This window comes from Lynx rufus, unplaced genomic scaffold (genome assembly GCF_022079265.1).
Source record: "Lynx rufus isolate CCGP_SWC_20201006 ecotype Redwood Valley unplaced genomic scaffold, mLynRuf1.p SCAF_4, whole genome shotgun sequence".
Lineage (NCBI taxonomy): Eukaryota > Metazoa > Chordata > Mammalia > Carnivora > Felidae > Lynx > Lynx rufus.
In genome coordinates, this window is record NW_025814856.1 from 147,698,441 (window position 1) to 147,842,619 (window position 144,179).

Sequence of the window (144,179 nt, forward strand, 5' to 3'; positions counted from 1 at the left end):
TTCTTGATTTTTCATCAAAATTAGGCAACTTTCTAATAGAAAGAGACTCACTTTTACCTAAAAAAGCAAACTTCAATTTCCAATTTTATATATGAAGACATGGAGGTGAAGGCAGGCATGAAGTCACTAACCCCGGAGATCCTGACTCCTAGTCTGGTACAGAACATGGCCAGACCCAGCCAAAAAAGGGCTCTGGAAGGAATTCTCTTGTTTGCAGTTTCCCCATCGCCACACCCAAAGGATCTTATGCCCAGATTACCTGACATCTCCACAAACATGGGGCTGGAGACACGTGGGTGGACACCCAACACCTAGAAAGGTGTGCCTTTCTGTATCTAAAACCTGCAAAGGTGGGGCTCCTGGGGGCTCAGTCGGTTGAGCATCCAACTCTTGATATCAACTCAGGTCAGGATGTCACAGTCTTGACATCCAGGCCCTCACTGGGCTCCATACTGGGCGTGGAGGCTGCTCCCTCTCCCGCTGCCCTTCCCACGTGCATGCGCTCGCTCTTTCTCAAAATCGATAAACATTAAAAAATTTTAAATGCAAAAGTATTACTCCATCATCAAATTCCTTCCTGATAACCTACCCTCCACATGTTGGAACTGCTTTACACGAACAGAATATTAATCTAAGAAGCCACCATTTCTTCCAGCGGCGGGGGGGGGGGGGGGGGTAACAATTATTAAACATAAAATCAGTGTTCATGTGCAAGGGAAAAACAGTGGTTAGTAGCCACTAAATTCCATGAAAGACAACTAATAATGATTTCTGTTTTACAATTAGAATCTCAAAAAGTACTTGGCATAGAACATCAGTTTAATTGGTCTCACCAAAGTATGCCAAAGCAATAGATAACAATGAAATCAGCAATCTAGTCCAATTTCTTGAATGGTCATCTTAAAGAGAATTTAAAATGTTGAGTGGTTAATCACCTTTTAATGGCTTTATTAAGGTATAATCTACAGGCCACGGAAGTCATCCATTTTAAGGGTACAGTTAGACATGCTTTGTAAATTTATTCAACTGCAGCACAACTATCACCAAGAATAGTTCCACTGACACAACAGTTCCCTTGTACCTGTGTTTATGGCTAGTCTTGGCTCCCACCTCTGGCCCCAGACAACCACGGATCTACCCATGGCTTTGCCTTTTCTGAAATTTTCATATGAATGGTATCATACAATACACAGTTCTCGGTTTCTGATTTCATTCAGCTGCCACAATGTTTTTGAGGTTTATCCGTGTTGTAGCATCTATCGGTAGTGTGATCTAGTGTTTCCTTCTTTTTCGTGGCTAAATAATACTCCACTGTATGACCATTTTCCTCATCTATTCACCAGTTGACAAACTGGATTGTTTTTAGTTTTTATCTATCGCAAATAATGCTGCTATGAACATCTGCTTGCTTTTTGAATGGGCACAATTTTTATAACCTAATTGGGGTAGGACTCCTATATAATAAATTGCACATGTTTAAAATATGCAATTTGATGAACTTTTACATATGTGCACACCCATGAAACTATCATGCATAATCAAGATAATGAATCTATAATCACCCCAATGCTTCACTGTACCCCTCCCTTGAGAATCCGTTTCTCCCTCCTCCCCTAAGCCATCCTCAGGCAACCAATGATCTGCTCTGTCACAATCAGTTAGTTTGCATTTTGTATAATTTCACCTAAATGGAATCAGACTGTATTGTTACTCTGGGGTGGGGGGGGAGGGGAGTGCCAGCTTTTTTCATGCAGTATAATCACTTTGAGATTCATACATGCTGTTGTATATATCAGCAGTCCATTGCTTTCCTTTACTGTGTAACAATTTGCTTATCCACCCATCTGCTGATGGGCATTTACACAATTTCTAATTTTTGACAACCATAGATAAAGCTGTTATGAACACTGTATATAAGTTTTTGTCTAGATATATGCTGTTACTTCTCCTGATGGCCTACCTAGGGACGGAATTGCTGGGTCATATGTTAAGTGTATGCTGAACTTTTTAACAAACGTTTTCCAACAATGGCTGTACCATTTTATATTCCCACTACCAATGTGTGAGTATTCTGGGTTTTTTTGTGTTTGTTTGTTTTTACATCCTTGCCAACACATGGACTGTCTGTCTTTTTTAGTTTTAGCCAGTAGAGTGGGTGCACAGCAGTATCTTACGGCTTGAATTTGCGTTTCCCTAATGATTAATGATATTGAAAATCTCTTCATGTGTGCATTTACCTACCATTCATGTACCTTCTCTGGTAAAATGTCTATCCAAATCTTTTGCACATTTTTAAATTAGGTTACTCTCTTATGATTGAGTTTTAAGAGAGCTCTTCATACATTTTCAAGACACAAATCCTTTATCAGATTATCTGTTTTATAAATATTTTCTCCCAATATGTGGCCTGCCTTTTCATTTTCTTAACAGTGGTGTCTTCTGAAAAGAAAACTGCAATTTTGATGAAGTCCAGTTTATCATTTTTTCTTTTATATACCTCATGCTTTTTAGATCTTATTTACTAAGTCTCTAACTCAAGACAAGAAAACCTCCTGCTATGTTTCCTTCTTTATATTTCCTATGATCCATTTCAAGTTTATTTTTGTGTGTGTTGTAAAGTAAAAGTCAAGCACATTTTAGTTCACATGGGTATCCAATTGTGGCAGTACTGTTTCCTGAGAAGACCATGGTGTCCCTACTGAATGACATCAGTACCTCTGTTGAAAAGCAGTGGACCACACAGGAAATACAACTATTTCTAGACATTCTGTTCCACTGATCTATATGTCTATCCCTATGCAAATACCAAAGTCTTTGCTTTTGTAGCTTTATGGTAGGTTGTGAAACCAGGTACTACACATCCCCCAACTTACTTCTTTTTTAAAGTCACTTTGATTATTCTAGATTCTCTGCATTTCCATAAGAATTTTAGACTCTGTTTTCTCTATAGATACTTCTCTAAAAATCTTTTCTGAGATTTTGACAACGTTGTTGAACCTATAGATTAATTTGGGGGAAACTGCCACATTAACTATATTAAGTCTTCCAACCTATAAACATGGCAATATGTTCCTCCCTATTTGGGTATACTTACTACCTTTGATTAAACTTCTCTCACTGAATTCATTTATATGTATTTTGGTCTTTTTGATGCTATTATGAATGGATTTCTCTATTCTTGACATTTCATATAAATGGAGCTATCTTCTTTCACTTAGTATAATGTTTTTAAGGTTCACCCACATTATAGCCTGTGTCAGTACACCATTCCTTTTTACTGCCTAATGGTATTCCACTATATGAATACACCATGTTTTAGTCATCCACTTATCAGCTGACAGACCTCAGTTTTCCAAGGGGTGGCGGTCCTCTTAGAAATCTGCTTGTACTTCTACGGTAGAATCTGCCTCTTCCATGAATGTGGCCCCTGTTGTCTTAGTTTTTTGTTTTGCTTTGTCTTGAAGTAATCTCTACACCCAACGTGGGGCTCGAACTCGCAACCCTGAGATCAAGAGTCGCATGCTCCACCGACTGAGCCAGCCAGGCACCCCTACTTACTTTTTAAGTTCGTATTTCTGTTCTATGGCCTGGTTCCCTCCAGGCTACCTCTGTGTCTTCATAGTGTCCTGGTTAGCCACAGGCCACGGTGATTTGGGGAGAGGCTGTGCCCAAATACATTGTACCTGTAAGGCTTCCCCCCTCCACTGAGGAAGCTATATGTGGGTTGAAAAAGCATTCGAAGTTGTCTCCAACTCTCAAGGAACTCCCTGACTTTCGCTTTTTGCTGGGCTGTCTTGAGTCTCTATCCCCTAAGGCATGCAAAGTTCAGCCCTCAGCCATGACTGCGCGGAGAGCTGATGTCAGCCCTTCAATGGCTCTCTCATTTCAGGGATCTCCCCGTTAAATTCCTGGCTGGTGGCCCCAACCCAAGACTGCAAAACCAAGGTAGCAAAGCTGTAGGTTCTCCCTGTCCATTATGAACTGAGTGTGCCACTTTTAACCAGCAAAGCTGTGGGTTTTTACCGCCAACCCCACCAAACTGCATCTATCACTTCTGGTAAGAAGTACCCGCTGGTAAAACTGCAGTTCTCACCAAGTGAGATAAGAGGCGGGGGAGGGGCCCCGGCAAGAAAGGCCACAGAACTCCCACTCGTCACCCATCGTTCCAGTGTGATTATTGTCTGCCTTTCCAGTCTATCTCCAGTGCCAGAAATTATTGCTTTTGTCAATCTTGTCCAATTTTATACTTGTTTTATTAAGAAAGGACCACCCGATCTCTTTACATCATCATTAATGGGAGTGACCTTGGCTATCTATCCATTTTTAATCGCTCAACCTCCCATAACGTAAACCTCTTAAAAATATAGTATGACTATAATTCCACTTCGAGTATCAAATGCAGAACTGCTTTCCGAGTCTGACATAAAATTTATCATCATAGCCTGCGTCATTTTCCATTTAAGAGCCCTGCCACACAGTGCCAGCAAACTAACATTATATTAAAAGTACTAGAACAGTCAGTTGTTCAGTAATTTTGAGTTCCTAGGGGATTAATTGATTGACTGCTTGGATCTCAGCCGTGGCTCTTAACCACAAAACTCTATGATGGGCCCAAAGACGATGGATTTTGTGGTGTTATTAACAATGCCTGACAGGGGCAAAAAGCAAACTCTTGCAGATTCCATTAGTATTGTTATAAGTCGTCTCAATCCACATTTTGTAACACATTTTCTCCCCAGTTATTCAGAAGACCCTCAAGCCTAACTTGCCTTTAGCACTGTGACTCGTGTGTATAGAAGGCTTTGTAGCTGACACACGAAAACCTCATGCAGGAGGTGGAGCAAATCTTATCCTCATTTTATACCTGTTGGAAGTGAAATACACAGGGGTTAAGTATTCCACGTGGCAGGTGAATCAGATCTAAGATCCAGTTATGCTGGCGACATTTTGTCTTGTGACCTTGGGCGTGTCTTTGCAGCCATCTCTTCCAACATTTTGGTAACTTCTTTAAAGGCAAGGAAAACAGATTACTGCCCCCAAGCAATAGCCTTCTCAACACTTTCAGTTGAGAATAGGCTCAGCATCTATTTCCTTAAAAATTTTAATTATAGCTACGAGAATACAGACCCTGAGCAAGAAGAAATGAAGTCAAATCTGTAACAATTATAAAAGCAACCTTTAACACAATGCCAACCTCTACACACACACACACACACACACACACACACACACACACACTCCCCCCCCCCTCCCTCCCCCCCCCCCCCTCTCTACCAAACACTGTTCTATGAAATCCTTCTGGGAGGGAAACAGTAACCCTACCCATACACACATACACAAGGTGGTGGTCTTAAATGCCACAAATCTGGTGGATCATTTTAGAAGAGTACCTTGAAATCTCTCCTAACGCACACATTGGGAGAAATGAGGTAATTTCTTTCGTCTACAAAACCAAAACCCTGACTCCCTTTTGCCTCCACAGTTCCTCAGAAGAGGGTCTACACTCACCCTCTTCCAGGCATTTCCTCCAAGCTCTCCCTCGAATCTGTTTCCCTCTGACTTCACTAAAACCTCCTCCTCTTGTCAAGGTCACTAACAACCTCCTTGGTGCTAGAGTCAAGGATCGATTTTCAGCTCGCGTCTTACCTAACCCATCAGGAGCATTTGACAGTGCTGGTTATTCTTGCTTCCAGAGACACTTTCTCCCCTTGGTGACTTGAATATCCCAATGTCTACCTTCCCGTCTCTTCCTCACGCTTCTGGTTGAGACTCCCGAGCTCTGATTGTTGCCGTGGTCCTTTGTTTGGGTCCTAGACCTCTCTGCTTCCTTTTTTTTTAACTAATGGGAACAGCAGTACAAAGATCTGGCTTCTAGTCCTGGCTCTGCTGCTACACAGGCATGTGACCTTGTGCAAGTCCCTTAATTCCCCTGAAACTCACTTTATTAATCTCTAGGGTAGAGGAGGCAGGCTGAGAGGTCTCCAAGGTAAATTCCAGTCCTAAGACTCAACGGCCATATTTAAAAAGTACTAATTTCCAAAGAACTGACTTGATTATTACATAACATTTCTCAAGATTATAATGTTTCCCCTTATTAGATTTGACTTATTTTATTGCTTTTTATTCTTATCAAACTTAAACATGTATGTAGTTTATAGAGTCAAATACTCATCAAGGGCTTATGAAAAACGGCAGCCCACCATCCTCACATCTGTCCCTCTTCGGAGGCACTTGTAAAGAAACTTTTGAACTTACAGAAAAGTTGAAAGTACTCGGGTAGTCATGCCTGAATACCTACTAAAGGCCTACTGTTGACATTTCACCATGCTTCCTCCACCATTTTCTGTAATTCCTTTCTGCCAGACCATCCGAAAAGGGGAAAATAGATGTAGGACATTTCACTCCTAAATACCTAAGTATGCATCTTCCAGAAATAAGAACACCTCCTATGTAACTCCAGCATCATTGCCACACCTGAGAAAACTAATTCAGTAACATCGTCCGATGGGCATCTTTGAGTGTGGATGATGCTACGGAATTACGGTCTGTTTCCTCTCCTCTTTTCCATCTGTGCTCACCGCCTCGGTGGCTTCAACTCTTCTTTGGGCTTTAAGTAATGATTATTGCTTATGATTTCCGATTTGCCTCTTCAGCCCCGACCTCTCGTTGAACTCCAGGCTCTGCCTACCTGACCTTTCCACTTAGATGTCTACAGAGGCTTCCCAGAGTTAATGTGTTGCAAACTAAGCACCCCCTCCCCGTCAATCTGTTCCTCCCGCTCTCAACCAAAGGCAACTCCACTCCATTCCTCAGCTGTTAAGGTGGAACAGCTTGACATATCTCTTTCTCTCTCTTTCCACATAAGTCCACAGTAATGGGTAATTAATTAATTCCACCACTTCTCGTCACTCTCCTCGTTTATGGGCTCTCTCGCCTGGGTCACTGCGGTAGCCCTGAACCGGGGCTCTCTGCTTCCACTCTTGCGAACACTCCCACCCTCACCCCCGAGCATTTTGTCAAAACAGCTTCCACAGAAAGATCCTGTCACTTCTCATCTCGAAACCCACCGACTGCTTTCCACCTTACTCGAAGCCAAAATCCTTGCAAGTGTTCGCCTGATGTGCCCACGCACTCCCTTTCATCTCGTCCTCACTCTCTCCAAACCATCACCACGCCTCCTTTCCCCATGCCAACAAACAGGAGAGCTCCTGCCACGACGTCTTTGTGTTGCTATTCCTTCTGCCTGGAACGCTCTGCCCCAAATATCCGGAGGGTCTTTCTCTCACCTTCCTCAACTCTTTGCTCGAACATCACCCGTGCAGTGAGGCTTTCCTTGAAAGCACTTATGGCTCTCTAACAGATTATGTATTTTTTTCTTACTTATCTTAGCCTGTTTTTAGTCTCTATGAGAAAGTTAACTCCATGAAGGCAGCAAGTTTTATTTTGTTCCCGACTGTATCACCAGTGCCTAGACTACTGTCTGGCACATGTAAGCACTAATAAATATCTGATAAATCAAAGAATCCTATTCTAAAAAGAATACAGATTTATATTCATTTATCCATGCACACACCAGAAGGTTCAAGCCTAAAGAATACCGCATAATGGGTAACTAAGAATTGTTAATCTTATACGATGACACGGGCTACCTCTGCCCTTTGGAAATATAACGTAATCCACAAGTAATTTAGAATTTTCTAGCAATCAGTCACATAGGAAAGTAAAAGAAAACATTAAGTGGCTTACTTAACCCAACAGATCTGAACAACTATTATTCCAACATGTGATTCATACAAAATTATTAATAAAATATTTCACAGCCTTTTTTTCAGACTAAGTCTTTGCAATGTGGTGTGTATTTTATGCATAACACATCTCCGTTGGGGCTAGCCACATTTTAAATGTCAGTAGCTACATGTGGCCAGTGGCTACCATATGGGACAGCACAGATATAGACCTAATTTAAATAACCCCATCGAAGAGGGGAACATCTTGTATATTTATTAATTGTTTTGAACTTCACATTCCAAAACAAGACCATGGGACAACCTCATGGTTTCCTAGTTTTGTTAAAACAGTTTCAAATGATATAACAAGACGAATAACAGCTTTCATTCTGAGAAATAATTTATGTCAAGATTACTGGCCGAACTCTTTAAATTTCATTCAGATGTTTTGATTAGAAAGCATGCATGCTCTTCTTTCTTAGTCTCCTCAATTAAAAACGAAAGTTAAATACAGAGAGATTCTATGTTCTTGTCTACGTTAGCAGGAAAAAACATCATTATTTTCAAATAGAAAGAGCTATTAAAATTCTACTTCCACAAAACAAACCAGTATTTATTTCAAGTTAACCAAAATACATTCTATGTTAAAAGACAATTTCTGTAAGGATATAATTGCATTTTTAAAATTCATTAACAGTTAACAGTCTTACTAATAATTTTGCATTTCTTAATATGAAAGTAAAATAAAGCACTAAGGAGAATGCTTTTAAATTTTTAATATATGCATTTAGGTCTTCAATATGTTTCTTAAAAGGTAAAGTATTATGCACGGAAAATGTTTTCACTAACTTTTTTTTATCATTAGGGGATTAACTTCTGGAAACCCATTATTTATAAATATTCACTTATAGGAATTACAATAATTACCATCATTATTCAACAACAAAATTTAAAGAACCCCATTAAAATGCATAATACTTTAAGCCTTTAAAGTTACAAAATTTAATTTTTTTTAAAGCAGTTAAACACAATACACAGCAGTATCTACTTACTCAGATGTCGATCATCTGAGGGTGTTATCGATCATCTCCCCTGAACTGGCAGGTTTGAGCTGAGATCATTGGTGAGTCAGAGAAACTCCAGAAGGTAAAATATCTTCTAACCTTCAAAGGCATTAATAAAATGCCTGGTGAGGAAAATAAAAAAATGGAGTTACAACCAAGAGAGAATTCTTGTGAGTGTCTTGTCTAGATAGGAAATAACTTGCTTCTTTTCTTTCTTTTCTCTTTAAGTGAGGGCTCAGAACACGTTAATTCATGGCCCTGGGATTGTGGGTGAGCAGAGACAGCAATACTTTGCATTCTAACCACCCTCTGTTTTAAGAACTCTCTCTGGGGAGAAGCCTAACTCAGTTTAATAATGCATGCAAAAAAAATAAAAAATAAATAAATAATGCATGTATCCTGGACTATCACCTGGTCACCCTTTTACCGGCCCGACCCTTCAACCGGTAGATCCTCACTCTATAATCATGGTGCAAAACTAAGACACTTCTGAGAGTGAAAAGAGGAACTTTGGAAATATTTATTTATTAACTAATAAATGGTCTTTATTATATTAGTTTATATTCCAAAAAAAATAAAAATAATTTACATCCACCACATTAAAGCAAAAAATTAAAGGCTTATTTACATTACATGAACGCTTAAAATACCACAGGCAGATTAATCATTCTTGGTACATATGCATGTCCTTCAATCTGTTTACCTAATAGAGTCTATCTCTCATACCGTGTCACTGGTACTGTTGCTAAGAAAAAAGGCTGACATGGTATTATTTCTCAATCGTTCACCGTTGCCAAAGTCTTTTTCAAAGTTTCATTTTATGTTAAATAACCTGAAATCACTGACATTGTCTGACTCTCCTGTGTTGATATTATTTTTAACAAGAAATGCTCTCTTCACAGCTGCTAATTCTGCTCAAAGAAAATTCTGCCAGAGGATATTCTCAATTCTGTTTGTTTCACACCAAAACTGTTTAGTATTAAGGTCTAAAGATTTTCACAGATACTATCTTTTGGCCTAAACTGGTATCCCTTCTTGCACTCTTACCCCCTCCAGTCCATTCACCTTGACACACAGCCCCACAGGGGGTTTTCTTGCCCAATGCAAACCTCATCGTGTCACTTCCCGACTTAAAACTTTTCAATGGCTCCCGCTGCTCCTTGGACATAATCCAAAACCTTAACAGGGAGACCTGGTCCCTTCCAACCTCTCAAATCCTCAAAAGCAGCAGGCCTTCCCTGCCCCAGGGCCTCTGCCTGCTCTGTTCCTTTGGCTCAGAATGCTTTTCTCGGTCGTGGCCACGCTTCACGTCGCAGAGTCTCCTAATGCCCCCAACCTAAGTTACCCCATGGTATTCTCTCCCAAAAAGGACTCGTACTTTTCCTACAGAGTGTTCATCAAAATCTGTATTGACTTATTTGTGTGCTTTTGGAAAGCCCATCGCCACCAGACAGTAAAATCTTCAGGAGTGTGTAGAGATCACTCCTGTTTGATTCACCCCTTCATCTTCAGTCTTTACCCAGCACCTGGCACGGTCCTTGCCACCTTGTGAGCCTTCACTAAATATCTGGTGAATGAACGAATAAAAGACTGAGAAGGAGAAAGTAAGGAGACAAAGGACATTCTGGTTAGCGGAGTCAACTTGTTATCTATGGCCAAAACACCTCACAATCCTAAATCCAACTGTATCATCAATGGTCCCCTCTACAAAGGATGACTCCTTTCAACATATAAACGGTCTGAAAGGGAGACAGAAAAAGACCTCTCTCTTGACCCCACATTCCAATGAATAAACTCCCATTTCTCCAATCCAATTTTATAGGAATACTCAAAAGAGCTGACTATATCTGCGGTCTCCAATTCTTTCCTCCCATCCTCACTTGAACCCGTTCTAATCAGGCCTTTGTCCCCACTGCTGACCTAAAACTGCTCTTGTTAAAGCCACCAATGACTTCCATCTTGAACTATGTGAGGTCTGGGTATCTATCCAACCCTCCAACTATCCAACCATCTTGAACTAGCCAGGCACTGAGACAGGCATTTAAAAATGAATTATCCAGGGATGCCCGGGTGGCTCAGTCGGTTAAGCATCCAACTTCAGCTCAGGTCATGATCTCACAGTTTGTGAGTTCGAGCCCCACACCAGACTGTGCTGACAGCTCGGAGCCTGGAGCCTGTTTCGGATTCTGTGTGTCTCTCTCTCTCTCTGCTCTTCCCTCCCGCTCATGCTCTGTCTCTCTCCTTCAAAAATAAACATTAAAAAAATTTTAAAAATAAAATAAAAATGAATTATCCATTTAAACTGTTCATCACAGCCACTCTATGAGGCAGGAAGTATTGTTATCTCCAGAGAGAGGTTAACTGAATTCATTTAAGGCTACTCAGGTCAGAAAAAAAAAAAAAAAAAAAAAGGCAGTAGAGACCATTTTTATCACATCTACTAGTCAATTCTCAGCTTAATGGACCATCACCCCATGCCAAATTCCAGATGATCCACCCCACTGAGAATAATGCTCCTACAGGATTCCCCATCTCAGTAAATGATAATTCCATCTTCCAAGTCATCCCAGACTTTTCCCTTTCCCTCACACCACATACCCAATCCATCAGCAAATCCTGTTGGCTCAATCCTAAAAATATATCTGAATTCTAGCTATTTCTCCCTATATCCACCACCAAAAATGCTCTCTGAGCCTCCTTCACCTCCATCTGGATTACAGCAATAGCCTCCCAGCGGATTCTTCCCTTGCCTCGTTGCAGTTTTCAAAAGGCCAGAGTCCTACTGATTTTAAAAATTCAGATCATAACATTTTCTGCTCAAAACCCACCAAATGCTTCCCTTCCCATTCACAGTAAAAGTCACCATAGTGGCCTACAAGGTCCTTAACTGGCCCCAGAAAACCTCTTGCTTCATTGCTACCAGTCTCTCCCTCATTCACCCGTCTTATCCTACAGCCTTCTCTGCTACTCCTCCAGGATGTGAACACACTCGTGCCAGGGTTGTTGCAGTAGACTGCTGTTCCCTCTCACCGGAATGTGCTTCTTCACAGATATTTGCATGATATTCTCCATCACCTACTACAAACCCTTAATCCAAGTATCAACCTGTCAGGGAGGCCTTCTCTGGCCACTCTATTTTATGTAACACACCTCATCACCACCACTACAACTTTCTATCCACTTACCTTGATTTACTTTTGTTTATACCCATTCATTCATTTATTCATTCGTATCACTCCCACTGGGTACCTCCCTCTCCTCTTTTTTTCACCTTCCCTTGTAGACTTTAAGCTTCTTGAAGGAAGAAACTTTTGTTGGGTCCAATACTGTATCCCTCCAGTGGCAAGAAAATGCTTTGTCACCAATATATACTTACTGAATAAATAAATGGTTGAAAATAAGATTATGGGTAGGCAATCTACCTAAATCTCCAGACCTTACTGTTATTAACAGAAAGCTCTTGGAGAACACAGACCATGCAGTCACAATCAAATCTTGCAGAGTAACTTGCACCGTATTAGTATAATTTCATCACTTATCATATTTTTCATTGAAATTTTAGTTTTCCCATATTATGAATGTTACTAACTTTAACAGTTAACTGGAACATTTTAAAAGAAGACATTTGGATCTCAATTACCAATACCAAATTCCTTCAACTTGTACTGCAGCTATCCAACTGCATCCTCCTTTTGGGAGGCTTAAGTTTATCTGGTAACGCTTTGCCTGCGAACGTTGTCTTGAAAGAGTTACTCTGGAGCTCCCACTATTACGTTATTTGCTGCATTATCTGGAAGACCTTGTAGCTATGCAGAGGCCTAAACTGGATGATAGGAAGAACGGTGACTAAGAGTCTAGCTGTGGCTGCTTTCTTTCACAAGGTTCTTCCTTAAACTTCTCTGGTGTACCGACGAATTGCTGGAACACTTTCAGAGACATTTCTCAGCCTACAGCCAAATGATTTCGAGGTTCTTTTCATGAGTCTGCCTGCCTTCCTCCCACTGCCTGCACACATTTCCATCTCTAATCCCCAGACTCCAAGTCTAAGCCTAGTGTAGTTCTTAGTGGACGCTTCATAAAGAATATTTTATCGATGCAGTACTGCTATGTGCTGAACTAAATTTCACAGACAAAACTGGGGCAAGGTGGATTCTGATACTATTAGTCTACTTTTATACCCTGTTCAGCCTTGTCTCATATTACCAAGAAATTCAAAACTATTTGCATTATTTCCTGAATTATCAAAACCGAAAATTTAATGAGAAACTATATGCTTTCAATGTATGTTATTACTGCTTTTCTTAAGTGTCAATGTAAAACAACACTGCTAAAATCAGAATAGATCCTAACACGCCTCTGTATAGATACATACATCTAAATGTGTATAGTAAATGCGTATAGTACATAGATAGGTGTAGATAGGTGTATATATCTATATGAACAGTATATTATATGGATATTATATAGACATAGATGTATATATCTATATGAACAGTATATTATATAGACACTATATAGTATACCATGATAACAATCTAGTATACAGTTTAGAAAAACTGCATATATGCGGCCATTCTCAATAATATGAGAGAATGAAGAATATTTATTAAGTACCTACTGTATGCCAGGCATCTTATCCACATTATCACAAGTAATCCCTATGATATATCGCCTTGTATGGGAGGATATACAGCAGCAGACTTCAAAACCCCTCAAGATGCCTTCCTAAATCCCAGTACCACATCCTCTTACCTACCCAGGTGTGACTCAGTCTTAAGAAGCAGAAATTACTAGTTAAATTTGAGCAGGTAATAATTAACACCCATTTAAGACTGTTTTATCTGGCAAACACATAAAGATCAATCTCAAACCTACAGGACAGGCTATAATGTCTTAAAATTTTTTCAGCTAACTCACTCTGGAAGGCCCAAGGGATACAAGCATTCTTAAAAGAAACTGCACATTCTATAATGACCACACTGAAGGTTTTCATGGTAAAGACAGATAGTTACTTGTACTTGACCCTCAAAGTATTTCAGGCAAAATTTGTTTCTTCCATGTCACATAAGTTGTGAAGTCTTAAATTACTTTCTGTCCTGGAAACATGTTAATGAGTGCAAGCTCCTTGGGGAAAAGACGACTCCACTTCTGTCCTTCATTCTGATGTGAACCAGACTTCTGAGTGGGCAGAAATACAGACCCAGATCTTAAAATGCCATGAAAAATGCTGTGTGCTTCCTTCAACGCTTAAAAGCTTCACATTAATCTACAAAATAAAATATCTCCAATGTAGGTATTTGTTAGAGGGCTTAAGACAGACAAAATAAAATCAGCACCAGGGCTCCTGGGTGGCTCAGCTGGTTGAGTGTCAGACTTCAGCTCAGGTCATGATCTCACAGTTTGTGAGTTCGAGCCCCATGTCAGGCTCTGTACTGACAGCTCAGAGCCTGAAAAGCCTGCTTCAGATTCTGTGTCTCCCTCTCATTCTGCCCCCACCCTGCTTGCTCTCTATCAAAAATAAATAATAAAGATTTAAAAAGTTAAAAAAAAAATGAAATCAGTACCTCTACAAAGCCACACTGACAACACTTAATATTCTAGAGAAATCTCTAACGGTCCTACTGGCAATCATGATTTTCTAAGCTCCTTCCTTCAACAGAGTTTCAAAAGAACAGAGGTGCTAGATTCTGTGCTCTCAAGAGCCCCTCTGCACCCCCAGCCCAGCGCCAGCGCACGCACCTCCTGACCCACGGCTGCGTGGCCTCCTCAGCTCTGCTTTCTGGAACCTGATCCACGGGAACTGCACTCCTGGACCTTTTACGTAACTGTGGTTGAAGATATTTTTCACCAGGTTCTTTAAACAAGATTCACGTGATAAATTTCTGCTCGAGTTTAGTTCCAGGAAATGTTTGGTTTCTGCAGATGTTTGTAATGCTTCCGGTTGTCAGTACATGAAAATTATATAATTCTGTGTTTCTTTTTTTCACTTGAGCAAGTAGAAAACGTTAAAACCAAACAGATTGCCCAAATTTGCTCAACACTGACTGACACTTGGGAGTACTTAACCCTCAACTTCTTTTAGTTCAGGTTGGTTTTATTTTTTTAAAAGTTACCCTACCTTTTGGCCTAAAATGGGTATGGTGCAGTAAGTGTTTTCAGAAACAAGAAAAGCTGCAAAACGTAAAATGTAAAAGACGTACATAATGTTGACCTGCTTGTAAGTTCCAGACTAAAATGGAAAAACAAGAAAAACACAGGGATGTTTTTACAGTGAGAAGGTGTAAACGCCTAGAATAAATGCCCCAAAATAAATTCTCTGTTATCCAAACGACACAAAAGATTCCATAAAGAGACAAAACAGCACTCCACCTTCTTGGTTTAAACCCGGTTCACACCAGTTTGTGAACATCCAAATTTGCTCTCGGTTAAAATTTCCCTAGCAATACTAAAAAGTCTGACATTTTTACAAATTACTATAGTAAGAGAGAGCTTCAAACATTACTCTGAAAATTAAAAATGTCTTAGAAGAACGAATTAAACTGGTTTTATGACAAGGATACATTCTAAGTCACTTCATTTGGAAAGCAGTCCAGATTACATGTCTGGATATGATAATCGTCACCAGCCCAGAATGGTTTTTAGCTCCTTCACAAAACTGATGTTCAGTGATAGGTGGCTCCTAATGTATTACTGTATTTATATTCTACCTCCTTTCACAACACATTTGAAACAGTCTATAAAAATGCAGACATGATAATAAAATTATAATTTATAAATATAAAAATTCAGACAAGAAAAAATACCATGGAATTATATAGGCCTGAAAGTTATTTAAATTAAGCCGTAAATTTGGCCCCATACTGTCTGGTTGATAAAGCAAAACAGAAAAACCAATGAACTGCAAAATTCACACTGGCCATGATGGGATGTGGTCCAGAGGAACAGAATTTGTCTTAGTACGCAAAATCTGAGAAATATTTCTCTAGCATATTATCACATAAATAATACACCGGGGTCTTCAATACTGGCCCTGATAGACATCCTAATTGGTTCATCCAGCAGTTTCTTACAGTATGTAACATACACAGCAAAAATATAAAGCTCTTGGGGCGCCTGGGTGGCGCAGTCGGTTAAGCGTCCGACTTCAGCCAGGTCACGATCTCGCGGTCCGTGAGTTCGAGCCCCGCGTCAGGCTCTGGGCTGATGGCTCAGAGCCTGGAGCCTGTTTCCGATTCTGTGTCTCCCTCTCTCTCTGCTCCTCCCCCGTTCATGCTCTGTCTCTCTCTGTCCCAAAAATAAATAAACGTTGAAAAAAAAAAATTAAAAAATATAAAGCTCTCTGATAATCTGGATATATATTCAGATGATAAACAATAAAACCTAAAAAGTATGTCCAACAGAACTTTCTGTGATGTTTGAAAACGTTCTACATCTATACTGTCCAGTATGGTAGCCCACTTGTCACATGTGGTTACTGCACCCTTGAAATGAGGCTAGTGCAACCAAGAAACTAAGATTTTAGTTACATTTAATTTTAATTTTAAGAGCCATATTAGAAAAGCAAGTATCTACCCACTGGACTGCACATTTCTGAAACATTAGTTATCAGACATTTTTCAGTAGCTGAGCCATTCTGGGGTTGGCAAACACAGATGGAATCGAACACGTAAGAAAATAAAGATGGTATCTTATATGTATTTATTTTTATAAGTTCAAATTTACAATATTAATTTATAGGCAATGCGAATATGAGCTTTCTAATCGGTGAAAATTAAAAATGGAAGGTTGTAAGCGAGAGCTGATAAACGCAGATCGACCCCAGTAAACACTTTCTGTATTTCGTTCGGATGCACTTTGCAGTGCCCACGTGGCACTCCTAACTGCACATTCTGAGCCACCCAATCAGCACAGGCCACACACAGAGCAGCCATCTACTCAGAAAGCCTAAGAAGAAAACACAGCATGCCAGCAGGGCACTTTCACGTTATTTCTCTTCATGGGAGGAGTCCTCCCACGTGGCCAGCCCAGAACTTTGGATTCAGATGACAGCTCAGTGCAAGGAAATGAGAATCCCAGGGTGGGTGTAGAGTCACTCAGGCTTAGAAGTCTTACGTCACAAAGAGAAACCAGTATCTCACATGATGGTCCCAATCGCAGCTTCTAGGGACCCCACAAAGGACATACCCATGTCTGAACGGTGCTCCCAGGGAAGCTCAAAACTCCTGCTTCTAACCAAGAACTTAAGAGTTCATGTATAGTTCCTCCCAGTCCAAATACATTTACCAAGTAAAGGTCACTTTTATCATAAGCAACGTTGCCTAGTAACATAGTTGACTTTCCATTTTTATCAGGATTCAGAGGAACTAAGTAGAAAGTTCATCCGAGGTCAGATATGTACTTACAAAACGAGAAATGGTTTTGTTAATTCTTTACCTTTATGACTTAAAACTATATATGGGCGCCTGGGTGGCTCAGTCGGTTGAGCGTCTGACTTCACCTCAGGTCATGATCTCATGGTTGGTGGGTTCAAGCCCAATGTCGGGCTTTGAGCTGACAGCGCAGAGCCTGCTTCAGAGTCTCTGTCTCCCTTGCCCCTCCCCTGCTCTCTATCAAAAAGAAACATTAAAAAAATTTTAAACTCTGTGTGTGTGTGTGTGTGTGTGTGTGTGTATAGGCACCTGGATGGCTTCGTTGGTTAAGCACCTGACTCTTGACTTCAGCTCAGGTCATGATCTCACGGTTCATGGGTTCAGGCCCACGTCAGGCTCTATGCTAGCAGTGTGGAGCCTGCTTGGGATTCTCTTTCTCCCCCATCTCTGCCCCTCCCCTGTTCACACTCTCTCATTCTCTCAAAATAATAAGTAAATAAACTTAAAAAAAGACTATATATGTATCCTAGCATATCAAAAATAGGAAAGAACCTGGATAGGAAAGAGCATGTGACTCTTGATCTCAGGATCATGAGTTCAAGCCCCATGTTAGGCATAGAGACTACTAAAATGGGGGGGAAGGGCGCCTCAGTGGCTCAGCTGGTTAAGTGAATGACTCCTGATTTTGGCTCAGCTCATGTTCTCATGGTCATGAGATTGAGCCCCGCATGGGGCTCTACACTGAGCACGGACCTACTTGGGATTCTCTCTCTCCTTCTCTCAAAATAAATAAATAAACATTTTTAAAAAAGGAAAAAATATAAATAAGATAAAAATTTATGTGAGTTGACAAAACTGTCCTTATCTCCCAAGTGTTAATTATTTACATAGAGAATTATGAAGGAAAGCTATTAAAACTGATTTTTAAAAAGTTTATCAATGTTTCTGGAGAGAAGAATCAATATACAAAAGTTAATATAATTCCTACAAGCCAAAAAAGACCACTTTGTAATTTAAATAGGAAAAACTATCATTTAAAATGGTAACTACCAGGGCACCTGGGTAGCTCAGTCAGCTGAGCATCCAACTTTGGCTCAGGTCATGATCTCACAGTTCATGAGTTCGAGCCCCACATCAGGCTCTGTGCTGACAGTTCAGAGCTTGGAGCCTGCTTCGGATTCTGTGTCTCCCTCTCTTTCTCTGCACTTTTTCATTTGCACTCTATCTCTGCCTCTCCCTCTCAAAAATAAACATTAAAAAAATTTTTAATAAAATAAAATGGTAACTACTGCTATAAGCTTTCTAATAATCTAACAAAAAAACTTTAAGAGCTTTATGGAGAAAATTACAGAGTTGAGTAAACAGAGAAATATTTATGGGTGAAGATCTAATAAATATTCCTAAATTGAATTCAATAAAATTCTAATAAAACTTCCCACAGGGCTTTCATGGACCATGTTAAGTTGATCCTAAAATCCATAAGAAAAAAGAGCCAAGAAGAACAGCTTTGACAAATAATAATAAGAAAACAGGCAGCAAACTCGCCCTTCAAAATGTTAAGACTTACATAAAACTACGGTAAGTAAAATGGTACAGACAAATGAAAAAGCAACAGAGAACCCAGAAAAAAACCTCCCATATGTTTGGAAATCTGACATATAATAGCAGTGATACTGCAAATCAGTGGGGCAAGAATGGGTTATTGAACAGTGATGCCTGGACATAGGTCATCTGTAAGGAAATAAAACTAGATCCATGTTGCATACCACCGATAAACATGAAAATAAAACTTTGAAAACTTTTAGAAAAAAAACACCCGTGGGGTAATGCAAGATTTTAAAAATAAGATACAAAATGTTGATAACTATTACTACGTTAAAATTTTTTTTAATTCTAAACAACAAAAGATTGTTTAAACAAAATGCAAATCCAAGCCATGGACTGGGAGAACGTAATGATAACCAACAAAGTGTTCATCTGCAAAAAACATAAAGGACTCCTAAAAACACAAACAACTCAATTTTTTTAAAATGGAACAAGGCACCTAGGTGGCTCAGTTGGGTGTCCGGCTCTTGATTTCATCTCAGGTCGTGGTCTCATGGTCGTGAGATTGAGCCCTGCTTAGGATTCTCTCTCTCCCTCGCTCTGTCCCTCGCAAACCTCTCTCTCAAAATACATAAATAATTTTTTGAAAAATGGAACAAAAAGTGTGAACAGCCAATTAACAGAAAAGAAAATCTAAATGGAAAATAAATATGAGGTGGGGTGCCTGGGTGGCTCAGCCGGTGAAGCATCTGACTTCGGCTCAGGTCTCGATCTCGGGAGCCTGTGACTTCAAGCCCCGCGTCGGGCTCTGTGCTGACAGCTCAGAGCCTGGAGCCTGCTTCAGATTCTGTCTCTGTGTCTCTGCCCTTCCCCTACTCGTGTTCGGTCTCTCTCACAAATATAAACGAAACATTAAAAAAAATTTTTTTAAGGAAAATAAATAGAAGACATCCAAACTCAGCACAGTGCAATGTAACACTACAGTAAGATACCATTTCACACAAGACTAGCAAAATAGGACACAATAATGAAAGAAAAATTGAACTGATTCAACCACTTTGGAAAGCAATCTGGCAAGAATAAAGGTGAAGCTGCCCATGCCCATAACCAAGAAATTCCCCTCCTGAATATGGACAGTAGGGACACTGGCACGTGTGCATCAGGAGGCATATAAGGAATGTGTGTTAGCACTGCTTGTAACAGCAAAATATTGGAAACAACTCAAACATGAATTAATGGGAGAATGGATAAGCACATGGTGATATCATCTTATTATGAAATACTGCATGTATGTAAAAGAATCCAAGACAGTCACATAATCAAACACGGGTGAATGTTCAAAAAAAAAAAAAAAAAAACCACACTAGCTTCCACAAAGCAAAAAAAAATAATCAACAGCATGAAAAGCAACCCACAGAACGGGAGAAAATTCTGCATATATGTATCTGATAAGGGGTTATTATCCAAAATACATAAAGAACTTCCACACCCCAACAGCAAAATATCAAGTAATACTCGATTAAAAAACAGCCAAAGCACTTGAAGAGATTCTTCCCCAAAGAAGACAGGTATATAAACAGACGCTCAACGTCATTAATCATGAGGGAAATGTAAATCAAAACCACAATGAGGTACTACCTCACACCTGTCAGAATCGCTGTTAACAACAATAACAAAAACAGAACAGAACAAGTGCGGGCAAGTTATGTGGAGAAATTGGAATCCTTGTGCACTGCTGGTGGAAACGTAAAATGGCACAGCTTCTGTGGAAAACAGTATGTCGGTTCCTCAAAACACCATAAACAGAACTACCATCTGGCAATCTCCACCTCTGGATAGTTATTAAAAAAAAAATAAAAGGAGAATCTAGTAGAGATATCCGCACTCCCTTGTCCCCTGCAGCTCTATCCAAGAGGTGGAATATCCACAATATCCAAGAGGTGGAAACCAACTAAACGTCCATCAGCGGATGAATGGATAAAGAAAAGCTGGCATATACGTACAACGGAGTATTATTCAGCCATAAAAAGAAAGGAGACCTGTCATACGTGACACGGACAAACCTTGAGGCCGTTCTGCTAAGTGAAACAAGCCAGTCACAGAAGGACAAATGCTGCATGATACCACTTGCATAAAAGTAGTCAAACTCACAGAAGCAGAAAGTAGACGGGTGGTTGCCAGGGGGTGGGGGGAGGGAGAAAAGGGGAATTGCTGTTCACTGAGTACACAGTTTCAGTCATACGAGACAAAGAAGTTCCAGGGCCCCACTGCACAACGTGGTGCTTACAGCTAACAGTAAGACACTGTGCGCTTAGAAATCTGTTAAGACAGAAGGTCTCACGTTATAGCATTTTTGTCCTGATAAAAGAAATGTTAGATGATAAAAGCTGCAGACGGTGACAATATAATATTTAATAGTTTGAAATCATATAAAATAGTGTTATATATATGCCACAGATATATACAACACTAGTAAAAGTGTAAAACGTGTTGAAATGTTGAACACTAAATTCAGGGTAGTGGTTTCTACTAAAGACAAAGAGAAGAGCATGAGATCAAAAATGCTGAACAGAAGACTTCTATCTTGTCTAGGATGTTTTATTACTTAGGAAAAAAAAAACTAAAGCAAATACTACAAACTGGAAGGTGATAGCTAGTCAATTTTTCTATATGCTTGAAATATTTTATTATAGAAATAGTTTTTTAAGAACCTAATCCTAACAACGTTTTCTTCTATGAGTATGTTTCATCTCCTCCGATAACAAAAGGATAAGCCCATTATTACAGCAAAATTGCATTTGTGTGTGTGCATTCAGTCTCCTCAGAAAAGGGTCCACGGATTTCATCGGAAGGGTCTGTGACGTAAACAAAAATGTTGAGAATCATAAACATAACTGACGATATTTGCCATTTTGCACCAGGCAACAACAACAACAAAAAAAACCCAGAACCAAATCTAAATGAAAGTAAGTCAACATATTTATAATCTTCTTCGTAGTTCTGATTTTGTTTATATGCTATTTCATTTTACATATTTTTGCCATAGAGTTGCCTCAAACCCTCTCTAAAAAAAGGCAAGGTATTAATTAAAAAAAGAAAGAAACCTCCTTGAAAGAATCCTATGGAATGGTAGGTAAGCAAGCACGCAAGAGAACAGTCAGCAGGGACGGACGTAAACAATGACACAGCAGCTCTGGGATGAGAGGTCAAGACAAAATGTTTCCACTGCGAACTTTAACAGGAAAGGCTACAGAAGAGGGTCTCACCCTTTGGGACACAAAAACCAAACCCCTATGGAATATGACAGCAACAGGAGCAGGTCAGAATCTGGGGGTGGGAACCATATTATTTAGGAAATTCCCCCAGGTCATTCTTATACACTTTCTCCCCATCCTCCCACCAAAGCCTCCAATCCCTGCCCCAGCTGAGATCTCTTGGTTAGATGTACTCTTTCAATCTGTTAAACATGTAACAGTTTACTGAGCACCTAGTGTGGGTCACTGTCAGGAAGGGAATGTTTTTATACACTTGCACACTTACAGCTTTCTGGGCAAATTTTACTGAGACCTGGATTAAGGGACAAGCCTTAAAATTTAAAGGATGACTGAGCTGGAGCTTTCTCTGGTGCACTGTGGTGTCCTTAGGAACTAGCCTAATGCCTGGTGACCGGTAAGTTTCTAATGTCTGTATTTATTCATGCTATCCTGAAAGCAGACAAGGAGACAGGGGCAGATCGTTAGTTAACAGCAGTAACGTTGGACTGGAGACTGAGTTTATAACCCCTGGAGAGAGCTCCAGCCCTCACGGAGTTTGCAGTCAAGCATTCGGACACACAAGTCATCTTACCACGCGGTACGGCAAGCCCGTGACAGGTTACAGGGCGTTGTGAGAGGTTAGAGAGATGTGAACGGAGACCTGCAAGATGAGGAGTCAGCCAGACGCCTTCATCTGAAAGGGAGAGAAAATCCCAAACCAACCAAGCTGTATTATCTGCACACAACAAGAAATCCCAAGGAAGGAAGTCTCAATCGTGCCAGCCAGGGCACAAGCTCCAGCTGTCTTCCTACTCCTCCGTCCTTGTGTGACAACTGGTGCTCACTCTGTGCCTGCAACATGGCTGGAGCACAGCCTACGGTGGGCAAGATCTTCCCAGAGAGGAAAAACTTTCCCAAAGCTCTTGTGGGCCAGAACCGGGTTCTGGGCTTACACCAACTAATCAGCTGGCAAGAATGGAAGCTTCTTGATGGCCAGAGGCTGGGGCCCAAGCCCACCTTCCCCAAAGCACGTGGACATGCAAAGACTTTTGAACAAAACTGAAGTTCCATTAGAAAAGAACAGAGCCGGGGCGCCTGGGTGGCTCGGTCGGTTAAGCGTCCGACTTCAGCTCAGGTCATGATCTTGTGGTTTGTGACTTCGAGCCCTGCATCAGGCTCTGTGCTGACAGCTCAGAGCCTGGAGCCTGCTTCCGATTCTGTGTCTCCCTCTCTGCCCCTCCCGTGCTCATGCTCTGTCTCTCTCCATCTCTCAACAATAAGTAAACATTAAAAAAAAGAAAAAGAAAAGAACAGAGTGGTGAAAGGTTGCGGGGAAAGCAACCAGGAGGAGGATGTGCTATAGCCATTAAGTTAGTAGTTCCCTTTTTCAGAATATTATGCTCGCATTAACAGGAGATATAAAGAAATAAAAGACCACCTTGTTCTTCAGCAACCTCATAGACATAAATTTTTTAATTCTAATACACACAAAAAAGCCTAAAAATAAATGCAACTAACATAGAATGAACTAAGTACCACAAGGGCTAGGAGATCAGAGCCATGGAGAGAGATGAGGTTTTGAATTTGCAAGACGCAGTCCTGAAAGAAGAGAATTCTGAAATGACAGAAGTTGATTCGTGTTTAAAGGCACAAAGGTAAAAATTTAGGTGGCAAAAGGTATCTTTGTTTAGCCGGAAGAGAAACTCTGTGGGGAACACAGAAAATGAACAGGCAACCCTAAAGCCCACGAGGGCACAACCCCTGACAGTCTGTCTTGTATTAAAGGCACTCATACATATTCGCTGAATGAATGAGTGAATGAGTGAATGAACGAACAGGCTTGGATTTGAAATCCTGTGTGACCAGAAACTACCAAAGGTTTTAATCGTTGGAGAACTCAAGGGACCAAAACCATTTTTGATAAAAACTCTTGTTGTCAATAAACCGAATGGACTGGAGGAAAATGAGACAAGAAGTCCGATCAATCAGGAAGCTACTGAACTCATTCAGGCATACGGTAAACCAGGGGCTGGGATCAGAGGTTCAAGAACTAAAAACGAGAAGAGCAGTTTTTAAAAGTGGTGGTTATACGCTGAGTATACCTACTTGATTTATAAACCACGTTACAAGCACATAAAGAAGCAGTGTGCATGTGTCAGACTCATGAACTACCGCATTATGAAAAATAAGATAATGAATTTTTAATCGAGTTTGCCTGATCCTGAATTTTAAGTTTTTACAGCATTTCAAGAGGGCTCTTTAGCCTCGGTTTCTTCCTCAAGTCTGACAGGAATGATGCAGGACTAAAACTCCTCCATCAGAATCCCAATCTCTGTGGCCTCCTAGTGCCGGCTGTCTAGCATGACAGCTTCTGTGGCAAACTCTACTTGCTAAAATAATGTGAACTCATTCTCTCGTCTAGTTTTTCCTCCACGTTTACATATGGTAATAACACCACCCCCCAAAACAACATCTCAACGCTACCCACAGCCTTACCAAGTCCGTGACCGAGGTAAGCAAAGTATCTACCGAGCTAAGAGTCATTAGATCGTTCATGCTCATGTGGCCAGCATTATTTTCTTTAACAATCTGTGAGAAGCTGTACTCCCAGGGCTTCTGTTTTACTTTTGTTTGTTTCAAACAAGATTTGAACTGCTGTTTGCTCATCTCGTATATGCCATTTAGTCTAATTTCACTGTTGGTAACTTTAATGGATCCACTCTGCTTCTCCTGGACTATTCACTATAAAAATTAACCAGTGTTTCTACCCATCAAAAAACTTAAGTAAGTCTCCTTAAGCAAAGAATCCCTGATCTTCTGACTGGAATGAGGGTATTTCTAAGTTTATAATGCGTATTTGAGGGGGCTCCTGCTGATAAGCAGTCTTGGTCCCACTCAAACGGGGCCTTACCTCGACCCAGACCCTGAGTCCCACAGGCCCTCCGGGAGGCAGCCGAGATGCTCCAGCCAACCTGAGAAAAGACCGCCGGTCAGCCAGGAAGGCTGTGTGCTGGCGGGCTACACTGCCCGCTAGTGATGTGATCCGCACAGAATCCCCAGGTGTCTGTTTCATGGAACCATAAAGTTGTAGAGGTACAAGCAGTGTAAGTCTTCATATCATCTGGACACTTCATTCTATGAATGACAAAGTATTTTATCGGAAGGGCTAAGCAACTGGCTCAAGGTCACATATCGTAACTACATTTAGACACCTGGGAAACAATTTACAAATGAGTCGGTGATAAATACATAAAATCTAAGAAAACCAACAACAGCCTCCTCTCTAAAAAAAGACAATTATTAACACCAGACGCAACTTTCATGGATTGTATGCCTCAGCTGTGAATAATGTTACCATAGTGATAATAATGTAAACACTGACTCTTACTCGAAATTTAACTATGTGAGAAGGGAAGAGGGCTCTGCACATAGGGTGAGATGCAAAAGAAATATTAAGTCCTCTTCTTCTACCATGAGAAGTCAAAGGTAATGCCTAAGACTGAAAGTTTAAAAGCTGGGAAGAGCAACATACATTTAGAGATTTGGAGGTGAATAACAAGAGAATCAAGTCTTAGAGTTGAACTCCCAAGAGCAGGGAGCTGGGCGGGGATTTTATAAACCAGCCTTGTATAACTCTTGGATTCTAAATTCTAAGCACGTAGAACTAAGATTAAAATTAAATTAAAAAGTGGCCAAGGTGGGGCGCCTGGGTGGCTCCATCGATTAAGCGTCGACTTCGGCTCAGGCCATGATCTCGCGGTTCGTGAGTTCAAGCCCCGCGTTGGGCTCTGTGCTGACAGCTCAGAGCCTGGAGCCTGCTTCGGGTTCTGTGTCTCCCTCTCTCGCTGCTCCTTCCCCACTCGTGCTCTGTCTCTGTCTCTCAACAATAAATAGACATTAAAAAAAATTTTTTTTAAGTGGCCAAGGAGACGCTAGAACCTAGGGTTTCTGACTATATAATACTTGTTTTAAAATTATATATATTCTTGGGGCGCCTGGGTGGCGCAGTCGGCTAAGCGTCCGACTTCAGCCAGGTCACGATCTCGCGGTCCGTGGGTTCGAGCCCCGCGTCGGGCTCTGGGCTGATGGCTCAGAGCCTGGAGCCTGTTTCCGATTCTGTGTCTCCCTCTCTCTCTGCCCCTCCCCCCGTTCATGCTCTGTCTCTCTCTGTCCCAAAAATAAATAAACGTTGAAAAAAAAAATTTAAAAATAAAAAAATAAAAAAATAAAAATAAAAAAATAAAAATAAATTATATATATTCTTTCCACTTGAATAAAAGAGAGATAGAACACTGATGTTTTATCTGAACAACTTAATTTTTCTATTGTTTTCATTGTGGCTATTGTGTTTTCATTCATGGAAGAAAAAAAATCAAACGTTCACCACTGAACTGGAGACTTATGAACATGTTCCTGAAGCTGAGAAAACACAGGACGAAATGCTTCCCTTCCCTGCAAAGGGTCACTCTGTATTAGAGAAACACACAAATAACCAAAAAGCAAAAAGCAATGAGATAAGTACCCACAATTTAACTGCTCTGTGAGCCCTGGTTTCTTCATTTGTGAAATGCCTCCTCAGGTTTTTGTGAATATTCAGTAATTCAACGCATCTAAAGTTATTAGTGCACTGCCTGCCAGATCGTAAAAAATTTAGACTAAGAAGACACTTACCTGCCTGATTTTGAAATCCACATTCATTCTGTCACATCACATTTCTAAAATAACGCTATTCTTTTCATAAACTAAAAAATTATTTTCCTCCTGGATCTAACTAGTAGCCAGTAAATGAACAAACTGTGATTCATTACATATGTAGACGCAGAATAAATTCTAAGGATAAAAAAAATCTTTTCTAACTCTTTTTTTCCTTTTCTAGTTCTTTCTAATTATTTACAAATTTCATTTAGAAATAGTCCCCTGTAATGTCTTCTGAGTTAGGCATAACTGAAAGTGAAGTTCTTGCTTTATTAAGAAGTAAAATGTGGCAGTGGACTATTTTATTTTTTTTTTAATTTTTTTTTCAACGTTTATTTATTTTTGGGACAGAGAGAGACAGAGCATGAACGGGGGGAGGGGCAGAGAGAGAGGGAGACACAGAATCAGAAACAGGCTCCAGGCTCTGAGCCATCAGCCCAGAGCCTGACGCGGGGCTCGAACTCATGGACCGCAAGATCGTGACCTCGCTGAAGTCGGACGCTTAACCGACTGCGCCACCCAGGCGCCCCTGGACTATTTTCAATAACCGGAAAGTAAATTATTTATCACTAGATGGCACTGTATTGGATAATTTTTTAAAAATTTGTTAGCATGAGATCCACTTTACTTGTCAAGTTAGAAGAATAATTTCTTTTAACAAAAGAAGATGAGTTATATTACTCCTGTCTTATTTCATGGCTTTAAAAATAAAGATGTGATTTAATGGAAAAGAAAACCATGATATAATCAAGTTAATTTTATTTTTAAGCTATCATGATATCTTAACTATTCTGATTATTTTCTAAAAAGTTTTTAATGTTTATTCATTGAGAGACAGAGCGCGAGCAGGAGGGGAGAGGCAGAGAGAGAGGGAGACAAAGAATCCGAAGCAGGCTCCAGGCTCTGAGCTGTCACCAGAGAGCCGGATGCGGGGCTCGAACCCACGAACTGTGAGATCACTATCTGAGCCGAAGCCAGACGCGTAACCAACTGAGCCACACAGACGTCCCCGACATTTTCTAGGCAGCAATAATTGTGAGTGTCTCTCCTGTTTACGATACAACAGTAAGCATGGGAACGTGCGGTGGGTTGTACTATGGCAACTTGGTTACGGTGGAACTCCGTTTCCCAGGCTCCCCTTCCATAAATGCTGCTAGGTCAGAGGGGCCAAAAGGGGAAGTTACTTGAGATGTGGAAGGGGGAACTACAGCAGCAGTCACTCTCTGAAATCATGACTCTCTTCTTGGGTAGATGTGGTGACAGACGTGGACACTGGCAGGTTCCGGCGTGCCCTCACACCCCACCCCGCTGGTCCACGTTCAGCTCTTTTTCCCAAATATTGGGCCTACTGACCAATAAGGGCCCAAGACCAATATCAGACACTTGGAAGGAGAAACAGAGGTGGCATTCAAGAAATATGTCATGACTGACGAATGTGTATTTAATTCGAACCGTGCAGTAAACGGATTAAACTCCCCTTCACATGGCAGCTTCAATGTATTGGTAATATTCCATTAACTTACAGAATTATACAACTTTTTGCATATACCAAATATTACACAGTTTTTTAAGAATAAGGCACATCACAGAGCAATCAGTGATATTAAATATTCAGACATTAAAATAAGTTGAGACCACAATGTCTGAGCAAAATAGTGAGCTAAGCAATCCAACTCGACCTCTTCTTTACTACTTCATAGTTTCATGCATTTTGCCTGAAAACCCTCAAACATTCAGAACCACGTATCTTTTTTTTTTTTAATGTTTATTTATTTCTGAGACAGAGAGAGACAGAGCATGAGTGGGGGAGGGGCAGAGAGAGAGGGAGACACAGTCAGAAGCAGGCTCCAGGCTCCGAGCTGTCAGCACAGAGCCCGATGCGAGGCTCGAACTCACGAACCGTGAGATTGTGACCTGAGCCGAAGTTGGTCGATCAACTGACTGAGCCACCCAGGTGCCCCAAGAACCACATATCTTTAATAGTGGGCCAAGCTCCTGAGTTTGAGAGCCAACCACCAAAATGGCTCTTCAGCTGTTTGATACGCAGCGCTGATAAACTACATCTAGTGCTAGAATCCATGACAAGAGTACACAACAGGTTCAGTAACTGTATCCTAAAAAAACTGATGAGTTAAGTTATCTTCATATTGATGGCAGGCTGATTCAACTCCTTTAACATCTAGGATGTTACCACAAAGTTAATACACAAATTACCACAAAGTTAATAGAAACAGAACATCAAAGAAAATAAGAAATATAGTATGTTGCCAGTCCACTTTTGTGAATAAAAAAATGTAAGATTCTGTGCTCGGTCTCATCACTTCCTGTATGTGCCTCTGGCAATGTTTTCCAGTGTCTTTCGGTCTCAGTCATTGTTTCCACACATGTAACTCCCCAAGTTGTATCTCTAACATTGAACCTCCAGCAAAGTCATAATGCCCTGGACCCATCGGAAAGCATTCTACTCAAATCTGTGTGTGCTCCAAAGTTGACAGGGGCCTTCCTACGTTCTAAATTCTGTGTGGCCACTATCTCTTTAGGGCTCCGGCACTCCTATGAGACAGGGACTATTAGGTCCTGGGGTTGCTATATACTAGACGTTTAACCTTGGAAGCCTCAAGGAGATTGAGTAGCTTTTCCGAGGTTATCTATCTACCACATGCCAATTCCAGGATCTGAACCTAGGTTGGGTCTGACTGCAGAACCCATCATCTGTCCCATTAGATCAGGTAACTTGAGAAAAATGTCCACCTCTGATGCATTTTAGTATCCACCCAAAGCATGCAGTACACTTGTTTTTAGCATGTGCCCACAGGTGACTAAATATATACTAAGAAAGCCAGCTGACGTGTTGCCTGATATCAAAGAATAATTCTGGCTTCAATGTAAACTAGAGAACACTCTACTAAGTTTTACAAAATTGAACAACAGTGCAGACAATTCCTAGGAGTCCGTCCTCTCTGTCAGGCCACTCTGCTTCTATCCAGATGCAGGCACAGGTTCTGAGGTAAAGAGAGCAGGTGCTTTAGCCTCTGGGCCCCAAATCTAGTCCTTTCAGGTCAAAAGCTTTCTCCTCAGGCACTGGACCCACCACCTAACCACTCAGCTGTCCCCCTTCCAGAGACTTCCTTCTCCTTGAGCATATTCTCAGCCCCACACCTGCTGTACGTGGCGCAGGTTCTCAATCCTTGCTCGAAGTCAGTTTTCACTACAACTCTGCCCATCACCCACTCACCTGACTCAGCAAGAGTCACACAAGTTTTGCTTTAAAAGGATCTTTGCTATATAACTTGAGCATTGTTCTTTCCTTCACATTTGAATAAAATGACACGGCGTGAATGTCTGATGATAGTTTAAGTCCCTGACTTGAGGCAGGCAAATGTGCTCTTTGTCCATGACTTTTACGACGAGAAATTTTTCACTACGATGTTAATTAGTTGTTTTTAAGTTTTATGCAGAGCCTTGATGTAACAGAAGAGATTCCGCACCTCCCAATCACCTGATACTAAAACACTGCATTCAATGTACCACGGACCAGGGCTGTGAAATTTCTAATTCTGTCAATCTTCAAGAAAAAATAAAAAACAAAATGGTCAGAAACAACGATATATCCTGGCTAGCTTGGTATTATCTAGCTGAAGGAAGAATTTAGGGTGTCTTACGTTACTTCCAACTTCCCTGTTTGCATCGTTACTTAGAAAGTAATGGTCCCAGAGAACCGCTTTTCCTTTTGCAGGCCTCCACGGTAAGACTGAACCTGGCTTTGGGTACTCTTCCTTCTTTAAACTCATTCCAAAAAGGAGCTTCAGAGAATGACTTTCTAAAGTCAACACAAACTTCAGACTTTGGGTCTAACCATCAATTGGTCACGGAATGCAGATGAAACTCAAAAATTCAGTGGTGCTCCCAAAGCCTTCAGAGCAAAACACTGAACAAAGATGCACAGATAAGCACAGCCTTCAAACACCACCAAAGCTCACTGGCTTACTTCCACAAAGGTCCCAAGTTCTGGAAATAATTGTTCTGTGACTTTTTTTTTTTTTTTAATCAGGATCATCCACTCCAACAACCTTGAAATGTCACTATCATCGCTTAGATCTTTAAAGAAAAATATCTTTCACTGGCACAAGACAGAGGATTCAAGAATTCAGAAAAACATTAATAGGTTAAAAAAAAAAAAACCTTTCAGCAAGGCAAATATCAGATTGTGGCTTTTGGCTTCAAATACTGCTTCAAATACTGCAGTCGGATTACTTGAATAATATTTTGTTTTGTGAGATCCTCAAAAATGAATAGTTATGTATTTTCATTTAAAAATTCTTCTCCTCTTCTGTTTGTGGTTAGGACTGAAATATATACAGTCAATAGAAGTATTTTCCTCCAGAGACCTATGCTATCAATCAATCAACTTAGTGCTATAAATTATCTCAGATAAATTCCAAGTTGGATAAATACACCAGACAACATTAACTCACTACATGAAGTCAATTAATTACACGAGTAATTCTCCACTTTTGGCAAATGCTTGATTCTGTTCTTAAAAGCTTAAATATAAAATAGGAATGCTTTAATGCTCATGAGGAGCCTAGTACGTTCACTGAACACCAGGAAAACCTTAAAAAGTACATCTTCGTTAAGTCAAAGCAAAGAGATTAGACTCCTTTAGAATAATATAATTAGATACGGTACTACACAGAGTACTGAAGGGTCGTAAAAAGAGCATGGAGTCTGGTATCAGGATGACCAGGATTTGAATCCTGGGTCAGTTACTTGCCAGCTGTAGGACCTTGTACAAGCTGCTTAAGCTTTCTGAAATTCCACTCGTTCAGCTGCGGAAGGACAGTAACAGCAGTATTCACCTCCCAGAGTTGTGGTGATGGCGGATGAGTCACATGAAACTTTTGCAACCAACGCAGCACCCGACACCTGGTAAATGGGATAATGTAATGAATGTGAACTGTCTTCTACCTCCCTTCCCTGTGGAAAACTCACGTCTTGAGACTTCATAATGGTTGTGGAGCAGTTGTGTTCTTGGAAACACGGTGCGTTCAAATCATATTTTAAGAACAGGGAAGGAAATTTTGACATATGCTACAACATGGATAAGGCGTGAAGACATGCTAAGTGAGTAAGCCAGTCACAGAGGGGCAAATGTTGTATGATTCCTCTTACACCAGGTTCCTAGAAGAGTTAAATTCATAGAGACAAAAGGAGAATGGTATCTGCCCAGGGCTGGGGAGGAGGACCAAATGGGGAGTTAGTGTTTCATGGGCACAGAGTTCCAGCTGGGAACGAGGAAAAGGTTCTGGAGATGGATGGTGGTGATGGATGTGCGATACTGTGAATGTACTTAAGGTTAACAGAACTGTACACTTAAAAATAGTTAAATTTTTTTTGTTTAAAATGGCAAGTCTTACATGGATTTTATCACACACACACACACAAAAAGAATACTGGAAAGTACTTGTTATTTTAAAAAACCTAACAATAGGGGCGCATTAAGTCAGTTATGCATACGACTCTTGATTTTTGGCTCAGGTCATGATCTCACGGTTCAGGAGTGGAGTAGCTGTCAGCGTGCAGCCTGCTTGGGATGCTCTCTCTCTCTCTGCCTCTCCCCTGCTTGTGTGCGCACAAGCACTCTCTCCCTCTCTCTCAAAATAAATAAATAAACTTTTTAAGAAATCTTAAAAAAAAAAGACCTTACGGTACATTATTTTGAAAAAACAATGATTTAGTAAAATAAATAAACATGTAGTTTACTTGTTCCAGCTCCCAAGATAAAGAGTGTGCTAATGGGAGAAAAGTCAGGTAATGCTACCTTTGGTAGAATAACTTGCTTTCCACTTCAGCCAGGCCCTCGTTGCTGGGCAATGTGCCAGGACCTGTCCCCGGTCAGCTCTTTCTCCATTCCTACAGTGGCTGTTCCAAGCATGTGTAAACACGTTCAGACCACTGCATTATACTTACACTACCTTACACTAGAATTATGATCTTCCCTCTACCCTTTATCTGTAATAAGACTCTTAGTTTTTAATTGCATTAAAAAAAAAGTGGTCTATATTCATTTTCTCTACCCTTTAACACCCACTGCACTTAGTCCCTGGAATGAAGTTTCTAATGCCGGTTATTACAATTTTTCTCATCGAGAGCTTCTGAGTTGGTCAAACCCAATGGCCTCATTTTACTTCTCATCCCAACTTAACCTCTTGGTGGCATTTGATGTTGACTACTTCCCGTTTGGAATCTGTTCTTACATGGCCTTCCCCTGAGTATGCCCTTAAATGTTACAGAGTCCCGGGTCTTTCGCTTGGCCTTTCCTCACTGCTCGGCTAGCTCTCCCTTTGTAATCACACCCTTCCACACACGTGACTCCACACTCTGTATCTTTTGCTCCTCAACTTGGGAGACCATTCCTAACGGCCTGCTAGTTATCACCATTTGGATGTCCCATTCTCAAATGTCCAAAACCCACCCCAACGCTTCCTTTCTACTTTCCCAGCCAGTGGCTGGAGGATTAAAAACCTACAACCACTGTCTATTCTTCCACGCAGGTAGCTCAACAAACAGGTCATAAATCCTGCCTCCCCACATCATACGCCACACGTTCATTGCCTTCTCTCCACACCTCCACTACAATGCCTTAATCCAGGCCCTTCATCCCGCACACCTGGACTCTTGCACCTGTTTCTTAACCAGTGTATCCACTTTAGTTCTGCCCTTCCCATCCAATTTTCACCCTGCTGCCAGGCATTTTTCTAAAACGCGAATGCGTGCCACTCCTCTGATTTTAAAGCCTTCAATGGCTCCCCGCAGCCAAGAGAGTAAAGACCAGCTACATCATCATTACACATGCGGCTCCTCCTGATCTCACTTCCCGCCACATTCCCATTCCCCAACTCCCGGGAACCTCCACCTTCCTCTCAACTCCTCAGAAAATGATCCTCATACCTTTACAGCTTGGCACATGCTCCTCCTTTTCCACTTGGTGAGCAACCACATACTCAAAGACTCAAGTCAAATGCCAGTCTTCCCAGGACCTCCCCAGGATGAATTAATCACAGGCTTCCAGAGCAGCCTGCGTATGAGGTCTCTCCAGGGACACCCACACAGCACTGCATAATTTGTTTCCTGCTCCCAGCCATCCCTCAATCCTTCTTAGTGGAGCATCTCTACATCAGAAACTCCACCTTACTTATTTTTCAGGCCATCCTGATTTCTTTAAGGCTCAAGTGGTCTATCTCCGTAGCCATGGATCTCCCAACCATCAAAGCTCAGTGACATCACTGCACACTGACGGATGGTGGGGGGTGTGTCTACTACAAAGCATGGGAAATCATTCATTTGTCCATTCAATTAACATCTGTTAGATGGGAAGACATACAGGTGAGTAAGAACTGACCCCTTCCGCTAAGGAACTCCCAGTCTAGTGAAGAAAAGAAACGTGAAACAGATACTCATATAACATGCTGTAGAAGCCCGGTGATGGAGTGATTCCCAAGACATTCTGGAGAAGGGGCATGGAGGGGACACTTAGCCCGGCAAGTATTGGGCACTGGGAACGGAAGCAGCCGCTGAAGAAAGCTTCTAGGACTGATGGTGCCTAAAACGAGCCTCAGCAAAGATAAGGCAAAGAGGCGAGGACAGGACAAGTGGGAGACGGGAAAAGGAAACTGCATCAATTAACCACACTAACCTTCTGACAGCTGTTCAAGTGCAAATAGTAAAAGTCACGACACAATCTTTGCAAATATATCCAGACCCTTAATTGTGAAGACAAACAAATCTTCGCTCTCCTGACACCCCCTTCTCACTCCCTCTTCTTTCCCTGTCCCTCTCTCACACGCCCGACACACAGGAAAAGCTTAATATGTGTAATAAAAAACTTCATGAGGGGCGCCTGGCTGGCTCAGTTGGTGGAGCATACGACTCTTGATCTCGGGGTTGTAGTTTTGAGTTCCACACGGGGTGTAGAGATTCCCTAAAAATAAAATCTTAAAAAAATTTTCATGAAAGAACCTTCATGGCAGTGCTTCTCTGTCCGTGCCTCCTTCAATTGCCCCTTGTTACCTGTGCTGTCCACACCAACGTCTCTCAGACTCCCCTCCCTCCTACGACTTGGGCTCACTGTCCCCCAGCCCCTTTCGTCTCTCCCCGGCTCACCTTCTATGCATTCTGCAGAGCCAAGTTACATCACTCAGTGCTGCCCTATTTATTCAAAGATGATGTGACTGAGAACAATGCTATCTTTTTTGCTACAAAGAATTGATCAATAATAGTTGTTTTTTTTTTTTTTTTTCACAGCAAAAAGTCTACTCTTTAATTTGGAATGATGGTTGATAGCTTTTCTGTTTAGTTTCTTGAAGTCTTCAGTGAAACCAAAGTTTTTCTTTTCTTTTTTGTTTTTGAGAGAGCGAGCGAGAGCGCAAGCAGGGAGAGGGATAGAGGGAGAGAGAGAATCTTAAGCAGGTGCACCCTCAGTGCAGATGGGAGTCCAGCACGGTTGTGAGATCATGATCTGAGCCAAAATCAAGAGTTAGACACTTAACCCAGGCAACTCCGAAGTTTTTCTTAAAAGAAAAGTAACACTACCAGAAAAAATTAAAATAATAATCATATCATGTAGTGGAGAAAACTCAAATTTACTTTTTTATAGCTTTGTCAGTATTTCACTACACAATTTCTTGGCCCATTAATCTCAAATCCTTACAGAAATCTTGAAATGTACTGTCACACCAAGTGATTGTAAGAATATTTTCATGTTTTTGTTGACAAGTATTTCACTAATTTGAAAACTGTACATGTACAGATACTACACTGAATTGTAAAAAATCATTTTCAATTTAGTACTGACATTTGTCAGTTACTAATTTTAACCATATCTAGTATGCATTAACTGCCTGCCTGCAAGTTCAGTTAACAAAACATGAGAAGTAGAATCACTCTCCAAGTTGGGGAGTCAGGGAGAGGAAAAGGGGGATGATCTCAAGTCTGGGATCTGATCTCAGAAGTCATACAAACCAGGGGAAGGAAAAGGAAGGACAAGGAAGGGAGGAGGGCAAGAGCACAGGTGAGAGTAGTTAAAAGCAGCAGGTGAAGTAAAAGAATTCTAGACTAAGCTGACTTCACTCACAGTTTAAGATTCTCTGGACACAAGTGAGGTAAAATCCTACTTCATCCCTCAATCCAAGCACTGAGAACCATTCCAGGGAGGGATGGTGGGGCTAAAGGGAGGCAAGAAGCATGTAACATCTCAAAATCTGCAGGCATGCCAGCCATTCATCCTCCTACCTCGAGCACTTTTTAAAAAGTTAATCATCGAATTAAATGTTATAATCCAATTTCCAAAATTGTTCTACTCCACTTACACTGCTGTCACCTCTAATCATCTCACAGGCAAATGCACTCATTTCAAACACCATTCTCTTCAGATCCTGCGACATCTGAAGTTCTCGCTTCTCCACTTGTTTTGTTGTGCCCACGAACAGGGGCCTCTGTCTCTCACGGGGCAGATCCAGCTGTCTGGCTGGCGGTACTCTGAGCCACGGCCGCCCCGGGGCTTGGTCGCGGCACTCTGGCCTCCCTGCGTACTCCTCCCTTGAGAAATTTAACCATCACTTCTGGGTGACAGATATGAACTCTCCCTCTTCGGATGGACATCTCAACAAGAGCCTGGCTCCCTCAACTGCTTAGCAATGTTGCCTAGAGTGTCTGAAACCAAACAAGTACCCCCTTAAATCTGGCTTCTCTTTCCAGTAACTACATGGGATCCTTATGTAGATCTGAAAGCCCCTAGGGCCACCTCGACTCCCATCTTGCTCTCTGTCCTCATTCTGCTCATCCCTCAGATGGGGTCCCACCTCTCCTTCCTCATCAGCACCTTCCTGCTGGATCACCTCACTCCCATCTACCATTCCTCCCTTTATCTTTCACACTGTCACCAGATTAATCTTCCACTAGATAGGATGGTTTTTTTCAGTGTCAAAATCATACCACCACCCCTCTTCTTCACAACACAGTGTGGTGGTTTCGAAGTGTGTTCCCAGAGTCTTTGACACCCCTCTCCTTAAAACGTGCAACTTAGCACTCCTCCCCCGGAATGTGGGCTGAACTTACTGCTCACTTCTAAGGAGGGGAATGCGGCAAGAGTGCTCCCCGCTCCCAAATCCCAGATGCACAGAAACTGTTAAGAGACAATAAATGTTTACCGGTGTCCAACGCCACTACCATGAGGGGTACTTTGTTACACGGCAATAGATGACCAAGTCAGGAGGCCTCTACTGCCGAGTGGATCAAATCTAAACCCTGGCCACTCAAGGCCTTCCGCGGACCACCCCACTCTACTTTTGAATACAAACACACGGCTTCAGCCCGACACCAGGGACTTCACTGACCTCACAGGTGACGGCAAGATCTTGCTTCTACGTGAGCCTGAGCTATACCCACGTGAAATGTCCTTGATCCTCTCCACTAAACTAAATTCAACACTTCCTCTTAGGCTCCATTCAAAGTCCACCTACCAAAGATATGTCTCTATTTTTTAACGCATAAATAAATATACATGTGATTCCCAAAACTGTAAGTTATTTAAGGTAGAAATCATAATTCTGCAATGTTTATATTCCCCACACTAATACACACATAGAACTTTTTGTTTAGAATTAACTCTCGTGGAGCTTCTTTCAAAAAAAAAGTTCTGAATGTCCTTTTTTTTTTAAGTTTCTTTATTTATTTTAAGAGAGAGAGAAAGGGCAAGTGAGCAGGAGAGCGGCGGAGTGAGAGGGAGAGAGAATCCAAGAAGGAGCTGCACTGTCAGCACAGAGCCCAACATGGGGCTTGAACTCGTGAACCCTGAGATCATGACCTGAGCCGAAACCAAAAGTCAGATGCTTAACCGCCTGAGCCACACAGGCACCCCAGAATGTCCTTTAACAACTGACATATACAATAAAAGTTTACTTGACTTAGAAAGCGTCACATCGGGGCGCCTCTGGGTAACTCAGTCAGGTGAGCATCTGAATTCAGCTCAGGTCATCATCTCCTGGCTCGGAGTTCCAGCCCCAGAGCGGGCTCGCCGCTGTCAGTGCGTGGACCCTGCTTCAGATCCTCGTCCGTCTCCCCTCCCTACCCCCCCCTTGTGTGTTCTCTCTCATAAATAAATTTTTTAAAAAGTGTGTCAAATGATGTGAGAGGATAATGTGGTAGAATATATTACCAAAAAATTCTACATGGCCTAAGAATAAGCAATTCCATTTCTAGGAATCTATTTTACAGATACAGTAACACAAGTGAGCAAAAACATAGGTAGAAATATGTTCTCCACAGAACTGTTTGTAATAGGAAAAAATCAGAAGCAACATAAAATACATCAATAGAGAAAAAATTAAATGAAATTAGGGTGCAGTACACTACCATGAACCCATTTTAAAAAACAAAATAAGTCTACACGTACTGACATGACTGTTCAGATCTCCATGATACAGTAAGTGAAAAAAAAAACAATTTTCACAGAGAAGATATTTAAGAATAATTTAACAACAAAGGTATAAAACCCATCCAAGAAAAACTTTAAAACATTCCTAAAAGGGCACATACTTTCACACATAGAAAGACATTTCTTATTTGGGCATACAGCACAAGTCAGTATCAAAAATGTCAAGTTGCTATAAATTAATTTATAAATTTAATGCAATCCCCACAAATATACCAATAATTCTTCTAAATGAAGCTAACGATTGATACCGAACCTCATATTAAAAACACATGTGCAAGAACAGTCAGGAAAACACTAAAATGCTAGAGGAGAGGACTGGTCCTTACAGACATTAAATTATACCCTGAAGACTCTGTAATTAAAAGTGTGCTGCTGACCCATGAGTAGACAGACAAATCAGTGTGGTAATACAAAAAGTCAAAAACAGACCCAAGTTGAAATGGAACTTTAATACTGTGTGTGATAAAGGGACCATCTAAAAATCACTGGGGCAAAAACTAACTTTTTAATAAATGGTTAAAACAATTGGTTAGCCATCTGGAAAAAGATAAAATTAGACCCATACTTCATACCACGCACAAGAACAGACTCCAAATGAATCAGGGATCTAAATGTAAAACAATGAAGCTATCCAAGTACTACAGGGGAAAAAATGGTGAATCTTCTCTAACGATGATCTAAGGAAGAGAATGTTAACTATGACTCAAAATCAGGTAGACTACAAGAAAAGACTGACAATACGCTTACACCAAAATGTTTAATAAAATCTGCATGACAAGAAAAAAACACCATTAACCAAAGACAATAAATAAAATGAGATAAAGGGCTAATATCATAATATATAAAGAACTCTTGAAATTGAAGAATTAAATACTAGTAACTTGGCAGAAACACGGGCCAAAAACATGATTACACACACACATATACATACACATACATACCCCTTAAACACAGGAAAAGACGTCCAATTCAATTCGTAAAAGACACAGAAGTTAAAACTACACTGAATTGCTATTGCTCACCCACCACATTGGCAAAAAGTAAACAGTTATGCTTTGGAGAAACAGGGATTCTCACACAGGAAGAATGGAGAAGTGGCCACTTCCAGGGCTGACACGGAGAAAGTACACAAGGGCTATTCTGTGCCAGAAAGTAAGGATGTGCCCAAAAATGACAGTGTCAAAAGGGCCTAGGAGACTGCGTGAAGGAGCTCCCACTGGCCAAATCCAGAACAATTTGAGCAACGCAATAAGTGAGGATAATATAAAATAAGAATACAGTAAAAATCCATGAGTCAACACCAATATAAATAAACAAGAGTTAAGGGAACACTCTTCTTTGTAGAAGAAAAAATAAATGAAGAGGGAATGATGGCATTTTTTTTTAATGTTTTTATTTCTTTTTGAAGGAGAGAGAGAGACAGAGCACGAGCGGGGGAGGAGCAGAGAGAGGGGGAGACGCAGAATCTGAAGCAGGCTCCAGGCTCTGAGCTATCAGCACAGAGCCCGACACGGGGCTCGAACTCACTAACCGTTGAGGATCATGACCTGAGCTGAAGTCGGACGCTCCACTGACTGAGCCACCCAGGCGCCCCGGGAATGATGGCATTTTAAATCACCAGTGGGCATCATAAGAATAACCAGTTCAGGCAAGAGTCACCCAAGGATTCTAAAGCCTATGAGTAAAAGTTTGAGGAGTCATTAGGACATTAACTAAAAACATCACTCCACAAGATAGTTATTGTCTGTAAAGAGGGAAAGAGTAGCTTTACGCTGGGCAAACCTAACAGACCGAACCTTAACCAAATAAGCAAAATGAGTATCACCAGCAGTGGGACAGACATCATGTGACTCCAAGTATGACGCACTGAGAAAAACACAATGTCCCTTGTGCAGCATTTCTGCCAGAAGTGCAAAACCTGACTCTAACCAAGAGGAAACTTCAAACAAACCAAAATTGAAGAACATTCTCGAAATAATTGGCTAATACTCTCCAAAAATGTCAATGCCATGAAAGACAGGGAAACCGTTCCAGATAAAATAAGACTAGATGTAACGTATGATCTGGTAAGGTCTGTACTTAGATAATATTATTACATGAGTGTTAATTTCCTGATTTTTAAAAAGAATAAACTTATTAAGAAGGGGAACAGGTAAGTTGTGGCCCATAACCTGATTCTAAAGATGAGGAAACATCAGACAAACACACAATGAAAAAATCTCTATTAAAAAAAAAAAAAAAAAAAAAGGACAGGCATGATTATCTTCTTCAAAAATGTCAATCTAGGGGCGCCTGGGTGGCGCAGTCGGTTAAGCGTCCGACTTCAGCCAGGTCACGATCTCGCGGTCCGGGAGTTCGAGCCCCGCGTCGGGCTCTGGGCTGATGGCTCAGAGCCTGGAGCCTGTTTCCGATTCTGTGTCTCCCTCTCTCTCTGCCCCTCCCCCGTTCATGCTCTGTCTCTCTCTGTCCCAAAAATAAATAAACGTTGAAAAAAAAAATTTAAAAAAAAAAAAAAAAAAAAAATGTCAATCTAAAAAAAGACAAAAAAATTGTAGAAATATTCCAAATTAAAGGATATAAACAGATACGACAACTAAATATGACATATAACTCTAGACAGGATCTCCTACCACAGGGGGAAAAAATGTTACAAAGGACCTTACTAGGGGGCACCTGGGTGGCTCAGTCGGTTGCACGTCCGACTTGGGCTCAGGTCATGATCTCACAATTCATGAGTTGACGCCTGGAGCTGTCAGCGTGAAGCCTGTTTGGGATTATCTCTCTCTGCCTCTCTCTCTGCCCCTCCTCCATTTTCTCTCTCTCAAAATAAATAAACTTTAAGAAAATATATTTTAAAAAGGACCTCATTAGGATAACTGATAAAATCACAATATGTATAGCAGATTAGATGAAACTATTTTAACAACATAAATTTATGAGGTAGTAACTGTATATAACCAAAAATCTCTGTTCTTAGGAAATGCCCACTGAAATAGAGATAAAGGGTCATGCAATATGTAACATCCCAAATGACTCAGAAAAAAAAATAATACATGTAACACACACATATATACATAAATACAGAGAGCAAGAAAATAGGCACCAAGTGTTAATAGGTGAACTAAAAATAGCTGTTCTTTGCATTATGTTTGGGGGTTTTTGCAACCTTTTACATTTTTAATGGTCCATCCTCCAAATGAAACTATTCAGAATTATCATAGATTAAAATCAGCATCTTAAAAAAAAAAAACTACCCTAAGAGTTAGTGCTTAAATATTTTAACATTAACTACATTTCCTACGTGTTCACTTGGGAGATAAGGGGTCTCAAAATGACCACGCTATATCCTAAGGAAAACACAACTGGAAAGAAGTTGCAATGTGCAAAAGAAATTCTATCATAAGCTAAGATCATAAGCGTCTCCAGAGTCAGGCCACCTGGCTTGGAACTTGGGCTCTAAGCCCCAAGCTTTCCTAAACTTTGATTTTCTCGTCTATGAAGTGGGAATGATAATAGTGCCTATTTCCTAGGGCTATTATGGGATTAATGGAATTACAGAAGAAAAATATTTTAGTAAAATGCCCAACACATGCTAAGCACTCACTATTATTATTATGTCTCCCTTCTGTATTATAATGTATCCGGCATAAATAAGGCTATGGGGCCTTTGGTAACTGATTACAAAGGGAACTGGAAAAGAATTCATCCTGTTCTTATCTAGCACCACACTATACTAAAGAGGCTCTACTTTTAGGCCCCAGTTTTGTTTTGGGTTTGTTGTTGTTGTTGTTGATTTTAGAGAGAGCGAGCAAGCAAGCGCGTGTACACACGCATGTGCGATTGGCAGAGGGAGAGAGAGAGAGAATCTTTTTTTTTTTAAAGTTATTTATTTTTAAGAGAGAGAGAGAGAGAGAATCCCAAGCAACAGCGGAGCTCCATCCCAGGACTGAGACATTGTGAGCCAATATCCAGAGTCTGAGCCACCCAGACTCTGAAGCTTGGGGGGGGGGGGGGCGTATCTTAAGCAAGTATGGAGCCCAACACAGGGCTCGATCCCACAACCCTGGAATCATGATCTGAGCCAAAATCAAAAGCCAGACACTGAACCAACTGAGCCACCCAGGTACCCCAGGCCCCAGTTTCTAAGCAGAATAGCCCCTGGGGTAACAAATAAATGAAAAGTCCTCTATCAAATTCTAATGACTTGATGGAAATAGCAATTGAAAATATCTAATGTGCCCCCCCATCTTATTTCTATGTTCACCAAGTAAAGTTATGATCCAAATGTCATCCTTTCAACAAATTTACAGCTGGCCATAGTACATCTCCCACTGCAAATTAACACATGGAAGTTCAGTCTCCTGTAAGCTTGTTTGGCAGGCTTCATTCAGTCTCACATTCCCCATCAACTCTGAATGAACTAGCAAAATCAGATTTCTTCATCTGCAAAGTCACACCCTAGGTGCCTGATTAAGCAGCCTGGAGTTCCTTTCCTCTTGAAGGCTTGTCCCAGCAATCAGGGGCTTCCCTCCCTGACAGGAATTTAACTACCACTGTTGACAAGTTAACTTTCCAGAAGCATCTATCAGGAGCAGGCTATCTGTCTTTATTAACCACAGGATGCCTAATGGACACTGGGAGCAATTCAACACTAATTAATAAACACTGCCCTTCAAAAGAAAAAGGCACTAAGTACCAATCAATAACTTTGTTAATCATACAACAACAGAAAATAAACTGTGGCTGAGTTAACTCCAAAATTAATTTTAACCTTTCATGCAATGTATTTCAAAACATTGCAAAAAAGTTATTTTTTAAAGATAAGTATCACACAAATTCACTATACAATTCTATAAAAATCATCACATGAAATAATCAAATTGCTATCAAATGGAAAAAATTTACCAATAAAACAGATTTCTGCTATACTCTCAAAAAGGTTGTTAACCTTCATACAATCAGCAATAAAACCCAAGAATCTGCCTTTAAAGAAAAAAGACATTATTCCTAAACACTCATTTTCTCTTAGCAGCTTTTTAAACACACTTCTCTTTTATCATCAAAGGCAGCATATATATATGCAATGTAAATTACATATATTGTCCTAAAATCAAGAGTCAGACACTTAACCGACTGAGCCACTCGGGAGCCCCTATAAATTCTCTTTTTGACACTCTGCCATGTCTTGTTCTTACTTAAGATTGTATCATGAATAGATCATGAATATATTCAAGAAAATAGTGAACCTCTTTCTATTTCTATGACTATATGTGACTTTTTAAATACGTACAAACCAGTTTGTGTCTTGTCCCACCAGTTCATTCAACACACACTGTGCCAGATAAGTCTTCCTGATTTTAAAAACAAAAATAAATACACATTCCACTCCCAAATTAAAACATTTTGCATATATTTGACCATGTTATTATACCAATGCTAAACTTCTTAGGTGTGATCATTGTAGTGCGGTTATTAGTTATTATTAGAAGAAGGTCCCCTTTAGCAGGTATTTAGAGGTGAAATGTCATGGTATCTGAAACTTATATTCAAGTGGTGAGGCAAAACATTATAAATTTACTCACCACATTTGATTCAAAACACACACATACAGTGAGCATGAGGGAAAGCACGGCAAAATGTTAACGACTGTTTCATCTACAAGGATATATGTGTGCTTACGGGACTGTTTTGCTAAAGGTTTCAAGCTTTCAAAATAAAAAGATGGGGTAAAAAGGCTCTGGTACTTTCACAGGGTCTCCTCATTTGCCACTTGAAAACATGCAACAGTCATTTCCTAACACCCAACCCTGGGTCCTAACCTAGCCCGACAGCATCCCTGCACTCTCGGGCAAAAGAATATGCAAACGAGTTCTCTAGGGGTCCTTAACTACCAGGGCTTCAGGCTGCTGCAACTGCATGGCTCCCCAGGGTCTTTCCCTACCGCTGCACTCTCTTCTCTCTCCTGCCTCCACCACTCTTGGGGCACTTAGACGTTCACCCACTCCTTTCACGGCCTATGCATCAGAGACCCAGCTGGAGGGTAAACATCTAGAGGAAGAAGTCTTCACGGATAATTCTTTTGTAATTCCCCTCGCACCCAGCTCGATGTGATGCACAGGAGAGGCGTTCCAAAGTGTTTAACTGAAACAAGGGGTTTCTTTAGGCAAAGCAGAGCATGGTAACTGCTTCTAAGCAATGAGGGAAGGGGATCAGAGTTCACTGTCACACTCCAGCCTCCTCATCTTTCTCTCCAAGGCTTTCAACTCCTCTCATCTTTCCTATCCTTCCAGATTGTCACAACTGTCTTCTCTCTGACACAAACAATGCCAGGTTATCCTACTAAGAATGGAAAAACCTGTTCCACAATCCCAAATAAAGCAACTCTAGAAACCAGAAGAGCCAAATTCTCTTATATCTTATTTACATGACATTACTTTCTAACACCGTAAGAAACTACAAACAATTTGAATAAAGCACCTCTTAGGTATCCACCTATGGAATATCCCATATGGTACCCTTCCACCAGTTTGAAACTAGGAGAGACCTGCCTCTAAATGTTTTTACTTCAGTTAACCAAGATGAAGCTGGAGACACCTGAATACAGAGGCAACCACAATATCCTTAGAAAAGCTGATTCACTGACAAGAAAATACACGAGTGATACCTACCAAAAAAAGCAGGGTGGGGGGGGGGACAGTATCTACTTGAAATAAGACACACACTGAAATCGCAGAAATGCACAACAAGAAAACCTGTGTCTCTTTCATTTTTCTCACCTGAGTACAAGTCACGGTCCTGGAGGGGAGCTTCAAGTACATCCGTCCAAAACCTGGGATCCAGAGAAGTTAATCACCTCATCCAACACCTCATAACTAATAAATTCAAGCCAAGCTAGGTTTAGAATGTGTACATTCTTCTCAGGCTTCTCTGCCCATTTTACCTCGAAATTTCATAAATTAAACTTTTTGTCCAAAAAAGCAGGGTGGATAGTGAAGTGGAACACCTAACTGTGGTCATCTATGCCACTAACCAGCCGTGTAAAATTAAGTAAGCTGCCTTATTTATAAAATAAGAAGAGGCATTCAATCAGCTGTGAAGCCACTGGAACTAGAATACACTCTGATCCCTTGAGAATGGTATAAGTAATCATCACGTATTTACAACCCATTCGACTGTCACATTTTTTCACCAAACTTTGTTACAGCTTAAGCAATTTAAAAAAAAAAATTCTTTTTAATGTCTATTTATTTTTTGAGAAACAGAGCACGAGTGGGGGAGGAGCAGAGTGAGAGGGAGATACAGAATCTGAAGCAGGCTACAGGCTCCAAGCTGTCAGTACAGAGCCTGACGTGGGGCTCGAACTCACCAACCACGAGATCATGACCTGAGCCAAAGTCGGACACTTAACCAACTGAGCCACCCAACTACCCCAAGCTTAAGCAATTTAAAATCATTACGTTAACTCAGACAACATCGCCGTTTACCAACAATTTCATAAATAGAAAGAATCCTGAAGTTCATTATCTGTATGATTACTATTACCTAAATTTTGGCAGAATGTCCTTGAGCACAAAATCTGAACATCCATATGAAATGTATCTCACATAGTATTTTCCATTCAACATAGAATATGCTATATAAACATATGAAACTCTTCAGAGATCGTTTGCATCAGCACAGAATCGTAGAGGAAAACTTGTATTTAGCTCTGGGCTGCCATTAGGTTAAAAAAAAATGCCTACAGTAACTTCAGGGTGTCACTAGGCTATCCATACCAGGAATGGCAAAGGGAAAGGAGAAAGGAAGAACAGAAGAAACAGAAAAGAACCCAAAGGGGGGGGGGGAAGGGAAAGAAGTGAAGACAGTAAAGAACACAGGAAGAAAAAAAGAATAAACAAGAAAGAGAGGAATGGCCAAAAATGGCTTGTCAGTATCCCAAGGCCATGGTGTGCCAACATCACACAACACTTTCAGATGGATCCCAGACATCTTTAAGCGTTGTTTGTTTGTTTCCTTTGGTTTACTTTTGGACACAAAAGTTGCCCAGAGAGGACATACTTAACTAGGGCCTGCTCCTAGACGCCAGGTCCAGGATTAGGAGGATTCCAATGCATGAAAAGTAACACAGAAAAGTGCTGCAATCCAAAATACACTGGATTTTACCAGGAATATCCAGGACCTGACCTGTTCCTAATTAGTAATCTCCCCAGAGTTTAGATCCCTTAACTCCAAAAGAGCACAATGATCCAAAAAGATGTAAGCAAGCAATATGTATATTTATACAATTGCATTTCAGTGCTTTCAAACAACGAGTACCCTGCAAAAACAAGAACGAAACGCAGTAAGGAGGAGGGCGTTTCCAGTCCCTCTCGGGGTCCCACTGCCAATGTCCTCTAAAACTGCTGGGCCCTTCCTGGGGTTAAGGGGCTGGGACCATGAGACACAGAATGAGCCCAGGATAAGCCAGGACACCACCATCACCACCACTTTCCCATCCCCACCCCACACACATAGGAGCAAATGTTCTTCAGCTATGGGGAGGCATTTCTTATCTGGATAAACATTTTAAAAATCTTTTTAAAGCAAATCTGTTGTTGGGATATTTCTGTTGTTTACAATCGCAAATGATCTGCTACTACCGAAAAATATTCTGTAGCTGATATGAAAGGACTGAACAGCATGTTGATTCACTAAGCCTACAAAGTCTTTGTTCCAAACTACTAGCTAGGTAGTAACAAATATAAATGGCAAAGAGAAAACTCCTATGTTCCCTTTCAGAAGAATTAAATTTGTAGCAGAAAGAATTTTAATTTTGAACCCTTTAAGAGTGGGAGAAAAACAGGATTTTTATACCTTTTGTCATGAAAATAGGAGAAGCTTATAAACACAGCAACCACGGTTAACTGTTCACAAACCAACTAAAAGGCATAATCAACTAGACCACAGATTTTAAAGATAAAGTCCAAAGAAAGCCTATGAATAGCATTCTATTTAAAAATACTTTTCACTTGGGGTGCCTGGGGGGCTCAGTCAGTTGAGCATCCGACTCTTGATTTCAGCTCAGGTCTGATCTCAAGGTCATGAGACGGCGCCCCGTGTGGGGCTCTGCACTCACAGTGTGAAGCCTACTTGGGATGCTCTCTCTCCCTCTCTCCGTGCCCCTCCCCCGTGTATGTGCATGCACTCTCGCTCTCTCAAAAAAATAAATGAACTTAAAAGAAAATACTTTTCACTTGTTGCTACCAAATACTTGCATCCTCGGGCAGTAATCCCTAAAATTCAAAGAGTCCTCACAAATTCCTTTGGGATACAGCCTCTAAGAATTAGGTACCATACAATTTTGAAAAACTAAAAAAGTAGGAAAAGCTGAAGGAATATGAACAACACTGAAGACAAAGCTGAGTAAGTAAGTGTTCCTAGCACAGCAATGATTAATCTCTCTGGAAACATAAAGAAACAAAAAAGATAATCATAGATTTTTAGAAAATGGACAATACGTGCAATGAATGCATGATACATCAATACGAAAGCAGAAAGCAAAACAATTGTCAGTGGCCTTGACAATGAACAGATAAGTAGCTTGGCGTAGCTGTGAACGTTACAGAAAGATTCAGTACTAACAAAAATTCCCCTAGAACTAGGAAACAGGCACTCAAGGTCACAGACCACGTATAATTTTGCAAGAGAAAACCTGTGAGGTAGCATTTTTTTAATAAGCTGTTCAAGAATTAACAGAAGAATTAAGCAGGTTCCCAGAAACTCCCCTAATGAACCATCAATGAAAAAAGATGTCTTTAGAAGCAGAATGCCACCACCATGGAGATGAGAAGTGGCAAAATCTTCCAGATCGGGGTCAACAACCTTTCCAAAGTGGAGTGTTCAGGTTCAGTTTTCAGGTCTTCTACTGTAGATGGCACAAGAATGGAGAAGGGTGCCCTGAGGCTCCTCCCTGGCTTCTGAAGGAAAAAGAAGGCCGGCCACACTGCAGGCAGTCTGAAATAAGGAGTCCTGGATCCTGCTTCTGGGATTGAGCAGCAACACCCCTACACTGAGACCCCAGTCTTGAGTAACACGTATCTTTCAGAAAGCTGAAGTATTCCTGCGAGGGTGAATAAACTCAATCACAACATTGTAGGGCCAGACGCACCTCACTCCACCAAGCCCCCGTTTTCCAGACGACAGCCTATGCCACAGAGTTGGACACTCTCCCCCACGGTTCCGTAGCAAGTGGGAACTAGGATCCCGTGGGAAGGACACGAAGCACTTAGCAGAGCATCCCAAGGGGCACGTACCCACTAATCGTTCTTACAGTTACTGACACTACTCTACCTTAATACCCTTTCCACCAAACTAAATAAAATCGGCCACAGCACAAGGAGAGAACTGGCAGGGAAAGGAAGAAGAGAAACACGTGGAGGCAGGATCATGAAGGAAATCCACAGATGGGGGGGGGCTTTGGCCGACCAGAAGTCAGCCTGAGAAGCTAGATGCCTAACTAAGAAAAGAAGTGACACAAGTTGGAAGAGAGGAAACTGAAGACATGTGACAAGGGCAAAGACGATGTTGCCCGGTGCTAATGTGATTAAATACAAGAAAAACACTAAGTGTCTTAACTCCCCGAAGCACAGGAGGCTTTTAAAAGATGCTGAGGAAGGGGAAGGCGGGAGGTAACACAGCAGCACACCCCGCCTCCCGCTGCTGAGTGAAAACTGGTCCAAGGGCCATCCCCAGCACTCCTGTCATACAGAGACTGCCAACCCCAGCCTCAAACTCGCAAGTCTAAAGAATTCAAACCAGTGTCACAGATTTAGTTCCAAAGATTATGTCACAGATGTTGGAGTCAAGAAATGACGAGCAGCAAGTCACATGTGGTCCTTTTCAAAGAAATAAACAGTACATCAAAATCTAAGGCCCTTTCCTTGAAATGCAGTCTAAAATCAATTATACGGATGCTGACTCAACTTTAAGATTTAAGGTTCAATCATTTTATAAAAGCAGTTAGAAAACCGAGAATTTCAAGATAAAATTAACACCAGCAGACGTGAAAAGCAGTGAGATCTCATGGCCTCCGCCCAGATTTGTGGCCTGTGCTACACAAATGATTTGCTTCCTAATCCGTAAAACACATCCAATAATAAACACTGTGTGTGCCTTCCAGGAATTTGATTTAAACAAGTTAATGATCATAAAGCAATCTAAAAAAGTAAGCACTGTATGGATCTTGGGCATAACGTTGGAAAGGCATGCGAGAGAAGTCAAATAATAGCATCTGGTGGTATCTTGAAGCATTCACTGGAAATTAAAAGGAAAACTCATTAAGTTATTTTCTAACAAAGAACCCTGTGCTATTAACTAGTCTTGACATACACACCGTTTTAGAACATTTAAAAAACTTAAAACCTTTCATTTTTACCCTGCCATCCCCTACACCTCACCCATTTCTTTTTTATTTCCTTGCTCTCAGGTAAGATTTTTCCCTTAAAAACTCTTGCTATCCTGGGGTACCTGAGTGGCGCAGTGGCTGGGCATCCGACTTCAGCTCAAGTCATGATCTCCCAGTTCGTGGGTTCGAGCCCCGCGTCGGGCTCTGTGCTGACAGCTTGGAACCTGGGGCCTGTTTCGGATTCTGTGTCTCCCTCTCTCTCCACCCCTCCCCTGTTCACACTCTGTCTCTGTCTCAAGAAAAAATAAACATTAAAAAAAATTTTTTTAAAAAATTCTTGCGATCCTTTCTTCTCCCATAAATTCACTCACATTAGAATGTATGTCAATCCTCACTTCAACTCACCTCAGACTGTGAGTCCATCTGGCTCTTGGCACCTGGGAGTCTAGTTTAATATGGAGTATTTCCAGAGCACAACCTGTCAGAATGCCTTAGAATCGCCACCAACCCCTCCCCAAAGCCCCTTCACTACTTCCCCCTACCACCACCACCACCACAAAAATAAACACACACTCTGGGTAAGAACAGTACACGTGACCTGCAAGGGCCGCTTTATGACATCTCCCAGCTCCACAGCCGTCCTACCAGATTTTAGCCCGAAACGCTCCTCGTTTACAAACTGCAGAGCCTCCGCTGTTCCCCAAAGTCCTCAAGACAGGGAATGGCCATGCCACAGGGAATGGCCATGCCGTGACAACTTACTCTTAATCCCCTAACGAGCATCTCCTTCCTGTAGCCGTGACTCTTCTGCTAAAGCAGTTAACTTGGAAGGATGTCCAGGTTAATGCTATCCGTCTACCAAGAACCCAAACTCACAGAGTTTTAACTAGGAAAGGAGCTTTGTCTCATAAACACCATTTTATTTAGTGAGCTCCCAATTATGTAATGTGCTCCATCATATCCTGGAGCTATTATAAGTTGCTCGGTTATATTTGATAGAACATTCAGGTTTAAGAAACAGAGAACAGTGTTGTCTTTTAATAACATCGGAAATATTTCAGTATAATTTAACTGGGGACCTTGACTACTGGGTGAGAATACCCAATCTAAATTTGAACAGATCCAAAGATTTTGCAAAATACCTGAATTCTCATAAAATTAAATTAATCCATTTTAAACTTTTACAACTCAGGCTGCCATCCAGCCATCTTTAAAGGACACAATACTGCAGAATTCAAAGGACAGGTGCCTGCCACTTGAAAAACGAAGAAACAGGCCCAAGATTATACAACTTAACAAAAGATGATCTGATCCAGTGGTTCTCAAAATGTAGTCCCAACCAGCAGCAGCATCTCCTAGAAACTTGCAAAAACTACAGATCGTGAGGCCCACCCTAGACCTGCTGAGTCAGAAACTCTGGGCCGGGGGTCCGACAATCTGGGTTTAACAAGCCCTGGGTGAGCCTAACGCACGCTGTCTGGGAACCAGTGATCCAATCCACCCACCCCAGTGAGGAGAAAGAAATGAAACCAGTTAACTTCCCTCAATTATTATACCAAGTTAGTGACCGACGTCACTAGGGACAGTTCTCAATAAACCTGAAATGATTCTTTAACTACACACCTGAATCCGAAGTGGTCCCACAGGATCTTCTAGACAAATACATCCATCTTGACCTACTGCAGTATGAATTCTTTTATTATTGCTACATGGTTAAACACATACAAATTCTTTTATCTAGAATGATTTACATTTAGTGCCTTTAAAAAAAAAAAAACCCTTCATGTTACTGACCTCTACACAACTCAACTCTCACAGTCCTTTACATTTAATTGATTGCTTGGGTTAACTTTTGTTGCTGACAGGAGAGGTTAGCTTTGTCTTGTTATAGTTGTGTTTTGGTTTTGGTTTTAAGGGTCCCCAAATTTATGGGACACGTGGTTAACAGTTTTGGGGCTTCCCCCCACTACCACTGACATCAAAGAAGCGCACACCAAATGTGTGTAAAGAGCCATGGATTAAGAGGCCAGAAATCACTAAAGGGAAAGTTGCCCTCCCCTCCCCACTCCCCCCCCCCAAAAATACACTTCATGTTTTATCTTGGAATGTATCACGTGATCTTTTCTAAATGATAGATTTGCATTTTCAAATATATTTTACTTACTCTAGTATAAAATTAGTTTTCATTTGTGGAACACACAGTGGCAGAAAAATAGGAAGCTAGCCTGCGTCCTAGGCATGAGGACGAGCCTGTAACCCAGCCACACCTCACACCACGAGGAAGGGAAGTCTGAGGCACAGCGGTGACAGCAGCTTGTGCACCACCTTCGACAAGCACCAGACCACATATCGGGCTCCGTCATCAACTCCCCAATACAGCACCCACCACATGAAATGGAATCTACAATTGTGGGCCTTGGGGCTCTCGTTCTGAACAGATGTTTGATGTATATAGTACCTTTCGACATAAATATTTCAAAGCCTGGTAGTGGTTATCTGCACAACCTAAACATCTGTTTCTATTTACGTTTTTAAATATTCCCTTTGAGAAATTTATAACTTGGGTGTTAGGATTACCACAGACTGAGATTTAGAGATTTAAGAAATAAATGCTTCCGTTCCTGTTTCTCATGTTGAAGCTCTTTTCTCCATGTCATGCCATACTAGATGTATTTTCAGAGCTGTTTTCAGACTCTATTAACATACATAATTACCTTCAACTTTACAAACCAAATTTTCTAACATAGCTCAGTGCCATGAGTTTATTTCACTGAAAAAGAATCGGGGACGAGTACATAAGGCAATAGAAGTAACTACTTCAATCTGACTTATGCTTCCAACTCTCTCTGTATGACCTGACCACCAATCTTCTCGTGACTTTACTTCTGTGTTATCAATAAAGGATCACAAGTCCTGCTACATACCTTACAGGGAAGAAATCAAAGTCACTGAGTGAACAATAACGTCCTGGGAAAGACTGCGTTCCTTGGAAGAACCATAAATACGGTGTAGTTACTGGTACTCAGCCTCTTGTTCAGCTCTATACACGTACCTTCTGAAGCCACATTAGAGGGGTTAACCTACTTGAACATTCGTCCATTGGACAACTAATTATAAACGCTTGGTATGTGTCAGATACTGCATGAGGCACCAGGGATACAAGGGTCAGCAGGACAAACACAGTGCCTGCTTTTCACAACACATCTTAGAGAAGTAATGATTATGCTTATGGGACTTTCATTCAGTTTACAGGTCAAGGGCTCAAATCCCTTTGACTTGTAGCTACTCATAATTACAACTATTCATAATCACTCCACTCTGCTCCTAAAAAAAGGGAGATGACATGAATTACATGGAAAGTTCCCAGAACACACAGACAAATGCTCTATAATATGAAGACCTCATATAGGTCGAAAATATCACCTAGTAAACACCTTATCATCTATGAACGAGAAGCACAGTGTTAGGCCCTAGGAAATGAATCAAGATTTTTCTTGTAAAGGCAGAATAACTTCAGCCTAAACGTTTACCTGTCAAGTACCACACTTAACCATAAGCGAATCCTCCATAGCTGTGCTGTCCAATACCTTTGCCCCCAGCTAGTGGTGGCTCTTTACGCTGAAATCAACTAGAAATCCGTTCGTATGTCACACTAGCCACATTTAAACTCTTCAAGTGGCTAGTGGCTATTACTTGAAGTCATTTAAATATATCAGTAAAATTCATGTCTATGGTCTCAGAAAGCTCTACGGGATAATGCTGCTCTATAAATACCCCGGTAATACTAAATCTAAAAATTACAGTGTAATGAAAAGTGATTAAGCATCTATACTCTGCTATGGCACATAAAATACGTCCATCTATAACAGAGTGCCCTTTCTTCTTTCCTAAACAAGCTGAAAAGTGAGGATGTTGAGCATCCGTCCCAGTTTACAGGAGTAACCAAGAAAATTCACACGGTCCAGTTAGCCAACTGGGAATGAAACTCGGAAACAAGTGAAAATTGATTACATTTTGCTCCTTCGGTTCTGTTCCTTTCACAAGAACATGTCCATAGTATTCCGTATTCTCTGTTCAAGGATGTGTGCTTTGAGCCTAATAAGCTAGCAGCAGAGGAGATGAAGACATTTAAGAATGCGGATGGGTGACAGAGGCGAACACCACGTATAACGCAACACAAATTCAATTCAGACCCACACGATAAACTTACATGCCTACTGTGTCCCAGTGATATACAAAGAATCACCATTAGCACCTTTGACAAGCTGGATTTAGTCAGAGTGTCTAACATGTAAACAAAAATTACCTGTGTTGTAAAACATGCAGCAACACAGATACATACAGAACACAGCGGTGACACAGGGAGGGTATTTAAATGTTTTCTGAGCAGAAACCAGGGGAAATTTGGAACCAGGTCCTCAAGAAGCAGAGGAACAACCTGTGCAGAGCTGTGCAAATGAACCACAACTGGTTAGGCAATGCTGGAGAGAAGTGTTCTTGGTGGCTTAAGAAGGACAGGGATGACAGGAGAAGGAGAGAGATCATTTCCATGCCAGACCCATGACACTCATATTTGTGTCCGGCTTGCCTCAGTGGGTCTATAAACTTTTCTAACCCAAACTGCACGCCACATGAAAACCAATCCCTAAAACTTGATAATATGCCTATGTCTGCTTTACAGCTAACAAATACTAGACAGCAGTCATTAGTAAGAACCGAAGGGGCTTATTGTGGCTGCTCATGTAAATCCTTAGAAAATATCTGCACCTTCCAGACTCTTCACTTCACAAACGCTGTGTTCAAGCCTCAAAACAAAAACAAAACAAAAAACTTCCACAGAATCTGTTCTCTTCCCATTACCCGGATCCCTCTCTCTACACAATAAACTTCATGTAAATATTAGTAGCCTATAGGCCTTAACGAATTCACCAAGTGATTCTCCCCTATCCCCCCGACAATACCAGTAAAACTTCGTAGATAAAAAATATATATAAACATACGCACATACACTCACGGGATCGTGGGCAAACATGTAAGTATTCCTATTCACTCAAATCCATGGCCCTTAGGTCAAGGTGTTATTTCAGATGCAGCATATGCAATGGTCTAAAGCATGAGGTCTGGAGTCAGCCTCCCCGGGTACTAATCAGGTATCATCACTGACCAACTCTTACCTCTCCTCGTGAATTTCAATTTCCCAGCTGTAAAATGGGGACGACAATGTTTCATCAAATATCCATACCCGCGTCGCCACAGTGCAGACAGTGACCCATCTAGTGTTAATACGTGTTAACTATTTAAGCTATTTTTACTGTTTCCTCCCTACAGATCGTTTCACAAACATCTATGCCATCAAGCCGGCGACCTCTGTAAGTTCTCGCCCCTCACTGTACATCAAACACACCGAGAAAGGTTTTTTTCTAAATACTCTATCGTCCAAGCCCTATTTGGATTTGGGGTCAATCAGTCTGGGATTGGGCCACGCACAGGAGTCTCTCTCAAGTTGTTTATAACTTGCAGCCAGGATTAAGCACGACATACAGGTCTCTACGTGCCCGCAGAAAATACACACGCCGGTAAGGTCTGCTCCATCTTGGACCGAACCAGCGCACGCCGGGCCCCCGCCCGGATGGATGAGGCTCGCCTAGATGCCGTGACGACGAACTAGAAGTGCGGTGGGATTCACACCCACGTCCGAATACGGCTTACCGAGCATCAACTCCCACGAACCCCACCAGATGCTGCCTCGACACCCTGCACCACCGGGATCTGCCGGGGGCACACGCCCCCTCGCCCCTAGCCCCGCGGCAGGCCCTCCGGACGCGTGCGTCACCGCGCCCTCGCCTCCCGCGCCCCAGCCCCCTCCCGCCCCTGGCACGTGACTCGACACGCGCCAGCTGCACGCGGGCTCCATCAAAACAAAAACAGAGGAGGCCGGCCGGCGGGGCGGCGGGGGCGCGCGGGGGCGGCGGGGAGCGGGCGCGCCCCCGCCGCCACTGGCCGGCGCCGCGGCCGCGCCTCCTCCGCTCCGGGCGCCGCCGGCCGCGCGCCCCGGCAGGCCGGGGGCGGGAGGGCAGAGGGCGCCACCCTGTTTACAGCCCTCGCTCGTGGCCGGGGACCCCGCCCGGAAACGGTCTCCCTGGAGAGGACCGTGAAGTGCAAACCCACCCGCGCCCGGGACGCCGGCCCGGCGGGGAAGGCGCCCGGCTCCGGCCGCCGCTCGGAATAAAACGGTCGCCTCGGCTCCGGGGCCGGGCCCGCGCGAGTCTCGGCTCCTCCGCGCTCCACCGCCCACGGCTGTTTCGTGTCCGCCCCCGGCACCACTGTGCTACGCACTTCACTCCCATCTCTCGGCTCCGGCGCTTCCGCAGACCACCCTCACGTGGCCAGGCACTCCCCCGCGACAAGGGCTGCGGACCCTCGCGCACTTCGGGACCCTGCGCCTGCTCCCACCCCGCGGGACGTCACCCCTGTCAGACCACCGAGCCCGCACTCCGCCCGGGCGGGGGGGGGGGGTGGCCACAAGCTGTCAAAAGCCTAGTTTTCCACATGACGAAGCTCACCCTCACCCTTAGACATCCCCACTCACCCTTCAGCCTAGCTTCGAGCTGAATCCGTATTTAAAACAGGAGGGGCGGGGTGGAACGTCTTGATTTTTCTCCCTAATTTGCAAAAAAAAAAAAAAAAATTAAGACGCAGCTCTGTCCATCCACGTCGTCCCACCAAATGCAAGACTTGCAAAATAGAAATGCCCACCACACACCTGCTACGCAACCAGCCCTCTGGAAGCCCGGAGACCCACCCAGCCCGCCTGCAGGAACCTGCGCCTGGGGTGGGGTGGGGTGGGAGCGAGACCGTCCGGTCCCCGAAAGTAAGAGGGAGGGAGTGGGGCAAGCACCCCCTCGCCCCGCCCGGGAGCGCCGACCTCCCGTCCCCCAGGCCCAGAGCGATCCCAAGACACCCTCCATCCCTCCCGGCGAAAAGAAGGAGGTAGCCCCAGGCCCGAGTGCCAGGGGTGTTTTTCCCTTTCTGAACCCAGACGCCGCGTCCTCCATAAGTACCCTCCCCCTCGCCGCCTGACTTCTAGTCGACAGCAAAGGTGGGGTAGGTGGGAGAAACCAGCGAGCGCTCTCCAGATTCGGGATGTTGGTTTCCGCGGAGCGAAGAGGTGGGATCTCGAAATGGAAACAGTCTCCCCCTCCCTCCCCCCCTCCTCCTCCTCCTCCTCCTCTTCTGTTTACCTCAAGTTTGAATTTTATCTGCGCAACATTAGCTGGAATGCGGACATTGAAAACACACACACACACACACACTCGCTCTCTCTCTCTCTCTCTCTCTCTCAACCCGGCAGCGGCTCCGGAGGAGCCATGTGGCATCAAGCCACCTCAAAGGGGAAAAAAGTGCTCTTAGCAACACAAACATGGCGAAACCGCCTCGGCATTCCCGGCCAACGCCACAACCCCTACCTTCCCTCGCCCCGCTCCCGAACATCCCGGCCGTGACCTGCCGCCCCTTCCGGGGGGAGGCCAGGGGCCCCGGGGAGTCCGAGGGTGGGACCGCCGGGCGTGCGAAAGAGGAAATAACAGTCCACAGTGGAAATGTTTCTGCTGGACCATCCGACCCGTCCGCCTCGTCAGGAGCGAGGGGACGCCCCGTTCACCTCGGGAGGGCTAAACGGGGAACAAAATTCCCACCCCAAAGTCCCGCTGGGCCGGCTCTCCCCACCCTCCACAACTTACCTTGGGGCGGAACGCACGCTGCCGCTAGAATCCCTTTCTCTTTCCTCCTTCCAGAGCCAGACGCGAGGAGGAAAATGATGCGCATGTATATTTGTAGAGCATATTCTTCTAGAATTTCCCTTTGATCGTCACGAGGAGCGATGGAGGCTCCGGAGACAGGTGCGGCGGTGGCCGAGGCTGCCGGCTAAAAGTTGTTCTCTCCGCGGTGGGCGGCGGGGTCCCCGGGCCGGGGCTGAGGACCCCGTCTCCCTGCCCCCCCTCCCCCCCGGCGTCGCCCACTTCTCGCTGGCTGCTGCGTGCGGCTCGGCTGCAGGGGAGGTGGCGTAGTTTCTCTTCCTCCCACCTCTTCTCACTCACTTGTTTTCGTAGCCGTGGGCTCCCCTAATGCTTTCCTCTCCACAATGTTGTTTCATTATATCATGTCCATCATGTGACACCGGAGAGGCCTCTCTATGGAAACTTAAAGGGGCTCCCACGTGACTGCAGCAGCAACAACAGCAGCAGCGGCTGGAGTGGCCGCGGCCGCAGCGTTCCTACCACCACCCACCGGGAGCCCCTCGCAGCATCCCGAAGGGGCTTCTGGCGCTGCAGGAGCCCAGATAAGGGAGCCACAGCATCCGGGAGCTGTGGCGTCTGTGCGTGCGTGTAGCCTTTGCTCGTTACATAGGAAACCGAACAGAAGGAGCGTCTTCAAATCCTTTCCTACAGTCGCAAAACCCACGCTCTGCTAAAATGACATTTCGTGGCTCCTACTTGATTTTCCCCAAGAGCAATGAGTTTTCTATCAGGTCTGATTAATCTGGTACCAAGTCAAGAAGAAAAACTGGATTCGTCTCTCTGCGAGTTCAGCCAGCTCTTGGGTAGAACAGAAATGACAAAACAATAATAACAGAAATAGAATCAGGCATCTGATACATAATTACCATCACCACCAGCTTTAAAGCTTTCTGGAATTACATTCCTCCGGTAACTGTTGATGATGCTTGCAGGAGGCTAAATGCAATGCAGTTTTTCTCTTCCGCAGCTATATTAGGGCTTTGTTGCTGACAACAGTAAAAACTTGTTTGTGTCAGGAAGTGAGGTACGTAGATGTGACCTGGAAGGTACAAACAAAACCAAAGTGGCAGTGTTTGCATTAGTTTTCTGACCACATTGTTTCAAATGGTGAGAAGCAGCTGGTTTGCTGTAAAATGCTAGTAGGGTGTGTTTTGGTAGGAAATAAAATCATCAGAAAAACATATGTTTCCCTTAATCATACTGTACATGCTAGACCCTCGAAATTACACGTGTGTGTATGTGTGTGTGTGTGTGTGTGTGTGTGTACGTATGTGTGTGTACGTGACTATAGAAAGAAAAAGAGCAGGTGCATTTTTAGGATAGTTGCAGCCAATAATTTTGTCATCATTTCCAGTGCATTTAACTGAAACATTTAACAAACACTCTGAAATACTTATTCAAATCCAGTGCTGTGTGGAAACTGTAACATCAGTTTTGAGTGCCCTCGGGATTACTGAATCACCACCCCTTTATGCGCTTATGCCTTAAATCCCAAATCTCTGCCTTAAAGTTTTTGTGGACCATGGAAATCCTGTGCTGTAAATCTGAGCTAAACAGCTACTTCTATGCTTTAGTTCATGCTGTTCCATTTATAAGGAAAACTCCCTGTTTGTACTGGCGGAATTACGAAAAACTTCTCAGGAAACTAAAGGGTGGGATGTAAGATCACCCGTTCTTTTGGCTTTGCCTCGACTCTCTCTCTCTTTCCACCTCATCAGTTTACCTCATCAGCCATGATGAATGATCTCCACAACATCCCTTCTAATGCCATAATATGTCCCCCAATTTTTACCTTCCTACGTAATGCCTAAATCCAACATCCCTTTCCCCTTTTGTGCCCTTGCCTCCCAGTTCAGCCCTCATGCTGCCTGGGTACTTAGCTCAGGCCTCCCCCAGTACTCCCTCCCGGTCCTCCCTCCCCTGCAGCTCTCCACCACCCCCCACCCCCCCACCCCCGCAGCTCCGTCTCCCTTCTCAACAACTCTCCCTCCTTACCTCTCTTTGACCTCCTTTATTCTCCTTCACAGCCTGGCCCTTGACTTCTCGGCCTCTTCCTTCCCTGCAATGTCCTGCCCCTACTGGGGTCTCCTTCGCACCCTTCTCTCTGGTCCCATCCCTTCTGACGCCAAACCCCAGCACTCCTCAACGGCTCGGCCTGGTCGGCTTTAGCCTGATTTTGTCCCCATGCCCCTGGGTTGGGAAACAAGTGTGTGGTGCAAAGTGGGGGCAAGAATCCCCCTCGGCGGTGGCCCCAGCCTCGCCCCCCTCTGCCCCTCCCGAGTCCCGGTTGCGGCGCTTCCTGGGCGGATGGTTGGGACTTGCTGCAGCAGCTGCGGTTCTGCTGTGTCATGCAAGAAGGAGGCGGCGGCGGCGGCGGCCGGAGCTGGAGGGGGAGGAGGGGAGGAACCTGATCTCTCCGGTAGCGGAGGGCTGGAGGCAAACATCGAGCTCCCCCAGAGCCGCCCGGGAGCAGGGAGGGCACCGCTACCCCGAGGGGCCCTCCCCGCGGGGCAGATGGTAAGTGGGGCGGCGCAGGTGGTCGCCTTGGGAAGGGAGCGCGCAGGGAGGGGGGGGGGGGGTAGGTGGGGAGGCGGGGAGAACTAGGAGTCACCCGGCCAAACTGAAGGAGCCCAGTGTCCAGTCGAAAAGGACCCAGGCCATAATAAGGATGACCAGCCAAACGCAGCAATAATTACCATTCTAATAACGCCCCGCAGTTGACCCAGGCTACAAAGAGGAGTTGTGCATCCCGAACCCAGGACAGAGCTAGAGCAATGATTTCAGGGTTTGAAAACCACCGTCCCATCAGGCTTGGCGCTTTAGGGTACATCTGAGTAGCAGAAGTCAGCATACACCATATTCCTATAGCCCGGCTGCGCTTTAAGGGTTGTCTTGCTTAAAACTAAGGAAGGGGATGGAAACCTGCCCGGCCTCACTTTAGCCACCAAAATAATGCTCTTGGCCAGGGGCCTCGGACAAACAGCCTCTGGTGCAATTAAACAATCAATAGGAAAAATAGCTTCATTCCCCCTCACCACCCTCCTTCCCCAAGCTCCTTCGACCAGGATAATGTAATCTGCATAAAATGGGGAAAGAAACCTCTGTGTTTTATTCCCTCCCATCCCACTTACCCACCCCCCAGCCTCCGCCCCACACAAACTGCCACCCCACTACTCACCCCACTTTCAGACCGGGACTGATGTTGCATGAGGGGACTGCCCTAAACTCTCAACCATTTCCCCTCCGACAGGAGATTCAGAAACAGAACTGAGAGCAGTGAATGTGGGGAAAGGCTGGGCACCGACGAACATCCTTTACCTGATACAATTCTCAGGACAACTTTTTTTTTTTTTTTCAATTCCTTTCCATTTTGCTCCTGGAAATTTCAAAGCACTTTCTGAAATACCATTTCTTTCTTTCTTTCTTTCTTTTTTTTTTAATGTCAGTCATACATTTAGAAGTAAGGGGTTGGCGGGATTAACTGAAAGGCTAATGATGGTCTCAAAAGCACATGCTGTTGCTAGGGAACCCAAGCTCATTCTGCTCCGAACCCCTAGCATGTTCAGTGGAAATCAAACTTCTCAGGGTGTTATTAAAATGAGTGGCATTCGGTTAAAGGCGTTCTTCCCTGCGTTGTAGCATCCTGGATTATTATCGATTGCCTCACACCCACATATCTTGTTTTCCTAATTTGATTTCTGTATTTGCGTCACTGCCAGGGACATGCAGACTAGACCAGTCAGGTTCACTTCCTGTTTCTCAGAACTGGTTTATATTTGGTCTCCGTGCACTCGCTGGTAAAACATTATCAAACTGAAAACTCTTGGAAAGAAATCTCTGCTGTCTGTGAAAACAAATTATCCCAATTAAATTCTAATTCCCATGGAAAACGTCATCATTTGAGGAATAAATTAGACTGCCAGTTGCCATTTGAGAAAACCATTCTTGAGATGAAAGGCTTACAAAAATCTATCACCTTTATTTCTTTTACCCAGAATCCTCATTCCTCAGCATTAGAACTAAAACAAACTCAAGTAGAGAGTAGATTTAAGTATGATATTTCTAAAATGAAGCTCAAAAAATACACATGGAAGCCGGGGAGATCATTTAGACTAAATAAGGCATGAAATTGAATGGAATCCGGGCCCTGGGAGCACAAATAACGTTGGGTTAGCATTGGGGCGCTCAGAGAACAGAGTGTGATTACAGGGCTACCCTGCAAAATAGGAACCCGTTACTTTCTGTACTAATTGTCTCTTTTACCAATTCCCCCTGGACAAGACGGGGGAATTCTTTTTTAAGGTCCTTCCTTTTTATGACAAGAATACTACAAAGGCGATATCATAAAAATACACACTGTGTGAATAGGTGGGTTCTGGTGTGGATGATTTGTTTAGATGGAAAATAAAAGGGTGCTTAGAGGAAATATCAGGCAACTGGAAGTCAGGAAATTTGCCCCTACCCCTCCTTTAGACTGGCTGACCTTGGGCAAGCCATTCTAGGTCTCCTAGCATTGGTTTCCTCACAGAAGCTTAATGAAAGTGCTAGACTAAAGATCTCTAAGCTTCCTTCCGTTTGCAAAGTTCTGTGATTATATTGAAGTCACTACATAAAAATTTCAATTTTAGCTGGATTTTGCAATGTTAAATTTTAACACTGGAACTTGAACGCCCATCCATAGAGACCTTGGGGGAAGGGACAATGGGATGTGATTTGCTGTTGATACATTGTTTTTTAGTGTCAGTTCCCAGACAACCAAAATAAAACCAACCTTACTCCCGATGTACTTACTCTCTGCTTCCTTGATGGTGTTGTAGAAGCAACAGGATAAGAGGTAGAAAGGATATAAAAGTGTATGGAAAGACCTTTTGGTCATTTTAGATTTAGTTAACCCAAGTACTTTGATGAACAAAACCGTGGAGTGATGAGGGAGAGCTAAACAAGAAATAAATAGTCAACTGAATCCTCATGGCGCTAATAATCTATTTGTCTATATTTTAATTAATGATAGGAAAAAATACACCTATCCCAGGTTTTCAAATTTTTCAGATTGAAGACGTAGCAAGAAGAAGGGTGAGATTTGTGCCACAGAGAAAAGACCTGACTCTGAAACCTAGCTCTGCCGCTTTAATTCATTCACGATTGCGTGCCTGCTGTGTGCCAGGTACTGTGTTAAGCACTGGGAATACAAAGATGAAGAGCACAGCCTGTTCTAAAGGACTTATAGGGGCGCCTGGGTGGCGCAGTCGGTTAAGCGTCCGACTTCAGCCAGGTCACGATCTCGCGGTCCGTGGGTTCGAGCCCCGCGTCGGGCTCTGGGCTGATGGCTCAGAGCCTGGAGCCTGCTTCCGATTCTGTGTCTCCCTCTCTCTCTGCCCCTCCCCCGTTCATGCTCTGTCTCTCTCTGTCCCAAAAATAAATTTAAAAAAACGTTGAAAAAAAAATTAAAAAAATAAATGAATAAATAAAGGACTTACAGTGTAACAAGGAGACAGATGAGGACACGGTTGATCACACAACAGTGAGATAACATCAACAGGGAGCTTATTAGAGGGGTACCTAACCCTGACAGAACTTACCAGAGAAGATGAGTTTGGAAGCGAGTTTGGAAGGATAAACAGAAGTATCCAGACAAGTGGGCAAGTTAAAGAGAAATGTTTTCCAGGCAGAGAACGTACTCTGTGTAGAGTCCTGGTGAAAGCTGTTGGGGTGCCTGGGTGACTCAGTCGGTTAGGCAATGACTTCAGATCAGGTCATGATCTCCTGGTTTGTGAGTTCAAGCCCTGCGTGGGGCTCTGTGCTGACAGCTCAGAGCCTGGAGCCTGCTTCCAATTCTGTGTCTCCCTCTCTCTCTGCCCCTCCCTTACTCACACTCTGTCTCTCTCACTCTCTCTCTCTCAAAAATAAATAAACATTAAAAAAAAATTTTTTTTTAAAGTTGTGCACAGAGAGTTGAAGGTGAAAGGCAGTGCCCAGCAAGTAGTAGATTCTCAGTAAATGCATTGTATGAATGCTTGGCAGAGGTTCTAAAGGACATACCCAGAAAGATCAGCAAGGTCTTATACTGGGAAAAGTCTTTTATTTCTTCCTAAGAGGTTTCAACTTATCCCAAGGCCCATGGAGAGACATTGAGGAGATCAAGGAGCACGCTGAGGGGATCAAGATTGTCCACTTTAGAAATTCTCCAGTTTGGAGAATTTATTAGTGTGATTAACACCGTGAGCAGAGAGACTACTTAGGCGGTTGTTTTAGTATCACAGGAAGGAAATGAGAAACATCAAAATATAGGGGGCAAGAATGGAAATGGAGAGAAGGGAAGGATTCGAGGACTATCAAAGACATAGAACCAGCTGAATTTTATTATTGATTATATTTGCAAGATCAAGGAATAGGAGATTTATGGCTTAGGTAAATGGGAGGATCATGATACCATTTGCTAAGATGGAGACTTCAGGAAGAACAAACACTAAGTGGAGGAAGGAAGGTAAGTAGTTTGATTTTAAACATGTTGCGTTTGAAATGTCCACAAGATATCAAAGTGAAGCTATTATGTAATTGAACAGGAGAGTCTAGAACATAATTCTATCATGTAATTGAACAGGAGAGTCTAGAACCCAGGAGAGAGAGCTACACTGGGGACATCAGAATAAGTGATAGCTCATGGAAGTAGATAAAACCTCCAAAAGAAAAGGTACAGAGTAAGAGGAAAAGAGGACCTACTCTGGAACCCTAAGAAAATGCCAGCATTTCAAAGGTGAGGCAAAGAAAAAGTAAGGAAACAAAGATACAGGGGAAGAACATCCATAAAGGTTAGAAGGACCAGAAACAAATCATTTCAGAGGAGCCAAGGGAGGAAATGTCAACAGTATTAAACGCTAGAGAAAGGTCAAGAAAAATGAGGACTTGGATTTCAGAACAAGGAGGTCATTGTGTTTGGCAAGAAGGAATTTATTGGGATAGAGGGGGGATGGCAACAGATTGCATGGGATTGAGGAGAGGATGGGGGTAGAGGAAATAGGTAGAAGTGGCTGTTTGGGATAAGAAAGAGGCCAGGGCAAGTAGAGAAGGAAAATAAAGGTATTGGGAAAAGAGTGAAATCGTGGTACAAAACAGATGAACATAAAGGAAGGGAAGCAAAAATAATATAAAAACAGGGAGGGGGACAAAACAGAAGAGACTCTTAAATATGGAGAACAAACAGAGGGTTACGGGAGGGGCTGTGAGAGGGGGGATGGGCTAAATGGGTGAAGGGGCACTAAGGAATCCACTCCCGAAATCATTGTTGCATCATATGCTAACTAACTTGGATGTAAATTTTAAAAATTAATTGAAAATTTAAAAAAAGAGTGAAATCGTGGTCTGTGAGGTAGAGGCTGCATAAAGAAATAAGGAAATAATACAGTGATACTCAATTCTTCATTCTTGCAGCCTTCTCCTCCAAACTAAATGTCATCACCGTGCACCGGTTCCTCAAGCCAAAAAAACATGTAGCTCCTTGTGGTTCTTCTCTTTTCGTCAGTTCTCATATCCAGTCCATGAAGAATGTGGGTCAACTCTACCTCCAAAACATTTCCAAAATCAGTCTCATTCTACCTCCACTGTCACCACCTGTCAAATGTCATCTTCCGGTCTCGTATAATAGCATTCTAATTGGTTTTCCTGCTTCTACTCTTATCCCTGTTCCTCACAGCTAAAGTGACATAAATCATGTCATACCACTTCTCGTCCTAGAATCCTTCCATGTCTTCTGATTGCACTTGGAATCTAGTCCAGACTCCTTTGCTGGCCTGCAAAGCCTTAGGCAGCATCCCAGACTCCCTCTTCAATCTCCTCTCCCACCACTCCCCCCGACTTCAATCGCGATGACCTTTTTTCTACTCCTTTTCCTAGAACACTCTTTTGGTCGTTCCAGTCTGTTTAAATATCACCTCCTCAAAGAGGCCCTGCCTGACCACCTTGATGAAAGTATCCTTCTCTGTCCACCTTCCCAATCATCCTTTGTATTTATTTCGTAGGGGCAAAACTTTATCACTATTGGGGTTTTTGTTTATTTGTTTGTTTCTTTGTTTTTGCTTATAGCTGATAACCCCTTTGAAATGTAAGCCCGTGGAGATTCCTGGCATTTCATAGGCACTCAGAAATGTTCATAGGATGTTTATAGAAAGAGAAAGAGAGGATCAATAATTATTAGAAATTAAAGGCATCAAGGATCCGAGCCTTGTGTGGTTGAGGAATGATCCACGAGTGATGATGGATTACTATGCTTTTAAGATTCCCGAAGTCGACAACTTTCTAGCTGTGTGATCCTGGACATTCACAGTCTCTGAACTTCACTTTGTGGTTTATAATAACACGTGCCTCACAGGGCTGTTAGTAAAATTAAATGAAGTAAAACAGGTATGCATGTAAGACTGTCTTGTCCAGCTATTTTCAGGAAGTCAGGGCTTCTGCAAATCAATTCATGACCTCTACATGTGAGCTCTTCATATGCGCTCCCCATAATGGACCTTATACACCACCAATTACTATTAAAAAAAAATTGGCTGAAGTGTGGCTTTTAAAAAACACTAGGATACCTGAAAGAACGTAGAAATCAGATTATTTAAGAAGAACTCAAAGCACTCCTATCAATCAATAAGAAAATATCTTTGGATATTGGAAAACTGAGTAAAAGGATGACAAATCAAGGAATGTTCTCCCTTAACAAGAGGTATGCAAATTATAACTGCAGTGAGGTGTATTTTTTACGTATCAGGCTGACACAAATCAAAATGTTTAATAGTATACTTGGCCAGGATTGGAAGCAGGCACTCGTTTACACGGTCAGTAGGAATAAAAGTTAGTACCATGTCTGTGGAGAGCCACCTGGCAGTATTTATCAAATTCTTAAATGTACAAAGCCTTTGACCTAGATATTCCACTTTTCTGTATTTGTCCAGTAGATTTACTCACACATACCTTGAAGGATATCTCTGGTAGGATCTTCACTGGAGCATTAATTACCATAGTTAAAGACTGGAAATTGCTTACATGTCCATCGACAGAGAAGTGGTTAAGGAGGGGCTCCTGGGTGGCTCAGTTGGTCGAACATCCAACTCTTGATTTCAGCTCATATCATGATCTCAGGGTCATGGGATTGAGCCCCATGTCGGGTTCCATGCTCTTCCTCTTCCTCTGCCCCTTACCCCCTTCCCCTGCTCTCTCTCTCTCTCTCTCCCTCAAATAAATAAATAGATAAATAAATAAGAGAGAAAAGTGGTTAAGTAAATCATGGTACATTATATAAGTGAGTGGTCGGTAGCTGTTAAAAATTGTGAGGTAGTTCTAGGTAGACTGATGTCAAACGATCATATATATATGTATATATATGATGTATGTATTTTTTTTTTTTGCCTGAAAGACATTATCTGTGAGAAGATAAAATACAGCAGGACAAGAGCAGATGTGGAGAGACCAGCTGGGGATATATTATTTCAGATTCATGTGAGACATGATGGTTTCTCAGACTATAGTGGCAACATTCACAGGAAGAAAAATGACCAGAGTCAAGAGTTATTTTAAAGAATTTGATGATAGAAGGGAAATGGGGGGTGGGGGGGGTGGGGAGGGAGGTTGTGTCTTTCCAAGATCTGGTGCATGAGCAGAGGTGTCATTTTCCAAGATAGAAAGGAAACACAAGAATCTTGGTGTGGTAACAAAATTATAGGGGAAGACCAAAGTTCTGTGTGAGTACAGATGTCTACTGCAGACTTGTGATATGGGTCCAAAGCTCAGGAGAGCTGCTAGGGTTGGATTTATAAATTGGGGAGAAGACTGACTAAGGGTGGTAGATAGAATTAAAAAAAATAGACCCAGGACTAAATTCTGGTCATTTAAAGATTGGACACAAAGAAAGAGATGGCAATAGAGATTGAAAATCAGAAACCAGAAAAATAAAACCAGGAGACTATGGGACCAAAGAAACTAAGAGAATAATATGTTAAGGGGGATCAACTCATATTAAATGCTGCCAAAAGGTCCAGAAAGTTCACTCTCCCTTGTTTCTCTCATAAATCCTTGTCCTGTGCCTCACACATAATAAATGACCAATAGACTTTTGTTACATTGAAAAAAGAGAGAGACAAGGTTACAGGAAGAGAGAGAAAAAGGCAGAGATACGGAAAGATAATAGAATGTATCCTTGGGTCTCAAAAATTAAATAAGACATATTCCCTTAAACATGACTGCAAACCAAACTTGATCTCAGAAAAAATAAGGAAGTTCTCTTCCCTTGGTTTTGCTCTTGAGCCATCACATCGATTGAGCTCTCAGAGTGCCATGTTGTTGTGATGTTAAGTGCCTCCTAAAAACATTCTGATAAGTAATATTCACCTGTGTCTGGTCATTCTGAGTCATTTTTGTCTTTATTTAGGTCCTGGGTGATGACAAAAAGAGCAATTTGCTTTTCCTCGTCTATCTGACCCCATCATACCACCTTGAATCAGTTGATGGAGTCTGGAGAATCCATTTCGGTGCCACTACAGTTCTGTAACACACTGTAACCACTCACAAGGATACCCAGCCCCAGTTTTCCATCAAAGAGAAAGATGACTTTTAGCAGGAAGAGATATATCACCTCTTAGAGAAACCACCAGCTTCTCGGTCTGTTACCATTCCTACAGAAAGGTGCTACCGTTGTCAAGAGAGGCTGTAGGGCCACCAAAGGAGATTGACCTTATCCTGAGAACATGGAAACCTTCTACATAGCAAAAGAGATGTCATCACCTTTGAGTCTAGTGTCCTTGAATTAGAAATTAAAATAATAGGTGTAGTTTAAACAACATTTAAAATGGTATGACATCCTGTATTATTCAGTTAGACCAAGGGTTAGCAAACTTTTTCTGTAAAGGACCAGATGGGAAATCTTTTAGGCTTTGTGGGCCATACAGTCTCTGTCCCAACTACTCAAGTCTGCCACTGTAGTGTGAAACCAGTCACAGACAATACGTAAGTGAACGAGGATGGCTGTATTCCAATTAAACTTTATTTGTGGACCCTGAGGTTTGCATTTCATATAATTGTCATGTGTTACAAAATATCATCTTTTTAAAAAGTCTTTCTCAGCTACTTAAAACCGGGAAAACCATTCGTAGCTCACCGGCTACACAAAAACAAGGGGTGTGCTGGATTTGGCTTAGGGACAGTAGTCTGGCAACCTTGGACTTGGAGAAATACGAAAATCATGTCACAAGCAAGATTTTCAGATTCAGACTTCTGAAGACGATAATCCGTTTTTTGTATACCCCTTTATTTTAACGTCTCAAATTCATTTGAACGTACAAACACATTTGCCCACGTCTGATTTCTTTGGGAATAACATATGTCTCCCTAGTTCAGTAGTGATTTAAGACTTTGCCCCTCCTCTTCCTTGTAATGAACAAATGTGTACGGATGTGGTATTTTGGTAAAGCAAACTGATGAAGTCTTGCTACTTGACTCTGAATACCCAAACGAGAGAGGACATGGTAGTTCTAATCATGTTTTTAAACTGCATTAATTCATTCAGTAAGAACTTATTAATGATCTGCTTCTTAGTGCAGTACGGAGCGTTACGGAATTTGAGATAAAAGAAGATAGATGGATCAGGTAGATGGGTAGATACTTAGGAAGATGAAAAATCTAGTAGCTAATAGGTGCCAATGAGAATTGTTCGGATGTATCATGGGACAAATGTAGCCACTTTAGCAACACATAGACACGTCGTTAGACAAAACTAAGTTTAAATCCAAGCCCCTTTGTGTCCCAGATGTGTGACCTTGGGCTGATTACATAAACCATATAAGCCTCAGTTTCCTCTTTTTTAAGAGAGAGATAGTAATACCTACCTTTCAAGGATGTCGTGGGGATCAAATAAACTCGTGTATGTAAATCAGCTAGTGTGGTACCTGGTAGGAGGTAAATAATCAGTAAATAGTAGCTGTAGTTGTATTCCACCAACACGAAGCTATACAATTTGCTCGAAAGAAGCACACAATCGGAGGCCAAGCAGAGTAACCTTGTGAGTTAAAAACTTCTGAACACAAATAGAAACCCACAAGCCTGAGGGTTAATGCCTGGTAGAGAAGATTTGGGTGAAAATAAAAGCAGAAGTGACATTGTCACTGGAGCATACAGTGAAGCACCTGGCCGGTTGTCTTTGCCTTTCCTGGTGACCAGTGCTGGATTGTCTAAGGAGCTCCACCTTAGAGGGGGGGTCTAGCTCCCTGATCTCCCGATACTTAAACACCATTCTGACTGGGGACAAAGCGTGTCACCCGTATCAGCCCCAGCATCGTGCTTTCTTCCAGTCTGGTCAGCTGTGAGCCTCAGTCAGACACAGCTGTAGATTGCTCCTATCCTGCCTTCCATTCCTGCGTTTATCCAACTTGGGGCTTCCACCTTGACCTCCACACCTTCAGTCTCTGGTCATTTTGCCTTGCATCCCGGTCTTCCTGTAGATTTGGGACCCCTTCCTGAATCCTGCCCTTCTTTACCACGACACTGACATTATTAGTGTATCTCTTCCCTAGAGATGCCCACACCCCTGCTTGTGATCTCCTTAAACTATGGTACACATTGGCCTTGCCCTTCATGCTGGACTGCCTAGTATTAATAGCTTCTTGAACTTTACCTTGGTAAGAGACACCAGGCTTGAGGAGCCTAGCTGCCCTAATCCAAGCCAGCTTCTGTATTCGCAGCCCATGCCCCGGGGAGTACTCCCCACCCCAGTCTTGGCTTATACTCTCTCTCCACTGGCCGTGCGTTGTCAAGCCTTGCGATCCTGTTATGGCAACATTAATAATGCTTTCCCAATACAAATGACACACTTATTGGCAGAGGGGCATGACACAGGGGTAATGAAGGACTTCAACATCCACTGACAAGCTCATTCTGGTGAAAAGAGTATCAAATAAAGTTGGCATGACTTAAATCTAAATTACTTAGAAGAGGTACTATTCTATGCTTAATTCTCACCAGCTAAGAAGAATGCGTTGGTGAAGTAGAAGTGACATGCAACTTAAAATAAGTGACCACAGCATCCTTGAACTTGTAATAGCCAGCGAAGGCAATTCTGCACTTGCTAACCTGACACAAAGAAGACTTGAGCAAGTTAAGAGAAAAGATAGGCACAAGGCTCTGTCTGGCCAGGAACTAGGAAAGAAGGTGAAAGAGGAGTACAATGACTTGCAATTTAAATTTCGGGGCGTCTGGGTGGTTCAGTCGGTTAAGTGTCTGACTTCAGGTCATGATCTCACGATTCATGAGTTTGAGCCCCGCGTCAGGCTCTGTGCTGACAGCTCAGAGCCTGGAGCCTGCTTCGGATTCTGTGTCTCCCTCTCTCTCTGCCCCTCCCCCACTCATGCTTGCTCTGGCGCGCGCTCTCTCTCTCTCTCTCTCTCTCAAAAACAAACATTAGGGGCGCCTGGGTGGCGCAGTCGGTTGAGCGTCCGACTTCAGCCAGGTCACGATCTCGCGGTCCATGAGTTCGAGCCCTGCGTCGGTCTCTGGGCTGATGGCTCAGAGCCTGGAGCCTGTTTCCGATTCTGTGTCTCCCTCTCTCTCTGCCCCTCCCCCGTTCATGCTCTGTCTCTCTCTGTCCCAAAAATAAATAAACGTTGAAAAAAAAAATTTTTTTTAATAAAAAAAAAAACATTAAAAAATTTTTAAAAAGAAATTTAAATTTTTATACAACAGGTGATTTCAATGAAGAAAAGGGAGCATGTGAGAAAGATCAACGTGGGCTGAGTCTGTTAAGTGCCCGACTCTTGATTTCGGCTCAGGTCATGCGTGACCTCACAGTTGGTGGGACAGAGCCCCACATCGGGCTCAAGGCTGGCAGCACTGAGCCTGTTCGGTATCCTCTCTCTCCCTCTGTCTCTGCCCCTCCCTCATTTGCACTCTCCCTCTCTCGCTCTCAAAGTAAATACAATTTATTTAAAAAATAAGTGACAAATACGATCAATGTGGCTGCTCCAGAAGTGTTCCGATAAGCTCATATGTTTAAAAGACACGTACAGAAAGCAGGAGTAGGGCCTTGTTCCAAGGAAGGGCTCAGGTCTGTGAAGAGAATGCAAGAGAGCTAATGTCCAGAGACAACTAGGATCTGGAAATAGTACTGAAGACAGTTAATGGGTTTTTGTTTGTTTTTTGCTTATGTTTATAATAAGAATAATAATGAAGACAGGATAGTGCTGTTGAATGTGGAAGACCATCTAATACTGATATTTGAAAAACACAGTCATTCAACTACAGCATTTCCTAGATTATAAGGTACAAACTTTCTCCTCTCACATCTTTTATATTTGAAGCAGCAGAATGTATCTTCAGTATATATGTTTAATGTGGTAGTGTTTTGGAGGAGGGTTCTAAAAACAGTAATTAAATGGTGGTACATCAGCCAATAAATTGGTCTTCAAATTTCTTTTTTTTTTTAATGGTTATTTATTTATTTATTTGAGAGAGAGAGAGAGAGAGAGAGAGAGAGAGAGAGACAGAGGGCATGCATGCACACAGGGTAGGGGCAGAAAGAGGGAAAGAGAGAATCCCAAGCAGTCTCTGCACTCGGCATTCAGCATGGAGCTTGACGTGGGGCTTGATCTCAGAACCGCAAGATCATGACCTGAACTGATACCAAGAGTCCAACACTTAACCCACCGAGCCACCCAGGTGCCCGAGAATAGAATTTCTTAAATGGCGGTTTGTTCACGTAGCTCTGCTGGGATCAATCACGCTCAGCAGATGAAGGGTCCACTTTGTGTCCTGGCAGGGGCAATGCTGCTGGTGGCCGCCAAATGTAGGAGAGATCAGAAAGCAGTTTAGAGGCCCCATTCAAAAGTGTTTCGCCCTATGGAGGGGAGCAGAGGAGGGCTGATAAGCACTAATGTAGAATAGAAGTGTCGAAAATATTAGAGACGGGACTGAGACAAGAGAGGAAAACCATGGTCAAAACATCTAAGAAGGAGTAAAAAGAGCTATTGCTGGCCCACAGAGGCTTAGTCAATTTATAGGCATGTCACAGAGAGGGAAGGGATGACGTCTTAGCTCAAGCTGCCATAATAAATACCATAGCCTGGGTGACTTAAACAAAAAACATTTATTTCTCACAGTTCTGGAGGTAAGAAGTCCAAGATCAAGGCACCAGCAGCTCTGGTGTCTGGTAAGAGGCATTCCCTAGTTTGCAGATAACCATCTTCTTGTGTATCTGTACACACATAGAAAGAGAGAGATCATCTCTTTTGTGTCTTTTCTTATAAGAGCACGAATCCCATCCATGGGGTGGGATGGAGGACGGCTTGTCTTGGGCAGGACATTTTGAACTGTGCCTGGCTCATAGTTGTGGGCACTGCTGTGTCTTACGTTCTGAATCACTGCTGTGATCAGCGTAGAGCCACGGTGCTCCAGGGTCCAACATAGAAAATGTTTAGATCAAGATATAGATCTGGGGTCTCAAACTAGGAAAAGACATTGCAAAATGATATCAATAAAACCCTGAATTTTAAAAAAAAGGCAAATAGTGCAAATGAATAACCAGAGAACAAAATGACCATAAGACAATGATTTTACCAGAATAAATACAGGGGAGAGTGGAGGATGTGGTCTATTTCCACCGGGTCTATGGAATCCATATTAAAGAAGAATTTCATAGAACCTATAGATCATTTGGCCATGAAGGAAATTGTTCCAACCATACATGATTAGACCTTTACAAAGTGTGATGTACCCAGATGGTCCCTATGAAGCTTGAATGTAAAGAGTTTAGCACTTGAGGAAGGGACCATGTTTTTTCATGATTTTTAATTCTTAGTGTCTACCATATTAATAGTGATGAAACAAATGAGTTTTTTTTTTATTTTTTTTAATGTTTATTTATTTTTGAGACAGAGAGAGACACAGCATGAACGGGGGAGGGGCAGAGAGAGAGGGAGACACAGAATCCGAAGCAGGCTCCAGGCTCTGAGCCATCAGCCCAGAGCCCGATGGGGGGCTGGAACTCACGGACCGCAAGATCGTGACCTGAGCTGAAGTCGGACGCTTAACCGACTGAGCCACCCAGGCGCCCCAACAAATGAGTTTTTAAATGGCAGAGAATTTCTCATTTTCCTTTTTTTTAATTTTTAATTAATTTCTTTTGAGAGAGCACAAGCAGGGGAAGACAGAGAGAGAGGGGTAGGTAGAGAGAGAGAGAGAAAGAATCCCAAGCAGGCTCTGCACTGTCCTCGCGGAGCCCGATGCAAGGTTCGAACCCACAAACCGTGAGACCATGACCTGAGCCAAAACCAAGAGTCGGCGGCATTAACCGACTAAGCCACCCAGGTGCCCCAAGAATTTCTCATTGCCTATTAAAAACAATAATCTTGATATTCAAAAATATAGTCCTTACCTTACTTTCCTTCTCAAATGCATTCCCCTTTCCCAGCAGCTGCTTCCTTTGGGACATCCGTGTAGCCCTGGGAAAGCTGACTCTCCCTTTATCTCCGGGAGGTAGAGCATGTGTTCCAGACTAAGCCAATCAATGAATTTCATTTTCTTGGCCACAGTGACTACTTCAGGTATGGGTATGTGACCTAAGTCGGTCCACTGAAAGAGAAGGTCAGGATTCGTGCTGGAAATGCCAGAACGAAGATAATTTGCTTCAGGAGTTGAATGCAGGAGATTTCAACTCTGGGAGTTCTTGTCCACCATCTTGGAGCCTCAAGGGGAGGGTCTGTTGAGAATGGAGCTATCACCAGGGATTAAAGCACATAAATGAAAGGGAGTGTTCAGGTACTCTCCACATTGTGTAAACCACATGGGAATCATGACCCTGAAGCCTTTGAATTTTTCACTTACAGGAGCCAATAAATATTTTTTTTTGTTTAAGCCAATAAATATTTTTTTTTGTTTAAGCCAATTTGAGTTAAATTTGCTGTTTCTTGAAACCAAAGCATTTTTTTATTCAAAAGAATGAATAAACATGACTAAGAAGGAATGGAATGCATTTCAGATGGGTTAAAACGTTCAATGTGAAAAATGGCCATATAAAAGAAGTTAATAGCGTTGAAAAGATGTGGTATAAGCACATCTTGGTCTTAACATGTTAAAGGCCTTCATGGGCAAAGAAGTAAAGGCTTATAGTTTATAAAAGAAAGATATTTATAGATCTGACTACTTAAAACACTTACATTTATGTAGATACAACAGTACCACAAACAAAATTAACAGATAAATGAGAGATTCTAGAACTTTGCAATTATATATGACAAATATATATATAAATATAAATATATATAAACATATATATAATATATATGTAAACATATATATAAAATATATATATAATATATATAATATATATAAATATATATATAAATATAGACATGACAAAGAGTAGTATCCTTAATATATAAAGTGCTCTTGCAAACTTATAAGAAGACTACCTCTCAGAAAAAAATGGGTAAAGAACATGAAAAGGCAAAAAAAAAAAATTCAGTTGGTCAATTAAAATGAAAACAGTCCAGGGGCACCTGCGTGGCTCAGTGGGTTAAGCATCTGACTCTTGATTTCAGCTCAGGTCATGGTCCCAAAGTTTGTGAGATCAAGCCCCACATCAGGCTCTGTGCTGACAGCTAGGAGCCTGCTTGGGATTCTCTGTCTCCCTCTCTCTGCCCCTCACCCCACTCACGCACGTGCACACGTGTACTCTCTCTCTCTCTCGAAATAAATAAACTTAAAAAAAAAATAAAAGGAAAGCAGTCCAATCTCACTAATAATTAGAGAGACACTGATCAAGGTAAAACCAGATGTCTTTACGACTAGCAAATTGTCAAGAACTTTAAAATGGTACGTTGAGTGGCTAAAGATACAGGGAAATAAGCACCATCATACAATATTGGGCATGAAAATTGGTTCAAGCATTCTGTTGGTTCAAATTGGTTCAGCAATTCGGCATTGTGTATAAGAAACTAACATATGCAAACCATTTAACACAGTCATTTCACTTAAGAGTTTAAATACATTATTTACCTGGAGGTTTCTAAGTGGGTAATGAGAACTCTACCACTTAGCATGTGCAAGTTCTGTGCAAAAGTACTTTCCATCTACCATCTCAGTTGATCTTCCCCAACACCCAGAAACACAAGCACTGACATCATCCCCATTTTACAGATGAGGAAAACAAAGCTCAGGATGGTTAATGAATATGCTTCTGATTAGACAACAAGTCAGTAGTGGAGCTGGGATTCGGTCACAGAAAGTCTGGTCTCAGCGCCCTCATGCCCCACTGTTAGACTAAAGTATTCTTTTGGTCCTGGGCTCCTCCCTGTTCTGCTCAACTTACTTTTTTCTTTTAAGAGGAAGATTTAATTTTAAAAAATAAGATAACTATGGGGTAGCTGGATGGCTCCCCCATCCAGTTAGTTGAACATTTGACTTTTGATCTCAGCTCATGTCTTGATCTCAGGGTCATGAGTTCAAGCCCCACATTGGACTTTGTGCTGGGCATGAAGCCTACTTAAAAACAAACACACAAATAATAAAAACAAACAAAAAAATAAATAATTAAACAAAATAAAAGGAAGATTTCTTAGTCTTGAGTTACAACATAAAAGGCATAGTTCTGCTAAGAACACAAAGCTGAGAAAATGGAAAAGAAAGAAGGCGAGAAAACCAACGTTTATGCAGCCCTCGTGATATATTAGGTACTGTACTGCCTCTTGTAAGCCTCAGAACCACTTTGCAATGTAGTTATGATTATCCCTATTTTCACTGATAAGTTGAGCCAGAGCGAGCATGACATGACCAAGGTCACTGAGCTACCTAACAAAACCAGAATTCAAATTTACACCCGCCTGACTCCTAAGCCCTTGCTCTTTTTATTACTGGCTAATAAAAACAAAGCGTAAGGGGCGCCTGAGTGGCTCAGTCAGTTAAGCGTCCAACTTTGGCTCAGGTCATGATCTCACTGTTTATGAGCTCGAGTCCCACATCGGGCTCTGTGCTGAGAGCTCAGAGCCTGGAGCCTGCCTTGGATTCTGTGTTTCCATCTCTCTCTGCCCCTCTCCCACTCGCACTGTCTGTCTGTCTCTCTCTCAAAAATAAAGAAACGTTAACATATATATATATAAATACGTATATATATACATATATATATAAACACACGAAATGGAAAAATATAGTATTTCGTGGGAAACAAACTTCTGCAATTGGCTTTAAAAAATCAACTGTACAAATACAAGAATTATGAGACCTATTTTATTAACATTTCAGGTGCAAAAGATCTCAGGATGTGGGTTGATTGTGAAGTACTATGAGTAAGTATTGGTACTATCAGAATACTGATACAGTCTCAGATGGCATTAACAGAAAACCCATGTCCTGGGAAGGTGCAAGAATGTTCCAGCTGGTTTGTACACTGCTTATACCAGATAAGAGAAATTGAGATTCATTCTGGGAGCCACATTTTAAGGCTTTTTTATTACATTTATTTATTTTTGATAGACAGAGAGAGACAGAGCAGAGGTGGGGGAGGGGCAGAGAGAGGAGACACAGAATCTGAAGCAGGCTCCAGGCTCCGAGCTGTCAGCACAGAGCCCAACTCGGGGCTCGAACTCACAAACCGTGAGATCATGACCTGAGCCGAAGTCGGACGCTTAACCGACTGAGCCACTCAGGCGCCCCGCTGGGAGCCACATTTTAAAAAGGACAGACAGCAATGGATGTCTAGAGGAGAGCTGCTAGCTGGTAACAAAATACATACATACACCTATGCAAGTATGCATATGTAAAGACTGGATTATTTCACAAAAGTTCAATGAGAATACCCAGAAGGTAGCTGAAAACCACCCTCAATGAGAGGAAGAGATACTTCTTATATTGTGTGTGGCTCCAGAAGACAGGGAGCTGTGGCTGGAAGGAGGCAGATTTGGGCCAGTTAATAAAAATTAAAACATGACCATATCTTGCATATGTTTTTAGGCACTAAAACGCCAAGTGCAGTGCTTTAGACACAGCAGGCACTCCATATATGTACTGAACTCTATGGAATGTTCAGTTGCTCAAAAACTCAACAAGGTTGCCTTGTGGGGTAGTAATATGTGGGTGGAAGCCGGCCGGCAACCTTTTGTAATAAAGACGACCATCCCGTAAAAGGAAATCCCTATACCTTGCCCAACTCCACCCTTTTCCCAGCCATTACCTGCTTCCCTCCCAGCCAACTTCAAAGAGGAGTCTTCACTCTATCCAGTCCAGCCTGACTTCTAATTCTCTAGAATATGTGCTCGTGAGATCTAATCACCAAACATAATGGTATCAGTCATCCTACCCCAGGGAGAACTCTTGGTTATTTCCTCTTGGAAGGGCTCTCCCCCCCCGTTACTTGTGGACCTCCTCCATCGCATACGCAAGCTCCCTTTCTGTTTCTCCTCAGCCCCCTCCTCCCCTGACAACTGTCTGCATGCTTTCCTTTGGCATTCTTTTCCCCATGCACCCTCCCCAGGATATCCCATCCATTCTGAGGACTTAGCTACCATTGGGCACTGCTTTCTGAACCTACACACTCAGTCTAAACCTCTTTCCTGATCTGCAGACCTTTGCATTTCGCCACTGGTAACCCACCGTTACTGCAAATTTAATATGCTACTCATGACCCCCACCACGCTTGCTCTCCTTCCCCCTTTTAGCTTAGTTACTGTCATTACACTTCAACCTTGATCTCTCTCCCCTGCTCCCAAGCTCCTATGTAATCAATAACCATGTCCTCAACGCTACTTCTAAATCTCCCTTGGATTTGTCACTACTTTTCATTCCACTGCTGCTATGGTGATTCAGACCTTAATCCCTTTCTTAGACTATTACAGGGGACTTCTAATTGGCTTTCCAGGCTCCAGTCTCCCCTTCTTCTAGTGTGGCCTTCATCTTGCCAGCTAAAGTCTTATTTATTTTTTAATATGAATGATCACATCTCTACCCTATTTAAGAACCTCTGATAATTATTTATTGTCTTCAGTATAAAGTCCAGATTCCTTACCTGTAAATCAAGGTTCTTCTTGATATGGCTACAACCTACCTTATGATAGACACTTTCAACTCACACCAGACTTCCCTCTTTTCTCTGAACACAGTTTGCTTTTTCACAACTTTGTACCCCTTTTCATCCTATTCCCATAGGGAAAATACCTCTCCTCTCCCCTGGACAGGACCAACTCATCTCCTCCTTCAGGGCCTAACCCAACTTTAGCATCTCTAGAAAAAACAAAGAAACAAACAAACAAAACACTTTTTAACTTGCAAGTCAGACATCAGGGCACAAGACATGATATTTATTTTTTTTTTAAGTTTTTAAAATTTATTTATTTTGAGAGAGCAACAGAGAGAGTGAGCAGGAGAAGGGCAGAGGGACAGAGAGAGAGAGAGAGAGAGAATCCCACGCAGCGCAGAGCCTGACTTCGGGCTCGATCCCACAAACCGTGAGATTATAACCTGAGCTGAAATCAAGAGTCAGGCACTCAACTGACTGAGCCACCCAGGCGCCCCACGATATGGTATTTAAAACAAGGGACTGGGGGTGCCTGGCTGACTCAGTGAAGCATGAGACTCCTGATCTCGGGGTTGTGAGTTAGAGCCCCACGTTGGGTGTGGAGATTACTTAAAAATAAAATCTAAAATAAAATAAAATAAAATAAAGCAATGGACTGGCTGGGTAATTGTAGAGAACCAAGCCCAAGGGGGCTTCCAGCATTCAGAAATGAGGAAGGACCCAGCGAAAGAGAATGAGAAGGAATACACAATGAGGTAGGAGGAAAGCCAGTGTGGGTATGAAGCCAAGTAAAGAAAATGTTTCAACAAGGGAGTGATCATCAGTGCCAAGAAGCTGCTGAGAGGAAAGTAAGGTGAGGACGGACAATTGACCCTTAAATTGGACAACATAGAGGTCATTGTGACCTTCACGTGTGTGTTTTCAGTGGAGTAATAGGGAACAGAAGGCTGATTGAACTGGCTTCAAGAGATAGCCAGAAACGAGGAAGTAGATGTTTGTTGAATGGGTGACGTGTTGGATGAATGAAGAAATGATGTCTTAGAGAGGATTCCATAATTGGTCGGGAACCAAAATAGAGGAGTTATTTTGAACTTAGAGTCTCTGAAAAGTTTCCAAATAGAAACAAGGATGCGATTTCATGATGCAAAGCTTTTCTTAAGTGACAAGGGAATTCAGAGTAGGACTAACCGAGCAGTAGGGTTATTTTAGGGAAGGTTCTGTGTGAGTTCTGTAGTGATCACATTTTATCTACTGCTGACCCAGTTCATAAGGACCTTCAGGCAGGACTCCTCAGAGGCTTCAGGGAAGAGCTGTCCTTGCAGACCCTAGGTGTATATTCAGAGACTCTTTCCAAATGCCTCTTGCTAGTGTGTGGGGTTGCTGTAAGAAGCCTGTAAAGTTGGTTCTCACTGCTTTGGAGGCTGGGCAGTACCACATCTGAATGATTGGGAAGAGGTGAACAGGAAAAACCTGACCCCTCCAACACAGTACATTAGAAAATGCTGTATTTGGGAATATTTCTATAGAAATTTCTTATACTGAAATACTAATGGAATGGGCTATGTGACCACCGATATTTGAGGAAGAAGTAGGCTGCTCTTACCTGCCACCCCCTGGAGTATAATCGTAAGGAAGTATGGAGACTACAGACTTTGGGTAGACCAGACCCGAGCTTTGATGTCGTGACGTTACTCAGTGTCTTAAAAGGCACTTTGGTATAGATCCCATGTAGAATGTGGTTTTACTTACATGACTAAGGACAAACAACCCTAGGGGCCATATATTTTCCTTTACAGAATTGTCTATGGTGAAGTCCAGGGCTTGGATTGTGACATAGAACTCACCACAGAATATCTGAGAACTTCCTGTCCTACCATGTTCCCCGTCGTTTGCCAGATGCATAGAGTGCTCCTGTTTGTCTTTACTTTTGTGCATTCTGTGCCTTCTACCTGGAATACCCCAATCCATTCTTCCTGACATGCTGAGATCTAGGAGCACCTTCTCTCAGAAGCCTTCCTCATCCTCTCACACACAGACCGATTCCTTCTCCATGCTCCCCAGACCATTCTCATCTGTCATTCCATCACCACACCTACCACACTGAACTACAGTTGTTTACTCCTCTGGCTCCCTCACTGGGCTCTGAGTCTCCTGAAGTCAGCAATTTTGTCTTCTTCCTATTTTCATTCTGTACATCTAGAATAGCGCTTGTACGTTTTGGGCACATGATCACTGTTTTGAATGGATGTATGAAGGCTTGAGAGCATTAATGAGAGAACGAGTGAATGGATGCATAAAAAGATCAGAAAAATGTGATCCCCCAAAAGGTTGCTAATACAAGCATAAAAATGTCAGTGACTTCACATATATGCAGAATTTGTGCATGTGAAGGTACGTGCCAAATCCAGCTGAGATGAGAAGATCATTACAGCATAATGCATATAAGGAAGAGCTAGTACAATCGACTAGTAATATGTGTAGCACAACTTGGTGAGAAGCGTGCTGATTGAAGTCAGAGTTGGGTAGTAAAGAATTGATTGGTTTCGATCTAGATTTGAGAGAGAGATGTGATCTGTAGGACACCTGAACATTTTGGTGTTTGTTATTTTTTTTTAACGTTTATTTGCTTTTGAGACAGCGAGAGACAGAGCATGAACGGGGGAGGGTCAGAGAGGGAGCGAGGCACAGAATCTGAATTGGGCTCCAGGCTCTGAGCTGTCAGCACAGAGCCCGACACGGGGCTCGAACTCACGGGCCGCGAGATCATGACCTGAGCCGAAGTCGGACGCCCAACCGACTGAGCCACCCTGGCGCCCCTGGTGTTTGTTATTTTTTTTAATCAAGGTGTTTTTCATCTTAAAATGTGAGGGCAAGGTACACCTTAATAAGCATGTTTATCTGAAGCATGGCTTCATTGTAGAAAGAAAGAAAAGAAAAGAAAGAAAGAAAATGGAAAGAAAGAAAAGAAAGAAAGAAAAGAAGAAAGAAAGAAAGAAAGAGAAAGAGAAAGAAAACAAACCAGCTGTTACACCTCTAAAATGGAAGGTACATTGAACCCATCGTTTTATCCAAACATGCTTTAGTTTCTTTCATGCATACTTTGTAGAATGATAATAGCCCTTACTCATATTTACATTATAAAAGTGTTGTTATTGTAAATTAGATAGGATAAAATGGGTTAAGATGTCTTCTCTGAAAGACATGCACTTGACACAAATGAGGTATTATTATTTAGTTTTTCCTTTTCAATATCGTTAAACGAGAATTAGATGAAAACTAGGCTTTAAGCAATATCCAACGGGTAAATGATTATTGACTCAAGTGAAATGAAAAAAAAAAAAAAATCTTTAGCTGAAAACTCAGCATAGCCAGTCGGTGCGCAAGGCAAAAATATTGTCTTTATCTGTGATGCTCATCACCGCTCTCTATCACCTCTCTGGGCTGCAATCACAAACTGAAGACAGTTAAGGCTTGCCGTTCAGTCACCTCGTGCATTTTACAGAAGATGGACATCCTGGAACAGTTGCAATTTGGAAACAATGCTTCAACTAATTAAGCCATGCAACTAGTTTTGTTACTGATTTAAGGGCCTAAAGGAACCTTGTCAGGCCTTTGCGTCAACTCATGGTTCTGAGGTTTGGGGAGTGCTATTAACTACAACCTTCTCAGGTTATTACTGCCAGTGCCTCTGTGCTCCCCATTAGCACCACCCAGGCCAGAGCTTTTTCTATCTTCCTCTTGCAATACAGGCTTATGACGGAAGGAGAGGGGTTGTGGAAATAAGATTTGGGGAACTGTGAACGTCGGGAACTTCCGTTCGAGTCACTGAAAGAACACACCGGGAAGATGAAGGATAACAGAGCTGGTGGGATAGACTGTCCAGCATAACGGTGCCTGGCCTCTGTGTGTGCAGAACAGCTTCAGCCCATTTCTGATTCTTCGTCTTTGATCTCGGACTGCCCCCTGCCCCTCCCCTCATGTCCAAACCCCTTACAGTGTTCATCCATTATGTATTGGCTCACCTTCATTCCCTAGGACCGACCTTCAGCGTTGTTTCTAGTGGTGGTCATCTGTTTTCCACCTGACCCATTTATTTTGGCTTCTGGATTTTGTTCTCAGAGAGGCCCCCTGCTTGGAGAGCTGTCTGGCCAGCTGTGGGGCCAGCTGCCTGCTCCAGATTCCAAGGTGACCAAATCTCTCTCTTCTCCCTCTGACTGGTCCCAATCCAGGAGCTATAGCAGCAGGTGAACAACGATGATGATATAGCAACGGTATCTGACCAGACTTTTACCTGGGGGGGGGGGTGCTGCTCAGAGAGGTCAGTTTACATAGCACAGCACAGTGGGCCGGGGGCCGGCAAGACCATGTGGGCCTTCCAGGCCTAGTGAAAGGTTGGGGTGCAGAGGAAGAGCTGGGTGCAGAGCACAGACGGCAGACTTGGTTAACTCTACAGTTTTAGCCACAGCCAGTGCTGGTTGTAGGACCACAGTCTCGCACACCGGCCATGCCTACCAAGACCGTTGCCATACGGTCAACTGAGCTACAGGTGGCTACAGGCGGTGAGGAAGACTTTGTGGTGGCCCTCTTTCCTCACCTTTGGGAAGAATATCTAGGGATTATGTGTTCCATTTCTAAGGCAAACTTTAAAAAAAAATTTTTTTTTAATGCTTATTTATTGTTGAGAGGGAGACAGAGAGACAGAGCACGAGCAGGGGAGGGGCAGAGAGAGAGGGAGACACAGAACCCGAAGCAGGCTCCAGGTTCCGAGCTGTCAGCACAGAGCCCGACGCGGGGCTCAAACCCACGAACCCGCAAGACCATGACCTGAGCCGAAGTCAGACGATCAACCTAATGAGCCACCCGGGTGCCCCTCGAAGGCAAACATCTCGAAATAGTTGTCTACATTCGTTGGCTCCACTTGTTCCTCAACTCTCCGTGACCTGGCTTCCGCCTCCACTGACGCTGCTCTTGCCCGGCACCTGCTCAAGTACCTTCTTGGTGCTCACCCCATGACTGCTTCTCAACATTTTCTTGATCTCTTGACAGCATTTGCCTTTGTTGACCACAACCCACTCGACATGTGTTTCTCCTTTGTCCTCCGTGATACCTCACATTCTTGTTTCCTTCTCCTCCCTCTGATTTCACCTTCTTACTCACTCCCCCCCCAACCCCCGCCACCAAAGGCCTCCACCCCGGGGATCCTTTCTCTGCCCATTCTTTGAGGTTGTTATTCCTCTGGACGCTCTCTTGGGTCTTTTCTCTTCCCCGGCGCTCACTCAGGGTAACTCTTTCATCCGTGTGGATTCTGTTGTGGCCTGTCAGGTACTGGTGATTCCCACACCTGTATCTTCAGACTTCTAGATCAAACTACCTGCTGCTACCCTGCCAGTGTTCTCCGGGCATCACAAACCAAACGTGACCCCGTCTGGACTCTCCCCTTCTCCTCCACAGCTCCTCTATTTTGTGTTTCCGTTTTGCTGTCCCAGTGACTGACATCACTGTCCATCCCGTTGTTCAAGCCAAACGTCTGAGCAGCAGTCTTGACTTTCCCCCTTCAAAATTCCAACGATCAAGCAATCACACATTTTAGTAGATTCCGCCTCCTCTATGACATAGCTTGTACATTTCTGAGCGACTGGGACCCGCTGACCTTTCCAGTGTCGTCTCTGACCACTCTGTCTCAGCTATGCTGAACTAATTTTCAGTGCTCAGCTGCTCAGTGCACACGGTCATTTCTGTCACCTCAAAAATGCACATCTGCAACACCCTCCACCTCAAACAGGCTTGCTCCTCTTTTTGTTTTAATTTTTAAAAACGTTTATTTATTTATTTTTATTTTTTTTTAACGTTTATTTACTTTTGAGACCGAGAGAGACAGAGCATGAACGGGGGAGGGTCAGAGAGACAGAGGGAGACACAGAATCTGAAACAGGCTCCAGGCTCCGAGCTGTCAGCACAGAGCCCGATGCGGGGCTCGAACTCACGAGCCGTGAGATCATGACCTGAGCCGAAGTCGGACGCTTAACCGACTGAGCCACCCAGGCACCCCAAAACGTTTATTTATTTTTAAGAAAGAGAGAGAGAGATTGAGTCAGAGCATGAGTTGGGGAGGGGCAGAGAGAGAGACACACACACAGAATCTGAAGCAGGCTCCAGGCTCTGAGCTGTCAGCACAGAGCCCGACGTGGGGCTCGAACTCACAAACATGAGAGATCATGAACTGAGCTGAAGTCAGACACGTAACCGATTGTGCCACCCAGGTGCCCCTTCTTTTTTTTAACTAACTCCTCCATAACTTGTAAGTCCCCATGTAGAAGCCACTAACTTTCTTTTTTACTAAGTTTATTTATCTGAGAGTGAGAGAGAGAGACCAGGCACACGTGAGAGCTGGGGAGGGGCAGAGAAAGAGGGAGAGAGAGGATCCCAAGCAGGCTCCAAGCTATCAGCACAGAGCCTGACGTGGGGCTTGTTCTCACAAACCATAAGATCACGAGGTGAGCCAAAATCAAGAGTTGTTTGCTCAACCAACTGATCCACCCAGGCAGCCCTAGGAATCAGTAACTTTCAATTCTCCCAAAGTCTGGGTTAGGTGACCCTCCTAGAGCTCTTGGTACACTTCTTTATCAGAGCTTCCTCTCCTATTTTTAGCTTGCCTTCTATGAGAAGCTCTACTATAAAGCCCCTATAAGCAGGGACCACATTCTTTCTATTCACCTTTGTATTCCTAGCTCCACCCAGTAGTTAGGACAAAATAGATGTTCAACGAATGAAGGAATGTAAATGTTAAAGGTATCATTGTGAAAATATAAATTTCAAATCAGAAAATACAATTCAGATTTTACCAGAGAAAGATTTATCAAGTCCCTCTAATATCAAAGGGGATTGGAGATTATCTACAACGATTTAGAAGAACTTATCAGCATTAGAATCATGAGCAGAGAGCAGTTAATAGAGGTAGATTTCACATCTGTTCCTTGTGGGATTCTTTTCCAGAGTTCAATATCCAGATTCTCTGAGCCAAGTTTTGGGATCGCCCAAGCAGTCCATCCTCCTGAATTTTCATAAGTTATTGGATTCACAACCCACTCCATATTTGAGAAGATGGGGATTGGAATAAGGTAAGTGTCACCTTTTCTCCTTTTCGACTTTTCAGTTCTCCTTTCTGGAGTCTTCATCGAGAGGTATGACCTGGATTCTGTTCTAGTGTCGCTGGCCTCACAGGGCCCGCAGGTCCTCGTATGAAGAGATGTCGTCAAGTCTCTTGAGGAATCATGTCCTTTCAAATTTCCTATTTGGTTTCATGACGTCTACATCCTTCACCACCGTGCTATCAGTTGCTTTCTTAATGTGACCCCAGATAGAGAAAAATGGGTTTTGAAAAATCAACTTGCCGCCCACTCTGGGACACCTTTCGGTCCAGAGGCACACTAGGAATGGAGGACACGAGCAACGCCATCAAACGTCAAAAACAACTCGGCTTTAGCCATACTGTTTATGGACTCCCCCGTGTTCCACCACACTGTCAACCTTCCTTAGCTTTGCACCCACTTTAGTTTTTCATTTAAAACCCTTAGGATTAATAATCTGTCTTCCTATTTATTATCTGTCTCCTCTACTAGAATGTAAACTCCATGAGGGCAGGGATTTTGTTTTAGTCACCACTCTATACTCAACACATGGAACAGTAGCTGATGCATGGTAGGCACTCAATAAATATTTGTTGATTGAATGAATGATGCTTTTTAAAAAAATTCTCAAGAGGCTGATGCACACCTAGGTCTCTAGGCATCTAATGCAGGTCTGGTTTGTAGCCCTGTCGTCCTTAACACTTTCATCGATGACTAAAATCATGACACTGATAGCGTGATAAACACATTTAGACATGACATACCAACTAGAAAGGGTAACAAGTAAGCTGGATGATACAATCAGGATCTCCCCCCACCCCCCCCCCAGCTAAATCCTGACAAAATGTAATCATGAATCACATCTAATAATATGAAGTTTAATAGGGACAGATAGAAAGTACTCAAAGATCCCAAAATTCAATTGTACAAGTACAGATTGGGGGCGAGAAGGCTTACAATTGCGCACGTAGGAAGATTTAGAGTCTCCTGTAGATTGTTAGTAGATGATGAGTCAACACAGTGTGATGTGACTTCAAAAAAATCAATCTTTTGTTATATTAATAGACATATAGTGCTCAAGTTGGGAAGTCGTTCTCTAGTACTCACCTGTGACCAGGCTACATTTGTTCCATGTGGTGAATCCTGACCTTCAGCGTGGAAGAAAGACATTGATAAACACAAGATTATTCAACACGAGTAAAAAGGATAAGGGATCTGGTAAACAGTGTCATGTAAAAAATGGTTAAAGAAATGTAACATCGTGTGTGGGTGTGTGAAGATGGGGATATCAGCTAGCCTATGTAGCTACCTTCCAAAGTTAGGGGGGGCTATCATGCTGAGGAGAGATCAGATTTCTTCTGAGTAATCCCAAATGACAGAGGGAGGAGCCACGAGTGGAAGATGTAAGCATGTACATTTCAACCCACCAGAAGTTATCAACAATTAGACTTGCCCACCAATCAAGTGGATAACTGTTGGAGGTAGTTAAGTTCCCTGACCCTGAGGCTATTCAAGCAGAATGCTGACATTTTTGCCCCATTTGCTGGATACATTTGTGATGGAAGTTCAAACACTGGGGTGAGGGATCAGGTTCATCACGATAGCAAACACGTATTGAGTGCCCAGTATATGACGGGTACCATAAGTGATTAGCATGCATTATCATGTTTAATACTCACGTCAATCATACCAGTCCCATCTTACAGATGAGAAACGATAAGGCTCCGAGGGATTCAGTAATTTGCCCAAGGTCTTACACCTTGTACAAGGCAGAGCAAGGATTTGAACTTAAACAGTCACATCCCTGATCTCCATTATTACTCTATAAAGGACTCCCACTTCAAGAAAACCCTTCTTTCCCACCCTGAGATTCTATCACTCTAATGAAGTAATCAAACCAAGGAGCTTATTATCTCCAGTAGTAAATGATTCTATAGTAAATAGTTTCTTTCAATATAGTACACAGGCACTAAATTCGTGTGGGCATTTGCCACTCGTGGTGCACCATATGGAGGCCCAGCATAGGACCTGGCACACAATAGGTGCTCAATAATTATTTATTAAGCAAAATGAATGAGGGAATGCAACCACACAAGATTGGCTGCATTCGAAATGACAAAATCTCAATATATTGGGCCCGAGGGAAAACAAGCCAATTTCTGGGTGGTCTGCTGAGGACGCTTGGCAAAAAGTGGTAAAAATCCATCATTTCTAGCAAAGGCCTTGAGAATTCCTGTCCAGTCGTTTGGACGATACTCATTTCGACAAATATTTACTGAGTACCTGTCCTGTGCTAGGTATGTGCAACATGCTGAGGGTGCAGAGGCAAATCAGAGGAAGTAATGCTAGTGGGGGAGATGGACAGGTCGGCAAATTCTTCTGATGCAATGTTACAAGTGCTATCTCAGGAGCGTGTGTGTGTGTGTGTGTGTGTGAACTAATTCTACTCGGTTGAAAGAGTTGCCTGGTACTTCTGTTTTAAAATTGACGGCCACGTACTTTCTATGAGTTTATTTGGTCTTCATAAAGACCGTGTGAGGTTGTGATCCCTTTTTGTACAGGAGATGACGTAAAGTTTCACAGAGGTTAGGTGAGTTCTCCAAGGTCATGCAGCTGGTAATAACAATTGCTGACATTTACTGAGTGCTCAGGATACCTGAGGCTCTGTTTTAGGCCCTAATAAGACTCACAACTACTCTCTGAGGCTGTTACTGCTATCACTGGCATTTTATAGACGGGAATACTGAGGCACAAGATTGAAATGACTTGCCCAGAGTCACACGGCGAGAAAGTGAAAAACTAGGATTCACATCTCTGCATTCTGGCTTTAGCAGGCACATGCTTACCCAAGGAGCTAAATTACCTTTCACTCGTCCCCTCAAGAGCTGGAACTCACTTGGATTCTGACTCCAAGTTCAATTCTCTTCCAAGAGACCTTGCCCTTTAGCGATATTGCATCCAAGTGAAAAGAAATGGTGTGTGCCTGGATCTAAGGAGAGGTTGTGTGGGGCGGGCACCCTTGCAAGTGTTTGGGGAGAGGTGTGGTAAACTCTAGAATGTGCATCAGCTGTGTACGCAGGGTTTTCAGGGCAGCCAAAATTTGGCTTGTTGTTCTCCAGGGCAGCACTCTGAGCTCTAGGGACTATGATTTGTTACTCATAGGAACTAGCCACCCTGACACTCGGCAGCCTTTCAAAATCTAGTTTAAAAATTTTAAAAGAAGACAACAGGATGTAAACCTTTAAGAATGAAGCAAGTTAAATTCAATACCTTATAAATAAGCAAGAATGGAGTTACAGAAAAGGAGAAATGAAGCACATAATTGCTTAAATTGTCCAAGCCTTTTCTCTATAATAAAAATTCTTGGATTGAGAAATAGTTCAATCCAATATTATTGTGCTTTAATAATTAAGTTGAATTGGCTCTGTGGCAAATCGGAGAAAGAATTGGTTATTAACATGAATGAAGTAGATTACCCTTCCCTCAATAATTACTACTTCAGCTAATGTGGATACGATCCGTGCAATTGGATAGGACTGCATTTGAAGACATACATCTCCCATAATTTTTGGAGATTTGGTAATTTTAAGATTAGCTGGAGGCTGGGATTTCTGTGGCAGGCAGAGGGGCAGAAAGGGTGAACATTGTTCAGCATCCGTTCCTTCCAAGCAGGTGGGATTTTTTTTTGTTTGGTTTGGCTTTTAGTGTTTTGTTTTGTCATTTATAGACGCCTGGTAGATTCACCGATTATCTCGGCCTTTGTGTTTCTGGATTTCTTTTTTCTTGGCTTCAGGTCCTTGGAAACATTTGTTTTGATGATACCAGGAGAGTTAGTCATGTTTTATTTTTGTTGTTCCTATTTATTTTTAAGATCCTTTCGTTCAAGTCAACTTACCAGGTATTGTGTAACCTGTATTTACGCCTCCACAAATAAAATATTCTTAGTAGTAGCTTCTAATACAACCTTAGAGGGATACTTAATAATTCGATGCCCAGTTAACGCCCATCAGAATGATTCTGTAGTATTAGTAGCTAGAACACAGGTATGCTTTGAAAAATAATGTTTGAAATTTATAATTGGGTTTGGCATTTCATGTGAAATTTCAGGTTTCATAGATCAATTAATTTTGAGTTACCACGCAGACAAATTCTCATAAACATATTTTCCTTTTCATCACCGAGTCGATAAAAGTTGGAAAACTCTTTTCACACACATTCCGTTCTTGAAGCCTGAAGGTAAATTGCTTTTAAAAACCACATCTCAAACAAACAGTTTTTCATAAAGTTACGAGTAAATGAACAGAGTGGGCTCTACTGGCATTTGGGATGCACATCTAATTAGAACTCTCCGTACTTCAGACATATAATTTACTAACGTTGAGGTTTTTAATTCTTAACTTTGAGTCCCCTGGGATGAAACAAGTGACCCTTGTTGGAAATACGTCAAGAATCAAATTTCTCAGGTTGAGCTTTAGTTTGTTGGTCATCAGATCCAAAACTGTTGGTTCCCAGAGTTAAAGACGTCTGACTTTGTAACGTTTGTTAAAAGATCAGGGCAGAAAGTGAGCACTGCCTTGCTGCTATGAAGAACAGATCTCCCCGTGTCTTCTCCTTGATGCTTCTCAGTCTGTGTCTCCGTGAGAAATGCTCCATCTATACTGTCACAGGAAGCACGCTGCACCCCTGCATATCCCCCATAGTGTGGGGGAGGCAGAGAACCCTGTCCTTACAATGAGACAGTTGAATATCATCCTCTGGGCTGACGTGACGTACTTTCCAGTACAAGGTTCCACACTAGGCACCAAGGACAGCTTTGAATGCTCTCACTCACCAGTGTTCATAACTTAAAAGTGGTAACGCGAGATTTGCAAGGCACTGGATGACCGTGTGACCTTGAGCAAGAAACTTAACCTCTCTCCCAAATAACTATTTCACAGGGTTATTGTAGTCAATAATTGAGATTATATGTGAAAACACTTAGCACAAAGCCTGGCACACAGTTGCAACGGTAGACTGAATTTATGTGAAATCTATAATCATCCATGGAACCTCAAAGGGACAAGGGGACCCAAGTCAACATTATCTGCCCCCTAGCCGTTTGTTAAATCAGAAAATTCCACTTCCAAATGAATAATCACAGCTACCCATGATTTTGCTTTTAGAACAAAATGTTACTTGAACGATACTCAGTTACTGTGTTTCATAACCCAGCTAAGTATGGTTTCTTTAGGAGAAAATTACATGTGAACAAAAGAAAGAAGGAACACTAGATAAATGAAACCTCTTTATTTCAGAATAAATGAAGGGTTACTTATCTGATTACAGATCATTCAGATGATATAACGATTATTAGATGTCCATATGTAATTATAAATCACGCTAGTTTTTATAAGTTGGTTTTAAACAATTTTACTGATCTTAAAGAACTCATTTCCCATAATCGAATAGCAAACCTTGAGGTACACTGTATTAACTATTAATACGCTAAAATTACCCATTATCTATCTTTTTGTTTAATTGCATCTACTATCATAGCCCTGCGTTTATTTCAGCGATATAAAAGGAATGATCTCAACTGCTTGCTCTCTCTACATTCTAGAAAGGAGAGAAGAGCATTCCTCCCACCCACTTACCTATGAAAAAAAGGACTCTCCGAGGCTGCCAGGAACTAACACTGTAGTAAAATTACAAGAAAATTTTGTTAAGAAACCTTTTCTCATCTGCAAGTTATTTCACTGAAACCTGAGGTGCTACATTTCACACAAAGGTGACTTTGGAGGAGAAAATTGGTGCCAAAGTGGATCCGTTGTTTTTGTGTTATGTAAGAAGGAGAAAAAAAAAAAAAAAAGAACTGTTTACTCCTAAGCCATAAATTTAAGATTATCCTATTATACCAAATGACACAATTTCCACACCTCAAACCTTAGAGTTATATTTTTATGAACTATTATCTGCACCCATTCAAAACTAAATATAATTAAATATTAAATAATTTGCTTTGCCCAGTAATATTTAAAATATACAAAGTTATTTTATTCACTATGTCAGAAGTGAATTCTAGTTGAACTGTGAAAATGGTATTGCTATACAAAAGATTTTTCTTTTTAAATAGCTTTTTCCTGATAAAGAATATATGTGCAGCATAAAAATTATAGAATATACAATAGAGTAAAAATGAGGAAATATAAATCATAACTCTATCATCCAGAAATAAACACTATTAACATTTTCTTGTATTTTTTTATAATGGATGTTTATACATACACACATACCTCAAAATACCCATTATATATAAGTGCATATTAGTGCTTTATTATAGAAAATTTAAAACATAAACAAAGGTAGACAGAGAGCATAATGAACCCCATGTACTCATCAACCCATGATGGCCAACCCATCAATACCTTCTTCTTCTTCCCTACTCATTTTATTAAAAAATCTTTTTAATGTTTTATTTATTTTTGAGAAAGACAGAGAGAGAGAACGAGCAGGGGAGGGGCAGAGAGAGAGGGAGACACAGAAGCAGGCTCCAGGCTCTGAGCTGTCAGCACAGAGCCCAACGCAGGGCTCAAACTCGTGAACCGTAATCATGACCTGAGCCGAAGTTGGACACTTAACTGACTGAGCCGCCCAGGTATCCCTCTACTCATTTTATTTAAAGCAAATTCCAGAAATTACATCATCTAAACCAAAAATATTTCAACTTGGATCTTAAAAATAAGGTTTTTTTTAAACATAACCATTATGACACCTGAACTAATTAATAATATTTTAATAATATGAACTAGTCAGTGTTCAAATTTCTAATTGTCTCATAAATATTGTAATTTACTTTCATAATTTGTTTAAAGCAGGATCCAAATAAGGTTCACATACTAAGACTGGCTGATAGGTCTGTTAAATCTTTTTAAATATATATGGGTTTCCACTCTAATATTTTTTTCCTTGCAATTTTTTTGTTGAAGAAACCAAGCTGTTTGTCTGTAGACCTTCCCACAGCTTGGATTTTTCGCATTGCCTCCCCATATATAGTTTAACATCTCTTCTGTCTTGTGTATTTCCTACAATTATCTACAGGCTTTATCAGATTCAGTGTTTTGGTTTTTGTGGGGGTGGGTTTTGTTTTTTGGGGTTTTTTTGCAAGACACTTTCATGGGTAGTTGTATGTTTTGCCATTAGGAGGTGCACACTATGTAATAACCTCTTCTTTTATGTTACATAGATTCATTAGTTTATTAAGAATTGCAAAATAGTAATATTTTAATCCTATGATTCCTTGAGTTGATTTTCTGGCATGTGCCCATGGTGGTTAATCATGTTTTTTTTTTTTAATTTAATTTTTTTTTTAATTTTTAATTTTTTTAATTTTGCTTTTGGTGTTGTTGTTTTTATTTATTTATTTTTTTATGTCTATTTATTTTGTGGTGGGGGGAGGAGCAGAGAGAGACGGGGACAGGGAATCTGAACCAGGCTCTGTGCTGACAGCAGAGAGCCCAACTTGGGGCTTGAACTCAGAAACTGAGATCATGCCCTGAGCCAAAGTGGGACGCTTAACTGACTGAGCCACCCAGGTGCCCCTGTTGTCATTTTTAAGTATCATTTGAGCTCATTAATTAAAACATATTCAATGTGTTTCAATACATCTTATTTATTATTCTTATTAATGCCTAAATTATCCCTATTTGGCCTGTAGTAGCATCTTCAAATCAGCTCCTGGCTTCTTCTGACATGACTCTAGTAGTCTTTGACAGTGTCCTTGTTATTTGGTGTAAGGTGGTCATCTTGTATAGTTCCATGCAGTAAAAGTCTATTTTTTAAAAATCTATTTATATTTAAGACTTGAGTATGTATAAATATAATACCAAATCATAGGACAGAAGCTATTTATATAACAAAGACTGGAAACAACCCAAATGTCCATTAATAGAGGACTCGTTGAACAAAATATGGTGCATCCACACAATGGAGTCCTGTGCGGTTATAAAATTGAATTAGGGAACTTTACATATACTTACATAGATTGATCTCTAGGATACATTGTAAGTAGATTGCAAGGGAGAGAAAAGTGAGCCTACCGTTTATGTCAGAACGGATATAAATATATATTTACATACGTAGATACACATATATACATACATACACATGTGGAGGGATAAACATCACAGAGTAATAGTTACCTGTAAAAGGGGGAAAGGAATGAAGTAGAAGGGATGGTGATAGAAATTAGACTTGTCTACCTTGAGACCTGACTTTGGAATTATGTAAATATCTACATAATTATAAAAACACTAATTTTAAAAAATCCAATTCCTAATTTTTATTAAAAGCCTAATTTTGCATACAATTGGTGGGATACAGAGAAATTCTTTTGAATAACTTGAAGACACAGCAATCTGACTGCATATCCCTAAACGGGATATTTCCTAAGGACAAAAAGGACTGCAAAAACACTTTTTTAAACCATATTTGGTAGTCGTATCGTTGGTGGTGGTGTCGATACTGCTGTTCCGGGTAATACGGGATAAGCAAATATTAATTATGGGATCTTCTAATTCTATCAGGTTTGGTGTCCTTGAGAACCAAGATTCACAGCACAGGAGGAAGGAAATCGAGATGCAAAAGAGAAGAAGTTAGGTAAAAACCCCATAGTTCTGAATTTGAATTAGAAGTTAGTGATATAAGGGGCACCTGGCTGGCTTAGTCGGTAGAACATGGGGCTCTTGATCTTGAGGTTGTGAGTTCACGCCCCGTGTTGGGAATAGCAATTAGTTTTAAAAAATTATTTAAAAAAAGAGAAGTTAGTGATATAAATTTACGACACATATGTATGTGTTTACATATATTTCTTACCTCCTCTGTTCACTGAAAAGACCTAATAGTGATTAAGCCAGTAGCAATGAGCACCCTTGGTATCTATATTAGACCTGACTGAGGCAGGAAAAAAGTCTATAGACATATACATATATATCAACAAATATATATTTATCATATATACATCATAATATATGAATATACATCAAAAATATACATATTCACGTATTTAATGTATATTTTATGTAATGTATGTAATCAGTTATTTAGCTATTCTATTTCTGGACATTTAGATTCTTTCCAGTTCTTTCCAGTTATATACGATACTGCAACCAAGCATTTGTGCCCGTCTTATTTTTCTAGTACAAATTCCTGTAAGTGGAATTACCCGGACAGAGGGTAGGAACATATTTAAGCTCTTGATTAGTATTGTCCAGTCGCCTCCAGAAAGGTTATACCAGGTCACACACCAAGCGGCAGTGTGGGAGAGTGACTCCTTCATCCCATTAATAGTTATTGACATTTTAGACATTTATATTCACATGTTTCTGCCAATATGATCTAAGTTAGATAGAGTCACTCCTTTCTTTTTGTTCTTCCTCTTTGATTTCCTTATAAAGAGCCTTTAAAAGTTAAGAATACCACATGGAAAAATTACACTGATGTAACATTCTTGTATTTACATTAGGAATTAACAACTGTATATCAACAAAGATGAGAATGGTCTTATCAAACTAAGTGTATTACTTAGAATTTATGGGTGAGCTTGCTAACACTTTAGTTGCAAACATATCACGCATGTATTGATATTAATTTTTGTAGCTTTTTGGTAATCTGGTAGCTACTTTTGAAATCCCTGGGGTTTGTCATTATAACCCTACCTTTGCAGAACTCATTATATATGGAAATATTTCCCAGACATAGTTTACAAAGTCAACTAACTTTGCAAACATTTCTTAGCGTGTTTATTCCATATACCATTCCATGTGAATATCATGAAACAAAAAAGTAGATTATAGATAAAACTCATAGACTGTTAAAGGTGGAGGAATCTTAAAGATCATCCATTTGGTCTAGCCTCTTTATTTTATACTTTGGGAAACTCAAGCAAAGGGCGGTTACACAACCCTCTGAGGTTGTACAGCTAATTTGCGACAGTGAGAGATAAAAATCCCAATCTGACTCAATATAGTGCCCTCGCCATGTAGCTTCCTAGTATTAGCAAAACTTGAAGGCAATATGTAAAAAGTAAAAACAATTGTTGCGTTAGGAAAATGAGGTTTGGGATGTTGTCCTTTGAAATTCTATTGTCATGCTACCTTTTCTACAAAAAACCTATAGGAAATAAATCAACAAGCACATTAAAAAATCAGGTGAGGGGCTCCTGGGTGGCTCAGTAGGTTAAGTGCCTGACTTCAGCTTAGGTCATGATCTCACGGTTTGTGGGTTTGAACCACGCACTGGGCTCTCTGCTGTCAGCGCGGAGCCCTCTTTGGATTCTCTGTCTCCCTCTCTCTCTGTCCCTCCCCCACTCATTCTCTCTCTCAAAATAAATAAACATTTCAAAATAAAATAAAATCAGGTAAAAAGAGCACTTCTGTTATTCAAACCTAGAAGTAAATTACTCTACTGGAGATTTATAGATATTTATATCATTATCAACAGCATCACCATGATTATTTCTTTCCAATTAACCCCTCTTTAAATGCAAAAGAAATGTGGAAGGAGTAATACATTATCCAAGGGGCTAGGGCCTCATCAGTTGTTTTCCTGCTGACAGAAGAGAGCATAAAGGTAGTATAGCATTGGAAAGGAAAGGGAGAGACTGAAAAGAGAGATGAGGGGACCCCAAAAGCAGCTTAGAGCAGAGTTTTACCCCAAATCAATTGGGATACGTTTACAGAACAGTTCATTTGAAGTCCAAGTCTCTTACAAGGGCTCCTTTAATGTTTATCATGTTTCCAGAGGACCTATTAGGAAATGAGGAAGGGCAGTGTTCTCAGGCCATGGACACAGACCGTCTGTCTCTGCCCAAGGAGGCGCACACGCCACGGCCACCTGCCTGCCCACGCTGCTGTGGTGGAAGGGGGCAAATAACCCTCAGCAAACGCTCTGTTTACTGTGCCTGGAAACAGGCCTTTTGCCATGGAAAAATTTCTCATTGTACCCATAGGTACAGGACACACATTGCATAATACGAATGATCTTATTAAGACTTCTCGCTAACCTGTGTACATGCTGTGCTTCAAGACTAGGGCTGAGTGCCATTTCTGAAGTGTCACTCCACTTTATACTCAGGGACGAAGTCTAACGGGGGCCTGTAGGAGTATGCTCATGCCTTCCTCTAGAATCCTCCTCTGGTCACTGATGCCTGAAGTCTTAATGCTTCGTGCTTTCGGCTTCTCTCTGGACCCTGTACTAATTTCCAGTATTTTATTTCTCACTTTTTGTTGTTACAAAAGGAACAGAAGCACGTGGTAAAATACGAAATGCAAAGGGGTATTCCGTGAAAGGGACACCTACTCCTAACCTGGTCCCCAGGACGCTGCCCAGGAGTAACCCCCATCTGTTCACCAGAAAACACGGTGGGGTACTTTTCTCTGTAGCAGCTGCTTCTCTGGACACGTAGGGCTGAGTGGCAAATGGACGGATAAGATCTCTGCCTTCTGGTAGGAGTTGATGGGCCACCAAGAAGATACATAAGCGAATTATCATTTTGTATATCAGAATGCAGAAAATGCTACAAACAGAAACACGCCAGGAAGGGGGGAGAACGATCGGGGCCACTGAGGTGATATCTGAGCGCAGCACTGAAAGAAGAGAGAGCCAGTGCTATTGTACAGAAAGAACGTTCCAGACAGAGGGAAAGTACACTCCGGCACCTCCGGCGTGATGTGGGGTCAGGGGGTTAAAAACACTTTTAAAATTTTTGTTTTTAAAACACTTACAAAGTATCTACCACAGGCCAGGCATTCATCCGCGTCCTTTATATATACTAACTCTCTTAATCCTTGCAAAGACAACCTGTGGGATAGAGACGTTAGGAAAGTTGCCCCAAATCACAAATCAGTGAGTGGTCAGACCCAGACTTTCACAGAGGCTGAGTGGTTCTGGAGCCCGTGCCTCAACTGCTGTGCACACAGTAGGGCAGGTGGTACTGGAGAGCGGTGGGGCCGTCCTGAGGGCAAAATGGGAGCCTTGAGAGAGGAACCAGTTCGGTCTTCCAGAACACTCTGACACATTTACACATTTATGTTTATGTATGTGTGTGTGTGTGTGTGTGTGTGTGCCCTTCGGGTTTGTACTCTCTTACTTAATAGCTTAATGGTAAAGTGCAGAACAATTTTAATTGATGGAAAGGAGAGAAAGGTTTGATATTATGTATGCTCTGGTTAAAGATGATAGCCTATCAAATAATCTTTTTTGGCATGAGTGATCTCTTCTAATTTTTTTAACTTCATTTATTTATTTGGAGAGAGTGTGTGTGTGTGAGAGCAGGAGAGGGGCAGAGAGAGGGAGAGAGAATCCCAAGCAGGCTCCCCATTGTCAGCGCAGAGCCCAACGTGGGGCTTGAACCCATGAACTATGGGATCATGTCCCGAGCCGAAATCGAGAGTCGGATGCTCAACTCACTGAACCACCCAGGCATCCCAGTCTTCTAATTTTTTTTTAAGTTTATTTATTTATTCTGAGAGAGACAGGGGCAGCGTGAGTGGGGGAGGAGCACAGAGAGGGAGAGGGGGAAACGCAAGCAGGCTCCATGCTGCCAGTGCAGAGCCTGATGCAGGGGCTTGAACCCGCAAACCTGCGAGATCATGACCTGAGCCGAAACCAAGGGTGAGAGGCTTAACCGACTGAGCCACCCAGGTGCCCTTGATCTCTTCTAATTTTACTTGTTTTTTAAAAAAATTTTAACGTTTCTGTTTATTTTTGAGCGAGAGAAACAGAGCGAGTGGGGGAAGGGCAGAGAGAAAGAGGCAGACACAGAATGTGAAGCAGGCTCCAGGCTCTGAGCTGTCAGCACAGAGCCTGATGTGGGGCTTAGAACTCACGAGCTGTGAGATCGTGACCTGAGCCAAACTCGGACGCTTAACCCACTGAGCCACCCAGATGCTCCTAATCTCTTCTAATTTTAAAGTCTTACAAATACTTCTCTATTCTGAAATTCTTGCTTGTTTGATTAGTGCTTCCTTGGGACAACAAATCAACTTTTTTTTTTTTTTAAATATAATTCAGTGGTTTCTTCTACATTCACAGTGTTGTATAACCATTGCCAGTATCTAATTCCAGAACTTTCCCATCACTCCAGAAAGAAACCCCATACCTATGAGCAGGCACTCTCAATTCTCCCCTCCCTGCAGCCCTTGAAAATCACTAATCTAGTTTCTGTCTCTACGCATTGTCCCACTGTGGGCATTTCAGATAAAGGGAATTGTACAGTATGGGGCCTTCTTTTACTCAACATAATGTTTGCAGGATCCATTCATGCTTGTAGTATGTGTCAGCCCTCCGTTTCCTTTTTGTGGCTGAATAAAGTTTCATTGTAAGCATATGCCACATTTTGTTTACTTATTCATCAGTTAGTGGACATTCGGGTTGCTTCTACTTCTTGGCCTTTTTGAATAACGCCATGTACATTTGTGCACAAGTTTTTGTGCGGGTATGTTTTAGAACTCTCTTGGGGATACCCGGTGGGCTTGCTGGGTTATATGGTAACAACGTTTAACTTATCAAATCAACTTTTGAACACAGCGTATCACATGGCACCTCACTATTTATAAGGGACAAAATATCAGAGCAAATGGTTACATTAGCAAATGCCCTAGCCTGTCCTATTTCTATGAGAAGGTAGCAGATGAGGGGAGGTGCCTACTTCTTGGGGTTTAATGTGTCAGTACCTGAAAGTCATTGGCATTCAGTGGATATATTCTCCAGGCAGATCCCACTTATCGTGGACCCCTCCGTATAACAGGATAGAGAGCAACCATGAGGATGTTGCCCTTGAAGTAGATGGAAGGTTCAGGCTTGAGCAACACCGCCGCCAGTCTCTCCAGGTATCCCTAATGGCATCCTAGTGCTATTAGCATCAGTCTGGAAAAGCAAAGGCTTTGAGAAGATGACATTGTTCTCTGAGAATAGTATTAATGATAATATTGGAAGCACCAACTTCTTGACATTCACTACACGCCTAGCATCATGCTAGATGCTTTGTAGCCTTTTTCTAGACCTATAGTTTGCTAATAGCCACGGAAATGTGGCTGGTTTGAGTTGAGATAAACTGTACGTGTAAAATATACATTAGAGGGGCGCCTGGGTGGCGCAGTCGGTTACGCGTCCGACTTCAGCCAGGTCACGATCTCGCGGTCCGTGAGTTCGAGCCCCGCGTCGGGCTCTGGGCTGATGGCTCAGAGCCTGGAGCCTGTTTCCGATTCTGTGTCTCCCTCTCTCTCTGCCCCTCCCCCGTTCATCCTCTGTCTCTCTCTGTCCCAAAAATAAATAAACGTTGAAAAAAAAATTAAAAAAAAATATACATTAGATTTCAAACACTTGGTACACAAAAGGGAATATCTCACTAATTATCTCACACAATTATCTCATTAACTGTTTTTGCATGTTGAAATATTTTGGATGTGTTAAGGAAAATATATTACTGAAATTAATTTCACCTGTGTCTTTTTACTTTTCTTACTGGGCCTACTAGAAAATTTTCAATTATGTATGGAACTCATATTTGCAGAGTCAAATTATATTTCCATTGGACAGCACTTGTTCTAGACTATTCTTCACAGTAATTTGATCGGCTGGATGGTATTATCATCCTCACATTATGGGTGAGGAAATTGAGGTTTAGAGAGCTTAAGTAAATTGCCAGTGATCATATAGCTGTGGCTTAAGCACCACTCTGTCTGTCTCCAGGCCTGAATTTGTACCCATTACTTTGTGCTCTCTCTCCGTGGCCCAGAAATATAACCCCTATGATACAGAAATGGTTATCATCATTAGCTATGGCAAAAAGCTGTTTTCACATCTCCATGTAGGGCTCAAGAAAAAATTGTCCACGTCACTCTGTAAGGTAGAATTTAGGTTATAGTTGGGGGAAATTGCTTATGGGAAAGTTTCTTAAATGCTAACTCTTTGTTTGGGGGCAGTTTGGGGCTTACTCACCAAGGAAAGGAGGTAGATGAAACTACTTCCGAGGCTACTGTCACTTCTATGATCCTGCATTACAATTGTCATCAGGTTCACAGGTCAGTTGTTGCCATAACCCTCAGGGTGAGACAGAGCAGAGGGAGGCGAATTTGTGCTTCAGTTGTGTCCTTTTTTTCCCTATAAAACATAGGGCTTTAATTTCATCCCATTTCTTTTGAATTTGTGAAGACCTCAACGGGACATTTTTCATAGCAGTGCTGACCTCTTCCCAGTTGCAACGGAGAGAAGGCAAAACTATTTAGGAGAGAAAGAGTCATTCCATCGCCTTTCTTCCCCCCTGCTACCTTACACAATTCTCTAATGGTCTCCCTAAAATATGTGTCTTAATTCAGTCAAGTCTGCGTTTCCCCAAGGTATCCACATTCATCACTCAAAAAGAATTCTCATATGTACCTATTAATGCTAGCTATTACTATATTTTCAATACTATAACTTAATTTTATGCTCATTTTACATATACTTATGTATAACACACGTGGGAATATAGTTTACTTATTTAACTTCAACTACCAAAGGGGAATCCTAGTTGAGAACGGTAGCGCCTTGCGCTATTTTTCCAAGATGGGGAGGATTGGGAGAATTGGGAATTATACTTTGCCTCAGGGTCTCATCCCAAATGTTTAAGCCCTCTCCTATTCTTAGGGGCTAGAAATGTTGCTTCCAGCTGTTAAACCAAATCAAACACACCTTTTTCCCCCAGACTACAAATTTGGAGCTACTAAGAAACTTGGTGACTTGGCTCCTAAAAGATTAAGTGTAACTCAAAAATCAAACTCTAAGAAGCTAAAAAATTTCTAAACATGTATATAATTATTTATAAAACATGTTTTATACTTTTTATTTTTAAATTCAAAGTCAAATTTGCCTTGAAGATTTTATTTTTAAGTAATTTCTTCACCCAGTGTGGGCTCGAACTTACAACCCCAAGATCACGGGTCCATGTTCTACCAACTAAGCCAGCCAGGTGCCTCCAAAGTCAGATTTTTAGTGCCCCTAAATTAGGTTCACTTTAACTTAAATGGCTGCATGGGAAAAAAATTCCACCATTTGTTCTTTGTTTAATCATTCTTTGTTAAAATTCCTCAGAGGTTTCAAATGTACTTCAGATGAGATGACAATAAATCACAGAGAGAAGAAATCAGAAGAATGGTATGGGGAAAGGTGCACAGAGCTGAGAATCAGGTGATCTGAATCCTAGTTCTGTTTCAACAACAAATTAGCAACAGGGCCTTGGAGAGTTTAAATTCCAGAAACATTTATTGGACGCCTAATATCTTCAAGGCATTGGTTTCTTTTTTAATGTTTATTTATTTATTGTGAGAGAGAGAGAGAGAGACACGGAGAGCATGAGTGGGGGAGGGGCAGAGAGAGAGGGAGAGAGAGAATCCCAAGCAGGCTCTGCATGGTCAGCACGGAGCCTGACATGGGGCTCCATTCCATGAACCAAGAGGTCATGACCTGAGCCAAAATCACGAGTGGGATGTTCAACTGACTGAGCCATGCAGGCACCCCTCCTTAAGGCATTGGAATAAGTACTCTAGGAGATAAAGATGGCTAAGATATGGGTTCTCAAGAAACTTATCACCACATAGGAAGGAAAGCATACCCACAAAACTCTGGTTTAATATGATACAGAATGTGTGGGTAATGAAGTAGAGTTTATGGGAGCCAAAAAAGAAAGAAGCATAAATTCCAGCCAGGGAGATTCAGTACGTATTCGTGAAGAAAGTGACGCTTGGGGTGGTCCTAGAAGTATGGGTGGGATTTCTGGGTGGGGCCGGAAGGGAAGGGGAGACAATGTAAGCAAAGGTGTATGGTGAGAAAGTCCACAGCTGGGTCCGAAAACTTGTTAGACAGGAAGGCACACTTAATTCTGAGTAAGAATGGGAGATAAGTTTTGACTGCTGGATTAGAATCAGATTGTGGTAGAGTTTGAATTCCATTCTAAAGAATTTGGACTTTAGGGGCGCCTGGGTGGCGCAGTCGGTTGGGCGTCCGACTTCAGCCAGGTCACGATCTCACGGTCCGTGAGTTCGAGCCCCTCGTCGGGCTCTGGGCTGATGGCTCGGAGCCTGGAGCCTGTTTCCGATTCTGTGTCTCCCTCTCTCTCTGCCCCTCTCCCGTTCATGCTCTGTCCCTCTCTGTCCCAAAAATAAATAAACGTTGAAAAAAAAAATTAAAAAAAAAAAAAAAGAATTTGGACTTTATTGGGGGAAGGGGTAGCAAAGATAAAGGGTAAACCCATAAATGATCAGCTTTGCTAGGAGGATTGCTCTGACAAGCACTGAGTGGTATGAGTGGTGAACAGAAAGATAGAAGATGGGAGGACCAGTTAGATCGTGGTAGGGTTTAGACAATAGGAATGGATAAAGAAGGCAAAAACGCAAGTGACATTTTGGAGGGAGGATTGACAGGGTTTGGTGACAGTTGGTTTTGAGATGCAAAAGATGACTGAGGTTTTGAGCATTGATGAATCAAGAGGATGGAGATGCTAGGAATGTAGGAGGTTTGCTGGGGAAGAGGCCGAGTTTGGTTTTGAGCATATTTCATCTATTCTGAACACATCGGCTAATCATATAAAACAAAAGACAATTCCCGACTCCCCTCTTTTGGAAACCCTTCAGTGCCTTCCCATCTAGCTCAAAATAAAAGAAGTCCTTATGGGGCGCCTGGGTGGCTCAGTCACTTGAGTGTCTGACTCTTGATTTAGGCTCAGGCCATGATCCCAGGGTCACGGGATCAAGCCCCATATTGGGCTCCACACTGAGCATGGACCCTGCTTAAGATTGTCCCTCTCTCCTTCTGCTCCTCTCCCCCACTATGAGCATGCTCTCTCTCTCTAAAAGAAAAAAGAAAGTCCTTACAGTGGCTGATAAAGCCTTACATGTCCTGACTGCCCACTTTCCTTTGGGTCTCCTCTCTTTCCACACACCCCTCTTCTCAGCAACAGGAACACTCTGGCCCTCTTGCTGTTCCTCCAGGACTGTTCAATAAACAGAAATCTACCTTAGGGCCTTTCTTGGTGTTTTCTCTGCCGGAAAGCATCTTCTCTCAGATGATTCTTATATCTTGCTTCCTCTCTTCCTTCAGCTCTTACTCAAATGCCATCCTTTTAGAGAGGTCTTTCCTGATCATTCTATTTAAATAGCAACCCCCAGCCCCTTACCACTCTCCCTTCCCTCAGTTTGCTGATCTCCACAGTGCTTATCACCATCTGATATACCATGTATTCACTTGTTTATTATCACATCCTGGAAACTGAAACTGCAAAAAAAAAAAAAAAATTAATGATGTAATAGGCCACTGTTTTCAAGGGTACACTGAGATTTGTTATTCTCACACGTCATTCTTGGGACTACACCTTGATATAATCCCTTTGAAAAGCAATTTGGCAGTATATATAAAGAGTCATAAAATGTTGATGTCCTGGAACATTTTATGTTTTGAAAATTCTGAAAATCAATTCTAAGAAGGTAATCTAAAGCATGGAAGAGAAAATATACAGGAAAATGTGTATTGATGTGATATTTATAATATCAAGAAATTGGAAAGAGTCTAAACATCTAACAATACAAGTAAATTACGATTTGTTTATTTAACAATGTATTATTCATATGTTAAAAGGATAGTTAGGAAAACCTGGTTAGCAACAAGGAAAATGCGTATGAGACAATCTTATATTTAGGGACACCTGGGTGGCCCAGTCCGTTGGGCGTCCAACTCTGGCTCAGGTCATGATCTTACGACTTGTGAGTTCAAGCCCCATATCAGGCTCTGTGCTGACAGCTCAGCTTTGGATTCTGCTTTGGATTCTGTCTCCCTCTCTCTCTCTCCTCTCCCAGTCACACACTGTGTCTCTCTCTCAAATATAAATAAACATTAAAAAAATTTTTTTAAAGCACAGGGTCACCGGGGTCGCTCAATCGGGTGAGCTTCCAGCTTCAGCTCAGGTCATGATCTCACGACTCCTGAGTTTGAGCTCCACATCACTGGGCTGTGTGCTGACAGCTCGGAGCCTGGAGCCTGCTTCGGATTCTGTGTCTCCCTCTCTCTCTGCCCCTCCCCCACTCATACTCTGTCTCTTGCGCTCTCAAAAATAAACAAACATTAAAAAATACTTTGGGGCGCCTGAGTGGCTCAGTCGGTTGAGCGTCCGACTTCGGCTCAGGGCACATTCTCACGGTTGGTGATTTTGAGCCCCGCCTAGGGTTTTGTGCAGACAGCTCAGAGCCTGGACCCTGCTTCGGATTTGGTGTCTCCCTCTCTCTCTGTCCCTCCCTCATTCGCACTCTGTCTCTGTCTCTCTCAAAAATAAACAGAAACATTAAAAAAAAAGAAAATATTAAAAAAATATTTTAAAAAATAAAAATAAACATTAAATAAATAAATAAATAAATAAATATAAGAGCACAGAATCCATAATTGTATACAGTATGATTTCCGTCATCTTCAAATATACATACAGAAAATCTAGGAGGAAATAAACTCAATCGCTGATATTAAATGCATTAGGCGAATGGGATTCTAGGTGGCTTATTTTCTCTAAATCTTTCAGATTTGCTGTATTTGTCCTATCCTTCCTGTAAATGAGGTGATTTTATTTTTAAAGCAATTAAAAAAATTTTTTTTAAATGTTTATTTTTTTTTTTTTTTAATTTTTTTTTTTTCAACGTTTATTTATTTTTGGGACAGAGAGAGACAGAGCATGAACGGGGGAGGGGCAGAGAGAGAGGGAGTCACAGAGTCGGAAACAGGCTCCAGGCTCTGAGCCATCAGCCCAGAGCCCGACGCGGGGCTCGAACTCACGGACCGCAAGATCGTGACCTGGCTGAAGTCGGACGCTTAACCGACTGCGCCACCCAGGCGCCCCAATGTTTATTTATTTTTGACAGAGAGAGAAAGACAGAGCATGAGCAGGGGAGGGGCAGAGAGACAGGGAGACACAGAATCCAAAGCAGGCTCCAGGCTCCGAGCGGTCAGCACAGAGCCCGACACGGGGCTCAAACCCACAGACTGCGAGATCATGACCTGAGCCGAAGTCGGACACTCAACCGACTGAGCCACCCAGGCGCCCCTAAAGCAGGTTTTTTTTAATCATCAAAAGAAACTGATGCTACAACCCAACATACTCTCTAGACTGCATTGTTGGGTACCAATGGGAAATGTGAGTTTCCAGACCCATGGACGCTGTTTAGGACTGAGGGTCAGTGTTTAGGACTGAGGGCCACTGTCACAAATGGCTGGCCCTACAGATCATTAGCCCCCCAATCTCAGCTCCCCCACCTCCTCATTCCTAACTTTTTCCTCTTCTCCACTTGCCTGCATAATTATAGGCTGTGTCCTCCTGTTTGTGATGGTCTCAAGTATGAAACAATGAAAGCAGAAAGAGCACAACTCGCTCGTGCTTCTTGACGATATTTATATGCATGGACTGAGACTAAGCCACCTCATCCACATCTCCATCTACTTTTTCATTTCTCTTATTGTAGCCTAATCCTTTCCCAATTGGCTGGCATTTAGGGTTCCCATGTGTTCTTCTCCACAGTGCTTATCATCATCTGATACATTATGTATTTACTTGTTTATCGGCACAGCTTAGAAACTGAAATGGCTAAAAAGAAAAAAAAATACTCAGTGTCTACCCACTGTCAATTAAACTCTATATATCACCTCATTTTATCCTTTCCATCCAGCAAAACAAGTGTTAGTCCCATTTTAGGGATGAGGAAACTGAGTCTTCAAAAGGTTGACAATTTGCCCAAGTCCACTTACCTAGGAGGTTACCAAGTTGAAATTGAAACTCTTATCTTTCTGACCTCAAATCCTATGGCCTTAGCCTGTACATTGATGAACACATCTTAAATATTCAGATAGTCTACATTGATTTATTATATAGAAATCGCCTGGGTGAAATAAACAATTGCATAACTGAATATTTCAACCAGAAACTCTCCGGTGACTGGTGCCTTTGTGTCAGAAGTAACTGGCTTGTTGCTTCAGATTTTTTCTGTGAATGTCCACAGTGTGGACTCGGTAACAGGGTGGGTCTCCATAATGATTTGAGACCCTAAAACCAAAAATTTGAAGTATTTTAACTATGTTGGTTATCTGCAGTATTCTAAGTATTTAGTTATTAACTAAAATCTGGTTTTTTTTTTTTTGTTTTTTCCCCAATGTTTATTTTTGAGAGAGAGAAAGAGAGACAGACAGGGGTGGGGCAGAGAGAGAGAGAGAGAGAGAGAGAGAGAGAGAGAGGGAAACAGAATTTGAAGCAGGCTCCAGGCTCTGAGCTGTCAGCACAGACACAGGGCTCGAACTCATGGACCGTGAGATCATGACCTAAGCTGAAGTTGGACACTTAACTGACTGAGCCACCCAGGCACCCCTGATTTTATCTGTTTTGATTAATGACCTCACTTGAAGGATTTAGAAGCTCTCCTTTGAAACCAACAGCAACTTTATTGCTAAAACAAATTAGTTATTAAATATTAAGTTAGATCCTTTCGATTGGTTATTTGGACTTAAGAATTGAAACTATTTTAAAAAATTGTTTTAGGTTTATTTGTTTTGAGAGAGAGAGCATGTGGGGAAGGGCAGAGAGAGAATCCCAAGCATACTCCACGCTCAGCATGAAGCCCGATGAGTCTCAAATTCATGACTCTGGGATCATGACCTGAGCTGAAATCAAGGGTCAGACACTCAACGGACTAAGCCAGCCAGGCACCCCAAGAATTGACACTATTAATAGAAGACATGTAAGATGTCAAAAGGAATGCAAAATCCAGTTATGACTAATACTATTTCAGAGGAAGTTTCTAACAAAAAAAGATATTTTTTGCATTTAATAATCCATTTATTTCAAGTAATACTTTAATAAAGATTCTAAGCAAATTCGTCGTAATGAGACTGAAGGAATTGAATAGCATTTTCCAAGAAATATTGCTCATAATGTTCACCATTATAACAGTTCAACAGTGTTCTTTCTTGTCTGCCTTCTTTGGCTGAAGTCCCTGGTAGAAAAACCTTTCAGCTCCTGACATAGACGTGAGAAGCCATAATGTAATCATCCTCATCATAGCTAACATTTTTGAGTGCTTACTGTGAGTCAGACTTTGCTACATATTGCACTTGATTATTTCGTTTTAATGCTCAGAAGCCAGAAGTGTAGGCACTATTGTTATATTCACTTTATAGAGAGATAAGGAAACTGAGGCATAGAAGTATTTAGTGACTTATTCAAGAGACAGCATTTAAAATGAAACACGAGATGTCATATTGGTTGTTTTGCTACCTCTATGACCTGAGAAAATCACATTTTTAAAAAGGAATACCAAATTTGACTTTACAGCTTTTATGTTAAAAGGAAAAGCGAATGGCTTTTTGAATTGCCACGGCTGTTGTGCCAGTGATTAATTCCACCGGAGAAGTGGTTCCATGAGAGTTGAAATTTTAGATCTAAACGTCTGCGAGTGAGTTTTCCTTGGGTCATCTATGCTTTTTTCGTGACCCTTTGCTCCATCAGTCTGCACTACAAACTTCCCTTCACTGTAAGAAAGTTTTTTTCTCTGTGGGTTTTTAAGCTGGTGGAGCTGTCCTTGGTCTGAGAGGTCCCAGAAGAAAAGTTTTGCCTGGGCTCTCTGACCTGTCACAGAAGTGCTGCACTTCTCAGCTGACGTGTAGAAATCTACCAGCCTGCCACATAGGAAACATTGGGGGAAATTCTTAGGAGAGGCCATGGAAACTCTAAAGGATGCCATTACAGTACGTTTGTATGTTTCTCTCCATTTAAGCACAGCTTTCCCACCGTAGACAGGACATGGAGAATCAAGTTCACTTACTCAGTAAACTAGTTTGAATGCCTACTTTGTGCATAATACAGTTCTAAACACCACAAAAGATATAGATAACCTCCTGCCCTCAAAGACTTTGCATTCCAGTGAGAAGACTTTTACACATAAGGAAGTTAAAGAACCCAATATCATAGAGGTGAATCAGAAGCCAATAGAGTGCCATGGGTGTCAGGAGTAAGAGGTTCAAGGCAGGGTAATGGGGGAGGCGGAGAGAGGCTATAGCAGTGAGGGGGTCCTCAGGGGAGAGCAGGAATTTAATAGTGGCCTCGAGGAGGAGGAACCTAGCCACAGAACAGACTGTAGAGTTCAATTCCGCTTACTTAAAAACAAAATAAACAAAAATTGTATTTGTATATTAAATGCAGAGAGAAAGAGTTGGAAGGACAGCTAGCAAATTGGGAGGAGAGGAGTGCCACTGGCAGATAGTGGGGAGTGGAGGGAAGGGCTAGAATTCATGGGGACTTTCAGTTTGTACTGTATATATACTTCTATGTTGGTTGAAGAGCTTTCCAAGGAGAATGTGGTCATGCATTATTTTGGGTACCTAAAAAATACAAAATTGACAAAAAGAATGAATAAGAGCTGAGTTTACACAGCAAAAAGCAAAGAATATTCCAGGTGAGAAGAGCAGTCTGAGTCAACGCACGAAGGTGGGAAGGTACAGGATGTGTCTGGAGAAGAGTGAGGATGTGAGTGGGACCAGCACAGAAGGGATGGATGTAGCAGAAGCTCAGATTGGGGCCAGTGGTCAAAGGCTATGAATGCACGACCTGGGAGTGTGAGCCTTTCACCTTCGGCCAGAAGCAATAAAAAACGTCTTGGAAGGATTTGGTTCAGGGTTGATTAATCCAGCTGCACAAAGATTCATTAATTAGTGATCACACTTGAATACCCAGCAAAGTTATATGATATGGATTCAAATGTACCTGTCTTGCACACCATGAAAAACCATGGAAATGCCTCTGGTAGCAAGAAAGGCTCTGACTTATGCAAACCTGTTGTTAGACTTTTCAGGAACCACTGAAAGATGGAAATGCTGTCAAATGCAATTGGGGAGCAGCCACGTGTGCTTGATCCACAGGATTAATTTCACCATAAATCTTTGTGTAATGTTTGACATCTATGATGAATAATTCAAATATATGAGGGAGATTTTGATCCCTAGCATATGAGAAATGACTGAATCAAATTTGTAAAATTTGAGTAAAAATTACTTGATTTTAAAAATGAAATCAGATGCATTCTGTAATATGGTGTTTGTTTTAGTTAATTTGTCTTTTCCTTGCATGAATTGGTGAAATCAATATTTTCTTTAAACTTGTGTTTCTGATGATAGCACTGCTCCAACACTATATATGTACACATTGCATTTTACTCACACTCCCACGTAGAGATATTCATACAACAGACACAATGTGACAAAAATCTATAGCTACCTGGGAGTGGGGAAGGAACCCTCCCACAAGCCAATCTTAAAGGAACATTAAATCTAATATGAGGAAAAATACTGTAGCTAGTTGAATCTTGAGTCATGCATTGTGACTCATTGTAAATGATTGGATTCTGAGTGAGATATTGACCAGCAAGTGGAAGGGAAGCACATCCTGGTCCCAGAATGATGATGCTAGTTAGGTTTGTAAAAAACGTGGCCGCCTACTGCAAATTATCTTGTAACCCGAGTGATGCTTGAGGAAGCAACTGACAATTACATGTAATTTTCACTTTTCACCTTTCTTCTTGTTCAAACTCTAAAGACTTTTAATCCCCATCTTTCGCTCCACAACCCCACCCAACTCGATCTGTTCCTGTTCAGAGGCAGATGGAGTTCTTAATAGGCATAACTGAGTTCCCTGCCTGACGCAGGGAAAACAACAGGGGACAAGATAGATTCAAAAAAGCTTTACAAGTTACGTGGACAGAAAGATTGCTGGTTTCATATGCTGTATTTTCCTCAGAACCCCTTCTCTGTTCTTCTTAACCCTTCTTTATCCTTTAAAATTGCTTTGTGGCATGTCTTCCCATCACGAGGATGAGGCAGCATGAGGCATCTGACCTTCGTGTGTTGGGAGAAGGCAGGAATGTAAGACGATCCTGTGCCTTAGGTGATTAGATAGACTCATAACAAATTTTAGGAAGACAATTTGGGGGATGATAAAAAAAAATCCTTTAAAAATATCTAGACCAGAAAAAGAATTCCTTTTTTTTTAATTTATTTATTTTTTATTATTTTTTTTAAGGCTTATTCATTTTTCAGAGACAGGGAGAGAGCGTGAGTGGGGGAGGGGCAGAGAGAGAGGGAGACACAGAATCCGAAGCAGGCTCCAGGCTCTGAGCTATCAGCACAGAGCCCGACGTGGGGTTGGAACTCACGGACAGTGAGATCATGACCTGAGCCGAAGTCGGACTCAACCGACTGAGCCACCCAGGCGCCCCCAGAAAAAGAATTCTTCTAATCATTTTAAAGTAGTTCTTAACACTGATTTCATCAAGTCAATCTGGTAAGTATGTACTACTATCTGCCAAATTGAATAAAAAAACAATCCATGTAATCCTGATAGCATTGTGCTAATAATCTGCATTACAGAAGTACAGAATCTCTACTTCTAGTACAGTTTGGACGGGGGAAGTCTGGTCTCCGCCTCTCTCCTCTCTGTTGCTGTCTCTCTCTGTCTTCAGCTAAATGGGCACTCTCTATGTATCTTCGCTGGGGAAGCATGCATTGTTTGCCTTGTATCTGAGTAAGTCTGAAACCCCGTAGGTGGTGGTGGTGGGGGGGGGGACTTCTTCCTGAGTTTAATGCTCTCTTATACATGGAGCTTCTGTGATGGAGCTTCTGTGAATGACAACAGCTTACGGAGAGGCTGAGAAAGGACATTTATGTGTGCAGAGGTTAGCGAGAAGTTCATTCTAAGCAGAAAGATGGGAGCTGATGTTGTCACGCAAAACTTTTTAAAGAGAGGAATGAGTAAAGATTGGTAAAGAACTGATACACTAAGATAATGCTGAGAGAACATAGGAATAGCTCGTGAGTTAGGATATAGTTTGGACCAAAAATAATAACCATCCTGAATTTATCTATTCGTACATCAATATGTTTGTGATGAAACATATGAAAAATAAGCAAAAACATAAAGATCACTCTGCTGATGATACTGCAGGCCCCCCAAAGCAAAGGAACATACACCCCATTCATTCCCTGTTGACATCAGTTTATCAAGTGTTTGCGACCTAAAATGAGTGGGGAAGACTTACTATCTTCAGTTCATTTCTGCTTTCCCCCTAAGTTCAGGGATAAAACTTTTATGTTTTTATAGGTCTAATATTTTATTACGTCTAATTTTACTTAAATGCATAAACATATTGAATGTTTATAATTTATAAAATGGCCTGTATATTTATAATTTACTTATATGAAATAATTATTAAAAGGTACAATTAATAGTGTCCTTAGGGTCATATATTTTCATGTATTAAAGTACTTGCTCACGAAATCAAAATACCATCTTTTCCTTATGTTAAATATTTTAAGTACAGGGGTGCTTGGGTGGCTCAGTCAGTTAAGCGTTGACTTCAGCTCAGGTCATGATCTCATGGTTTGTGGGTTAGAGCCCCACATCTGGCTCTGCCCCGACAGTATGGAGCCTGCTTCTGATCCTGTGTCCCTCTCTCTCTGACTCTCCCCTGACCATGTTCTCTCTGTCTTTCAAAAATAACCATTAAAAAATATATTTTTAAGTACTTCAGTGTTCTGCTTTTGTGATATTAAGAAATGTTTTATTTTATGGGTTTTTAAAAGATTTATATTGTTTTTTTTTCTTTTTTCTAACCAACAGCTAAATTTAGAGATTCTGTCTTATGTCACAAATAATCCTTATCGGTACAAAATGTTTACATTTTGGGGGACTATGGAGACTTCTTGTCCTTTAAACCTTATTTATAAAGTTTTTGTCACTTGTTTTTTAATGTCCCTCGTATTAGCTTGCCAGCAATAAGCAAAAATAAAGCTGGGACTGTGTCAGAAAATTCACTGGCCCGCATTCATCCTTCTTCGGCAGAGTTTACTCAATAGCATTCCCCATTCAGCTACCGTGCCAGCCAACGGAAACAGCTAGTTGTTGTCTGAAATGAGGAATAATTGGAAACATGGTTCCTGTTTCTTTTCCTGCAAGTAACAATTCATCCATTTAACATTCTTTTGGTGCTCTTGAATTCCGTTGTAGACAGCATCGTGTTCACCAATCTGAGGGAGGTTAACCTTCTATTCCTGCTGTTGACCCTCCCACTGTGACATAGTGATGACCATCTGATGGCCTGGCACCTCCACCTAGAGTCAGTTACATGCAGTGCCAGCAGCTTTGTGTAGGGAGATGGATGGACATCAAGCTGGAAAATGCTAGGCTGGGAGAAATCATAATAATTGTAAAAGATAGGGCTCTGTGCTGACTGCTCAGAGCCTGGAGCCTGTTTCAGATTCTGTGTCTCCCTCTCTCTCTGACCCTCCCCCGTTCATGCTTTGTCTTTCTCTGTCTCAAAAATAAATAAACGTTAAAAAAATTAAAAAAAAAAAAAGGGGGTGCCTGGGTGGCTCAGTCAGTTAAGCGTCGGACTTTGGCTCAGGTCATGATCTCGCGGTCGGTGAGTTCGAGCCCCGCGTCGGGCTCTGTGCTGACAGCTCAGAGCTTGGAGCCTGCTTCCGATTCTGTGTCTCCCTCGCTCTCTGCCCCTCCCCTGTTCATGCTCTGTCTCTCTCTGTCTCAAAAATAAATAAACGTTAAAAAAAAATTAAAAAAAAATAAATAATTGTAAAAGATAAAATTTCTAGCTGTTATGATCCCAAGTCTGTAGATAAAGAAACAAAACCCTAGAAGGTTAAGTAACTTGCCCAAGGTCACTGCCAGCAAGTTGTAGAACAGACCATCTAGTTCCAGCATCTTTCCTCTGTACCTGATACCACAATAGCTTTCATCCTCTACGGCCAAGTACATGATTGATTTTGTAAATATTCCACACACCTATAAAAAGATTGCATATTCTCTTTTTTGTAAGGTATAAATTTATTTTTTATACTATATATGAATCATACATAAATTCATATATTCATGCATATATAATAAGCTTATAGTTATATTATTATAAGCCTATAGTTATATTATTATTATATTAAATAGTTATATTATTATATTATATATTACATTCTTCTATATTCTTGCTTGTGTTTGATTTCATATTCTATCAAACTCTGAAAGAATTGAATGAAAACCTACTACTAAGCTTGCCATTTCCTCAAATTCTGCATGTCTTTCTAGTGGATTCTTTTCTCTTTTAACACTCTCTGGTGGTTTTGATTTAAAACAATTTTTATGCTATGCTTTTTAGTGCATAACAACTGACAACTGTTATATTTTTTCAAGTTTATATCTGTGCCACAGGAAATTGAGCTGACTACATATAAAATGATACCAAAATAATAGTGGCTGAATAGAAATGTGTTTTTCTCAAACATAAAATATACCTGGTGGTAAAAAGTTCAGGGCTGGTATAGTGGCTCCATGGTCATCGGGAATGCAAGCTCCTTTTGTCTTCCTGCTCTGTTACCTTTTAGTATGAGGTATCCATTTTCCAAGTCATGGTTGCAAGATGGCTTCTGCAGCTCCAGCCATCACATGTATATTCCAGTCATGAAGGAGGAAAAAGAAGTCAGAAAAGAGTAGCTTCCAACTCAATTAGACGTCAGCAGGCCCACCTATCAACTTATGTCTGCTTACAACTTATTGTTCACTCCTAATTATAAAATAGGATAGGAAAATTAATTTTTTATCTGTACACATTGCTGTACCAAATTAAATTGAGGTTTTGTTAGCAAGGGTAAAGAGGGATGGGTGTGGATGGCATAGGCATCTAGCAATCTCTGCCACTGTGTGGCACATTCCATCCTCTTGTTCCTATTTAATGTTTCTGGCCTTGAGTTTGATATTAATATTGTCACTCCTGGTTTTGGATTTGCCTGACATACATCTACCCAATCATTTATTTTCAAATTTTCTTTGCCATTTTATTTGAAGTCAGTTTCATAGTTTAATTTTGTTTTTCAACCTAATCTGAAAGTTTGTTTTTAAAAGGGAAATCTGATTCATTCAAATTTTTATGGTAATGGATATATTTATTTTCATTCTTTTTCTTATTACTTATCCTTCTTTGTTTTTTTCCCCTTTCCTTAGGTTTACTGGCTTGATCCTATTCCTTCCTTCCTTCCTTCCTTCCTTCCTTCCTTCCTTCCTTCCTTCCTTCTTTTCTTAGGGAGAGAGAGAGAGAGTGAAGGAGGGAGGGAGGGAAGGGGCAGAGGGAGATCTTAAGCAGGCTCCATACCTGGCATGGAGCCCAAAACAGGGTTTGATCAGATGCTTAACCGATGGAGCCACCCAGGCACCCCTACCCCTTGAGCCTATTTTAAGAGTTATTTCCCTCCCTTCTGTTAAGTTGGTAGTTTTCACATGAAGTACTTAGTTGTCTTAAATAATTAAATGTGTTTTTTTTTTTCTGATGGAATAACCATATCCCTGCATCTCAGAGACTGATTGTGAATATACTGAGGAAGCAATGCAATTTATTTCTTCAAAGCCAAGTCAAGTCATTGGCACCATGTAATAATTGGGGAAGTTTATTTTCCTCACTCCCTTCAACATCACACGTAGACAGCAACAAACTCAAGCAGAGCTGGAAATGAGCCCTGTTTTGACTGAATACCACTCCTGTGTGTAACACTTTCCAGATTCCTTTCAGAGTCTAATTACTAGAGGAAAAAGGAAAGCTATTGTCCTGGATTTTAAAAGTCCACATGGGAAAGAAATATGATAAGTGTTCATCTTTACCTTTCTTAAGTCTTTTTTTTTTAATTTTTTTTTAACGTTTATTTATTTGAGAGACAGAGCATGAACAGGGGAGGGTCAGAGAGAGAAGGAGACACAGAATCTGAAACGGGCTCTGGGTTCTGAGCTGTCACCACAGAGCCCGACGCGGGGCTCGAACTCATGGACCGTGAGATCATGACCTGAGCCGAAGTCGGATGCTCAACCGACTGAGCCACCCAGGCACCCCAACCTTTCTTGTCTTTACTGAATGCAAAATCAGTTATCGTGGCTGATAAAGCAAATAACCACAGGGAGTAACAGTGCAACACATTCTGTGGTTGGCTCTTCCCATTGTGTTGGCTTTAAAAGAAGTTTTAAAACCTTCTTCCGTGGAAGGCTTGAGTTCTACAAAGTTTGTTATAGTTCTGTAAGGAACTTGCATATGACATTTAGCTTTACGTTACTTGGTGAAATTATTAAGCCTTTTTTGATACTTTTACATTTTCATGAATATATTATTTCTAAAAGGAGCCTTTTTTCTCTAGTCTGGCTTCAAATTATACCTTCCACTTCATGCCACAGCAGTATACTCGTTCCCAAGAGCAACCAGGGATCTTAAAATTAAGCAAATGGTACAAGTCTTACCATCTAGGTAGGAATTTTGCTGTTTTACCAGGGGGAACAACGTAAAGGAAGAAATCAAAGTTTTGTTAAAGCCATATGACTTCTACCCAAATTCATCATTCTAATTTACTTCTTTTATGTATTTATTTTTTTAATTTTTAATGTTTATTTTATTTTTGAGAGAGAGAGAGAGACAGAGTGCGAGCGGGGTAAGGGGAGAAAGAAAAGGAGACACAGAATCTGAAGCAGGCTCCAGGCTCTGAACTGTCAGCACAGAGCCTGATGCGAGGCTTAAACCCAACCAACTGTGAGATCATGACCTGGGCCAAAGTTGGACATTTAACCAACTGAGCCACTCAGGTGCCCCATTACTTCTTTCATTTATTTATTTATTTATTTATTTATTTATTTATTTATTTATTTATTTATTTTGAGAGAGCACACAAGTGGGAGAGGGGGCAGAGGGAAAGAGAGAGAGTCTTAAACAGGCTCCAAGCTAAGCATGGAGCCCAATGTAGGGCTCAATCTCATGACCGTGGGATCATGACCTGAGCCCAAATCAAGAGTTGGATGTTCAGCCAACTATGCCACCTCGGTGCCCCTCTAATTTACTTTAAAAAATTATTATTATTTTAGATTCCCTATGGGTATGATTTGGCTACAAATTGGTATGCATTTTGATAAATCTTAGAACAATAATACAGCATGCTATTTGTACTCTGCAAAAAAATTTTACATATATATGTAATTTGATATATATATATATATATATATATATATCCCATATAAATGAGTAATATGTTACATATAAGAAACTCTCTGCCTTGAAACATTTGGGTTACAAGATTTGTCCTGGGCCTTTCTCTTTAGGATCAAGAATGGAGTGACCCCTCGTTCTGCCACTCGCTATATATCACTGGGGCAAAGGGACAAAGAGTCAGTTCTGCTGTTGGAAATGCCTCCTTTCCCATTATCACTATTTCCCTGCAGCGTGTTAGTCAGAAGAAACAAGGCACTGTGTCACAGGTAGAGAATAATTAATGCATTAATAAATTTAAAATTTACCATCTCCTCCTCCTGTTTAGTATTTTTCTTCTAGTATGGACTATTCAAGGAGCTGGTCCCATGTCAGCCTCAGGAGAGGTGACAGAGATACAAGAATGAAAAAGAAAAGTGTCTGATAGGGACATCTGGGTGTCTCGGTCAGTTAAGCATCAGACTCCGGCTCATCATGATCTCATAGTTCATGAATTCAAGCCCTGAATCAGGCTCACTGCTGATAGTGCAGAACTTGCTTGGGATTCTCTCTCTCCCTCTCTCTCTGCCCCTCCTCTGCTTGCTCTCTCTCTCTCAAAAATAAATAAACGTTTTGAGACTCCTGGGTGGTTCGGTCGGTTAAGTGTCTGACTCTTGATTTCAGTTCAGGTCATGAGATCACAGTTCGTGGGTTTGAGCCCCATGTCGGGCTCAATGAAGACAGTGTGGAGCCTGCTTGGGATTCTCTCTCTGCCTCTCTCTCTCTCTCTCTCTCTAAATAAACATTTTTTTAAATTAAAAAATAAAAAATAAAAATGAGGCTTGCCAAGATTGCCCTTATGTTGAAGCTGGATGACAGGTTCATAAGAATGGGTTCATTTTTACTATTCTTCTACCTTTGGGTATGTTTGAAACTTTCTGTAATCAATTTTAAAAGAATAGAAATGAGGTTTCCGAAAACTGTTCTGGATCAGTTAATTCTGAAAAATAGTTTTCTCTTTTTATGCCCCATAAAAAAGGGCATCCTAAATATGTTCATTAATGGAGTTCACAATTGGTTTGGGTTCCACATATCACCAAAATGCCTCAACTCTGTGTATAAGTCCTGCAGTTGATACTCTGTGATTGAACTTGGGGAAGAAAAAAAGGCTCAAGCAGCTTTCATGAATTAACCGAAAATACTGAAATGGAACGTTTTCAGTAAAGATGACCAAAAAAAGTCATTGGTTCTCTAGTTACTTCTTCTTTCATGTTACTAAGACTAAGAGTATTAGAGAACCAAAAATCCATATAATAATCTCTAGAATATACAACTTATTTTATGTCTTGGTGTCTCCATTTTTTTTTTCCAGTTAAGTGAGAAGAAACCTTGTGCCCAAATTTGATATCTTACAGAAGCATTTGAGGAATAACCATGTTTGAAAGGGGAGTTTTCTAATGTATCATATAGAATTCTGTTACTATGGAGAGATTGTCTTCTTTGCTAAGAACAAGTAGAAAATGAAGACTCTAAATAAATGAACCATTCTAAAAGTCTGTTTCATAGTGTCATCTCTTTGTAAAATTTCTCATATAAGGTGCCACTTTTTCATTTTCTTCTCAGCTGGCCTGGGCTTAGGGCAATGATCTGACACTCCCATGTATCAAGTATGTGCTAGAATATAGAAATATACATAATCCTTGCCCGGGGTACAGCGGAGTAGGCAGATGTGACACAAAAAAAGGCTCTGGAACTCTAGTGAGTTACAAATGCTATTGGTCTCCAGGAGGCCTATGTGATAGATGTGACCATGGCATGCTTTGTGACTTTTTTGGTTGATTTGATTAAATGTCAATCAAACTTTAAGATAACTATAGGGTGAAATGCACTAGGAGACATTCTACACAGAATCAGAAAGATGTAGAGCAGCTTTCCACTCAGATAAATTCAAATCCTGAGAAGCGAAACCCCTGAAGAACTGACTGTAGGGAAGAGAGGAAGACACTACTTTATCATTAAAAATCAATCAGATATTGGGGCGCCTGGGTGGCGCAGTCGGTTAAGCGTCCGACTTCAGCCAGGTCACGATCTTGCAGTGCGTGAGTTCGAGCCCCGCGTCGGGCTCTGGGCTGATGGCTCAGAGCCTGGAGCCTGTTTCCGATTCTGTGTCTCCCTCTCTCTCTGCCCCTCCCCTGTTCATGCTCTGTCTCTCTCTGTCCCAAAAATAAATAAACGTTGAAAAAAAAAATCAATCAGATATTTACTAAGTGCCTCTTCTGATGATTTCTCACATTTCAGTAGCTTGCAAATCTTGGTTTACAAAATACTCTCACGTACATTATCTTATCTGATCCTCCCAATGAACCAATGAGGTGAGTGGGGCAATCTTAACTTGAAGAAATTACATCTCAGAGATTTCAATGCTTCCTGAAGGTCTTAATCCAGCTAGATGGGGCAGGGGGCATGGAAGCCACCCAGGTCTCAGACACCGTCTCGTGGTCATGCCCTTTTGACCACCCAGTATTGTGCCCCTCTATTCTGTGTTTGGTCCTGTGGTGGATTCAAAGGAAGCAAAGCCATGATCCCTGCCCTCCGAGAGTTTATGACCTAGATGGGAAAATGCCAGTTTTACATAATGAAGCAAGCAGAGAATTATTAAGCATTAAACTGTATGAAATGGGCTATATCTACAATAACATTTGGGCTATTTTAATTGGTAAATAAGGTGTGATAAATTCTACCCAAGCACTGGAACATGCACTTGCAGGTGCCCAAGAATGCTGGTCAACTGAATGTTTCTCCAGTCTTCCAGCCAAGCAATCCATGCTTTCCTGGACGAGTCCCATGGTTAATTCTTTTTTTTTTTTTTAATGTTTATTTCTTTTTGAGACAGAGAGAGACAGAGCGTGAGCTGGAAAAGGGACAGAGAGAGAGGGAGACACAGAATCCAAAACAGGGTCCAGGCTCTGAGCTGTGGGCACAGAGCCCGACACAGGGCTCGAACTCATGAACCGTGAGATCGTGACCTGAGCCGAAGTCGGACGTTTAACCAGCTGAGCCAGCCAGGCACCCCTCATGGTTAATTCTTGACTGGGAGGAAAGCCTGTAGAGGAGAAAGGAGAAGACAATATCTTTTCATACACTATCATGTACTTACAGGTACAATCTTGCACCGTGCTCTGGTGACACATGGTTGATTGCAAGAGCCGATTCTTAAAGTGTTGAATCACTTTTAGCCTCTGTTGAACCTCCATCTGAGAACTGGAAGCTTGTGGAAGCGAGTAGCCCTGGCACATCTTCGTTAGGTGCTCTAGGCCGTCAATGGAGGCTATGAAGCAAATTGCTTCTTTGCTTCTTCCTATTTACCTAATTGCAGAGGGAGTAAAGGAGAAGTAAGAATGAGTTGAATTTTTTTTTAAGGCAACTGCCTAGAGGCAGAAGAATGGGCACATTTGTTCTACACCCAGCGGAACCGTGGACTTCAAAGGTCTACAGGGACTTTGTGATCATTTTCATTTCCTAATGTTCTAATGCTCAAACCTAAAACTTTCCAAACCCATTTTTGTTTCAGAAGCAAAATTCTGTTGGAAATATCTGTTCTTTATCAACAGAGCAAATCTGTCCTCAGAGATACCTGCAGGCCAGCCGCTGTCTCTCCCTGTCTATATCTCCCCCACTGAGTGGCATATTACCTGAGAGGCTCCAGAAGGACTTCCAAAGCCATGAGTTAGTGACTGACAGCAATCTTTTAAAATAATGCACATGGTTATCCAGGTTACCGGCATTATGGACACTCCTGTGTGGTCTTCTTCAACGTGCTGATTAGCTAAGTGTCCATTGGAGTAGGCCAGCATGGATGGATCTCCTATATAATCCTGCTTGCCACAGGTGAAGAGTCCAAACACTGGCCACATGGCAGACCAGTGCCGGAGTCATTCCTCAAGCATTGATGCGTGCCCACCAATGCAGGGAGGCAAGGGCGTGGGAGAAATCAACTTGAGTCGGAAGGCAACCTTAACGGGCTATGAGTAAATGTGAGGGTATGCTTCGGAGGCACCGTCAACACTTCCAACAACATTGCTCACTTACACTGAGCGCTTGAGTACAAATGTGAACACATTTTGTTTGACTCCTAAGCCCACGCACATAGCTGCTACCACTGGACTATTCAAGCTCTCAAAGATGCAGCCATTGAATTATTTTTTCAGGAGTGGCAATGGATTTATGCTGAGTCACTCAAACTTTGATTTCACCCAGTGGTTATGAAAATGGGCTCTAGAATCAGCTCTGTCACATACCAGTTGTGTGACCTTGGGCAAGTGACTTAAAAACTCTCCATGCCTTCGATTCCCCACGTGTGAAAAGTGATAATTATGCCAGCTACCCCATAAAATTGTCATGAGGGTTCAATGAGTTTAGACATCTAAAGAGCTTAGAATATCACCCAGCACACACTATACACTGTATAAGTGTCAGCTATTTTCATTTGTTCGTTCTTCTAATATTAACACCTTAGATCCGGACACTGCTACGTGTTGAGATGTAAAAAACAAATAAGATACAGCATGTGCCCTCAGTGGGCTTACACTCTGTATTGTATAGCTTAGTGTTTTATTTATCTTTTTTGCCTCACAAAACAGAGGTATTCGACACATGTTTTTGAATGTATGGATTGGGGATTTGAATGGATTGGGGAAACGGGCAAGAATACCGATCATTTCAGTTAAATGACTCTGTTGAACAGTGCCTACCACCTAGTTAGAGCCTGGCACCATATAAGTATCATTAACTATTTTAATTATTAATTTGGTAAGAAGAATGCTGAGACTTTGTGTGTGGACTGGAGGTTGGGGGTGAGAAGGTGGAGGAGCACTTAGGGAAGTCTTCCAAGAGGCAGGATCACTGAGCTTCGTTTTGATCAGTGAGTGGGTGTTAGCCAGTAAGAAAAGAGGACTAAGTGTGTTCTAGGCAGAAGGAACATTGTGTGCAGAGCTAGAGAGCCGTGAAATAGCACAATACATTCAGGGAACTCCGAGTAGGCAAGTACGACCAGAGTCCCATCCTCGTTGTGACATACAGCGCACGTTTGTTAAATGAGTATTTGAGATTAGAGGCTGGGAAATGAAACAAAACAAATGAGGCATCGCTTGTGTCACCCTGGCCTTTAGCATTGACTCAATAGCCAGTCACAGACTAGGTGGCTGGGGAATTTTCCATTGTTTAGTGTAGTACTTGCCCTGGTACTAATGTTGTTAGTCTCCATACAGCTCTGCTCTGGAAGAGCAAGCCCCTTCTTAGTCCTCTAATCGAGGAAGTAAATTGACTTAATTTCTCTGTTTTTCAAAGTGATTGAGCTGAATTACAACAAAGTTGATGGCATCGTGGTATAGATGAAAATGTTTTTTCACAGTAACGCAGATTCTCTAGATCAAGGGTTAGCAAACTATGGCCTGAGGGCCAAATCCTATCCACTGCTTGTTTTTGTAATTATGTTTTTTTTGGAACACAGCCATGCCCATTTGTTTACATGTAGTCTAGGGCCACTTGAGCACTATAACAGCAGCCTTGTGACAGAGACTGTATGGCTTGCACAGCCTAAAATATTTACTAGCTGGCTCTTTACAGAAAACATTTGCCAGTCTTGCTCTAGGGTCATCTCTTCTAATCTGACGTTAAGTAGAAATCACCTAATATTTAAGACAGAAGACTGAGTTGGTTTAGAACGAACATGGCAAACAATAGATTATTAAATTTTTAAAATTCTCTACCAAGGAAAGAGAGGATTGCAAATATGTTAGCTGTAAAGAGTTCAATAAATCTGTATAAATGAATAAACATAGATTCTGTGATTGGCCTTCAGAGTTGACTCGAGCTTCTGGCATTCGGGGGGTGGGGAGAGGAGGTGTGAAGAAAAAAATGAAGGGAATTGGTCACTGTTTTCGGTTACTTATCACTTCATAAAGAACCACTTTAAAATGTAGTGGCTTAAAACAGCTACCATTTACTATTTCTCATGAGACCGTGAGTTGGCTGAGTGTTTTTGCTAATCCAGGCTGGGCCTGGCTGATCTTGGTGGGCTTGTCCGTGCATCTGTGGTCGGGTGGTACATTAGCTCTGGGCTGGCTGGTCTGGGATGGCCTCAGCTAGAACGGTTCATCTCTACTCCACATGATCTCTCATCCCCTAGCAGGTTAGAATGGACTTAGGCAAGGAGCCATGGTGGGTTCCAAGAAAGGAAGTGGAAACACACACTTGAGGCTCAGGCTTGGAATAGGCACCCTGTTACTTCTGCTGCATTCTTGTGGCCAAAGCAAGTCAAAGACCAGTCGGGAAATAGACTCTAACTCTTGGGTACGAGTTACTGAAAAGTCACATTGCAAGGAGTAGAGAAACAGGAAGGAGAGAATTGGGGCTGTGATTGATGTCAATCAATCAGCAATTAGACCAGCATATAATCCAACCATATTTTTTTTTAATCATCTCTGTGGTCTAACGTGGAAAAGAATAGTCATCAGGCGTCTATTCAGCCCCACCCACAGGTATGAATCACCAGTATTGTCAACTAAGAGGACCAACATCTTCTAGGTAATGACAAACGCAGAGGAGTGGAAAGAGCCTGTCAGAAGTATGGTACATATTATATGAGACCCAGACCCGCATTATAATGCCAGTTGACAAGTTTCACCAAGCAATTAGACCCAGTCTTAATGGATTAAGGGGATAAGCAAAACCATCGTTACAGAAGTAACCAATGACTAAACATTAGCTTTTGAGACTAAAGCCTAAACAGACCTACACTATTCCTGTTGACCATTCACACTCCCATCCACTTCTGTTTTCAGTTGGCATTAAAATTGGTCACCGTACTCAAAGATGACATTGCTATCTATGGATATGGGTGTGATCAAAAACACAGATAGGGAATAAATATTCTTTTTTAAAACTTAGGAGCCATCTGAGGATATAATCTTTTTATGCTGAAATATCTTCATTATTACCAAACTTGCCTCAATAAGTAATAAGTATAAATAGCAACAGTGGATGTCAGAAATCCTCCTTAACTCTTCTTTTCCTGGTATCAGGGGATGTCAGTAAGAAGAGAGTAGGCATAGGTAGTTCTTGCTTAGGTTTGAGAACATTCTTTCTGGCCTAGAACCAGTCAAGGTGTTTGGCCTTGTCCTCAAGGTGCCAATGGCTTTACACGTGTTTGTTCATGGAACTGCCACCATCAGACTTCTGTAATAGCAGCAACAGTGCATGGGGAGGAACATAACAGGATTTAAGGGACTATTAGACGCCTGTTGATTCAGACACCAGGACCAGCTGTGAATGGAAATGTATGTCAATTTAGATAGAGGGAAAACAAACTGAACTGTTATGATTGAAGAGGTGGAGAGGAAGCTTTCAGAATGCTTGCAGATGACTCCTTTCTGGGAGGATTGCGGGGAGGTAGGGCTGTCCCAGGAAGAACAAACGAAGCTTCCAAAATCTGGGTGCAGGAAATCAGAAGTTAACCTTGGGCGATGTCACATAAAGGCTAAATGATATAACATACATAAAACAGCTGGCAGAGTACTTGGAAGGGTAGACCTCAAAAAATGTCAGTTCCTTTCCTCTCTCTGCATCTCCCAACCCACCCCAGGGATTTCTTAAAAAACAGAAGACCTGCCAGCCAGTGGCCATTGGAAAGATGTCAGATATGATAAGCATTTGATAGGTGGTAAAGACCAACAGAATTCACACTCAGGTGGAAGGAGCAGGGCATGTGTCACCTCCCCTGCCCCTCTCCTTATCACAGCTTGGAGGCAGCACAAAGACATTCCTTCCTTCCTGCAGAGGAAGTGTGTGTTCTCTCAGACCTACCTTGGCATTCCTTGATGTCTTAGAGAAGCAGATGACCCTGGCTGAGCAAGACAGTCAGCAGAACAGCAGCCCTCGATGCTGCAATTGGAAATTTCCATTCTTTGCTTGCAGCTCTGAAAAAAAAAAAAAAAAAAAAAAAATCTGAAGAGCCCAGTAGCTGGGAAATTTCCACGATGGAAAATTTTAACATATTCTTTAGCTCTAAACTCTGCAGGTTTATGGAGACTATTTTTTTTTCTTTTGGTAATTTCCTTCTTTAACAATAATTTATGAACGTGGTAACACTACAGCTGTGGGAATGAGGAGGGCAAGATAACTTGCAGGAGAATGGGTATCGTTGGCTAGCGTAGGCTGGGCTGTATACACATTTGACCACCTGAAACAGAGAAATGCAAATCACTACAAGACCCACTGGCTGGGAACTTGTCCAAAATAGAGATAGTTTGCCCTGGAACACTGCAGAGAAATCTGCGTAGAGACTGGCAGTAGAAAGTAGATGGATACAGCTTTGGAATAGGAGATGGTGAGTTCCATTGCTGCAAAAAGAATCTCAGGCAGATTCCTCAGCCCACTGCTTCTTAAAACGAAACATGCATATAAATCACCTGGGAATCTTGGTAAGAGGCAGATTCTGATTTGGTAGCTCTGGGGTGGGGCCCGAGACCCTGTGTTTCTAACTGGTTCCCAGGTGATGCTCATGCTGCCCTTCTGAGGACCACACTGTGAGTGACCAGACCATCAACAACATAAACCTTACCACTATGAGGTCAGCTTGCCTTCCTTCAACAGCAAAGCACAGCCAAAGGGCAGCCAGAGGTGAGCTCCCTTGGGTTGTTCTCTTAGGTTACAAAGCTAGGGTCTAAGAGTAGAAGTGAATGCCTTCTGGAAAGATGCTTCACGCAAGTCTGAATAAAATGGATCTTTTGAAATGCAGAGATGCAAGCAGTTACCAGAAGCCTGCCTACTCAGCAGGTTGGAGCTGATGGTTTCTGGAATGCAATGCCTTTCCAGAGAAACCCCTGTAACAAGTTGGTGAGAATTCCTAAGCTGGTCCTGTCTTCTGAATGACTCGCTAGCATTGTGGCATGTGGGGTGAAACACCAATGAACTAGCTCTGATTATTCAGGGAGGAAAGCTGTTGGCCAGGGTGGTGTAAAGGGGAAAAGGAATCTGGAAAATAAATTACTTCCATTTCAACCAGAATAATTGTTTCACTTTTAGTGAAATAAAATAAAAAAGAAATAGGAAAAAATTCCATTTTCTGAACAGCTATCTCACCCCTGTGCTACCTATTTGACTGAGAGAGATAAAAATCTGTGGCCTCTTTATTCCAAGTGTTACCTCCAATTGATCTGTAATGTATCTGCCATTGTATCTTTAAAGTATGCCATGTGTATCTTTAAAGCAACATTTGTCCTCGCTTTTTGTTTTCCATTCAATTGAACTTTGGATGGGTTATTACTACTTTTCAAATTAATGTATATAGAGGAACATATGGCAAAAAAAAAAAGAAAAGAAAAGAAAAAAGAGGGAGAGTCCCAGCATGAAAAAATGTGTTGGTGAAATCAGAGCATAATAAGCGTGGAATGAATTTGATAATATAAGTGTTAAAATATGTATATTTTAAATTTTTTTTTCAACGTTTATTTATTTTTTTGGGGACAGAGAGAGACAGAGCATGAACGGGGGAGGGGCAGAGAGAGAGGGAGACACAGAATCGGAAACAGGCTCCAGGCTCTGAGCCATCAGCCCAGAGCCCGACGGGGGGCTCGAACTCAGGGACCGCGAGATCGTGACCTGGCTGAAGTCGGACGCTCAACCGACTGCGCCACCCAGGCGCCCCAAAATATGTATATTTTAAAAGCAGGTAACTATCTTAGTATCCTAGCATCTACATAGTATTCAGAAATCCTAAATGGCTTACATTTGGATTATTTAGGTATTTGGACTTCTAGAAATTGGCTGACATGTTCTCTTTCAAAAATCCTCACTGTGGGGTTAAGGTATGATTCAGCATTGAAACAGACTTCCTGATAAGTACAAGAGATCAGTTTGGGTCTGTCTTCTATAGGTCTCCAGGAGCAGCTATTCACCTAAGAACCATCTTAACAACATCTAGCCGATCAAAGAGAATTTGATTCATTGACTTAAAACCCCATCTACTTAATAATAACCATAATAATTATAATGAAATTAAACATAAGTGAGTGCTTTCAACAGGTGAGGCATTTCATCTTTGCAACAAGCTTATAAGCTAGGTACTATTATCATATAGCTGAGAAACTGGGATATAGAGAGCTTAAATGAACTGCCTGGGATCCATACATTGTGGCCAAGCAGGGAATAACCGTCTCCGGCCAGCCCCACTTACTCTATTGCTTTTTCCAAAGATCACAGCTACGTCTCAGCTTCATTCCCCTTATCACAGACAGATGGATAGACACGCCTTCTCAAGTTTAACAACTTTGCAGAACTTGATTCAAATACTGAATGTGTTGTTAGTTGCTTACAGCTGCTATTTCTCTAGCCGTGCAGTAAGTCCAGGCAAACTCTTTTGAAGAGCTCATTAAAACTGCTAAAATAAAGTCGTAGAAGCAGGTGCATTCATTAGCTGAAATGCAGACGATTATGTTAATATTGCATTCAGGTGACAAATTTAAAGCCATCAAAATCATGGAGGATAAAAGGATTTTCAAAGCTAAAGTTAACTTCTTCCTTTGTAGGGCTCTTTGCTCTGTTTAAGCATGTGACTGCCTTTGCAGCTGTCAACATAGGGACCTCCAGTATTACCTCCCCAAAATAAAGCCATATTTGCAGTATTATATTTCCTTTGCAATCTCTTGGGTCTCTATTCAGGAAAAGAAAGGTAAAGAATTGCCTACAGTCCTAGCACTATTTTCTAAATAGGAAATTTGACACCTTATTTATAATCTATTGTCAGATAAGGCTCAGGGGAGAGGAGACACATTAAAGAAGATGGTTAAAAATATGTGGACATTCAGGGGCGCCTGGGTGGCGCAGTCGGTTAAGCGTCCGACTTCAGCCAGGTCACGATCTCGCGGTCCGGGAGTTCGAGCCCCGCGTCAGGCTCTGGGCTGATGGCTCGGAGCCTGGAGCCTGTTTCCGATTCTGTGTCTCCCTCTCTCTCTGCCCCTCCCCCGTTCATGCTCTGTCTCTCTCTGTCCCAAAAATAAATAAACGCTGAAAAAAAAAAAATATGTGGACATTGATTCCAGGTATGGATCAGATGGACCAACAGCTCTTCCACTCAACCTTTTTATTTTTCCCTCAAAGAATATTGAGTATGAAGTACATATGCAATGATACATCTGTATTTAGGAGGCTATACATCATAATGTAAATAATAGTTCCTCTAGGAGGATTTTCATTTTCTTTGTGCATGTGTATTTTTGCATTCTCAAATTTTCTGCGATGCATAAATACATGTTATTCTATAAAGTTAAAAACTGTTAAAAACTTATGGAGCAATTAGCCTCTCCACATTCAGTTGTTCTACCTATAAAATTGGGTTACTATTTAACCGCCTAGCATATGGGAGCTGGATGAGATGTTTCCCCAAAGTTCTTTCTTCTCAAATCTAGGATGTCTGCGGGAACATTGATTCTTCCTTTCAGAAGAAAATGTAAGAAAAAAAAAAAGGGCTAGGTATCCAGCCATTTATTTAAAAAACCCACAAAAACAACTATAAACATGCTTAAAGATTTTTTGCATCGTGCCTCAGCACCTCAATCAAGTGGGCATTCATCAAAGTGAAAGCATCTGCCACTTGAAAAGGGAAAGACTGAGAAACCTTTTAAGGCCAAATTAACTTTATTTTTAATTTTTTTTAGCTATATATTCTGGGAAGCCTTTGTAAGCTAATACTCAACATACTGATTTTTGTTCAAATGGTGTGTACAACAACAGTATTTATTATTGCAAATTATAAGTAATGAAGCTGCTATAGACTTGAACCCTCTTTTGATAGAGTATGTTTATATAATGTGTGTGTGTCTAAATATCTTGAAATTAACAAACTGAAAGACTGGTACAATGTAGTAGTCCTATTTTTGCATTCTGTCCTCTTCAACCCTTCTGTCTCTTGTACTTTCTTTTCTTCCAACAGAATTTAAAAGATTTTTGATCCCATTTTAAATGAAAAAGAATATAGAAAGCAAGAAAGATCTCCTTGGGATGAGTAAGCATGTACAGAACTTCTACATACATATGTGCTACATGCACACCCCTTTGGTGGTCAAGAGTAGCCTACCTGGGGCACCTGGGTAGCTCAGTCCATTGAGCGTTGGACTCTTCGTTTCGGCTCAGGTCATAATCTTGTAATCTGCTGGTTCAAGCCCCACTCTGCACTAACAGTGTGGAGCCTGCTTAGGATTCTCTCTTCCTCCATCTCTCTCTGCCCTTCCCTGCTCATGGTCTCTCTCTCTCTCTCTCTCTCTCTCTCTCTCTTTCTCTCTCTCTCTCTCTTAAAATAAATAAATAAACTTTTAAAAAAAATAAAGAAAAGTATTTAAAAAAAAAAAAAAGAGGGGCACCTGGGTGGCTCAGTTGGTTAAGCGGCCGACTTCGGCTCAGGTCATGATCTCACGGTCCGTGAGTTCGAGCCCCGCATCGGGCTCTGTGCTGACAGCTCAGAGCCTGGAGCCTGTTTCCGATTCTGTGTCTCCCTCTCTCTGACCCTCCCCCGTTCATGCTCTGTCTCTCTCTGTCTCAAAAGTAAATAAACGTTTAAAAAAAATTAAAAAAATAAAAAAAATGAAAAATAAAAAAAGAGTAGCCTACTTGAAGCCCTGTCCCAACCTGCCATCCATCAGTCTCTGGTTGGAACTTAGTGTGTGGGCAGTTCCTTCCACTGCTGGACAGCTCCAGCTCTCCTAGGAATACTCTCCCACGCTCCATTTCCTGTTTGCCAGACCTGCCACCCTCACAGAAGCTGCAGGTTCAAGGCAAAGTGAGGAAGGTGGCCAGAAGACACCTATACTTCCAATGTGGAGCATCACCACCATAAGATTGGAAGGTAAACTTCAAAGCACAGAATTTAAAGTTGAAAGGAATTTGAGAGGTCATGTTACTCAAGTTCTCTTTAAATGCATGTCTTTTCTAAAGCATACCTGATAGTCATCCTGACCTCAAAATTTTCCAATGATGAAAAATGTCCTACTTTTTTCACTTATATACCGATAGATGGGTAGATAGAGCACAAACAGCATTACACCACAATGCAAAAAAGGAGGGAAAAGAAGTTATTCCTAGCCTGCTACCATTAAAAAAAATCAACTATTTTTGAATTTCTGTTACTGATCCAGGATCCCCCAGCCTCAAGTAAATATAACCCTTTAAGATCCATGAGAAATGTGAAGAGACTGAACTATTTGGCTTAAAGACACTTTGGAGATGTTATTAGTTCATGGTGTCCATCACCCCATTAGAGTCAAGGAAGGAAGGAAGATTGTGTAAAGAATTAGTAAGCCTCAATACCACAGTCTCTCCTGAATCCACACCCCTTTGTCACTCTGACACCTGTACAACAAAGGAAAATTTCTGAGATTGTTTTGTCCAGGGATCTTTCCAACACTTACAGATACCATCTAAGTTGAGCAATGTGTTCCCAAGTTACCTAAATCATACATACGGTAGTATTCCTTTCAAAGGAAATTGAAGTGTTTAGCAGTATTATCAAATAACTAGATGTGACAACACAAAGAATAAAAATAACAAAAGAAAATCTTTCAAAGATAGTGTGCCATGTGGAAACAGTTCCTGCCGTTTCACACTGGCTCTGCAGGAGATTCTTTCAAGATGAGTTTAAAATGAAAGCAGTATTTACCCAAAGAATACAAAAATACTAATTCAAAGAGATACATGACCCTCCCCATGTTTATAGCAGTATTATTTACAATAGCCAAAGTATGGAAACAGCCCATGTGTCCATCGATTGACGAATGGATAAAGAAGATGGGAGATATATATATCAACAACAGTATTATTCAGCCATAAAAAAAGAATGAAATCTTTTTTTCAATGACATGGATGGAGCTAGAGAATGTAATGCTAGGCGAAATAAGTCAGTCAAAGATAAATACCATATGATTTTGCTCATGTGGAATTTAAGAAATAAAACAAACGAGCAAACAGAAAAAAAAAAAAAAAAAAGAAGAGAGACAAACCAAGAAACAGACCCGTAACTATAGAGAACAAACTGATTGTGACCACAAGGGAGGTGTGGAGAGATGGGTTAAATAGGTGATGGGGACTAAGGAGGGCACTTGTCTTGATGAGCACTGGGTGATGTATGGAATGGTTGAATCACTATATTGTACACCTGAAATTAATATAATAATACTGTATATTAACCAACTGGAATTAAAATAAAAACTTTGGGGGCACCTAGGTGGCTCAGTTGGTTAAGCGTCTGACTCTTGATCTCAGCTCAGGTTTTGATCTCAGGGTCGTTCAAGCCACATGTTGGGCTTCATGCTGGGCTTTATTAGGTTTGAAGTCTAATAAATAAATAAACAAATAAATAAATAACACTTTAAAAATTATTAACTAAAAATTTGGTCCTAAAAAATGAAAGTAGTGTTGAGTTTGGGGAGCAAATTCAAAAAATCAATTAGCTAATAGAAGAAAGACTGTGAACTACAATTTTGGCTAAATAAATAGAACAGAGAGGTTTTAAAAATGATTATTATTTGAATGAATTGTAAAAAAGCTACTTAAAAAATTCAAACAACACAGAAGAATGTAAGGAAGAAAACAAAAAATACTCACTTCATATCCTACCAACTAAAAATCACCATCACAGATTTTATGGGAATATCATTCCAGACATGGAAAAAGAGATATTTTAGAATTTTCAAAGAGATTTGCACTCAGGCAATGAAGGGTGGTCTTACTGATGATGGTCTAAAGAGACCCCAAACCTAAGTTTGTATAACAATGTCTACTTCATCTGAAAAGTAATGAAAGGATGTAAAGGTAGGATGAATCCTTAGTCCATAAACAACTATAAAAATATGAGTTCAATAGAAATTAGCAGATATTTTTATTTTTGTCTACATATCCATGATCTGACTCTTGATTTACCTGCATCTAAAACATAGTATAGGGGTGTCTGGGGGGCTCAGTCAGTTGAGTGTCCAACTTTGGCTCAGGTCATGACCTCAAGGTTCATGGGTTCAAGCCCTGAGTCAGGCTCTGTGCTTACATCTCAGAGCCTGGAGCCTGCTTTGGATTCTGTGTCTCCCTCTCTCTGCCCCCCCCCCATCTCTCTGTCTCAAAAATAAATAAACATTAAAAAAAAATTTGCAGGGGCGCCTGGGTGGCTCAGTCGGTTACCGTCTGACTCTTGGTTTTGGCTCAGGTCATGATCTCAGTTTCATGGGTTCGAGGCCAGCATCGGACTCGGCACTGACATTGTAGAGCCTGCTTGGGATTCTGTCTCCCTCTCTCTCTGCCCCTCCCCCACTCACACTATCTCTGCCTCTCTCAAAATAAATAATTAAAAATTTTGAATAAAAAATAAAATATAATATATTACATTACAATAAGATATGTTTCAGGGAGTCTGGATGGCTCAACTGGTTAGGTGTACAAATCTTGATTTCAGCTCAGGTCATAATCTCACAGTTGTGAGATGGACCCTGTGGCGTGCTCGGCACTGGGCATGGAGCCTACTTAAGATTCTCTCTCTCCCTCTCCCTCCCTCTGCCCCTCCCCTGTTTGCACTCCCTTTCTCTCTCAAAAGAAAAAAAAAAAAAATATATATATATATATATATATATATGTTTCCATAATGTTTTCCAGTTTAGAAATCAATGTCATACTGAGTCTCATGTCATATAAAATAACCAGGGTTTATGTTTAGCTGGCACATATTAATTTGGCCATTCCAAATGTTGTTTATGGCCAACTGTACATGCTGCTTAATTGGGCATCTATTTTGATTGACCAATCCCAGTGCTATGCCAGTTATTATATGTCAGATCAAGATCTATTTTTACTGGTTATGCCTCTTCTTCTGAGCATACTAAATATTTCCCTGATCCAAGATTTATTCTTTTAATTTTCTAGCCTTTGATGTTTTTAAAAATGTGTCATTTTTAAATTTCATTCGTTCATTAGTAAACTTACCCCATAAGATTCCTTCTCTTGCAAAGGTGAAATAATTTTTATTTATTTGTTTCTTCATACAAAGTAGAGTAAAATTCCCCCTCCCCCACTCCTAAACATATCTCATTAAAGTCACTTTTTGACAAAGACTTAACTGGGAATTTTCAGACTTGAAGAAAATTTTGCTCCTTTATGTTGCAAAAATCGGAGACATTGTGGTCTCCATTATCTGTGTTAAATTCAGGGAACATTGATTACCCAAATGGCAGATTATCCCCGTTATTTCTATTTAAAATTTTAATGGTAGCTCTCTCCTCCTACTTACATTTGACTAATGTTAATACAAAATTAGATGCCATTTCCTGACTTACTCACCAACTTACATTGAGAAAATGCAGGTCGAATAGGTGAAAGAAGAAAGCCAATATTTCCTTGGTAACCTACATAATCACAATTGAAGGTAATTGCTTAATCAAAGTACAGATTTTCCATGCAATAATAGCTCTGTTTATCTTGTAAACACTAGAACATTAGACCACCTGATCATTTTTTCTGGGAAAAAAAGTGTAAATAAATTTAGTAAATTAAATCACATTTTTCTACAGACATATTCTAATTTACTTAAAAAATTTTTTAATGTTTATTTTTGAGAGAGAGAGAGAGACAAAGAGTGCAGGGGAGGGGCAGAGAGAGAGGCAGACACAGAATTCGAAGCAAGCTCCAGGCTCCGAGAGCTGTCAGCACAGAGCCCAGCGTGGGGCTCGAACCCACGAACCATGTGACCCGAGCTGAAGTCAGATGCTTAACCAACTGAGCCATCCAGGTGCCCTGGACATATTCTAATTTAAAGATATAGTTTCATTTTACTTGATTCTTAACTGAGAGTGGCACTTAACCATTCTGTTATTGTTGGCGTTTCATGCATATCAAGCAATAGTTGGGACGCCATGCCTCTGCTACTTATTTTTACTTTTATTGTACAGAAACAGCAGAACCCACATTCTATGTAAAGAACTTGAGGCCACACTCCAAAATACTTCTTCCTCCTTCCCTAAATTCATTAAGTGGCCACCTCAGTTTTTGGATGTTTGAAATATCACACTTCATTAACATTCACTAATTAGGCACATTAGAGAAAGGACCAATTTGAATTAGTGAAAATTTTGAATGCTATAATGTTATCAAAAATTCATAGTTGTATCCCTTTGTGGTTCAATATGCCACTCAAGCAGTCTATAGTGAAGTATTTCCAAGAAGGCTACTGCCAGGACTGCTTTAACGATAAGATTCTTCAATATTGTGCACTGTAAGCTTTAAGCAAATGAGTGGGGCGAGGCTATCTAAATATGTTCAGTTCACATTCACTGAGCAGTTACTATATGCTTGGCATCATGCTAGAAAATTTTTGTCCTCTTGAGTTAGCAATTCACTCTGAATTATCACTCATTTTGCCTATGACACTTTATCTCATGCTTTATTCAGTACCTGTCTAAATTTACTCATTTATTCAAAAGATTTCTAACAGCTGTAATGGGTTAGGCACAAGCACAAATTCAAAATGACTGGGGTCTTGGGGTGAAGGTCATTTGCCATGTAGATCAACACCAATCAGTCAACCAACAAGCCCTTTGTTCTAGGTACTATAGCTAGTTAAGGGTTTCTCAATTTTGGCACTGATGACATTTTGGACGAGGTAGTTCTTTGTTGTGAGGGCTGCCTTGTGCATTGGCAAAAGGTATCTTTTGCTTCCTTTCATGAGAGGACAGTAATACCCCCACTTCTAGTTTGGATAATCAAAAATGTCTCCATGGGGTGCCTAGCTGGCTCAGTCGGTAAGGCATACAACTCTTTGATCTTGGGGTCTTGAGTTCGAGCCCCACATTGGGTGCGGAGCCCATTTTAAAAAATAAGTAAAAAATATTTTTAAGAAAATGTCTCCAGATATTGCCAAATCTCCCTGAGGTGGGGTGCGGGAAACAAAATTGCCCCTGGCTGAGAACCATTGAGAGTATGTAAGTAAAGAAGAGAGTAAGTAAAGAAGTCATACCTTCTTTACTAGATTTTAAAGACCTTGAAGGCAGAGATCCAATCTGATTCACCACTCTACTACTCCCTCCCCACCAAGTAAATCTAGTTTCTGGCATGGGAATGCTTCTTGGTGAATGTTCTGGAAAGAACACAGTATCTCTGGAGTAAGTACCTATACTATTGTCAGCCCTGCACAGAGCACTTTGTAAATCCAGAAGATGAATAAGGTAATCAGAGTCAATTCTAACAAATTTTTACGATTTGAATAATCACTTCCTATTCAGAGTATATACCCGCTTGGCCAAAGGCCTACATTTGTATAGGGCTTTAATGTGTATGAAGCATATTTCACATAATAGCATTTGATCCAGATACAAGGATAATCACTTTGGCCACCTCTGTTTATAATTTAAGCTCCCAAATCCCAGAGCCATATTCTTGGGCAGGAGTGGGAGGTATTTTGATTTCAGCCTTTGGTTATTAAGAGAAACTCTTAAGATTGGTTTAATAATGCTAAATTTAAAGTTCAGGATTCTCTTTTGCCATATTAGAAGTAGAATATCCAAAAGGCACTCCAGTGATCTGATTCTGGTTTACTCGGATTCCTGGAAATTGCCAGAGGGCTTTAAGGGAGGAGGGAAATAAAGAGTGAGGAAATTTTCCCTGTGGGCAATTGGGGAAAACAAAAATATTTTTGTGCTGTGGAGACTTCTCAGGAAAGGAGGGTTGGCCAGCAGAGGCATCTGCGCAAGGGGAATTTCCACATTTGGGAAAACATGGTCATAATTAATGACTTAGGAAAGCCAAGAAAATGGACCATGTTGGAAAAATATGATTTTCAATGGCCAAATTATTGTCAACTGATTGGGCCAGAAAATTGGATTGTTTTAGAAAGAGATTTTTATTTGTGAATATTTGCCTACAGGTCCTTCCTTCTGTGGATCTATTAAGTAACCTACCCTCGCCTGAGGAATCAGCTCTTCATAGCCAGACCCACTCTCTGTGTCCCTCCCTCTCCTAAGGGAGTGTTTGTGTTAGACTTCTGGCCCAGACATCAGGCCTTTTGCTTTGAACATGATGCTCTGGACTAGCCAATGGGGCTATTAGCATCCATTAGAATAGCGATGATTATCCAGGATTCTTGAACAAGAGCGGAAGGATGAGACTGCACGACCCTAATGCGGCCATCATTTACTGAGGACTCCGTGTCCTAGGTAGGTCCTGTGCTGAGAACATTGAAAAACTATCCTTACTTAGACACGGGGAAACTGAGGCTCAGGGAATTTAAGTAATTTGCCTATGGTCAAATTGCTTTTAACTACCAAGCTATACTTCCCATCCTGTATTTAAAGTCTACTCACTAAAATGGAACGTTCTTACCTTGTATACAACCTCTCACTCACTTTTCATTTCCTTCCTCCTATCTTCCCCAGATCACTTTGTTTAAACTACATCTGGTCTTGGGGTTGTGCTCATGAGAGAACTCCACGGTTATCCACCATTCTGAAGAGGAGAAATCTGGGTTAGCAGGCTCAGCACCATTCATATCTCTGTTTACCCAGGGAATGATTATGTGGTCAGAATGTTCTTGCCCCACTTTTTTGTTTTCTCTTATCTCCATGATCAATTTTATTAAAACAGGGATGATCATCTTATTCTTCTTCTCTCATAATTTTTTCAACTTCAGAATACAGTTTAATGAATTTCAACATATTTGCCAAAATAAAGGCCAAGTTTTTCAGAGAAGGAAATATAGCTAAGGAAAAAAAAATCTTTCTATTTGACAGGTGGGATATCCAGTAAAATACCTATAAATTCAGGACATTGTTTTGTGAAATGAAAAAACTGCAGGTTAAATCATATCCTGCAACAATTCCATGTTTTAAGCTCCTATGACATAAAGTTAGTCCTGTCCTGCAATTGCAATGAATATGAGAAAGCAAACCTAACTAGGATTAAGTCTAACTGTCCCGGATTGAACCTCAGTGGGTGTTATAATTAACTGAAAAATCATATCATCTTGAAAATAATTTAATATATTTCTTTTCTGATTGAACTTAAACCATATTAATTAAATCTTATTAATATTTGCCTTCTGAGTGATCCTAGGACTTAGCCAGAAATTATTACCTTTATTTAGAGATGTGAAAACCAACGGGATGTATTAGTTTTCTACTGCTGTGCAGCAAATTACCACAAACTTAGGGGGTTAAGACTACATCTCGTTTGTTAGCTCACAGTTCTGTAGTTCAAGAGTCTGGGTGGGTTTGGTGGGTTCTCTGCTTAGGATCCCACAAGGCAGAAATCAAGGTATTAGGCTAGACTCTTATCTGAAGGCTCTGGGGAAGAATCTGCTTCCAAGCTCATTCAGATTGCTGGCAGAACCCAGTTCCTTGTGACTGGAGCACTGAGGTGCCCGTTTTCCTTCTGGCTGTCAGCCGAGAACCATTCTCTGTTCCTAGAGGCCACACACATTCTTCCTCCCGTGCTCTTCTCTATCTTCAAAGCCGGCACTCACCCTCAAATCTTTTTTTTTATTTTATTATTTTTTAAATGTACATCCAAGTTAGTTAGCATATAGTGCAACAATGATTTCGGGAGTGGATTCCTTATTACCCCTTACCCATTTAGCCCATCCCCCCTCCCACAACCCCTCCAGTAACCCTCTGTTTGTTCTCTATATTTATGAGTCTCTTAAGCTTTGTCCCCCTCCCTGTTTTTATATTATTTTTGTTTTCCTTCCCTTATGTTCATCTGTTTTGTCTCCTAAAGTCCTCATATGAATGAAGTCATATGATATTTGTCTTTCTGTGACTAATTTCACTTAGCATAATACCCTCCAGTTCCATCCACGTAGTTGCAAATGGCAAGATTTCATTCTTTTTGATTGCCGAGTAATACTCCACTGTGTGTGTGTGTGTGTGTGTGTGTGTGTGTGTGTGTACACCACGTCTTCTTTATCCATTCATCCATCGATGGACATTTGGGCTCTTTCCATACTTTGGCTATTGTGGATAGTGCTGCTATAAACATTGGGGTGCATGTGTCCTTTCGACACAGCACACCTGTATCCCTTGGATAAATACCTAGTAGTGCAATGGCTGGGTCGTAGGGTAGTTCTATTTTTAGTTTTTTGAGGAACCTCCATACTGTTTTCCAGAGTGGCTGCACCAGCTTGCATTCCCATCACCCTCAAATCTTTCTCACATTCAGAATCTTTTTGACTTCCCTCTTCTGGTACCAACTGAGGAAACTATTCTTTTAAAGGGTTCACCTGATTGACCCAGGCCCACCTGGATAGTCCCCATATCTTAAAGTAAACTGATTTAGGACTGTAGCTGCATCTGCAAAATCCCTTCAGAGCAGTATCTAGATTAGTGACTGAAGCAGTACCTAGATTAATATTTGACTGAAGTCCAGGAGATGGGATTCTTGGGGAATTATCTTTAGAATCTTGATAACCGTAAGGAAATAGAATTACCCAGTTAACCTGAGATGGGGTCTGGAAATACACTCCCGACAGTATTGAATCAAATAACTTAATTGTTACTTTATTCCTGTTTTTTTAAATGTGTTTTTGTTTTTTAATGTTCATTTATTTTTGAGACAGAGAGAGACAGAGCATGAACGAGGGAGGGGCAGAGAGAGAGGGAGACACAGAATCTGAAGCAGGCTCCAGGCTCTGAGCTGTCAGCACAGAGCCCGACGCGGGGCTCGAACTCACGGACTGCGAGATCATGACCTGAGCTGAAGTCAGACGCCCAACCCACTGAGCCACCCAGGCACCCCTTTCATGTGTTTTTAAAGAAATATATGTGTATGGTTTATTTTTTAATGTATGTATTTTGGGGGTGCACATCGCCACATTTCTTACGGATGTATGATCAAAAATGTTGCCAAGGCTATTTTGGGATATGTTTTGTTTCAGGGGCCTGTGAATGTCCAAGTGTTAAGATGTAGGTGTGAAGTTAGACATGGGTGTGTTGGGGGGGGTCGGTGATGGCAGGTGAAGACAGGCAAGAGGCTGAGATTGTGTTAAGTACAGAGGAACAGTTTATTCTTATTTATGATGTATTCACAGAAGACCTTTGAGGATGAGAATCATTTTGCTTGCTATTTTCTGTTGACGAGTCCAGAAGTTCAAACACCCCGGGATTCTTTGTGTGTAATTTATGAGCAGTATTGGGGAACGTTTCTAAACATAGGGGCATTTCAGAGTATGCTGGATCTCCATCACCGGAATGCTGTATCCCCAGTGTGAAGAGGTTGAACTTCTCAAAGCTTCTGGTGCACAATTTCAATGTGCCATGGCCCGCCAGGTGCACGGGATGTCTGGTATGCTGCTGATCCAGAAGCCTGGGCTTACAAAAGGTCGCCTCAGGACTGAGAAGGTGTGGAAAGGACTAAAAGGATCATGGAGGGAAATGAATGAAGGCTGCCGATCAATCGCTCCAATTTTAACATTTTACCCAAAGGACAGTCTTACGAAAAGTCTGGTTTTCTGGTGAAGAGAGTACAAACGGTTTTAGCCTTTAGGAAGAACATATACAGAAATATGAAAACCTCACAAAAAGGCAGAAAATTTTAGATGCTAAATATTTCTCTCTTTGTCCAAGAACACTTTGGTTTTCCCCGTCTTGACATTCTGGCCAAAAAATGGAGGAAAGGAGGACATCGCCCAAATGTTTCTTTTAAATTGTCCCAGAACTTCAGAAAATGGTCAGAAAAGGTAATCACATTATTGGAGCAAAAAGAGAGAAGTCAATGGAGAAGGCATTTAGTAACTGCACTGATAGAGCATGAAGACATGCGGCTTGTTAAGCTTTGGAAAGTAGGACACAGGAGGAAAGAGGCTGTGTGGAAGAAATTAGTATTGCTTATTAATTGTGATGTCTTTAAAGCATAACACATTTTACATCTTTCAACTAACAAAGTTATTTTTCTCTGTGAAGGACAACTCTAAGGATGCTGATAATAGTTTACAGATGTTCTTTTATTGCTAAAGTTTCCGCTTAAAAAAAATCTTTCCCCTCATGTATTCATTCACTCGGAAATATTTGATGAGAACCTGCCATGTGCCTTGATCTAGGTGCTAGGAATACAGCTGTGAACAGAGCACACAAGGTCTCTCCTGTCATGGAGCTGATATTCTAGTGTGAAGGAGGTGGGAAATAAATAGTTACATTTCATACATGACACATAAAGAGGTAAATAAGATAATGTTAGACAGTGGTAGGTGCAAACATAAAGAAATAAAATAGGATGAAGTGATGGATGACCAACCAGTTTGCTGTTTTAGATTGGTGGCCAGAGAAGACCTCTCTGAAGAGATGACATTTGAACAGTGATCTAAATGACAAGGAGGGGCTGGTCATGAAAAGATCAGAAATGCATAGCACTCTAGATGGAGAAAACAGGTGGTTCCAAGGTTCCCAAGATGGTAACAAGTTAGCGTCAGAGGAAGAGAAAGAAACCCTGCATGGTTGGAAGTCAGGGGCAAACAGAAAAGTGGAACAAGATAAAGTTGGACCAGTGAGCAGAACCTAGATCTTCTAGGCATGGAAGGTCAGCGTAATAAATTTGGATTTTAGATGAGATGGGAAGCCGATGGGAGGTTCTAGACAAGGAAGTGATTGTTTCTGTTTCTTTAGGGGGCAGTTGCAGTAATTCAGGTGAACAATGGTAGCTTGAACTAGGATACCAGTGACTAAAGGCGAATAGAGTGGATTGGGGTACACAGGGGAAGTAGAGTCAACAGAACTGTGTGGTATTTTTTTATGGGGGACATAAGAGAAACAAAGGAATCCAAGCTCTCTCCTCTGTTACTGGCTCAGGCACTGGGCAGATGGTGATGCTATTCAGTGAGACAGGTAGGCTGGGAATAAGAAGTGTGGCAGTCTGTGTCACTTCCCTCTCCAACAGCTGTTCTCTTCCTCCTTGCTAACAGAGCCCTGACTTTGTTGAGGGTGACAATATGTCCAGCTCCAAGTGATGAATCATGATCAGTACAATTCAATTATAATAATCCCATTCTCTTTTGCTAGATACTCAATTTCCCCATCTCCTTTGCAGCCAGGAATGATTCATTTCTGGCTAACGAGACCTAAGAGAAAGCCTTCTGGGGACAGATTTGGCTATCTTGAGCACCATCACGATGCCTGGAGTCACAGCAGCCATCTTGTGACTACAAAATAAAAGACAGGATAATTAAAGGCCAACATGTTAAGGATAGTGACAGGAAAAAAGAGAAACTACCTAGGTCCTTGATGGTGTAGTTGAGCAGCTGAATTAACACCAGAAATAATCTATTTCCAGACATCTCTTTATGAAAAAAAGTAAAACTCTATTTAAGCCTCTTGGGGTTGTTTGATTCAAGAAGATTAAGAGAAAGAATCGAGACTTCTCTTTTGGCCGTACTCAGTTTGAGATGCCAATTAGATATCCATGTGGAAGTGACTGTCTAAATTACTCCCTTCAACATTGGAAAAAAAAAATTTCTAGGTATTTTTATCTTTTCGTATTGCTATAAAACAAGAAAATGTGAAAAAATAATTACAAAAGTGAACAAAGTTGCAATGACCATGAGGGAGTCCAAATCAGAGGCTGACATCAGTACATGAAACTGACTTCCCTAGTACTGGCAGGTTAGCAAGGTTGAAGTTATTAAAACTGGAAAGCTGGGGCAATGAAGAAAGCTCAGTCTGAGGACAAGTTAGGTCTCTGCATTTCCCAGTACTTTCCATCACCTTGGTGGGGAAACACTGTTCTAGACTAGAGTAGTATTTCTATTAAGATACCTTCTCACCTACATATCACAGTGTTCATGCATTGCTTTATTTCTTCTTTTGACATATAACAAATAACCTAATGAAAATTCCCTCGCTAACTTACCCGGGGAACCTAAAGTAGGCCAAATTGAGCTTTTAGCACAGTTTCTGGTTGCTGATAAAAATCAGTATCTACAAACCCAATTGCACCTATTTCCATTAGAGCTATCACCCAAAACTAGATCACCAGCTTTGTAGATTGAAAGCTTGCCAGCCCACATATATTTTTTCTCTTAAACACTTTATTATATGCTGGATGGTTTAGACTCCATCTATAGAAAAGAACAGTATTTTTTTTTTTTTTTTGCCAGCAGCCTATCAGAAATAGCTATTGATTTTGTGTGTGTGGACAAGTAACTGAGTCTGCAAAATTGACTTCTCAAGATAAGTGTCTTGTATCCTGCCCATACCGTGAGTCTCTGTCCTCCTGAGGTTAATTGGCTCATCATATTCCATTTCCATGTTCTCTAGTTCATCACTATGCTTGGGATTTTTGCCCCTACACCTTTCACTTTGTTTTCCCATAATTTATTACAACCCACATTTTTTTAAACAGTTTTGGATCTGCATTAATTTTTAAGTCCCCGGAGGAACATTATGTTCCCAAACATTATGTTCTGCACTCTCATGCTCATACCACTTCGGGTAGTGCCAGACACCTCCTGGGATCTCAAGAAATGTTGTTTCTTTTTAAAAGATAGGCGATTACTATGGGCTGCCCATAAAATATCTTTCTCAGTTGAGTTACTGAGTTTGTTAGTCTCTCTTCATCGCTATAAAAGCACAGGTGAATGGTGACTGGTCTTACTGGAGTGTTGGGAAAAAAATGATGAGAAGCATCAGGAATGGGAAGGGCTTTCTTTCAAAATATGAAATGTTAGGGAGATGATAGTGTCATTCTTACCAAGCAGGCTTCAGCTCAAGTGGAGCTCACTCCACGGATAGATGCTGTTCATCAATATTGAAAAGAATGGCTGTCCAGCAGGATCCCCTTCTGCTGGTGGGATCTACTGCAGACAGAACTTCTTTTCAAAGATTCCAAAGATCTGCTATACCCACAAATTCCGTCTTCTCTCAGCTTCTCAGCTGTATCTAGAACACTTCAATGCTTTTCTACATTGCAGATTTGAACCTCCCTCTGGATTCTTCTAAAGTTGTTTGAAGCAGAGGAATAGGACCATGGACAGAGGAATAGCCTTCCAATTCCTGATGCAGCAGGAAAGTGAACTCTTCCTGCCAAGAATCCCGGAGAGGGGTCTTTAAATGAATAAACTCTTCTTTATTCAAGGGTCACTTTCTCCTTTTCTAATTTCCCTTTGGAGTGGCACAGTTTCTTCTGGAAACATTGGCTCCCTCTACCAACTCTATGCTCCTGAAACACAAACAGAATACTCATTTCTTGCAGATGCAGCTCTTAAAATACTTTAAAATACTTTAAAATACTTTCATCATAAAATATTTCAAACAGACAGAAAAATATAGAAAATAGTTTACCAAACATCTGTGTATAAAACACTCAACAGATCTTAATGTCTGCTTATTTGCTTTAGGGGTTTTGTTTGTTTGTTTGCTATAAAAAGTCTTACAAGTAGTTTAAACCCATTATCTACTCCCGATCTCATTCATTTCTCTATTTTCCCTCCTTTCCTCTTTTCTAAAAAGTAATCACTACCTGGAAGTTCCTATAAATCATTCCCATGCATGTTTTTTATACTTTTATATTATATGTATATATTCATAAACAATATATAGTATGCTTTGTATTTGCAAATTGTAAAGGAATACTCTATCACCCTGTACATAATATTCTGCAATGCATTTTTAGTCATTGTTACTTAAAAAAATTTTTTTTAATGTTTATTTATTTTTAAGAGAGAGAGACAGCGCAAGAGCCGGGGAGGGGCAGAGGGAGATACAGAATCTGAAGCAAGCTCCAGGCTCTGAGCTGTTAGCATAGAGCCCGACGCGGGGCTCAAACTCTTAAACCGTGAGATCGTGACCTGAGCTGGAGTTGGATACCCAACTGACTGAGCTACCCAGGTGTCCCTAGTCATCATTTCTTTTTAGATTGATTCACATTGTAACCTGAAGAACTAATTCATTAAATATACCTGTTGTATATTATTCCCTTGTTTGAAATATACAAATTACTTATCCACTTCCTGCATTATGGATGTGTGAATTGTTTTCAGTGTGTTGTTGTTTGCTATAATAAACAATACTGCAATTAACATTTAAATACCTATCTCCTGGTGCACACCATGTGACAGTTTTTCTAGGCCACAGGTTCTCAACCTTGGTGTTATTGACATTTTGGACTGAATAACTCTTTGCTGTGGGGTAGGATATTTAGCAGCACTGCTCACCTCTACCCCAAAGGTACCAGTAGCACCCCACCCCCACGCAGGTGTGACAACTGAAATGTCTTCAAATATTGCCAAATATTTCCCAGGAGGCAAAATCACCCTGGCTGAGAACCACTAATCTAGAGAACAGAGAAACTGCTGGGTCTTAGGATTTATATAAATACATATCACCACTTTGCTTTCTAAGTGTCCCGTTTCTCCACATCTTACTAATTTGGGGTATTTTCAAATGTTAAAATGTTTGCCTATTTACAGTTACGAAATGGTAACTTTTTATTACTTAATATTGTTTTCCCTTCATTTCTAGTGAGACTGAACATCTTGTATATCTATTGGCCATTAGGATTTCTTTTCTGTGAATTGCTTATTTATATTCTTTGTCAATTTTTCTTTCTAGTTGT

The 144,179-nt window shown here is 41.5% G+C and overlaps 4 long non-coding RNA genes across 6 annotated transcripts in view; 2 read left to right on the forward strand and 2 right to left on the reverse strand.

The window, feature by feature from the left end:
• Nucleotides 1–8,439: 8,439 nt before the first annotated feature.
• Nucleotides 8,440–59,537, reverse strand: LOC124525099 (uncharacterized). Its single transcript, XR_006965381.1, has 4 exons — nt 59,323–59,537; nt 57,271–58,366; nt 56,121–56,193; nt 8,440–8,913 (listed from the first exon to the last, which is right to left on the reverse strand). It is a non-coding gene; the product is annotated as an uncharacterized LOC124525099 (long non-coding RNA).
• A 199-nt stretch (nt 59,538–59,736) lies between these two features.
• On the forward strand, nt 59,737–110,531 carry LOC124524375 (uncharacterized). The gene is made up of 4 exons (XR_006965224.1): nt 59,737–59,844; nt 85,352–85,476; nt 94,047–94,119; nt 109,362–110,531. It is a non-coding gene; the product is annotated as an uncharacterized LOC124524375 (long non-coding RNA).
• On the forward strand, nt 59,943–68,366 carry LOC124524374 (uncharacterized). The gene is made up of 2 exons (XR_006965223.1): nt 59,943–62,491; nt 67,739–68,366. It is a non-coding gene; the product is annotated as an uncharacterized LOC124524374 (long non-coding RNA).
• Nucleotides 110,532–138,615: 28,084 nt separating the features above from the next.
• Nucleotides 138,616–144,179, reverse strand: part of LOC124524373 (uncharacterized) — an 18,047-nt gene continuing 12,483 nt past the window's right edge. For 2 of the 3 annotated variants that reach the window (XR_006965220.1, XR_006965222.1), the window contains exon 3: nt 138,616–142,784. This is a non-coding gene — a long non-coding RNA (uncharacterized LOC124524373). The remainder of the gene's footprint in view (nt 142,785–144,179) is intronic. The other variant, XR_006965221.1, reaches the window with a different exon arrangement.